The sequence below is a fragment of the Salvelinus alpinus genome, chromosome 13 (genome assembly GCF_045679555.1).
Source record: "Salvelinus alpinus chromosome 13, SLU_Salpinus.1, whole genome shotgun sequence".
In the NCBI taxonomy this organism is placed as follows: Eukaryota; Metazoa; Chordata; class Actinopteri; order Salmoniformes; family Salmonidae; genus Salvelinus; species Salvelinus alpinus.
In genome coordinates, this window is record NC_092098.1 from 4,638,330 (window position 1) to 4,765,895 (window position 127,566).

A 127,566-nucleotide genomic window follows, 5' to 3' on the forward strand; every position below is an offset into this window, starting at 1 on the left:
TATAGGTCTGTAACAGTTTGGGTCCAGGGTGTCTCCCCCTTTGAAGAGGGGGATGACCGCGGCAGCTTTCCAATCCTTGGGGATCTCAGATGATACGAAGGAGAGGTTGAACAGGCTGGTGATAGGGGGTGCGACAATGGCGGCGGACAGTTTCAGAAATAGGGGGTCCAGATTGTCAAGCCCAGCTGATTTGTATGGGTCCAGGTTTTCCAGCTCTTTCAGAACATCTGCTATCTGGATTTGGGTAAAGGAGAAGCTGGGGAGGCTTGGGCGAGTAGCAGCGGGGGGGGCGGGGCTGTTGGCCAAGGTTGGAGTCGCCAGGAGGAAGGCATGGCCAGCCATTGAGAAATGCTTGTTGAAGTCTTCGATTATCACGGATTTATCGGTGGTGACCGTGTTACCTAGCCTCAGTGCAGTGGGCAGCTGGGAGGAGGTGCTCTTGTTCTCCATGGACTTTACAGTATCCCAGAACTTTTTGGAGTTAGAGCTACAGGATGCAAATTTCTGCTTGAAAAAGCTGGCCTTTGCTTTCCTGACTGACTGCGTGTATTGGTTCCTGACTTCCCTGAACAGTTGCATATCGCGGGGGCTCTTCGATGCTATTGCAGTTCGCCACAGGATGTTTTTGTGCTGGTCGAGGGCAGTCAGGTCTGGAGTGAACCAAGGGCTATATCTGTTCTTGGTTCTGCATTTTTTGAACGGAGCATGCTTGTCTAATATGGTGAGGAAGTAACATTTAAAGAATGACCAGGCATCCTCAACTGACGGGATGAGGTCAATATCCTTCCAGGGTACCCGGGCCAGGTCGATTAGAAAGGCCTGCTCGCAGAAGTGTTTTAGGGAGCGTTTGACAGTGATGAGGGGTGGTCGTTTGACCGCGGACCCGTGGCGGATACAGGCAATGAGGCAGTGATCGCTGAGATCTTGATTGAAGACAGCAGAGGTGTATTTGGAGGGCAGGTTGGTCAGGATAATGTCTATTAGGGTGCCCATGTTTACGGATTTAGGGTTGTACCTGGTGGGTTCCTTGATGATTTGTGTGACATTGAGGGCATCAAGCTTGGATTGTAGGACTGCCGGGGTGTTAAGCATATCCCAGTTTAGGTCACCTAACAGAACAAACTCTGAAGCTAGATGGGGAGCGATCAATTCACAGATGGTGTCCAGGGCACAGCTGGGAGCTGAGGGGGGTCGGTAGCAGGCGGCAACAGTGAGAGACTTATTTCTGGAGAGATTAATTTTTAAAATTAGAAGTTCGAACTGTTTGGGCATAGACCTGGAAAGTATGACAGAACTTTGCAGGCTATCTCTGCAGTAGATTGCAACTCCTCCCCCTTTGGCAGTTCTATCTTGACGGAAAGTGTTATAGTTGGGTATGGAAATCTCAGAATTTTTGGTGGCCTTCCTAAGCCATGATTCAGACACGGCTAGGACATCAGGGTTGGCAGAGTGTGCTAAAGCGGTGAGTAAGGCAAACTTAGGGAGGAGGCTTCTGATGTTGACATGCATGAGGCCAAGGCTTTTTCGATCACAGAAGTCAACAAATGAGGGTGACTGGGGACATGCAGGGCCTGGGTTTACCTCCACATCACCCGAGGAACAGAGGAGTAGTAGGATGAGGGTGCGGCTAAAGGCTATCAAAACTGGTCGCCTAGAGCGTTGGGGACAAAGAATAAAAGGAGCAGATTTATGGGCGTGGTAGAATAGATTCTGGGCATAATGTGCAGACAGGGGTATGGTGGGGCGCGGGTACAGCGGAGGCAAGCCCAGGCACTGGGTGATGATAAGAGAGGTTGTATCTCTGGACATGCTGGTCTCAATGGGTGAGGTCACCGCATGTGTGGGGGGTGGGACAAAGGAGGTAACAGAGGTACAGAGAGTGGAACTACAGGGTCCATTGCAAACCAAAACAATGATAATGATAACTAGCCGGAACAACAGTATGCAAGGCATATTGATATATGAGAGAGACATACAATAAGGCATAAAGTGATTGCAGGTCTTGATTGGGAGAGCTAGCTAAAACAACAGGTAAGATAACAGCAGCAATAACAGGGTGCTAGTCTAACACAGCAACAACAGGTAAAAATGGCGACGACTAGGCAGAGAGGGTCGGATTAACTACACACAGATCCTGAGTTAAAGCACAGAGCCGACAGATAAAACACAAATAAACAGAATGGAGTACCGTGAATTAATGGACAGTCAAGCATGCATCAGCTATGTAGCCAAGTGATCATAGTGTCCAGGGGGCAGCCGTAGATGGAGCAGGGAGGCCTCCACTAAGCTAGCACGCGGCGTTTAAAGTTAGTAGCCCGGGGGGTGGTCTGCTCAGACGGAGGGGGTCTGCTCAGACGTGGTCGTGTCGACAGAGAATCCAAGCCGGATGGCGAAAGAGAGGTTGTGAATTGTAGAATTGTGTTTGCTAACTGGTGCTAGCTTCGTGGCAGTGGCGCTAGCTGCGCTAGCTGCAAGCTAGCTGTGAGGATCAGAAGTAGTGGCTCAGGGATTACGGCAGGAATCCGGCGTTGTTGTCGAGAGACAGTCCGATGCTGGTAAATTGGTGAGTAATATCCAGGCTAATAACAGGGCTGGTGTCTGTGCAGAAGGTAGGTCCAGTCCAATTGGCAAAAGAGGTATTGTAGCCCAAGAATTCGCTGGTAGACCTCTTCGGCTAGCCGGCAGATGGGCCTAGCTCGAGGCTAGCTCAAGGCTAACTGGTGCTTGCTTCGGGACAGAGGTGTTAGCCAGTAGTAGCCACTCGGTTGCAGCTAGCTAGCTGTGATGATACGGTGTAATTGTCCAGAGCTTGCGTCAGGAATCCGGTGATGTGGTAGAGAAAAAGCAGTCCTATATGCTCTGGGTTGATATCGCGCTTGCAGACTGGCAGGTATTGGCCCGGTATTGAAGCTGGCTGTGTCCGAGTTGAGGGTGAAGACCGCAGCAGTGGCTAACTGACTACTAGCTAGTAGCTAGTTATCTGGCTAGCTTCTGATTGGGGTTACGGTTCTAAAGTATAAAAAAATAGCAGGTCCGTACCACATTGGGTGAGGCGGAATGTAGGAATGTATATTCAGTTCATGATGTCTTGAGACGTTGCTTGAATATATCCACATAATTTTCCTCCCTCATGATGCCATCTATTTTGTGAAGTGCACCAGTCCCTCCTGCAGCAAAGCACCCCCACAACATGATGCTGCCACCCCTGTGCTTCACAGTTGGGATGGTGTTCTTCGCCTTGCAAACATCCCCCTTTTTCCTCCAAAGATGATGGTAATGATGGTCAAACAGTTCTATTTTTGTTTTGTCAGACCAGAGGACATTTCTCCAAAAAGTATGATCTTCCTCATGTGCTGTTGCAAACTAGTCTGGCTTTTTAATGGCGGTTTTGGATTTCAGGTTTCAGGTTAAATATGTAAATATTTCATATTCTGTACAAGCTTCCTTCTTTTCACTGTTATTTAGGTTGATATTGTTTAGTAATTACAATGTTGTTGATCCATCCTCAGTTCTCATTTCACAGCCCTTAATAACTTCTTATGGGCAGGTGGGACGGTAGCGTCCTACCTGGCCAACATCTGGTGAAATTGCAGAGCGCCAAATTCAAAATACAGAAAGTCAAATTAAACATTTATAGAAATTCAAGTGTTATACATCGGCTTAAAGAATTACTTCTTGTTAATCCTGTGTCAAAAGGCTTTACGGCGAAAGCATACCATGCAATTATCTGAGGACAGCGCCCCGCTTACAAAAGCAAACAAACATTTTCATGCCAAGTAGAGGAGTCACGAAAGTCAGAAATAGCGATAAAATTAATCACTTACCTTTGAGCGTCATCTGGTTGTTGTCACAAGAGTCCCGGTTACACAATAAATGTTTGTTTTGTTCGATAAAGTCCCTCTTTATGTACCAAAAACGTGCCAACAAAATGGAGTTTTGTTCAGTAATCCACTGGCTCAACGGCGGTCACAACATGCAGACAAATACCACCAAAAAGTACCCGGTAAAGTCAAATTATGTTTTTTATTAATCCTCAGGTTGTCTATTGTCTTTATAATCAATATATTTAAACCGGACAATTGCGTATTCAATACAAAGGAAAAAGAACGGAGAGCGCGCTCCCGGTCGCGGCACAAAAAGCTCTGGTTCATTTGACCGACCTCTCAGAAAATGTTGTCATTCTTCCTAATTTTTCAGAATAAAAGCCTGAAACAATGTCTAAAGACTGTTGACATCGAGTGGAAGCCATAGGAACTGCAATCTAGGTCCTAACCCATGACATACTGCATAGGCAGGCAATGGAAAAGTACCCACATCAAAAATATCCCACTTCCTGGATGGATTTTCCTCAGGTTTTCACCTGCCATATCAGTTCTGTTATACTCACAGATATCATTCTAACAGTTTTAGAAACTTCTGAGTGTTTACTACCCAAATCTACAAATTATATACATATCCTAGCTTCTGGGCCTGCGTAGCAGGCAGTTTATTTTGGGCATGCTTTTCATCCAGATGTCAAAATACTGCCCCCTAGCCTTAAGAAGTTTTTAATAGCCTTCGCACTGATCTTTCTGTATATTTGTTAATTTTCTATTTTTTTATTACTTGGAAAGAATTCCTTACAGTAATCAGAATTAAGTGGGTGAGGATTGTCACGAACCGGCTCAAAGCCCGTAACAAAAGGGAGACAACGTGGAGATAAGGAGTAACAAAATATATTTATTAAATAAAGTAACCTAAAAGCAATTAACAATGGTGTGTGTAATCAGTAATCAGTAGTGTAAGTGAGTGTTTTGGCATGCATGAATGTGATAATGCGGTGTGTTGAAAGGTGCTAAAGCAAACAACCAAAAAGTCACAAAAACCCACAACAAAATCTATCAAGGTGTCTGCATGGAGAGAGTCTCCTCCATGAATGGGGAAGTGGTGCATTTATCCTATGACAGTGGGCCCAGGTGTTTCCCATGTAGCTGACGACACTCCCAACTCCGCCCACCGGCATCCTAATAAGGAAACAAGAACAAAGAGAGAATACGGCAGACAGAGTGGGAGGGTCGTCACAGGATGAGACAGAAAAGAGAACATATGCTTAACATATTTAGCTTCCTCTTTTAAAATATCATTCGGAGAATCATAGATGACTCCGTCTTCAGTAACGAGTTTCTGCCAATTATATTTGTCATCTTTTATGTGTTGAATCTTCAGGAAAAACTTGGTGCATTTATCTCCATATTCCATCCAGTTTGCTTTATTTTTGTAATAGATTACATTAGATCGTTTTTGAATAAGTTCCTCCAGTTCTTTGTTTTTCCTCTAACTTATTTTGTATCTCTGTAGTATAGTTTTTATTGCTGTCTACCTGTGCTATTAGTTCTTGTATTACCCTTGTTAGTCTAGTCTCTTTAGCCAGATACTGCTTTTTTGAGATTGATGAATATTGAATTGAATGACCTCTGAAGGTACATTTAAATGTATCCAAAACAATAAAGAGATTTGTTGAACCTACATTGTACTGGAAAAATTCAGTTATAATTATTTTGTCTTAGTTAAAAATAAATTATTTTCCAGTAAACTTCGATAGAATTTCCCATCCATGTGGAAATTCTATAAGAGTTATGTGAAGGCCAATTAGATGATCTGATCACGTTCTGTCTCCTATTAAAACTTTTTTAACCTTTGATGCAAGAGACAACAATAGAACTAGCTTGATTAAGTCTCCTCCGTGTATATCTCACCAGGTCTGAGTTTTTTAGTCTCCAAATCTCCACTATTTCTAATGTGTCCATAATATTTGTGATTTCCTTAACCTTTCTCGCCCAGGGGTCCCGCTAGCGGAACACCCACAACATTCCGCTGAAAAGGCAGCGTGCGAAATTCAAAAATATTTTGGGGAAATATTTTACTTTCACACATTAACAAGTCCAATACAGCAAATGAAAGATAAACATTTTGTGAATCCAGCCAACGTGTACGATTTTAAAATGTTTTACAGCAAAAACACAACATATATTTATGTTAGCTCACCACCAAATCCAAAAAAGCACAGACTGCCCCCTGTCCATAACAGGTTTTAAGGGCACGGTGATGATAGTTTGTAGAGTGAATTCCTTTACGGTCCATTGAGGTACTTAACACTGTTATAGTCTCCCACCATAATGATTTGATCATTTGTTGCTTGTAAGGTCAAAAAATGTGTATAAATATTTTCAAAGAAATATGGTTCATCCTGATTTGGACCATATAGATTTATGAGCCAAATCAGTTTTTTTTATCCACTTTCACATTCAATTAGATCCACCTTCCTTGCGAATCATTCCTGACTATTTGCACATTTAGATCAACATTTTTGATAATACTTATATAGTTATAGTTGCTAAAAGATTTTTGTGATTCAGTAGTTTTGGTCAGTGATTTTGCTCAGCAGTTGTGGTCAGTAGTTATCAGTAGTTGAGTGGTCAGTAGTTGAGTGGTCAGTAATTGAGTGGTCAGTAGTTGAGTGGATGTGGTTAGTAATTGTGGTCAGCAGTTGTTGCCAGGTGGTTGTGTTCATTAGTTGTGATGGTCAGTAGTTATGGTGATTCAATGTGTGGTCAGTAGTTGTGTGATTGTAGTAACTAGATTTGGTCAGCAGTTCTGTGGGTGTGGTCAGAAGTTGGGTGGCTGTAGTCAATAGTGGTCAGCAGTTTTGTGGTTAGTCATTGTGGTTCAGTAGTTGTGTGGTCAGAAGTTGAGTGGTCAGTGGTTGTGTTCAGAAATGTATGGTTGTGGTCATTAATTGTGGTCAGTAGTTGTGGTTTGTAGTTGAGTTGTATGGTCAGTGGCTATGGTCAGTAGTGGTGATGTCCGTAGTTGTGCTGTGTCAGTAGCTGTATGGTAAGTAGTGAGTTATTTTGTTGTCAGTGGTTGTGGCCAGTAGTTGTGTGCTTGTGGTCAGTAGTTGTGATGTCAGTTGTGTGGTTGTGGTCTGTAGTTGTGGTGTGGTCAATATTTGTGTGGCTGTGGTCAGTAATTGTGGCCACTCTTCATCCTCGTCCGGATTTGTGGCCTCTGCATCTGTGAGTGTGGCTCAGTTTGGGCTGCACAATGATGACACAGAGAGATGTTCGCAGAAGTTAGTCACTTTTTGTCTCAAATCTCAAATCCAACAAACAGCTGTGCGTTTTTTTGGTAGAAGCTACTCCTAATCCGCTCTATCCAATCAGAGGGGTGTAGCCCATCCGTCTCTATAAAGACAGGCAAACTAGCCAGTTGAGTTATTTAGAGCTGTAACGGCGTTCCTCCTCCTCTTCATCCGAAGAGGAGGAGTAGTGATCGAACCAAGGCGCAGCGTAGTGAAATGACATGATTTATTGAACACGACGAAAAAACAAACTAAACTTGCATAAACAAACAAAACAAATAAACGATGCAGACAGACCTGAACGACGAACTTACATATAACGTGAAGAACGAAATGAACAGGAACAGACTACATAAAACGAACAAACCGCAAACAGTCCCGTATGGTGCAAACATATACACAGACACAGGAGACAACCACCCACAACGAACACTGTGAAACAACCTACCTAAATATGACTCTCAATTAGAGGAACACCAAACACCTGCCTCTAATTGAGAGCCATACCAGGCAACCCTTAAACCAACATAGAAACAGACAACATAGAATGCCCACCCACACTCACGTCCTGACCAACTAACACATACAACAAACTAACAGAAATAGGTCAGGAACGTGACAAGAGCATGGATCGTGATTCTGAGAAGGAGCACGAAGCTAGTGAGCATTAAACATTTTCTCTTTGTCATTCCAGGTCGTCCAGATTGGGGAAACATTTAAAATCTTAGCCCTAGATGTTCAGTCCGGTCACAAATCTTGGGAATTTGTTGACCTATGAAGACGTTCTCTCCCGCAAGTCAAGCGTTGCTAGACACAGTAGCCTTGGCAACACTGCTCCCTCATGGCTAAAGGAAGTGTGAGGAACATTCTATTGTCTAAGTTGTTGCAACATGGTCAAAGTAAGTGATTTGTGTCAATAATTGCATCTACAGTGAATGGAAGTTGGAAGCGATGATGGCCTTTTAGAATCTTGAGGAAATCCCATGTAAGCGGATGGAGGACAAAACATTTTATAAAATCAAAAGTATTAAAGTTATCAAAGTTGTATACAAGCACAGTATTGCTTACCGATCTGCAAGTTTTAAAGTTTGAATGATTTTTCTAGCTTGATGGTGTGGAAGGAGTAGCGTTCCAAATATACTGAACAAATATATAAATGCAACATGTAAAGTGCTTGTCCCATGTTTCTTGAGCTGAAGTAAAAGACCACAGAAATATTCCAATATTTAGAAAAAGCTTATTTCTCTCACATTTTGTGGACAAATTTGTTTACATCCCTGTTGGTGAGCATTTTATCCTTTGTCAAGATAATCCATCCACCTGACAGGTGTGGCATATCAAGAAGCTGATTAAACAGTATGATCAGCATGAGGAGTATTTCTGAAAATATGCATTTTTCTACATCATGAGAATAGGTTATATTGAAGCGGTAGAGCCAATGACATTCAAAATAGAAAATCTCACTCCAAGCTATCTTCAAAAGTTGGCAGCCCTGGTCAGAGGTTCAGGAATGGCAAGAAATAACATCATTCTTTTAAAATTAACCCTACAAATACTGTAGCAGTGTTGGGCGATTTTGTAAAGCTTGTCGATCAATCAACAATATAGTAATACTCGTAGGAAAGGTTTTCATCTTTAGCTTACAATCTGTGGATACGATGCGATTTAGAAAAGTTCAAAATTCATGTAAAATATCACAGTACAGTTGAAAAATACATGACACATGGAAAGCAAACGAGGGTGGTCTACAGTAATAGGTGGGGTGGGCTGAGAAGCCTGAGGGGTGGGATTAAAGAGCTCATGATCGGTAATGGTATTATTGAAAACAGTACAATGTATACCGGTGTAAACTTGTATGTATTGGTTGGATTGGATGTACTGCCAAATTCTCTAAAACAACGTGGAATGAACATTCAATTCTCTGGCAACAGCTCTGTAGGACATTTCTGCAGTCGGCATGCCAATTGCACTCTCCCTCAAAACCTGAGACATCTCTGGCATTATGTTGTGACAAAACTGCACATTTCAGAGTGGCCTTTCATTGTCCCCAGCACAAGGTGCATCTGTAATGATCATGCTGTTTTTTTTGCTTCTTGATATGCCACACCTGTCGGTTGGAAATATTGTCTTGGCCAAGGAGGAATGCTCACTAACAGCAATGTAAAAATTGGGGTGAATATGGAACAGTTCTGGATCAGCGTTTATAGAATACATTTAGGCCTACTTTTAAACAAAGTCCATCCGTCTATCCTTCTGGGTAAAGACGTCTGACTAAACTGTAAAATTCCTTTGTGTTGGTCCTCAGTTTCAAAAGTATCTCGATCTAGATCAGAGATTGGCAACTTTAATGGGGGTGGGGGCCACAACAAAATCTGAACTAATCCTGAGGTGCCGCAGTTGCTCGTGGGTCTGCGTACACACATCCAAACCCCACACACCCACAACCCTGGTGTTGCAAGCGCCATGGTCTACCAACTGAGCCACAGGGTGGAAAGAAATGTTTAAAATTAAATCTGAGTGAGACTGACTAACAAAATCTAATGGGGTAATTCGACCATGATAACAAGTTAAGATAGCTGGCCACTAAACAAACTTGGCAATCCATTTTTTTTTGCTGAGATGGGCTAATTGATTGACAATCGGTGACTGACATAACAGAAAAACTGCTGATGCACAACCACATTTCGAAACTGCACCTTGTGCCTTCTACTGTTCTAGACCCCGACTGAATTTGGAGGAGGGTAGGGGGGGAATTGATCCGAGAGCTTTCAAAAGGGAGGGCCGCCAGTTGCCCATCCCTGGTCTACATGAAGATGATGGCAAGGGATGAGAGTTGTCCTTGATCGGTATCCATTTCAGTGCAGAAAATGTCCTTTCAACAGATGCTGTTGACTTGTACACAGAGCCAGTCTATCAATTGATACCACTCAAATTGAAATATTTGTGTTATTGCCTGTCCATTCTTTTGATGTAGGTCCCTAAGCTCAGACGTTGGTCTTCCATACCTTATAACCACATTTCAGATGTATTATGTTACGTTCATTTTACTGCTAGTTAAAAGTAAGCTAACTGCCAAAAGGCAGCAGATGAAGTGTGACGTCCATAGGTAGGAGAGAGTTCTGCTTTTCCTATTACATGTCATGGGATGTGGACTTGACTGTTGGATTATGCATCTGATTCAGAGGAAGAGAATGCTGAGGACCAGGTGTAAGAGGAAAAGCACGAAAAAAGATGAATGGGAGGAAAAAACAGAAGACAAGAAAAAAGAGTCCTTGTGCATTGCGTCTGTTACCCCCTTGTTAGTGTATGTACTAATACCATCACATTTCCTGCAGTACATATGGATACCTATGGTATATTCAAATCAGTCATGAAGGTAGCATTAAAGATGGTTGGGGGTTTCCACAGTGTAGTTTGAAATGTGAGTTCCAGGACCTCAGTAGGGGTTAAGTTTGCTGCCAGCTCTTAGAAAACTGTTGAAAAGATTTGTGTTTGACCAAATAAAATGCAATTTTTTAAAATTGTATTTATCAATTAATCAAATGTATTTATAAAGCCCTTCTAACATCAGCTGATGTAACAAAGGTCTGTACAGAAACCCAGCCTAAAACCCCAAACAGAAACCAATGCAGGTGTAGAAGCACGGTGGCTAGGAAAAACTCCCTAGAAAGGCCAGAACCTCGGAAGAAACCTAGAGAGGAACCAGGCTATAAGGGGTGGCCAGTCCTCTTCTGGCTGTGCCGGGTGGAGATTATAACAGAACATGGCCAAGATGTTCAAACGTTCATAGGTGACCAGCAGGGTCAAATAATAATAATCACAGTGGTTGTCGAGGGTGCAACAGGTCAGCACCTCAGGACTAAATGTCAGTTGGCTTTTCATGGCCGATCATTCAGAGTATCTCTACTGCTCCTGCTGTCTCTAGAGAGTTGAAAACAGCAAGTCTGGGACAGGTAGCACGTCCGGTGAACAGGTCAGGGTTCCATAGCCGCAGGCAGAACAGTTGAAACTGGAGCAGCAGCACGGCCAGGTGGACTGGGGACAGCAAGGAGTCATCAGGCCAGGTAGTCCTGAGGTATGGTCCTAGTACTCAGGTCCTTTGAGAGAGAGAAAGAAAGAAAAAGAGAGAGAATTAAAGAGAGCAAACTTAAATTCACACAGGACACCGGATAAGACAGGAGAAATACTCCAGATTTAACAGACTGACCATAGCCCCCCGACACATAAACTACTGCAGAATAAATACTGGAGGCTGAGACAGGAGGGGTCGGGAGACACTGTGGCCCCGTCCGACGATATCCCCAGACAGGGCCAAACAGGCATTATATAACCCCACCCACTTTGACAATTTATCCTTTATTTAACCATGTATTTCTCTGTAAACAAATTAACGACATACTTTCAGCATGCTTATAGAGAAGGGAACGCAACACTGACACAAATTACTGATGATTGGTTGAAATAAATGGATAATAAGAAGATTGTGGGAGCTGTACTGTTAGATTTCAGTGTAGCCTTTGATATTATTGACCATAACTTGTTGAAAAAGGTATGTGTTATGGCTTTTCAACCTCTGCCATATCATGGATTCAAAGGCTATCGATCTAATAGAACTCAAAGGGTTTTCTTTAATGGAAGCTGATCTAATGTCAAACATGTAAAGTGTGGTGTAGCGCAGAGCAGCTCTCTAGGCCGTCTACTTTTTTCTCTTTTACCAATGACCTGCCACTGGCATTAAACAAAGCATGTGTGTCCATGTATGCTGATGATTCAACAAATAAAAGCATCAGCAACCACAGCTAATGAAGTTATTGAAACCCTCAACAAAGAGGTGCAGTCTGTTTTGGAATGGGTGGTCAGTAATAAACTGGTCCTGAACATCTCTAAAACTAAGAGCATTGTATTTTGTACAAATCATTCACTAAGTTCTAGACCTCACCTGAATCTTGTAATGAATGGTGTAGCTGTTGAACAAGTTGAACAAGTTGAGGAATTACTTGGCGTTACCTTAGTTTGTAAACTGTCATGTTCAAAAAATATATATTCAATGGTTGTAAAGATGGGGATAGGTCTGTCCGTAAAATAAAAAGATGCTCTACTTTTTTGACACCACATTCCAAAAAGCAAGCTTTGACTATATTTCAGTTGTGTGCTGCAAGGAAAGACCTAGTTCAGCTGCATCTGGCCAAGAACAAAGCGGCATGTCTTGCTCTTCATTGTAATCAGAGGGCTGATATAAATACTATGCACACCAGTCTCTCTTGGCTAAGAGTTGAGGTGAAACTGACTGCATCACTTCTTCTTTTTATAAGAAACAATGTGTTGAAAATCCCAAATTGTTTGCACAGTCAGCTTACACACAGCTCTGACACACACACTTACCCCACCAGACATGCCAACAGGTGTCTTTTCACAGTCCCCAAGAAAGCGAAGAAATTCATGAAAGCATGCAGTATTATTTAGAGCCATTATTGCATGGAACTTCATTCCATCTCATATTGCTCAATTGAACAGCAAACCTGGTTTCAAAAAAACAGATAAAGCAACACCTCACGGCACAACGCCTCTCCACTATTTGACCTAGGGAGTTTGTGTGTATGTATTGGTTTTGATATGTAGGTTACGTGTACCTTTAAAAAAATGGTTTTTGTTGATGTAGTTCTGTCCTTGAGCTGTTATTGTCTATTAATGTTCTGTATTATGTCATCTTTCATGTTTTGGTGTGGACCCCTGGGAGAGTAGCTGCTGCTTTTACAACAGCTATTTGGGATCCTAATAAAATACAGAAAAGCAAGTGAGTTGTTGTCACGACCGTTATATGACGAATGAGTGGACCAAGGCGCAGCATGAAAGAAAGCCATCTTCTTTTAATGAAGAAAAACAAACACTTACTAAACGAACAAAAAACAAACGTGAAGCTAAAACGAACTAAGTGCACACATGCAACATAGAACATAGACAATTACCCACAATCACCTAAAGCCTATGGCTGCCTTAAATATGGCTCCCAATCAGAGACAACAATAAACAGCTGTCTCTGATTGAGAACCAAACCAGGCAACCATAGACTTTCCTAAACCTCTCTACTGAACTACAACCCCATACACTATACAAACCCCCCTAAACAATACACACACCCTAAACTAGACAAAACACACAAACATCCCATGTCACACCCTGACCTAACTAAACTAATAAAGAAAACCAATATAACAGAGGCCAGGGTGTGACAGTTGTATTATGTCCTGAGTTTATAATGTTGGCGGTGTTGGCGACCTTTGCACCTTATTCACACATGGCTCTCTAGTCTCAATGAAGTGTCAGAGTACGAGTGCTGATCTAGGACCAACTGTCCAAATAATCTTATCCATTATGAAAAAACTGATTCTAGATCAGCACTCCTACTCAACTCTGAAAACAGTCCATAGAATTTCCTGGTCTAATCTGCACAGCCTGAAGACAGAGTATTATCTTTCTGTGCCTATGTAATGTTTTGAATTCAAGGGAAATGGGAATGCTCTTTGCCTTTTAGTCATTGGAAAATATTCACAGTTCTATTTGAATGCTGTTATTCATTCTCATGTGAATCTTCCATCATTGTTCTTTTTGTACAAGCCCATGTATTTCTTGTCTAACAGCAGAAATGAACAGTTTGATTTCCCATAATGCTTTTCACAGGCGAGCAGTTTTCGTCATGAATCTTGTTCTGGAGACAGCTTTGCAGAGTCGTCACTAGCTGGCACAGACAAAAAGTGATTAAATAAGATTTTAAACCTAACCTTAACCACACTTCTAACCCTAATGCCTAACCACAAACTTAAATTAAGACCAAAAAGCTATTTTTAAAATATAGCCAATTTTTGAGTCTGCAGCTAAGATGAAATCACCCAGTTCTGCCTCCAGGGCAAGATTCATATCAATAAACATCAACCTGCTGACTTGCTTAATTCTAGAACTAAGGTTAAGCCTCTCAATGAACTGCCTTCCTGATGCAACATGTCAAACGCTCCCTAAAACAATTCTGCGAGCAGGCCTTTCTAATCGACCTGGCCCGGGTATCCTGGAAGGATATTGACCTCATCCCGTCAGTCGAGGATGCCTGGTCATTCTTTAAAAGTAATTTCCTCACCATCTTAGATAAGCATGCCCCGTTCAAAAAATGCAGAACTAAGAACAGATATAGCCCTTGGTTCACTCCAGACCTGATTTGACCAGCACAAAAACATCCTGTGGCGTACTGCAATAGCATCGAATAGTCCATGCGATATGCAACCTTTCAGGGAAGTCAGGAACCAATACACGCAGTCAGTCAGGAAAGCAAAGGCTAGCTTTTTCAAGCAGAAATTCGCATCCTGTAGCTCAAACTGTAGCTCAAAATGTTTTGGGACACTGTAAAGTCCATGGAGAACAAGAGCACCTCCTCCCAGCTGCCCACTGAACTGAGGGTAGGTAACACGGTCACCACTGATAAATCCATTTCTCAATGGCTGGCCATGCCTTCCTCCTGGCTACTCCAACCCCGGCCAACAGCTCCACCCCCCCCGCAGCTACTCGTCCAAGCCTCCCCAGCTTCTCCTTCACCCAAATCCAGGCAGCAGATGTTCTGAAAGAGCTAAACCTGGGCCCGTACAAATCAGCTGGGCTAGACAATCTGGACCCTCTCTTTCTAAAACTATCCGCCGCCATTGTTGCAACCCCTATTACCACCCTGTTCAACCTCTCTTTCGACGGGAAAGCTGCCGCGGTCATCCCCCTCTTCAAAGGGGGATCCTGCCCTGCCTTTCTAAAGTCTTCGAAAGCCAAGTTAATAAACAGATCACTGACCATTTCGAATCCCACCGTACCTACTCCGCTATGCAATCGGGTTTCCGAGCTGGTCACGGGTGCACCTCAGCCACGCTCAAGGTACTAAACGATATCATAACCGCCATCGATAAAAGACAGTACTGTGCAGCCGTCTTCATCGACCTGGCCAAGGCTTTTGACTCTGTCAATCACCATATTCTTATCGGCAGACTCAATAGCCTTGGTTTTTCAAATGACTGCCTCGTCTGGTTCACCAACTACTTTGCAGACAGAGTTCAGTGTGTCAAATCGGAGGGCATGTTGCCCGGACCTCTGGCAGTCTCTATGGGGATACCACAGGGTTCAATTCTCGGGCCGACTCTTTTGTCTGTATATATCAATGATGTCGCTCTTGCTGCGGGCGATTCCCTGATCCACCTCTACGCAGATGACACCATTCTGTATACTTCTGGCCCTTCCTTGGACACTGTGCTATCTAACCTCCAAACGAGCTTCAATGCCATACAACACTCCTTCCGTGGCCTCCAACTGCTCTTAAACACTAGTAAAACCAAACGCATATGGACGGTTCCCGACCTAGAATATGTGGACAACTATAAATACCTAGGTGTTTAATTCGACTGTAAACTCTCCTTCCAGATATTAAACATCTCCAATCCAAAATCAAATCTAGAATCGGCTTTCTATTTCGCAACAAAGCCTCCTTCACTCACTCCGACAAACTTACCCTCGTAAAACTGACTATCCTACCGATCCTCGACTTCGGCGATGTCATCTACAAAATAGCTTCCAATACTCTACTCAGCAAACCGGATGCAGTCTATCACAGTGCTATCTGTTTTGTTACCAAATCACCTTATACCACCCACCGCTGCGACCTTTATGCTCTATTCGGCTGGCCCTCGCTATATATTCGTCGCCAGACCCACTGGCTCCAGGTCATCTATAAGTCTATGCTAGGTAAAGCTCTGCCCTATCTCAGTTCACTGGTCACGATAACAACACCCACCCGTAGCACACGTTCCAGCACTGATCATCCCCAAAGCCAACACCTCATTTGGCCGCCTTTCCTTCCAGTTCTCAGCTGCCAGTGACTGGAACGAATTGCAAAAATAGCTGAAGTTGGAGACTTTTATTTCCCTCACCAGCTTTAAACATCAACTATTTGAGCAGCTAACCGATCGCTGCAGCTGTCCATAGTCCATCTGTAAATAGCCCACCCAATCTACCTACCTCATCCCCGCACTGTTTTTATTTTATTTACTTGTCTGCTCTTTTGCACACCAGTATCTCTACTTGCACATCATAATCTGCTCATTTATCACTCCAGTGTTAATCTGCTAAATTGTAATTATTCACTCCTATGGCCTATTTATTGCCTACCTCCTCATGCCTTTTGCAGACACTGTATATAGACTTTCTTTTTTCTACTGTGTCATTCAGTTGTTTATTGTGTTATTGGCTTGTTTATTGTTTACTCCATGTGTAACTCTGTGTTGTATGTATCGAACTGCTTTGCTTTATCTTGGCCAGGTCACAGTTGCAAATGAGAACTTCTTCTCAACTAGCCTACCTGGTTAAATAAAGGTGAAATTAAAAAAACGAATAAAAAAACAATAACATTATAGACGATTCTTTGCTTCCAACTTTGTGCAACAGTTTAGGGAAGGCAATTTATTGTTTCATTATAACAATGCCCCCGTGCAAAAAGCGAGGTCCATACAGAAACGGTTTGTCGAGATCAGTGTGGAAGAACTTGACTGCCCTGCATATATCTCGACCTCAACTCCATCGAACACTTTTGGGATGAATTGGAAATCCGACTGCAATTGCCCAACATCAGTGACGATCTCACTATTGCTCTTGTGGAAGAATGGAAGTAAGTCCCAGCAGCAATGTTCCAACATCTAGTGGAAAGCCTTCGCAGAAGAACGGAGGCTGTTATAGCTGAAAATGGGGGACCAACTCCATATTAATGCCCATGATTTTGGAATGAGATTTTCGACGAGCAGGTGTCCACATACATATATATGACTGGAAGGGATTTTCGTGGCAGGTTAGGAAATTATTTCACTTTTGCTTATAATAAAATTATTTTGATTATTTTAGATTTTGGGCCAATTCCTTTGAACTCAAATTCACTGCATAGTTAACTGGCTACACAACAACACCCATATGCACGGAAAAAGGTGTTACGTTAGAAAGTTGCATGAAATACGAAACACTGCTGCATTGTTTTCATGAATTACGAGAAAGAAGTGCAATTTAATTACTTTTCTAACAACTTCAATACATTTAACTTTCTGTTCTCAGTCCAGAGACTCAGCCACTGATTTCGATATGTTCTCTGTCTGACTTAATGTTCAGTTTTCAAGTGAACTCCGTCTCAACTGAACCCCGTGTATTGGTGAGACGTGTCTTAGCCCTTTTTTTTGCGCCGACAAGGACCGATAAGCTATGGTTTAACTCTATAGAGTACCACCTGAATGAACACGAGTGCTTGAGTTCACTGTACAGATATATCAGCTAACCACTTGCACACCACCTGACCAGGACACAAAGATACACAACTGATTAATGGCTGAACAAGATGGTAAAAGGTTAAATATATATATAAAAATAAAGAAATACAATAAGAAAAAACAAAAAAGGGGACGTCAACTTAAATCTCTTCAATGATTGAAAGAAAGCGGACACTTTTCCGCACAATCTCCTTCATCGGTGATTGATTGGCTATTTATATTTCCCCAGAAATGTAGGGTGGCAGGTAACCTAGAGCGTTGGGCCAGTAACTGAAAGGTTGCTAGATCGAATCCCTGAGCTGACAAGGTAAAAATCTGTCGTTCTGCCCCTGAACAAGGCAGTTAACCCACTGTTCCTAGGCAGACATCGAAATTAAGAATTTGTTCGTAACTGACTTGCCTAGTTTAATAAAAAAATAAGTGTATATGTCATGGTACCTGCCAACATAAAGGAAACACTTCAGTAAATAAGGGATACAAAGTATTTTGAAAGCAGGTGCTTCCACACAGGAGTGAATGAACATCATGTTAATCAAGAATAAGCAAAGAGAAATGACAGTCTATCATTACTTTATTAAGACATGAAGGTCAGTCAATATGGAACATTTCAAGAACTTTGAAAGTTTCTTCAAGTGTAGTCGCAAAAACCTTCAAGCGCTATAATGAAACTGGCTCTCATGTGGACCGCCACAGGAATGGAAGAATTACCTCTGCTGCAGAGGATAAGTTAATTAGAGTTAAAATAACAGACAGATCAGAGTTCAGATTTCAAGTAACAGACACATCTCAACATCAACTGTTCAGAGGAGACTGCGTGAATCAGGCCTTCATGGTCGAATTGCTGCAAAGAAACCACTACTAAAGGAAACCAGTAAGAAGAAGAGACTTGCTTAGGCCAAGAAACACTAGCAATGGACATTAGACTGGTGGAAATTTGTCCTTTGGTCTGCAGTCCAAATTGGAGATTTTTGGTTCCAATCGTCGTGTCTTTGTGAGATGCGGTGTGGGTGAACGGATGATCTCCTCACGTGTATTTCCCACCGTAAAGCACGTAGGAGGTGGTGTTATGGTGTGGGGGTGCTTTGCTGGTGACACTGTCTGTGATTTATTTAGAATTCAAGGCATACTTAACCAGCATGGCTACCACAGCATTCTGCAGCAATACACCATCCCATCTGGTTTGAGCTTAGTGGGACTATCATTTGTTTTTCAATAGGACAATGACCCAACAATAGGACAATGACCCAACAGGCTGTGTAAGGGCTATTTTACCAAGAAGAAGAGTGATGGCGTGTTGCATCAGATGACCTGGCCTCCACAATCCCCCAACATCAACCACATTGAGATGGTTTGGGATGAGTCGGAATGCAGAGTGAAGGAAAAGCAGCCAACGAGTGCTCAGCATATGTGAAAACTCCTTCAAGCCTGTTTGAAAAACATGCCAAGTGAAGCTGGTTGAGAGAATGCCACATTTTGATTTGTTTAACACTTTTTTGTTACTACATGATTCCATATGTGTTATTTTATAGTTTTGATGTCTTCACTATTATTCTGCAATGTAGAATTTTTTTTTAAATAAAGAAAAACCCTTGAATGAGTAGCTCTTCTAAAACGTTTGACTATTAGTGTATGTGAGAATGCTGTTCATTGACTACAGCTCAGCGTTCAACACCATAGTGCCCTCAAAGCTCATCACTAGGCTAAAGACCCTGGGACTAAACACCTCACTCTGCAACTGCATCCTGGACTTCCAGACGGGCTGCCCCCAGGTGGTAAGGGTAGGCAACAACACATCTGCCACGCTGATCCTCAACACCGGGGCCCTCAGGGGTGGTGCTAAGCCACATCCTGTTCTTCCTGTTCACCCACGACTGTGTGGCCAAGCACGACTCCAACACCATCATTACGTTTGCTGACGACACAACAGTGTTAGGCCTGATCACCGACAACAATGAGACAGCTTATATGGAGGTCAGAGACCTGGCAGTGTGGTGCCAGGACAACAACCTCTCTCTTAATGTGAGCAAGACAAAGGAGCTGATCATAGACTATAGGCAAAGGAGGGCCTAACAGGCCTCCATTAACATTGACGGGCCTGAAGTGGAGTGGTCCAAATGATCCAAACCCACCAAGACAGTTGTGGGGAGGGCATGACAACACCATTTTCCTCGTCAGGAGACTGAAAAGATATGGCATGGGTCCCCAGATCCTCAAAAAGTTCTACAGCTGCACCATCGAGAGCATCCTGACCGGTTGCATCACTGCCTGGCATGGCAACTGCTCGGCATATGACCATAAGGTGCTACAGATTGTAGTGTGTATGGCCCAGTACATCACTGAGGCCAAGCTTCCTGACATCCAGGACCTATATACTAGGTGGTGTCAGAGGAAGGCCTCCAAATTTTTTTTATCACATGCGAATAATACAACAGGTATAGACCTTACTGTGAAATGCTTACTAACAAGCCCTCACCCAACACTGCAGTTCAAGAAATAGAGTTAAGAAAATTTTTACAAAATAAACTAAAGTAAAACATAAAATAAAAAGTTCCACAATAAAATAACACTAATGAGGCTATATACAGGGGATACCGGTACCGAGTCAATGTGCAGGGATACAGGTACGTCGAGGTAATTTGTACATGTAGGGGTAAAGTGACTATGCATAGATAATAAATAGCGAGTAGCTTCAGTGTAAAAACAAAGGAGGGGTCAATATAAATAGTCCAGGTGGTCATGTGATTAATTGTTCAGCAGTCTTATGGCTTGGGGGTAGAAGCTGTTAAGGAGACTTTTCGACCTAGACTTGATGTTCCGGTACCAACATATAAATGTTCTACCACAGCAAGCATGTTATTTTTGGGAAGCATATTTTACATATAAAGTCAGTAGGTGAAAATTACTTCTATTACGAACACACTTCACCTGCGCTAAAGGGGAAGGCTCTCTGGGCTGGTGCTAGCACATGTGCAGATCAAATACATCACTGGAATGCGGATTTAGGTGTTTACGTGTCCTAATAATTTTGAAAGATTGCTCAGAAAAAACAGGTGTTTTAATTGCTGTATACTTTCTTCGATTTTGACCTTACACCGATTAAGGTAAGCAACATGACAATTGTGTAAGTAACATGACAATTACATAATCTGCATACTGCCATAATCAGTTTAATATAGAGTTATTTGTGTGCATGTACATTTACTCAGTGACTTTAAAAGAGGGATATCAAAGGAGAATATGGGGTTTAAAGGGTGTGTGTGTGTGTCTCAGTCACAAATGTTTCCTTTTTAGATAAAACTATACTAAATATATTCACGTCACTAAATAATTGATTAAAACATACTGTTTTGCAATGAAGGTCTATAGTTGGCTCAACGGCAATATGTATGGTGGCACCATGGTATAGCCGGAAGACAGCTAGCTTCCGTCCTCCTCTGTGTACATTGACTTCAATAAAAAACTTAGGAGGCTCATGGTTCTCACCTCCTACCATATACTTACAAAATAATTATGACAATTATAACAGCTTCCGTAAGACGTTCTCCAACCTATCAGAGCTCTTGCAGGAATACAATGTGGCTGCTATGAAAGTGAACTATTTACGCATGATTGCGGTGTAAACCGAATCGAATGGAACAAAACTGGGAAAAACATATCTGAATTTGTCCAACAGAAACTCTTGTTTGCAACTGTTGGAGTAATGATTACACCCTTGATCAGCTAGACGCAGGCAAGAGTGTGCAAGTCAGTATTTAATGCGTCACATGTCTGTCCATGTGTCACCTAAAATGTTTCTCTTGGCCTGTGTGCACTTACGTTGTAAACTTTCATTCATAGGCTAGATTGTAGCAACCTAATGATAACTATAGAGAAAATTATTCAGTATCATGTAGTAGTTTAAACCTATCGCTGTTACATTGAACTGGGAGAATGCAATATGAATGAAAGTTATACAATATGCTATAATTATGCAGCTTGCAGATACAGTTGGGGTAGGCTATCCACATTATGAGATTGGTATGGATAAGAGAAACATTATTTGTATTTGTCAAATGGCAGCTAAGTCATGTCACCAGAATAAGACCCTCAATATTTATTGGAAAGGAGCATCAAGCTCATTACATTTTTACATTTTAGTCATTTAGCAGACGCTCTTATCCAGAGCGACTTACAGTAGAGTGCATACATTTTATTTATTTTTTATTATTTTTATTTTTTTACATACTGAGACAAGGATATCCCTACCGGCCAAACCCTCCCTAACCCGGACGACGCTATGCCAATTGTGCATCGCCCCACGGACCTCCCGGTTGCGGCCGGCTGCGACAGAGCCTGGGCGTGAACCCAGAGACTCTGGTGGCGCAGCTAGCACTGCGATGCAGTGCCCTAGACCACTGCGCCACCCGGGAGATAGATTGCTCATCACATTGTACATTCACCATCCTGTGAAGTTCATCATTTATTTAATCTGTAGCCCAAGAAACTGCATGCTTTCCCAAGTCGTAGCGGGAGGACCACACAACATACAGTATCATCGCCTGACTCCAATTGTACTTTACCAATTGTTATTATAACAATGTTTGCAAATAAATTAATTTTAATGACACAAAAAGATCCCACAATGTTAAACTAACAAATTGTTTGTAGGCTGTGGCTCACAAGTTCATATATACAACAATGACCACATTTCCATCCAGCCATTTCATGTTTAAATCAGCCCGGTCATGGAAATGTGGTTAATGCTGTGTAAATTAACCTATGAACCCCAGCCTCAAATTAATGGAAGATGTAGGCATCAAACAGGGATTGGGTGTTTATTGACGTAAATGGCTATAAAATATACAAAATAAATTGTTTATGTGATGGCATTGTCCAAAGAATGGAGTCACATTGACAAGTCCTCATATTCTAGCATAAAACTTTTTCTCTAACAGGTTGGGACCAACATGGTTCAGTACCTGCACCAGGCGGAGGTGACCAGACCCTACCCATTTGTGTTGGCTCTTGGGGACTGCTCATAGGTGTTTACAGTCATTAGTGGACCGGCATTGGAGCAAGGTACACTGCTTGGGGCACTGGATGTGTGCTTCAAGTTTGATATCAACTTTCACACTACGCACCAGCATGGGAATCTCTACAAACCACGGTGTATCAGCTGCCAGGAACAGAATTTCCCGCAGTAAGATTGTTGCGAGCATGTATTTTTTCCACTGAACAATAGTGGATGAGTATCTGCTCATGTATGTAGTGGGAGAAGTGACAGGAGGAAGCACAGACCTCTGGCTGATGTGTTCCTGTGAATGAATAGATCAATGTTCTTTTTTAATCAGGTCGGTAAATAAATATCAATTATGGTCCCATTCTCAGTTGCTTCTAACAGTACCAAAAATTAGAACAGGTCATAGTAGAAATAGTTTTAGTTACTCAGCTCCATGGTCCTGGAATTCTCTCCTGAACATTTAAAAATTTGATGATCTAGTTTCATTGTTGGAGTTTAAATACTTGATCAATGTATTTATCATAGAAGTGTAATTGTCTTTAGGACGGCTGTTTTTTAGTGAATATTTTTTTGTTGTTGACATATGTAATTGTTGTACTGTATGTGTGTTTATAGTTTTGTTTAACTTCTACTTGGTATTCATCCCGGATCCGGGAGCACCCTCATCAGTAAAAAAGCTGACTAGCATAGCCTAGCATAGCGCCACAAGTAAATACTAGCATCTAAATATCATGAAATCACAAGTCCAAGACACCAGATGAAAGATACACATCTTGTGAATCCAGCCATCATTTCCGATTTTTAAAATGTTTTACAGCGAAAACACAATATGTATTTCTATTAGCTAACCACAATAGCAAAAGACTCAACCGCATATTTTCACCATTTTTTTACCGCATAGGTAGCTATCACAAATTCGACCAAATAAAGATATAAATAGTCACTAACCAAGAAACAACTTCATCAGATGACAGTCTGATAACATATTTATTGTATAGCATATGTTTTGTTCAAAAAATTTGCATATTTCAGGTATAAATCATAGTTTTACATTGCAGCCACCATCACAAATCTCACCAAAGCAGCTAGAATAACTACAGAGACCAACGTGAAATACCTAAATACTCATCATAAAACATTTATGAAAAATACATGGTGTACAGCAAATGAAAGACAAACATCTTGTGAATCCAGCCAATATTTCAGATTTTTTAAGTGTTTTACAGCGAAAACACAATATAGCATTATATTAGCTTACTACAATAGCCTACCACACAACCGCATTCATTCAAGGCAACGTTAGCGATAGCGAATAAACCAGCAAAATATATACATTTTTTCACTAATCTTCTCAAACTTCATCAGATGACAGTCCTATAACATCAGGTTATACATACACTTATGTTTTGTTCGAAAATGTGCATATTTAGAGCTGAAATCAGTGGTTATACTTTGTGCTAACGGAGCATCTTTTTCCCAGAACGTCCGGATATTTTTCTGACTCTCACATATTCTGACCAAATAACTATGCATAAACATTACTAAAAAATACATGTTGTATAGGAAATGATAGATACACTAGTTCTTAATGCAATCGCCGTGTTAGAATTCTAAAAATAACTTCATTACGACATCCAGCTTACGTTATGGCGAGAGAGTGCCCAAAATCTGGGCGCAAACTATTAGTAAACATGTTCCGACAGATATATGAAATAGCATTATATAAATAACAACTGCACGAGGACAGAAAAGTGACTGACAGGCTGACACACACGTCACAGTTACAAATAGTAGCTAGCTAGAAATTGTACATAAGAGTTTTTCAAAGATTTCAAAGAAAATATGGAACAAGGTACAGGATTTCACCTATTTCTCCTTGGCCCTGGATGAGAGCAGTGATGCACGTGACATGACACAGTTGATGATATTCTTACCTGGCATAACCCCAGACTTTGAAATTACAGAGGAGCTTGCTTCAGTGCAGTCAATGAAGAGCACAACCACAGGGAAAGATTTGTTGTAGGATGATAATAAGTGTGTGGCAACGCTGGGACTGAGTTTAGAAAAGTTACCCAGTGTGACCACTGATGGTTGCCCAAACTTTATAGGAAAAAACTTTGTCTTTTGAAAAGGGTACACGATCAAGTAGCTGAGCTGAACCCAGATCAGAAAATGATTATTCATTATTCATCAGGCTGGGCTCTGTAAATGTGTTCTGAAAATGAGCCATGTTGTGGATACAGTCATTAAAGTGTTAAACTTTAGTGAGCAAAATCTTTAAGAGGTTAAACTACAGGTAGTTTGTCTCACTGTTGGAAGAGAGTTGGGTCATACAGATATCCCCTACCACACAAATGGGAAGATGCTTGAAAGGGTGTCGAACCTGAAGTCGGAGATTGCTGAGTTTTTGAAAATGAAAGGAAAAATTATGGATTTCCCTCAACTGCAAGATAAAGAATGGTTGGCTGATTTTGCCTTCACTGTGGACATCATGGCCCTCATGAATGAATGCACAATGATGCACAATCGAGAGCATCCTGTCGGGCTGTATCACCGCCTGGTACGGCAACTGCTCCGCCCACAACCGTAAGGCTCTCCAGAGGGTAGTGAGGTCTGCACAACGCATCACCGAGGGCAAACTACCTGCCCTCCAGGACACCTACACCACCCGATGTCACAGGAAGGCCATAAAGATCATCAAGGACAACAACCACCCAAGCCACTGCCTGTTCACTCCGCTATCATCCAGAAGGCGAGGTCAGTATAGGTGCATCAATGCTGGGACCGAGAGACTGAAAAACAGCTTCTATCTCAAGGCCATCAGACTGTTAAACAGCCACCACTAACATTTAGCGGCCGCTGCCAACATACTGACTCAACTCCAGCCACTTTAATAATGGGAATTGATGGAAATTATGTAAAAATGTACCACTAGCCACTTTAAACAATGCCACTTAATATAATGTTTACATACCCTACATTACTCATCTCATATGTATATACTGTACTCTATAGCATCTACTGCATCTTGCCATCTTTATGTAATACATGTATCACTAGCCACTTTAAACTATGCCACTTTATGTTTACATACCCTACATTACTCATCTCATATGTATATACTGTTCTCTATACCATCTACTGCATCTTGCCTATGCCGTTCTGTACCATCACTCATTCATATATCTTTATGTACATATTCTTTATCCCTTTACACTTGTGTGTATAAGGTAGTAGTTGTGGAATTGTTAGGTTAGATTACTTGTTGGTTATTACTGCATTGTCGGAACTAGAAGCACAAGCATTTCGCTACACTCGCATTAACATCTGCTAACCATGTGTATGTGACAAATAAAATTTGATTTGATTTGAATGAACTGAATTCCAAACTACAAGGGAAGGGCCTTTATACACATCAGATGTACAGCCTTGTCAAAGCCTTCAAGGGAAAATTACTCCTCCTGACCAGCCTAATAGAAGCCAACAATCTCACACACCTTCCGACACTAGTCTGTTCCCTATCAGATGAACAACTGGATAAATATACATCGCTGCTGTGTGCTATGAACTGTGAGTTTTATCTTCGTTTTGAGGATTTCAAAGTGTTGCAAAATGGCATGCTGTGGGTTTCCTCTCCTTTCACCTTCAATGTGGATAACGCTCCATTTGACATGCAACTTGGGCTTATCGATCTTCAGTCTGATGCAGTGATTGTTTTGAATAGTTCTCCAATGTCACTGACAAGGTTCTATGCATCTCTCGATGAACAAAACTTTCCAAAGATTAGGAGTCATGCTCAGAAAATGTTTGTACTGTTTGGGTCAACCTATGTATGTGAACAGACATTTTCAATGATGAAATATAAGAAGTCAATATACAGTTTATCTCTTACTGACTCTCACCTCTCCCCTGTGCATAGCGACATCAGAAACTATACCTGACCTCACTGCTCTAGTCAATACCCATCAGAGACTTCAATCCTCACAATGATTGAGTAATTTAAATGTAATGTTGAGCTCTCCCTCTTGGGTTTTTGTGCAAACATGTTAGCAAGCATTCTGTCCGTGGTGCTGAATGCACAGTGTACTTTTCCTTCTGTGTAGTTCATTGCATGTTTAATAATGAAAATACCTACCAAAAGGAGAACATGGACGTGGTTTATTTCTGTGCAAATTAAAAAGTTAAGTAGCATATCTGGAGGTTATTTACAGTAGATATATCTGTCAACACAGTCATACACATGTGTAATCCTGTAATATGATTCTGGCCTGCAATGGCAAAAACATTCTAACGTTGGATCTCCATAGAAAATCGTTGCCCAGGCCTGATCTAGACTGACCTTAACTGCTATAAGAGTTGCCCATGTTGTCCCTAGTGCCATCTGGTTCAGTGTGGGGATGTGCAGTGGCCATATTCACAGCAATATACTTGGTCCAGTCCACCTGTAGTAGAATAACAGGCCAGATAAACTACACATCTGTTTCCAATATGTGTCAGGTCAGGTGTCTAACGTCCAGTCCACCATCACCGTGTCAGCAGATAGCAGGGAGTAGTGGGAGTCTGACCAGAGAGTCAAACACAGATCACAAATTGTTCTAAATTTCCTACAGTTCCTCCAATTCAAATGCTAAAAAATGGTATTACCCCAACAAGACTTTGGGAACTCACAAGAATCAGGGTATATTTCAAACACTGCATATGTTACGTTACGTAAGTCAGTACATTTGTGCAAGGGTGTGATTGTGAAATGTGTCTGGTCACTGAGCTCATTGTTTTCTTATCTCCTATTATTATGTCATCACTGTACCTTATCCTGTGTCTCCAGGCTCTCTGGGTCCACCCTGTACATGTAGTTGGTCTCAGTGCTGACAAAGCAGTCTCCCTTGTACTTAACAAAGCTAACACTGGCATTGTCTGTTGCCTCTGCAAGGAGAATAATTAAATGGAATGTAGAAATGAATCATTCTATTTATATGGGGGCAAATGCATCTTGTTGCTGCTGATACTTATTAATTGTCCTTTCTTATTTAGGCCTACACAAAAAGAGTGAGTGACATAACATTTTTGGACAAACTCTCTTTATAAACTCTGGTAAATGGTCAATTAAAGATTAAAGTTGACAGCAAACAGTCATATTATTATTGCAAAGACATGTTGCATGCTCTTTGCATGCAAAGAGTCATATTACTTGCAAAGAGTTGTGCTGCTTGAAAAGACTCCTGTTGCTGTTTGCAAACCCCTGAGAGGAGAGAATTGTTTTTTCAGGAATTGAGTTTATTGCTCTGAAATACCCCTGAAAGAAATGGAAACCAAACTGGAACTGACTCCACCATCTCCACCAAGGATCATTTTGAGATTACACCATGAAGTAGCACTGCGACATTGGCAACAGGCATGTTTCCATAGATCCAGGTTTATTCGACAAAAGCAATGTCATATAATTGTGACATGTGCAATGGAAATGGAGATATAGAATAAATTCTCTAAAGATTGAGAACTTTTTTTTTCGTTAGATGGGTGGATTTTTCTATTGTCAAACTTTCTTTATCGCAACAAATGATGGAAACTATGTTTTTGAATAAATTATTAATGGCAAATCTTTTTGAAGGTACGGTGGGGGCAAGTGATGTCACTGCATAACTGAAACTCACCACTTCACATTTGAATCTACATGCTGTCACGCCCTGATCATAGAGAACCTTTTTATTCTCTATTTTGGTTAGGTCGGGGTGTGACTAGGGTGGGTAATCTAGGTCGTTTAATTTCTATGTTGGCCTGGTATGGTTCCCAATGAGAGGCAGCTGTTCATCGTTGTCTCTGATTGGGGATCATATTTAGGCAGCCATTTCCCGACTGTGTTTTGTGGAATCTTGTTTATGTGTAGTTGCCTGTGAGCACTCCATAGCTTCACGTATCGTTTGCGTTTATTGTTTTTTGTGCGTTTCACGTCAATAAATTATGTGGAACCCATATCACGCTGCGCTTTGGTCCGAATGTTCTTACGACGATCTTGACACATGCCTACGGCTTGCAAAATAAAAACATTTAACTAGAAAAAAAAATCTTTGCAGGACCTGATTTTCAAGAGTGCCTAAAATGCTTCACCTTGCTTTTCTGGTTGGCTGGCAAGTTTCACCATCAAATTATTTCAGATCTACAGGAGTGCAAGTTTCACCATGGAACGGACCATGGCGATACATTGGCACATGAGTATTATTAGAATATGGCAAAAATTTGTAAATTATTGCAATCTATCCATGCTGGTTTTCACGGGCTACCTGAGACATGAAACATATCGGCTGTCGCCAATTTATTTTTGCGCAATTTGCTAAATGGGTAATGGAAACACTTAAACCGCTGAATCTGGTTCAAGTCCATGCTTGGCTGGGCCACTCAAGGACATTCAGAGACTTGTCCTGAAACTACTCCTGCATTGTCTCGGCGATGTGCTTAGGGTTCTTGTCCTGTTGGAAGGTGAACCTTCACCCCAGTCTGAGGTCCTGAGCGCTCTGGAGCAGGTTTTCATCATCATGTTAATGATCTCTCTGTACTTTGCTCTGTTCATCTTTCCCTCGATCCTGACTATTCTCCCAGTCCCTGCCGCAGAAAAACATCCCCACAGCATGATGCTGCCACCACCATGCTTCACCGTAGGGACGGGGCCAAGTTTTAAGAGTTCAATCTTGGTTTCATCAGACCAGAGAATCTTGTTTCTCATGGTCCTTTGGGTGCCTTTTGGCAAACTCCAAGTGGGCTGTCATGTGCCTTTTCAGTGATATCTATAACTACTACACAAGTAATCACAACTATTATATCTTGCCTTCAGCATTACACATAGTAGACTACATACCCAGTTCATAGCTCCCAGTTGGCCCCGCATTGTCATGACTTCCACCGAAGGTGGCTCCTCTCCCTGTTCGGGCGGCGCTCGGCCGTTGTCGTCGTCGCCGGTCTACTAGCTGCCACCGATCCCTTTCTTTTTTTGTTTGATTTTGTCTGTCTTGTTGCTCACCTGGTTCTAGTTTAGGTTATTAGTGGGGTATTTAATCTCGCTCTACCCTCTTGGGTTTGTGGACTTGTAAATAAACGCCCTTTCTTGCAATTTGCTCTCTCCTGCGCCTGACTCCACACACACCTCTCCTAGGGAGAACCTGACACGCATTTTGTTTTCAGTGTCGTCTAGAAAGAAAACATATTGTGGTCATTAAGTAATGTAAGGGAACCTCGTGGGATGTGTGTACAAGAATGCCCCTTACTTTAGCTAATAGTTGGTTATTTAAAAATATACCACTGCACTAGTATAACATGAAAATGACAAAGTACATTATACATAATGACAGTGTCACTTACTTCCATGCTTTACATTTTTATCCATGTAGGTTAGGTTAGGTTCGATTAAGATTCGCTTTCGTTGACGTTGATACCTTCGACGTGAACCTCAGCTTCGGTGACCTTGAAGGAGACGGAAAGGGTTTGGGTTAAACGCAGTCAGGGGCTTCTCAAACCAGAAGGACAAGAAAAAGAGAGACTGGGGAAAAAGGAGAAGCTGAGACACAAAACGCTGGTTGACTTGAACAAACAAGACGAACTGGCACAGACAGACAGAAAACACAGGTATAAATACCCAGGGGATAAATGGTGAAGATGGGCAACACCACCTGGAGGGGGGTGGAGACAAGCACAAGAACAGGTAAAACGGATCAGGGCATGACAATTTAACTGACGGATATCTCCTTTCATAGGACCCAGAAAACGAAGCCGTGCGAGAACCTTTTCAAGTAAGTACATACAGAACCAGTCAAAAGTTTGGACACACCTACTGATTACAGGGTTTTTCTTTATTGTACTATTTTCTACATTGTAGAATAATAGTGAAGCCATCAAAACTATGAAATAACACATGTGGAATCATGTAGTAACCAAAAAAAGTATATTTTATATTTGAAATTCTTCAAAGTAGCCACCCTTTCCCTTGATGACAGCTTTGCACAAGCTTGGCATTCTCTATAGGTCTATAGCTGTCCCTGTAGTCTCCTCCTTGAATGATGCTGCCTCTCTTTACACTCCTCCTCCCCTCCCAGTACCTTTGTTGCTCAGTATAACAGGATTATATAATGTACTGGTTCCATATTGACTGGCAGTACAGTGTGAAGCTCACTAGTGTGCAGTGTAGAGCGCAAACAGGGAAAAATATTTCTCTATAAAAAGGACAGTAGACCACACAGAATTTATCACACAGCAGCAGCAGTGTTCGAGGTCAAGCCATGTCACCAGTAAAGTTTGAGGCCTCAGGTAAGTTTATTCTCCTTCTCTTTAAAAGGTGAATCTTAAATATTTTTATTCTCTTCATCTCTAGCCTACAGCCGCATATTACTGTTGTTTCCTAGGCTGCAGCTAAATATACCTGTTGTTTCCTAGGCTACAGCTAAATATACCTGTTTTTTTCCTATGCTACAGCTATATGCATTTTGCTGTTGTTTCATAGTCTACATATTACTGCATATTATAGCTGCATGGGTCTGCTGTTTCCTAGGCTACATATTACTGCATATTATTGCTGCATTTTACGGTTATTTCTTAGGCTACATTTTACAGCATATAGCTGCATATTACTGTTGTTTCCTAGGCTACAAATTACTGCATATTATAGTTGCATGTGACTGTTTCCTAGGCTACATATTACTGCATATTATAGCTGCATGTGACTGTTGTTTCCTAGGCTACATATTAGTGCATATTATAGCTGCATATTACTGTTGTTTCCTAGGCTACATTGTACTGCATATAGCTGCATATTACTGTTGTTTCCTAGGATACAAATCACTGAATATTATAGTTCTATGTGACTGTTTCCCAGGCTACATATTACTGCATATTATATCTACATTGTACTGTTGTTTCCTATGCTAAATTTCCTGCATATTATAGTTGTTTGTGACTGTTTCCCAGGCTACATATTACTGCATATTATATCTACATTGTACTGTTGTTTCCTATGCTATATTACAGCATATTATAGTTGCATGTGACTGTTTCTTATCCCTACTGAAAAAAATGTGATTAACATGTCATGGACTCACTGTGTGAAATAATAATTTTGAACATGATTTCTGAATGACGACCTCGTCTCTGTACCCCCACACATACAATTAACTCTAAGGTCCCTCAGTTGAGCATTGAATGTCAAACACAGATTCAACCACAAAGACCAGGGAGGTTTTCCAATGCCTTGCAAAGAAGGGCACCTAGTGGTAGATGGGTATAAACAAATAAGCAGACCTTGAATATCCTTTTGAGCAAGGTGAAGTTAAGCAGTCACTACAAAGATACAGGTGTCTTCCTGACACTTTTTGTAGACAAATTCACCTTTCAGCAGAAAAATAACCTAAAACAAAAGGCCAAATACAGCTGCTTACCAAGATGACATAGACTTTTCCAGAGTGGCTACAGTTTTGACTTAAATCGGTTTGAAAATCAATGTCAAGACTTGAAAATGGCTGTCTAGCAATGATCAACAACCACCTTGACAGAGGTTGAAGATTTTTTTAAAGAATGGGAAAATATTGTACAATCCAGGTGTGTAAGCTCTTCGAGGCTTACCCAGAAAGACGTACAGCTGCAATCGCTACCAAAGGTGATTCTAACATGCATTGACTCAGGGATTTGAATAGTTATGTGTATTTCATTTTCAATAAATGTGCATAACATTTCTAAAACCATGTTTTTACTTTTGTCATTATGGGGTATTATGTGTAGATGGGTGAGAATATATATATATTTTTTAATCCATTTTTAAGTTTTATTTTATTTTTTTATTTAACCTTTATTTAACCAGGTAGGCAAATTGAGAACACGTTCTCATTTACAATTGCGACCTGGCCAAGATAAAGCAAAGCAGTTCGACACATACAACAACACATAGTTACACATGGAGTAAGACAAACATATAGTCAATAATACAGTGAAAAAAATAAGTCTATATACAATGAGAGCAAGTGAGGTGAGATAAGGGAGGTGAAGGCAAACAAATATATGTATAAATAAATAAAAATATAAAAAGGCCATGGAGGCGAAGTGAATACAACACAGCAAGTAAAATAAAAACTAAAAAACACTGGAATGGTTGGTTTGCAGTGGAAGAAAGTGCAAAGTAGAGACAGAGATGATGGGGTGCAAAGGAGCAAAATAAATTAATAAATAAATACAGTAGGTAAAGAGGTAGTTGTTTGGGCTAAATTGTAGATGGGTTATGTACAGGTGCAGTAATCTATGAGCTGCTCTGACAGCTGGTGCTTAAAGCTAGTGAGGGAGATAAGTGTTTCCAGTTTCAGAGATTTTTGTAGTTCGTTCCAGTCATTGGCAGCAGAGAACTGGAAGGAGAGGCGTCCAAAGGAAGAATTGGTTTTGGGGGTGACTAGAGAGATATACCTGCTGGAGCGCGTGCTACAGGTAGGTGCTGCTATGGTGACCAGCGAGCTGAGATAAGGGGGGACTTTACCTAGCAGGGTCTTGTAGATGACCTGGAACCAGTGGGTTTGGCGACGAGTATGAAGCGAGGGCCAGCCAACGAGAGTGTACAGGTCGCAGTGGTGGGTAGTATATGGGGCTTTGGTGACAAAACGGATGGCACTGTGATAGACTGCATCCAATTTATTGAGTAGGGTTTTGGAGGCTATTTTGTAAATGACATCACCGAAGTCGAGGATTGGTAGGATGGTCAGTTTTACAAGGGTATGTTTGGCAGCATGAGTAAAGGATGCTTTGTTGCGGAATAGGAAGCCAATTCTAGATTTGACTTTGGATTGGAGATGTTTGATGTGAGTCTGGAAGGAGAGTTTACAGTCTAACCAGACACCTAGGTATTTGTAGTTGTCCACATATTCTAAGTCAGAGCCGTCCAAAGTAGTGATGTTGGACAGGCGGGCAGGAGCAGGCAGCGATCGGTTGAAGAGCATGCATTTAGTTTTACTTGTATTTAAGAGCAGTTGGAGGCCACAGAAGGAGAGTTGTATGGCATTGAAGCTCGCCTGGAGGGTTGTTAACACAGTGTCAAAAGAAGGGCCAGAAGTATACAGAATAGTGTCGTCTGCGTAGAGGTGGATCAGAGAATCACCAGCAGCAAGAGCGACATCATTGATGTATACAGAGAAGAGAGTCGGTCCAAGAATTGAACCCTGTGGCACCCCCATAGAGACTGCCTGAGGCCCGGACAACAGACCCTCCGATTTGACACACTGAACTCGATCAGAGAAGTAGTTGGTGAACCAGGCGAGGCAATCATTAGAGAAACCAAGGCTGTCGAGTCTGCCGATGAGGATGTGGTGATTGACAGAGTCAAAAGCCTTGGCCAGGTCAATGAATACGGCTGCACAGTATTGTTTCCTATCGATGGCGGTTACGATATCGTTTATGACCTTGAGCGTGGCTGAGGTGCACCCATGACCAGCTCTGAAACCAGATTGCATAGCGGAGAAGGTGTGGTGGGATTCGAAATGGTCGGTAATCTGTTTGTTGACTTGGCTTTCGAAGACCTTAGAAAGGCAGGGTAGGATAGATATAGGTCTGTAGCAGTTAGGGTCAAGAGTGTCCCCCCCTTTGAAGAGGGGGATAACCGCAGCTGCTTTCCAATCTTTGGGGATCTCAGACGACACGAAAGAGAGGTTGAAGAGGCTAGTAATAGGGGTGGCAACAATTTCAGCAGATAGTTTTAGAAAGAAAGGGTCCAGATTATCTAGCCCGGCTGATTTGTAAGGGTCCAGATTTTGCAGCTCATTTAGAACATCAGCTGACTGTATTTGGGAGAAAGAGAAATGGGGAAGGCTTGGGCGAGTAGCAGAGGGGAGGGCAGTGCTGTTGTCCGGGGTAGGGGTAGCCAGGTGGAAAGCATGGCCAGCCGTAGAAAAATGCTTATTGAAATTCTCAATTATAGTGGATTTGTCGGTGGTGACAGTGTTTCCTATCTTCAGAGCGGTTGGAAGCTGGGAGGAGGTGTTCTTATTCTCCATGGACTTTACGGTGTCCCAGAACTTTTTTGAATTTGTGTTGCAGGAAGCAAATTTCTGCTTGAAAAAGCTAGCCTTGGCTGTTCTAACTGCCTGTGTATAATGGTTTCTGGCTTCCCTGAAAAGTTGCATATCACGGGGGCTGTTCGATGCTAATGCAGAACGCCATAGGATGTTTTTCTGTTGGTTAAGGGCAGTCAGGTCAGGAGAGAACCAAGGGCTATATCTGTTCCTGGTTCTAAATTTCTTGAATGGGGCATGCTTATTCAAGATGGTGAGGAAGGCATTTAAAAAAAATGACCAGGCATCCTCTACTGACGGGATGAGATCAATATCCTTCCAGGATACCCCGGCCAGGTCGATTAGAAAGGCCTGCTCGCTGAAGTGTTTCAGGGAGCGTTTGACAGTGATGAGTGGAGGTCGTTTGACCGCTGACCCATTACGGATGCAGGCAATGAGGCAGTGATCGCTGAGATCTTGGTTGAAAACAGCAGAGGTGTATTTGGAGGGCAAGTTTGTTAGGATGATATCTATGAGGGTACCCGTGTTTACGGAATTGGGGTGGTACCTGGTAGGTTCATTGATAATTTGTGTGAGATTGAGGGCATCAAGCTTAGATTGTAGGGTGGCTGGGGTGTTGAGCATGTTCAAATTTAGGTCGCCTAGCAGCACGAGCTCTGAAGATAGATGGGGGGCAATCAGTTCACATATAGTGTCCAGAGCACAGCTGGGGGCAGAGGGTGGTCTATAGCAGGCGGCAACGGTGAGAGACTTGTTTTTAGAGAGGTGGATTTTTAAAAGTAGAAGTTCAAATTGTTTGGGAACAGACCTGGATAGTAAAACAGAACTCTGCAGGCAGTCTTTGCAGTAGATTGCAACACCGCCCCCTTTGGCCGTTCTATCTTGTCTGAAAATCTTGTAATTGGGGATGAAAATGTCTGAATTTTTGGTGGTCTTTCTAAGCCAGGATTCAGACACGGCTAAAACATCCGGGTTTGCAGAGTGTGCTAAAGCAGTGAACAAAACAAACTTAGGGAGGAGGCTTCTAATGTTAACATGCATGAAGCCAAGGCTATTACGGTTACAGAAGTCATCAAAAGAGAGCGCCTGGGGAATAGGAGTGGAGCTAGGTACTGCAGGGCCTGGATTCACCTCTACATCACCAGAGGAACAGAGGAGGAGTAGGATAAGGGTACGGCTAAAAGCTATGAGAATTGGTCGCCTAGAGCTACTAGAGCAGAGAGTAAAAGGAAGTTTCTGGGGGCGATAAAATAGTTTAAAGGAATAATGTACAGACAAAGGTATGGTAGGATGTGAATACAGTGGAGGTAAACCTAGGTATTGAGTGATGATGAGAGAGATATTGTCTCTAGAAACATCATTGAAACCAGGTGATGTCATCGCATATGTGGGTGGTGGAACTGAAAGGTTGGATAAGGTATAGTGAGCAGGGCTAGAATCTCTACAGTGAAATAAGCCAATAAACACTAACCAGAACAGCAATGGACAAGGCATATTTACATTAAGGAGAGGCATGTTAATCGAGTGATCAATAAGGGTCCAGTGAGTAGAGGTTGGTTGGGGTCGTGGCGATCCAGACAGCTGGCCGGGTATATGGCTATCGGTAGCAGCATAGGATGGAGGTCTGTTTGTAGATACCTCGTGCGTTTCCGTCGGTAGGTTAGTGGGGTTCCGTGTGGTAGAGGGGATCAATCCAAATTGGCAAAATAGATATAGTGACCCAAGGAAAAAAATAAAATAAATAAATAATAATAATAATAATAGTTGTCCGATATACTTATTCAGATAGCAGCCGATAAGACAGCTAACGATTAGCGGGCCCCAGATGAGCGTTCAGGTAACGTCGGGACGGAGGTGCCAGCTGGATAAATCCCTTGGGCAGATAACGTCGGCAGTCAGTCGCGGCAGTCAGTCGTGAAGGCCCGGAGGGGCTCCGTATCTGCAGCAACAACAAAAGAAACGGGTCCGGATAGGTGACTGTACCCAGGAATGGCTGATGGAACTCCTCAGCTGGCTAGCTCCAGAATGATTTGAGTTTGCTCCGGGGTCGACGTAAGCCAATAGTCATACGGTTTGCAGCTAGCTAGCTGCGAGATCAAGGTGCAAGTGTCCAGAGCCTGCGGCTGGAATCCGGGGAAACTGAGAGAAAAAAAAGTCCCGGAATGCTCCGGTCCGAGTCGCGTTGCACAAAAGTGCCGGTAGATTATCGAGCTAAAGGAATAGCTGATGACCACAAAACGTGGGCAGCTGAAACACCAACGCTAGCCAGCAAACCGGCTAATTTCGGGGCAGCTACAGATTAGCTTCTGGCTAGCTATCGGAGTAGCTTCTGGTTAGCTTTCAGGCTAGCTTCTGAATTAGCCCCTGGCTAGCTTCCACGATGGATTTTCAGATTGAGGTAAATAATACTTTTTTGTAATTGGTGGAGCGGGTTGCAGGAAAGCTTTTGCAGGAAAGCTTTTGTAGTTGAGTTCTTGGATAATAAAATAAATAAAAGATATGCGAAGAAAGGTGTAAATATATATATATACAGGACACGACAATACGGAACAGAAAAAGACGTCTGAACTGCTAAGCCACCTTGGGAGACAAAAGTCAGGCTGTAACGCAACAAAATGTGGAATAAGTCACGGGGTATGAATACTTTCTGAAGGCACTGTATATGTTGTAAACACTGTCTTATGGTACACTTTAATCTGTTGATAGAACAGAATATAGGGATGTGCACGTTATTAAAATATTATAATATCCGAATTGACATTGGTATTCAAATTAAATTGTTGTATTCTGTGGGTGTCACCGAGTAGGCTGAAGCCTCATTTCATTTTTCCACAAGCATGTGGAGTAGCCAGTCAAATAGAAAAAGTTACCTGCCAGTATCCCCCTAGTCCTGTATTAGTGGACCAATAGGCTATAGATGTCTGTAGCCGGGAAAACTTTTTTTCAGCTTCTCTGCTTCTGCAAAAAAGATAGTTGTATAATTAAGAACAGTATATTGCAGGTTTCAATAAGTGAATTGTAAGAGTTGTTGCCCTGTCCCTTTCCCAGCAACCGTCATTCTCATGGAATCCAGAAAGAACAACCCCTGTCCTGATACATTTACATCAAGTTATGTGCAAAGACCCAAAACATCCACATCAAATTAAATATTTTTCTTGATCAAATGACATAGAAAACAACCATTTTTCTGCAGTATTAATTTACCATCCTTACAAACCACCTGTTTGGGCTGGGCGTCCCATTAGCGGGACGACTTCCGGTGAAACTGGAGGGCACGCAATGCAAATAAATAATCATAACAATTATGGATATTAAATATTTAGGTACATACAAGTGTCTTATATCGGTTGAAAGCTTACATTCTTGTTAATCAAACTGCACAGTCCGATTTACGGTAGCCATTACAGCGAAAGCATGCCATGCGATTGTTTGAGGATGGCGCCCCACATCAAAATATTTTTCCAACGGCACAGGTTTCATAAATTCACAAATAGCTATTAAATATTCACTTACTTTTTGAAAATCTTCCTCTGGTTTGTCATCCAAAGGGTCCCAGTTATAACGTAGTGTTGTTATGTTAGATAAAATCCTTCTTTATATCCCAAAAAGTCAGTTTAGTTAGCGCCATCGATTTGAGTATTACACTCGTTCAACATGCAGAGAAAGGAATCCAAAAAACTACCGCTAAACTTTGTTTCAACAAGTCAAAATACATTTCTATTAACTCCACAGATACCGTAAAATGTAATCAAACTATAATATCTCTTACGGAAAGAAGTATGTTCAATAGGAAACCGATTTTAGCAGTTGCGTCTTGTCTTCATTGCGCGCCCAAACACGAATTTCCAAGACTGTGTCTCTGTACTAAAACTCATATTTCTTATTCGTTTTGGAAGTTACAAGCCTGAAACCTTGAACATAGACTGCTGACTCCCTGTGGAAGCCATAGGAATTGCATCCTGGGAGCTAGAATTCAGTTTGCCCCTATACTTTCCATTGTAAGAGCATGGTCTCTAAAAAAAAAATGATTTGGATTTTCTCCTACCATATCTATTGTGTTATAGTCTCCTACATTATTTTAACATTTCTACAAACTTTAAAGTGTTTTCTTTCCAATGGTACCAATTATATGCATATAATTAAGGGCCTTGGCAACAGGCAGTTTACTTTGGGCATGTCAAGTCAGGTGGAAATTGAGAAAAAAGGGGCCTAGCCCTAAGAAGTTTTTAATGTAAATGTACATTACTGTAGTGTACATATGCTGGTCATCTAGGTTTGTACCTGTAGACGTTCCATCACCATGAAGAAAAACAATGCACAATACACTAATGGAGTACATTGAGACATCAAGTGGTTTGTGATGATGTGGCTCAGGTGGTAGTGGTACTTGCAAACCTAGGGTTGTGTGTTCAATTCCCCCTCAAGTTATTAATAAACAAATTTGGTACATTTGGGCAGTCTTGAGACAACATTTTGAACAGAAATACAATGGTTTATTGGAGCAGTCTAAAACGTTACACATACACTGCTGCCATCTAGTGGCCAACATCTAAATTGCAACTCAGGAAACCGAGTTGTCATCCCCAGTTGCTGTGTTTGGAGAATCAGGGACACTTTTCCTGATCCCCATTCACAGTATACTGGGTTCCACCCTGGGCACTAGGATTCTCAAAGCGTGTGGCATGATGACATACTAGTGTTATGCCCAAAGAGTGTCCGTTGCCAGACACTTATTGGCATGGCATTAGTATGGCATCATGTCACTTTCTGTCAACAGAAAAACAACCTCTCTCTCAGTTTGCATTCTCCACACACAAACACCTGCCAGGTGCATCTTCAGGACATCAAAAACCTTCTTACTAAGCACACCATGACATATCAAAGATTCTAAAGTTTGATAGTTTATTTCTCACCCAAAAGTGTCATCACTGAACTTTTCTCCCAGTACAAGTTTAAACACCAATGACTTGTGCCAGGTCTATGCAGGTAAATGAGAAGTTACTCCAAGCCTTGCTATACAAGGAGACATGGGAGTGAAATAAGACATAAGACAGTGAAATTATTAGGTTATAGTATCGATATTCCAGAGGAGTTTTCAACTGGGATATAGAACACATATCTACCCCTAGACAAAATAACTCAATGACATATTTCAAGTGGTAATTAGCGAGTCGTCCTTGACTCCAGGCTTCCCCCTGCTTCTTGTGTTGTTTATATATACAGCCTAATTTTTCAGTTTAATTTTCACAAAGTCTGCTGCCTCAGTTTGTACGATGGCAATTTGCATATACTCCAGAATGTTATGAAGAGTGATCAGATGAATAGCAATTAATTGCAAAGTCCCTCTTTGCCATGCAAATGAACTGAATCCCCCCAAAACATTTCCACTGCATTTCAGCCCTGCCACAAAAGGACCAGCTGACATCATGTCAGTGATTTTCTCTTTAACACAGGTGTGAGTGTTGACGAGGACAAGGCTGGGGATCACTCTGTCATGCTGATTGAGTTCAAATAACAGACTGGAAGCTTCAAAAGGAGTGTGGTGCTTGGAATCATTGTTCTTTCTCTGTCAAACATGGTTACCTGCAAGGAAACACGTGCCGTCATCATTGCTTTGCACAAAAAGGGCTTCACAAGCAAGGATATTGCTGCCTTTAAGATTGCACCTAAATCAACCATTTATCGGATCATCAAGAACTTCAAGGAGAGCGGTTCAATTGTTGTGAAGCAGGCTTCAGGGCGCCCAAGAAAGTCCAGCAAGCGCCAGGACCGTCTCCTAAAGTTGATTCAGCTGCGGGATCGGGGCACCACCAGTACAGAGCTTGCTCAGGAATGGCAGCAGGCAGGTGTGAGTGCATCTGCACGCACAGTGAGGCGAATACTTTTGGGGGATGCCCTGGTGTCAAGAAGGGCAGCAAAGAAGCCACTTCTCTCCAGGAAAAACATCAGGGACAGACTGATATTCTGCAAAGGTACAGGGATTGGACTGCTGAGGACTGGGGTAAAGTCATTTTCTCTGATGAATCCCCTTTCCGATTGTTTGGGGCATCCGGAAAAAGCATGTCCAGAGAAGACAAGGTGAGCACTACCATCAGTCCTGTGTCATGTCAACAGTAAAGCATCCTGAGACCATTCATGTGTGTGGTTGCTTCTCAGCCAAGGAAGTGGGCTCACTCACAATTTTGCCTAAGAACACAGCCATGAATAAAGGATGGTAACCGGCACATCCTCCAAGAGCAACTTCTCCCAACCATCCAGGAACAGTTTGGTGACGAACAATGCCTTTTCCAGCATGATGGAGCACCTTGCCATAAGGCAAAAGTGATAACTAAGTGGCTTGGGGAACAAAACATTGATATTTTGGGTCCATAGCCAGGAAACTCCCCAGACCTTAATCCCATTGAGAACTTGTGGTCAATCCTCAAGAGGCGGGTGGACAAACAAAAACCCACAAATTCTGAAAAACTCCAAGCATTGATTATGCAAGAATGGGCTGCCATCAGTCAGGATGTGGCCCAGAAGTGAATTGATTGCATTCCAAGGCAGATTGCAGAGGTCTTGAAAAAGAAGGGTCAACACTGCAAATATTGACTCTTTGCATCAACTTCATGTAATTGTCAATAAAAGCCTTTGACACTTATGAAATGCCTATAATTATACTTCAGTATTCCATAGTAACATCTGCCAAAAATATCTAAAGACACTGACGCAGCAAACTTTGTGGAAATTAATATTTGTGTCATTCTCCAAACTTTTAGCCACGACTGTACAGTCTATGGTTGTGATGCGAGAGAGTGCTTGGGTATGAGGGAGCACGCATGAGCGTGCGGGTGAGAGCTGGAATGTAAACAGCAGAGTAGTCAGCTGCAAGCTAGTTGTAGATACACAGTTGTGGTAGCAGGGACAACGATTTTTGTATGTTCTACTGAACAAGCATCATCATCATTAGTATTGGATCAACTCGACTCAAAAAGTGAAGTGAGAAAAAAAGGTACAATAAGTGTTGGGTTTCGTTACAAATTTAATAACAAGAGTTGTGTCCTGGGGGTCACAGAGGTCTCGCTGATTCCAGCTTTCAGGAGTTAAGATGCAATGTGAACATGATCAAACGCAAGTTAACCCTTGGCTACAAAGAAAAATGGTCAACTGATAAATGGCTAAAAAATAAACTCAGAATTTAACCAGATTAAAAACACCTTTGATCCAGAACCTTGTGCCACATGTCACCTAACAAGAAATAAAAGATTTGTGAGTCAGCCCAGACATAAAATACATCCCTGAACACAGGGATGGGAGGATTAGAGGAGGGTAAAGAGGCAAACAATATATTTTAATAGAGCTATGTCTGACAGGTGGTCCGGGTAAGATGTAGAAGCATAGGTGGATCAATGGATCTAGCTGTGAAAGGACCTCTATAGATTTTATCTGAACTAACTGTTTAAAGGCCCACTGTCATCACATGATCTCCCTATTCAAATGACCTCACATGTACACCACTGATCACAATCTAAATCAAAATAAGGTTCAGGTGTGCAGCAAGGAGGTTGATGAAGGGGAGGGTCTGCTCTGTTTTGTTTCAATAGACTAGAATCACGTTGTCACTCTTATTTTGTCTTCCAAACCAATGATTAGTTTTCAATTTGGGATGTGTGATGTCACTTTTTTTGAAGAGCCTTTTAGGAGAATCTGCTTGGCAAATTGAATGGGGTAGTCATGTGATCATGGTGGGCCTTTAATGAAGTAATGTACACTCAAAAGTAAGGCCATGTTTACGGAGCAAAGTAAACCGACGAAAAGGGTCTGGCACTGTAGGCCCTCTGCACAACATTAGATCAATGGTAATTTCATCCCATCCTTTACTATGCCAGCCAGTCCGCCAGGCCAAACTGATTCATCTGGAGAGAAGGGCCTTGGTCAGGGAGGTGACCAAGAACCCGATGGTCACTCTGACAGAGCTCTAGAGTTCCTCTGTGGAGATGGGAGAACCTTCCAGAAGGAGAATACTCTCTGCAGCACTCCACCAATCAGGCCTTTATATTAGAATGGCCAGACGGAAGCCACTCTTCAGTAAAAGGAACATAACAGCATGCTTGGAGTTTGCCAAAAGGCACCTAAAGACTCAGACCAAGAGAAACAAGATTATCTGGTCTGATGAAATCAAGATTAAACCCTTTGTTCTGGACGAAACCTAGAACCCTCCCAAAGTTGAAGCATGGTGCTGGCAGCATCATGCAGTGGGGATGTTTTTCAGCGGCAGGGACTGGGACACTAGTCAGGATTGAGGCAAAGATGAACGGAGCAAAGTACAGAAAGATCCTTGATGAAAACCTGCTCCAGAGCGCTCAGGACCTCAGACTGGGGCGAAGGTTCACCTTCCAACAGGACAACAACCCTAAGCACACAGCCAAGACAAACCAGGAGTGGCTTCAGGACAAGTCTCTGAATGTCCTTGAGTGGCGATGCCAGAGCACGGACTTGAACCCGATCGAACATTTTTGGAGAGACCTGAAAATAGCTGTGCAGCAACGCTCCATGAAAGCTTAACCAAGTTTATTCTGCCGAGAGGGTCAATACAGCTGCATTCAGACAAAACTGACAAAAATGTTTTCACCACCACAAGTATATATACTCCAATTTAGGCACTCATCCTGCTCTCCAATCCTTACATATTTTATGGTTCGACAGGAAGACGAACTGATAGGGTAATTAACCATTGTTTCTCCCTTAAGGGGATCTGACCTGACCTCAACCCCCTTGATGCCTAATCTAAAGATCTCCACCCGTATCCCCTATAGCAATCCTGTGACTTCCTCCCATCCACCCAACACATTCCAAAGCCATCTAGATCCTACAGATAACCAATAACTTCTGATGTAAAAACCAGTCTCTATCACTCCTTAGATACTATCCTTCTGAGTATAACAATGTTCCAAGTTCTAACCCAGAATCTAACACCATCCAACCTCACAGACCTTGAGAAGATCTGCAGAGAAGAATGGGAGAAACTCCTCAAATACAGGTGTACCAAGCTTGTAGCGTCATACCCAAGAAGACTCCAGGCTGTAATCACTTCCAAAGGTGCTTCAACAAAGTACTGAATAATGGTTCTAAATTAGCAAAAATGTATAAAAATCTTTTTGGGGTTTGTCATTATGGAGTATTGAGTGAGGAACATTAACATTTTTTTTTTAATAAGGCTGTAACCTAACAAAATGGTGGAAAAAGTCAAGGCCTCTGAATACTTTCCGAAGGCACTGTACTGTTACCAAGTTACAGCTTTTTTTTCACACATACATGTACATTTGCGCATGCCTCCTTATTTGGGTGGATGCCAACCAACGTTTAAATACCATAGGAAGTTCAAAGATACACGTCTGTGACATCCTTCATTGTATGCATATAGATAGAGAAGTACAACAAACCCATGTTAGGATTGGGTTAACTCACCCATTCAAAGATGCTTGCTGTGCCTCTCAAACGGATGTGGACCTCAAAGGGTGGAAGGGCATGGCAATCTTCACCTCTTCCCCGGTTGTGGTATGGGCACAAGAAAGTTTGTCAGATGTATTAAACTGTCTTCATAAGTGATGGATACATGCTTGTCAATGATGTCATCCTCGCAAATCACTTGATGTGGGTCAGGCGTGTCTGTGGTTGGAGGTGTGTTTGTGGATGGAGGTGCCTGTGGCAGAAGAGTCTTCTAAAAGGAGGGAGTCATGCACTGTCTCTTCCACACTGATGACCGGTAGTCTATCAATGCACAGCTGTGGATGGAGTGATCCACCCCTTCTGTTTTAATACATAGAAAATAATGTGGATAAATCATTTTTAAGACGTAGCATAAGAAGCACATAAATGGCTAAAGGCATAGAATGATATACATACCTCACACAAAATGAAGGAATGTATTCTTCATCCAAGCTGCTATCCCCAGAATCTTCAAACTCGTCAGACTCCTCTTCAGAATCTCTGTTCACCTGTGATTCCTTTAAGGGACTCCTGGTCTCGTCAGCACCAATTTCATTCATCCCAATCAATGCAATCAAAAATAAGACAGAATAATAATAGAATAGTAAATTGTAAATACAAAGAGCAAAAGTAAGCACACTAGCACATCACAAATATTAAGAACAATCTTAAGCTCCCAAGTGGCACAGTGGTCTAAGGCACTACATCTCAGTGCTAGAGGTGTCACTTCAGACCCTGGTTCGATTCCAGGTAGTATCACAACCAGGCTTATAGGCCGGAGCACAATTTTCCCAGTATAGTCCGGGTTAGGGTTTGGCCGGGGTAGGCCGTCATTGTAAATAAGAATTTGTTCTTAACTGACTTGCCTAGATAAATAAAGGTTAAATAAAAAAATACCTTTGGGATGAATTGGAACACTGACTGCGAGCCAGGCCTCATCTCCCAACATCAGTGCCTGACCTCACTAATGCTCTTGTGGCTGAATGGAAGCAAGTCCCCACAGCAATGTTCCAAGATCTACTGGAAAGCCTTCCCAGAAGAGTGGAGGCTGTTATAGCAGCAAAGGGGGACCAACTCCATATTTATGCCCATGATTTTGGAATGAGATGTTTGACGAGCAGGTGTCCACATACTTTTGCCAATGTAGTGTATTTGTGGTGAGGATTCATCTACTTGGTGTATAAACAGGGTTGTGGCTGATGCCTTATGTTGTGAACTAAGATGTACACCTCCGGTCAAAATTTTTAGAACACCTACTCACTCAAGGTTTTTTTTTTTTTTTTTTTTTACTATTTTCTACATTGTAGAATAATAGTGAAGACAATAAAGAAAAACACTTGAATGAGTAGGTGTTCTAAAACGTTGGACTGGTAGTGTATTTACTGACGCCAATCAGAGCAATAATCTCTGGCCAAGTCCAAACAGTTAATTATATATTTATAATTCATAGTAATTAATGAGTGTGTGTAAAAGTCATGTGCCTTCACATGCATCAACCCCTTTAGCCTTTATCTCACCTTCTGTGTATGTATTTGCTCTGTGTTAACATTCTGTTCACCCTCAAACTTTTAACATACTGTGCTGGTGCATATGGACTATGTGGGCAAACAGATGTTCTAGAGTCTATAGGATGCAGTAGATGGGGAAATCATTGGACAGAGAAGGTGAGACATGTGCATTACATATTGCATACAAAAAACTAAAACCAGTTGACTAAACAAATCTCATTTAAAAACAATTCCAATATGAATACCTTTGGTATATGTCGTGATACGACGTAGGGGATTCATACCTTTATATCTTCTAGTTGTAGTAAAGTGGAACCAATCATTTTGTGAGGCTATGTACATTAAGTACGATGCAGGGCAGATATGAGATTGATGGGCTATTATGCTTTGCCTTTACCTATATACTGGGTAAAACAACACCCGAAACCACAGCTGTTTGTAAAACTAGGATAAATCTAACCATGAATGAACAGTTTGACATATCGAAAGTCCATATTCATGACCTATTTTCTAAAAACAGGATGTTTCCACATGGTTTGTATGAGCATGGTCTGGTCAACAATCTGGTTCGGTTTGTGTGTCGTAGGACTCACTCATAGGGCAGCAGCCTCTAGATAGCCTAGAGATTCAAGAGATACAAAAATGTATAAAAAATGATCTATTTTTTTTTGTGCAGATGAGACCACCACACCGTCTAGTGATGCCAAGCCAAAGGAGATCAATAAGTGTAACCAGCTAGAGCTGAAGGGTCTGGAGTCTATCGCCCCTCTGGTGCGGTCCGTGGAGGAGACCCCAGAGCCCATCGCCACAGAGGTGCGTGGGACCATCCCAACCTGGATCCGAGGCAACCTCCTCCGCAACGGCCCGGGGAAGTTTGAGTTCGGAAACCAACAGTGAGTCACACCTTTAGCCAATTTTATTGGAACAACTTAGATCAACAGCCATTAGACCAGTAGAATTGAACAAAAAGAAGCACAAGTAGGCTACACATTGGAATAACAAGAATTAACCTATCCTGTTTAGCATTTGACCACCAAACTATTTTACATTTAACAACAAAAATATGAGGATGTTAGCCTGTTCTCTGACTTGTTTGTTCTGTCTTGCCAACGCCTAAAGTGCTATGGACAACAGCCAAGTAAATACAAACAGATCTAGAACCACGCTACAGTATATGGATACATGATGAATCCACTTCCAGTTTATTCATGACAAATATATCACCACTGTCCTGTTCTGTCAACTAACCCTGACGTAGCCCTAACCTTTTACCCTTTCTCTTGCCCTAACCTATCCCCACTGTCATTTATTCTTTAGCTACAACCACTGGTTTGATGGGATGGCCATGCTGCACCAGTTTAAGATTGAGGATGGCAAGGTGACCTATAGGAGTCGCTTCCTGCAGAGTGATGCCTACAAGAAGAACAGCGAGAGGGACCGCATCATGGTGTCAGAGTTTGGCACGGTGGCCATTCCCGACCCCTGCAAGAACTTCTTCATGCGTTTCCTCTCTCGCTTCGAAATGCCAGGTTAGTCACAGTCACTGAGAGAGTGGAGAGTGGGTGGATATAAGCCAAGCAGCTTTACGAATGATCCATTGAGCAACACTTTACAGTTGCACTTACACCTAGTAACTTTTATTATTACGGTAACAGCATTGTCATTATATCCCCTCTGAAGCATATACTTTTAGTTTGTCAAATCGACAGTTGGGGGATTAATTGGCACGTTGTTAAACAAACATTACAATGATTCTTACTATAATTATTCTGGTTTTCTGTGCAGTGCGCACCACATATAAAGTAATAAAAATATCAATACATAATAGTACATACGGTTATCCAAGCAATAACAATTACCCTCAATCAGCAAAAAAAAAAATACAGATGAATAAATTCAAATAAATGTAATGGAGGAATATGTTTAAACCCAGTCGGTCAAAAGAGAGGTTTGATGGTTGATGTAGTCATTTTCATCCTGCCTGGGAGCCTCCCCGTAGCTTGCCGGCCCATGATTGTCAGCTTGTGGTCCTGTGTGATAACAATTGTAGTAGTCAGAGTGATCACTATTTAATTCAATAATCTTGATCATCACTTGATCATAATAAACAAAATTTAGAGCCCAAAACAACGTCAACATTTTTTGGGTTTGGCCGTTCTGTAATTTACATAGGCTTTCTAGGGCAGACCACGGCTTTTGGCACCGCTAGGTTGCTACGTAGTAGTTGACCAGCAGAACTCGTGACTTCACGCTGGGGACCAGACACTGGGGGCCTGAATATACCACAGCTAAGGGCTGTTCTGAGGGACGACGCAATGTGGAGTGCCTGGATACTGCCCTTAGCCGTGGTATATTGATCATATACCACAAACCCCTGATGTGCATTATTGTTATTTTGAACAGGTTACCAACATAATTAGAAGAGTAAACAAATATATTTAAGAAATTAGGCGCAAGGGGGTGTGGTAAACGGCCAATAAACCCCGGCTAAGGACTGTTCTAAAGCACGACGCAATGCAGAGTGCCTGGGCACAGCCCTTAGCCGTGGTACATTGTCCATATATCACAACCCCTTGAGTTGCCTTATTGCTATTATAAACTGGTTACCAACATATTTAGAGCAGTAAAAATACATGTTTTGTCATATCCGTGGTATACAGTCTGATATACCATGCCTGTCAGTCAATCAGCATTCAGGGCTCGAACCACCTGGTTTACATTGTCTGGTATACCACGGCTTTCAGCCACTTAGCATCCAGGAGCTAAACTACCCGGTTTATCATTTCAAATGTGATAAAAAAATAACTTTATTTAACTAGTCAAGTCAGTTAATAAGAAATTCTTATTTACCATGACGGCCTGCCCCGGCCAAACCCGGACAAAGCTGGGCCAATTGTACGCCACCCAATGGGACTCCCAATCGCGGCCGGATGTGATACAGCCTAGAATCGAACCAGGGACTGTAGAGACGCTTCTTGAACTGAGATGCAGTGCAATTGAGAATTTCAATAAGCATTTTTCTATGGCTGGCCATGCTTTCCACCTGGCTACCCCTATCCCTGTCAACAGCCCTGCACTCCACACAGCAACTTGCCCACGCCTCCCCCATTTCTCCTTCACCCAAATCCAGATAGCTTATGTTCTGAAAGAGTTGCAAAATCTGGACCCCTACAAATCAGCTGGGCTAGACAATCTGGACCCTCTCTTTCTAAAATTATCCGCCTCAATTGCCAGAGAAGTGAGTGTTCATTTCTCTACCATATTTGTTTACTCTTCTAATTATGTTGGTCCTCAAAAAATGTCGTTTTTGAGGACTTGGCAGTACTTCCAACCAGACTCACAACCACAGACCACATGTAACCAGGCAAGCCCAGGACGTCCACATCCGGTTTCTTAACTTGCGGGATCTTCTGAGGGGGCGGAAGCTGAGGAGTATTTTTTCCCGTAATAAAGCCCTTTTGTGTGGATAAACTAATTCTTCTTGGCTGGGCTTGGCTCCCCAGTGGGTGGGGCAATGGCTACACCCTTGCCAAGTCATGTGAAATCCATAGATTAGGGCCTAATTTATTTATTTCAGGTGACTGATTTCCTTATATGAACTGTAACTCAGTAAAATTATTAGAAGTTGTTGAGTTTATATTTTTGTTCATTATATATGAATGCAGCTGCCACTTTATTAAAGCCATTAGATGGAGTTTCATAGCACTGTCACAATCGTCGTAAGAAGCGCGGTTTGGATCCATTCTTCTATCTTTAATGAAGAACACTTAAACAAACTTACAAAACAAAACAAACAAGACAAACGTGACCGCTATATAAACAATGTGCTAACATGCAACATAACATAGACAATAACCCACAACCCACAATACAAAACAGGCTACCTAAATATGGTTCCCAATCAGAGACAACGCAAAACACCTGTCTCTGATTGAGAACCATATCAGGCCAAACACAGAAATAGACAAACCAGACAAACAACATTGAATGCCCACACAGATCACACCCTGACCAAGCAAAACATAAAACATAGAAAGCAAACTCTGGTCAGGGCGTGACAAGCACACTGCGCTTTATTCCGGGCGTCAATATTAGTACTCATCACTGCAATCTTTACCAGAAAGTTGGTTGGCCATCTCTGATGTCATGTAGGTTGATACATTGCTATGTTTTCACTTTTACAAAAACTCCAACTTTACCTAACATTATAACTAAACTTTAGACATACGAGTTACCACACCCGGTCTCAGGGATGGCTAACTCTGGATATTCCTTTGGTCTCTACTGAGTTAGATAAATCAGCTTTCAGTTTTCTTGCACCTTATTTGTGGAACAATCTTCAATGTTCTGGTGCCTCTAGGGCGATTCAGAAAGCTGATTGACGACCTTATTACTAATGAATGTGTTTGTTTTTATTTCTGCTTGCATTTTTTATGTGTATTTTCTGTAAAAGAGACCTTGGTCTCAGTATGACTCCCTGATTAAATAAAGGTTAAATAAATAAACTATAAATAAACCCTTCTATTGTATATGACACGATCGTTAGAATGAATGTCGGACCAAGGCACAGCGTGCTCTGAGTTCCACAAATTTATTATAGTGAAACTTACAAAAACATAAGGAAACCAACAACGAACCGTAATATTAGAGGTTCTAAATGTACTAACTCAAAACAAGATCCCACAAAACACAGTGGGGAAATGGCTGCCTAAATATGATCCCCAATCAGAGACAACGATAAACAGCTGCCTCTGATTGGGAATCATACCAGGCCAACATAGCCATACAATAACCTAGATAACCCACCCTAGTCACACCCCGACCTAACCAACATAGAGAATAAAAGGCTCTCTATGGTCAGGGCGTGACAGTACCCCCCCCCCCCCCAAAGGTGCGGACTCCGGCCGCAAAACCTGACTCAATAGGGGAGGGTCCGGGTGGGCATCTAACGTCGGGGGCGGCTCCAGTCAGGGCGAAGTACCCACTCCGCTCGCGGATATGGAGCCGGGTAGAAGAGGAGGGCCCTGGCCATGGAGCTGGGTTGTACGCCGCACCCGGACTGGGCACCGGCCCGAAGGCGCTTCGGCCATGGAGCTGAGTTGACCGCCGTGCCTGGACAGGGCACCGGCGCAGAGGAAGGCTCCGGCCTTGGAGCGGGACTGGACGCCGTGGCTGGACTGGACATCGGCGCCGAGGAAGGCTCCTGCCATGGAGCGGGACTGTACGCCGTGCCTGGACTAGGCATCGGCGCAGAGAAGGGCTCCTGCCATGGAGCTGGACTGGACGGCGTGCTCGGACTGGGCATTGGCGCAGAGGAAGGCTCCTGCCCTGGAGCTGGAGGTTCCGGACAGTGGACCGTTGCAGGAGGTTCCGGACAGTGGACCGTCTCAGGAGGTTCCGGACCGTGGACCGTCTCAGGAGGTTCCGGACCGTGGACCGTCTCAGGAGATTCCGGACCGTGGACCGTCTCGGGAGGTTCCGGACTGCGGACCATCTCAGGAGGCTCCGGACTGGGGACCGTCGCCGGAAGCTCCGGACTGGGGACCAGAGACAACGATAAACAGCTGCCTCTGATTGGGAATCATACCAGGCCAACATAGACATACAATAACCTAGATAACCCACCCTAGTAACACCCCGACCTAACCAACATAGAGAATAAAAGGTTCTCTATGGTCAGGGCGTGACAGTATATATGTACGTATACGAGAGACCACCATGATGTTACATAGCAAGCTTATTTTGCTCCTGTTGGAGAAAGTTGCATTCTGTCTGTGCATGGTTCTCTGCATGGATGTGCTCTGTATTTACAAATCTGTAATCATATAATATAGTTGACAGTACGGTAAGGGGCAACAGCTCAGCCATGAAGTGGCAGGCCACACAAGCTCACAGAACGGGATCGCCAAATGCTGCAGTGCGTAAAAATCGTCTGTCCTCAGTTGCAACACTCACTACCGAGTTTCAAACTGCCTCTGGAAGCAACACCAGCACAATAACTGTTTTTCAGGAGCTTCATGAAATGGGTTTCCATGGCCTAGCAGCTGCACACAAGCATTAGATCCCCATGCGCAATGCCAAACATCGGCTGGAGTGGTGTAAAGCTCGCCACCATTGGACTCTGGAGAAATGAAAACACGTTCTTTGGATTGCTGAATCAAACTTTACCTTCTGGCAGTCCGACAGACAAATCTGGGTTTGGCGGATTCCAGGAGAACACTACCTGCCTGAAAGCATAGTGACAACTTTAAAGTTTGGTGGAGGAGGAATACTTTTCTGGGGCTGTTTCAGGCAAGGACCCTTTGTTCCAGTGAAGGGATTCCTTAACGTGAAAGCATTCAATGACATTCTAGCGATTCTCTGCTTCCATCAGTTTGGCGAATGCCCTTTCTTGTTTCAGCATGACAATACCCCTGTGCAAAAATGGAGGTCCATACATAAATGGTTTGTCGAGATCGGTGTGGAAGAACTTGATTGGCCTGCACAGAGCCCTGACCTAAACCCCATTGAGCACCTTTTGGATGAATTGGAAGGCTGACTGTGAGCCAGGCCTAATCGCCCAACATCAGTGCCAGACATCACTAATGCTCTTGTGGCTGAATGGAAGCAACTCCTCGCAGCAATGTTCCAACATCTAGTGGAAAGCCTTCCCAGAAGAGTGGAGGCTGTTATAGCAGCAAAGGGGAGACCAACTCCAAATCAATGGCCATGATTTTTGAAAGAGATGTTCAATGAGCAGGTGTCCACATACTTCTGGTCAAGTAGCGTTAACTTGTCCAGTGATTTTATAATTTTTTGGTTGGGACATTTACAAAGTTTGCATAGAAAAGATGTGCAACAATTGCCTGCTAGGGTGCGTTTCCATTTGACTATCTTGGTCAAGAACAGCTGGAGGTGAAAAAAAGTTTTTGTAAAAATCTGGTGTTGAATAAAATTGTAGTGGTTGAAATGTTTCCATTACCCATTTAGGTGTTAATAAGTTGGTGACAGCCTGTATTTTATTTGTTATTGTTTTACCTTTATCTAGCTAGGCAAGTCAGTTAAGAATACAAATTCTTATTTTCAATGACGGCCTAGGAACAGTGGGTTAATTGCCGTGTTCAGGGGCAGATTTAACAGATTTTTTTTTTACTTTCTCAGCTCAGGGATTCAACCTTTCGGTTACTAGTCCAACGCGCTAACTAACGCTCTAACTAGGCTACCTGCCTAGGTAGCCTGTATGCCCTCCCTCCTATCTGTTTCATGTCTCAGGTAGCCAGCAAAAGAAAGCATGGATAGAATTCAATAATTTACAAATATTTGCCATGTTCTAATAATTCTCATGTGCCAATGTATCGCCACATCCATGTCATGGTGAAACTTACAAGAATTCCTGAATTGCTTCGACTTGTTTTTCCGGTTGGCTGGCAAGTTTCACCATCAATATATGCAAGTCAGGACAATCCTTGTCCTGCAAAGAAACATTATTTTTATAGTTGAAAAAAAATCGGTTTCCATCATTTGTTGCATTAAAAAATACAAAAAAAAAATACACCCGTCGAAGGGATGACAATGTTATCAATCTTTAGAGAATTTCTTCTATATTTGCCATTTCCATTACACATTATTATATTTTTTTCGCGACATTGCTTTTGTCGAATAAACCTGGGTCAATGGAAACCTGCCTATTGTCACTATCGCAGTGCTATTTCATGTTGTAATCTCAAATGTAACCTTGGTGGAGATGGTGGTGCCAATTCTAGTGTGGTTTCCAGATTCTGCTGATCTGTTCTATTTAACAGTGAAGAATGTGACAAAGAATGTACTTTATTGAAGATTGTTTTTTCAGGACTAATTCAGAGCAAGTAAAATTAATTCAATGAAGAATTCCTAAATGAGATGTGCCTCTCTTCCATCTGTAACTCAAGCTGGTCTGTGGACCGTGGTGTCCCTTCTTCCCCCCAGTCCCCACATTTAAATTTGACATAACCTTGGATTGTAGCCAAGCCCCTGAGGCCTCCATCAGGTCTCCCGGGTCGCATACAAGCTTGAGTTACATTATGAACAGAGGCACATTTCATGTAGGAATTCATATTTGAATTGAGTTTGCTTATTCTGAAATAGTCATGAAAAAACAATTTCCTCTCCTCTCCAGAGTTTGCATACAGCAATAGGAGTCTTTGCAAGCAGCACAACTTTTTGCAAGTAATATGACTGTTTGAAAGCAACATGAATCTTTAATTGACCATGCAAGCCATGCACAGACTATATTCATTAACAAGGTTTATAAAGAGAGTTTTTCCAAAAATGTAATGTCACTCACTCATTTCTTTTGTGTAGGCCTACACCAGAAAGGAAAATTAAGAAATATCAGCAGCAACAAGATGCCTTTAGAATGTGTAATTTCTACATTCTGTTTTCTCCCTGCAGAGGCAACAGACAATGCCAGTGTTAGCTTTGTAAAGTACAAGGGAGACTGCTTTGTCAGCACTGAGACCAACTACATGTACAGGGTGGACCCAGAGAGCCTGGAGACACAGGATAAGGTACAGTGATGACATAATAATAGGAGATAAGAGACAGCCAAAGAAAACAATGAGCTCAGTGACCAGACACATTTCACAATCACACCCTTGCACAAATGTGCTGACATACGTAACTTATGCAGTGTTTGAAATATACAGTGTGATTGTTTTGAGCCTCCTTCACTTTGTTATGTTACAGCCTTATTCTAAAATCGATTAAATAGTTTTCTTCCCGTCTCATCAACAAAACAATACCCCAAATGTATTCAACATTTTTATTAAATATTTCATTTACATAAGTATTCAGGACCTTTACTCAGTACTTGGTTGAAGTATTTGGGGAGTTTCTCCCATTCTTCTCTGCAGATCCTCTCAAGCTCTGACAGCTTGGATGGGGAATGTTGCTGCACAGCTATTTTCAGGTCTCTCTAGAAATGTTTGATCGGATTCAAGTCTGGGGTCTGGGTGGGCCACTCAAGGACATTCAGAGACTTGCCTTGAAGCCACTCCTGCCTTGTCTTGGCTGTGTGCTTAAGGTCGTAGTCTTGTTGGAAGGTGAACCTTAATCCCCAGTCTGAGGTCCTGAGCAGGTTCCATTCAAGGATCTCTCTGTACTTTACTCCGTTCATCTTTCCCTCGATCCTGAATAGTCTCCCAGCCAATGCCGCTGAAAAACATCCCCACAGCATGATGCTGCCACCACCATGCTTCACCGTAGAGACCTCCCTGACCATGGCCCTTTTCCCCCGATTGCTCAGTTTGGCCTTGCAGCCAGTTCTAGACAGAGTCTTGGTGGATCCAAACTTCTCCATCTTCCATTTAAAAATTATGGAGGCCACTGTGTTCTTGGGGACTTTCAATGCTGCAGAAATGTTTTGGTACCATTCCCCGGATCTGTGCCTCGACACAATCCTGTCTCGGAGCTCAATGGACAATTCCTACGACCGATGGCTTGGTTTTTGTTCTGGCATACACTGTCAACTGTGGGACCTTATATAGACAGGTGTGTCTTTTTCCAAATCATGTCCAATCAATTGAATTTACCACAGGTGGACTCCAATCAAGTTGTAGAAACATCTGAAGGATGATCAATAGAAGCAGGATACACCTGAGCTCAATTTCAACATGTTTTCCCTTTGCCATAATGGGTTATGGTGTGTAGATTGATGAGGATTTTTTATTTATTTAAGCAAATTTAGAATAAGGCTGTAACGTAACAAAATATTGAAAAAGTCAAGGGGTCTGAATACTTTCTGAATGATTCTCTTTGGGGTGTCCAACGTCAATATCTTTGTGTGGGGGCTCACATTGGTATTTTCATTCTCATGGAGTGCACCTGATTTGTTATGGGGATGACAAGGCCCCCTGTCATTCCAACCCTGATTATATAATACATATTTTTTGTAATTTTAATTGGAGGAACAGTAGGAAATTGAGAACATAATGTGATCTGTGTTTGACTTTCTGGTCAAACTCCCTCTACTCCTTGCTAGGCTATCTGCTGACACATTGATGGTGGACTGGGCCTCTCAGACACCTGACCTGACAAACAGCTGTGTACTTTATCTGACCTGTTATTCTACTACAGGTGGACTGGACAAAGTTTATTGCTGTGAATGTGGCCACTGCTCATCCCCACACTGAACCAGACGGCACTACGTACAACATGGGAAACTCTTATGGCAGAAAAGGTCAGTCTAGATAGAATCTCCACTGGGCCCACATCGGCAGAGCTCTACGCTGACATTTTTTACAAGGAGCACATGTGCTCCTAAGTTGAAAAATGTAGGAGCACAAAGAAATATTGGAGCACAACGAAAAATATTCAACATATTAGTAAGAATTGCCAGCAATTACACAGTTCAGGGTTGAGGAGCACCGGAATGTTTTTCTTTTTTGATTGAGATGTACCCTACATTGGGCCTATATAAATCCTCATCCCCTAAATAAGCTTTCCCTTTTCCTTTCTTTCTGTTCTCCCTTACCAAAAAAATGGCTTCTGGCAAGCAGTTGTGGCAAACAGTATGAATATGCAAATTAGATCAGGTTTTGGTTACTGTGTGTTAAACAACACTGAAATGTATCTACATGAACCAAATCACAACTTTTAAATGAACTTACTTCACAGAACAAAAAGAAACACAAACTAAATGTTGTAAATATACTAAACAACAGATATTCAGCATCTTCAACAGATACAAAGTAATCCAATACAACTTGAAGTCATCAGCATGGTAATATAGAAAATAGCAAGACTGTATTTTTACAAATCGATTGTGTAATCGTTTTATGTAGCTACAACATTTACATGACAGAATGTAAACACTATGGGGATGTGAATTATTTACATGAGCCAAATGATAACCGAGCAATAAATTAACCAATTAAAGTTCAATATTTAACCTCTCTTTGGTAGGTGGCAGTATTTTCACATCCGGATGAAAAGTGTGCCCAAAGTAAACTGCCTGTTACTCAGGCCCAGAAGCCTGGATATGCATATAATTGGTAGACTTGGATAGAAAACACTCTAACGTTTCTAAAACTGTTAAAATTATGTCTGTGAGTATAACAGAACTGATATGGCAGGCAAAACCCCGAGGACAACCCACCCCCCCTAAAGAAATTCAGCCTACCACTGTTTTCAATGGCTGTCACTTTTATTACAAGGCGAAATCCTCCCAGATTGCAGTTCCTAGGGCTTCAACTAGATGTCAACAGTCTAGAAAGAGTTTCATGCTGGTTATTGGAAAAATTAGCCAGAAATTTTTGTTTTTCTAGGTGGCTCCCATTTTGGCTGTAGTGTTTCCAAGCGCGTGGAAGAGAGTGCATTCTTTGGTATTTTTCTCCGGTAAAGACAATAACGATTCTCCGTCTTAAATTTGATCATTTATTTATGTATTAGGGTACCTAAGGATTGATTAAAAACGTTGTTTGACTTGTTTGGAAAAGTTTATTAGTACAGTTTGGGATTCATTTTGTATGCATTTTGATGGGGGGGAAACTGGGTGGATTATTGACTGAAGCGCGCCAGCTAAACTGAGTTTTTATGGATATAAAGAAGGACATTATCGAACAAATGGACCATTTGTGATTTATCTGGGACCTTTTGGAGTGCCAACAGAAGATGATCAAAGGTAAGGGATTTATTATATTGCTATTTCTGACTTTCGTGACGCACCTGCCTGGTTGAAATATGTTTTTCATGCTTTTGTATGCGGGGCGCTGTCCTCAGATATTCGCCGTAAAGCCTTTTTGAAATCTGACACAGGGGCTGGATTAACAAGAAGATAAGCTTTATTTTGATATATTACACTTGTGATTTTATGAAAGTTAAATATTTATAATTCTGTAGTTTGAATTTCGCACTCTGCAATTTCACCGGATGTTGGCCAGGTAGAACGCTACCTGCCCATAAGAAGTTTTAATAACAATTTAATAATTAAAACCAAATCAAACGCAGTTGAGAAGTATTGCCTTTTTGAGTGAACTTTGGAGATTGGTGGCCCTCTGGAAGTCCTTTGTCCAAAGCTTGTTGAATGCATGCACTGAAACAATCAGAAAACATAACACAATTAGGGTACTGTATGAAAACAATACAAATCTTAAAAATCTTAAAAAGGTAGAAATTGAGTTACGCCTAATATTGCAATTCATATTACTTTCCCCAAAATGAATTATTGTTTCTTAAAAAAATGCTGGGTTATAAATAACCCAATTTGGGTAATTTCAACAACCCAGCGCTGGATTAATATTGGCCAAACACAGCATTGGGTTAATTCAACCAAGCGGGTTTGAGTTGTGCATCTAACCCTGCTGGGTAAGTATACTATATGGCTGGGTTAAAACCCAGCACATTCGGTTTCGGGATTGACCCTGCAGCAGGATCATTTATGTAATCCTTGGGGTATTTTCAGTGCCATCCTACTTTAAATTTTGCTGTCATATTTTTGCCTTCTCTACCATCCCACCCCTCCCTTCCCTACACATACACAATCAAGATAAAATTATGAATTTCAAATACTGTACATCACTTAAGTAAAATGTACAAAAATATGTATATTTTTAAATAGCATGTTGAAACAAAGCCCTATTGTCAAAATATGTAATATTTCACAAGATTTCATAAAATTCTACATTATTAGAATGTATTTATATTATTTAATGAACCAAACAATCCAAACATCAGATTAAAGCCCCAGTTGAGCTTGATGTGCACACTCAGATTGCAATCTGTGAAAAACAAAGCATGCATGCGTGACATTGTCTGTCTTAATTAAGAGGTATTAACTAGGGCTGTGGCGGTCATGACATTTTGTCAGCCGATGATTGTCAAGCAAATAACTGCAGCTCTCACCATAATTGACCGTTAATTAACATAAACACATTTGGCATCTCCTGGCTTCCACGCATAGCCTACAAGCCACTGATGCAGACGTTTGGAACATCTACATTTTAAAAAGTCTAATGAATCCTTGTAATATAGCCTACACCATCAAAATAAATCCATGATTTATTTTAGAGAGGTCTAAATAAACATTACATGAAGAAAAAATTATCTACATCAGAAGAGAATAGCATTCTCTAATTTGTCGTTATTTAGGCCCTGATCTGGCTTTCCCATATTGCTGTGGGCTACACTAGTTCATTTAGCAGACAATATTTGCTTAGAATTCCATGGCATTATTTTATAGAATACAATTGAACATAACTCAATAAAATAGAAAGTATAATTTCCCCAAACGATTTGAGTTAGTAGACCCATACGGCTATTCTGTGTTGAGCAGTTAACAAAGAAACAGGTCCTCATATTATGCTTAATTTAGAGTTATTTATGCAACTTCAGTTCTGATACAAATGTTGGGCTATATGTTTAGATTTTTTATACATTCTACGGTTGCATGATGCGACTCGAAATATTTTTTGTTGTTGTTGTTGAATGAAAGGCATGAGCTTTGCCCAGTTTTTTTCTCAGGCTACACACACTTCAACAGTCTCTCATTCACAACTTGACAAGCACATGATAATGCCTCGAATTTCCTGGTGGGAATCCCCTCTGTGTGGCCGTAATGCCCCCCCAAATAAACCATGCTGCCAGTGGCCATTGTGCCCTTGCGCTGAATATAATAATTATAATTCCCATATCCGGGCTGCGTGCTCCGAAGCACCTCTCACTCACATGGCTCTCCTAGATAGCTCAATTCTCATTAGCCAATATCCGTCATTGACTACAAGTGTAGACAGACACATCAGGGACACAACTGTGTGCGTCCTTATCCAATTCCGAGGCGCATAATGAAGATATTGGAAGAACAGTCTACATTTACTTTTCGTCAGCCAACAAGATGAGTAGGCCTAACAAACAGCAAAAGAACTAGCCTATGTCAATCTACTATCCCCCATAGTACAAAAGTTTACCTATTCTATTCTGTGTGAGAAATACATATTACAAACATAGTCTGAGACAGTTGTGGGATTTTTAATGGGGAAAATAATCTTCCCCAAACTAGGAACGCACGCCCTGCATATGTATACTGCACACAAGCTGGGCGAATGGAGGATGCTTTCTCGGTGGTTCATTTTCATGCCAGCCAGGTAGGCTATACTCCTGTTGTAAAGAGAATCTATGTGCTTAATATTAGGAGAGTTGAGAAATAAATATAGTAGCCCTAGCCTATAGAAAGCTGATGGGATCCTCCTCTTTTTAATAGAGGCCATCACAATACATTGTTGTGATGGAGTGAAAGTGTACCAGAACGTGCTTCAGTAGGTGAAAAAAAGGCAAAGGAGCAGCATACCGTACTATAAGCAAAAACAGTTGCAAACGCATTAAAAAGCAAACTATAAGTCAATTTAACTTTTACTTGGTACTCATCCCGGATCCGGGAGCACCCCCCACAGTAAAAAAGCTGACTAGCATAGCCTAGCATAGCGTCACAAGTAAATACTAGCATCTAAATATCATTAAATCACAAGTCCAAGACACCAGATGAAAGATACAGATCTTGTGAATCCAGCCATCATTTCTGATTTTTAAAATGTTTTACAGGGAAGACACAATATGTAAATCTATTAGCTAACCACATTAGCAAAAGACACCACTTTTTTTACTCCACCAGTTTTTTACTCCATCAGTAGCTAGCACAAATTCGACCAAATAAAGATATAAATAGCCACTAACCATGAAACAACTTCATCAGATGACAGTCTGATAACATATTTATTGTATAGCATATGTTTTGTTAGAAAAATGTGCATATTTCAGGTATAAATCATAGTTTACCATTGCAGCCACCATCACAACTCTCACCGAAGCGACTAACGTGTATTACCTAATTACCTGTATTACCTAATAAAACATTTCTTAAAAATACACAGCGTACAGCAATTGAAAGACACATATCTTGTGAATCCAGACAATATTTCAGATTTTCTAAGTGTTTTACAGCGAAAACACAATATAACGTTATATTAGCTTACCACAATAGCAAACATCACAACAGCATTGATTCAAGCAAAAACATAGCGAAAAGTATAAGCCACCAAAAGATATTAATTTTTTCACTAACCTTCTCAGAATTCTTCAGATGACAGTCCTATAACATCATATTACACAATGCATATAGAGTTTGTTCGAAAATGTGCATATTTAGCGGCACAAATCGTGGTTATACAATGAGAATAGTGGCCAAAACTTAGAGCAATCTGTCCGGCGCCATCTTGGAGAATCACCTATTCTAATCGAAAACTATTCATAAACTTGACTAAAAAATACAAGTTGGACAGCAAATGAAAGATAAATTAGTTCTTAATGCAATCACTGTGTTAGATTTTAAAAATTAACGTTACTGCGCAATACAGCGTGCGCTAAAGCGAGACCGCACCATAATTCATGGCGGAATTATTATTTGACATTTGTCAACATAAGTACGAATTAACAGCATAAAGACTGCTTACTATTAGCTGAGCTTCCATCAGAATCTTGGGCAAGGTGTCCTTTCTCCAGAACAATCGTCTTTGGGTTGAAAGATGTCCTCTTGTCCTGTCGAAATAGCCGCTAACGTTAGCCACCCACTGGAGAGGTGTCCAACTCGTGAAAGTGCATCACAAAGAAATCCAGGAAAATCGCAATAAACTGCTATAAACTGCTATAAGTCGGTTTAAATTAACTACCTTATAAAGTATTTAAGACAAAAAAACAAATTAAATCAGAGCCGGAGATATAGAACTGCTAAACCGAAAGCTTTTGAAGAAGCCATACCGGTGTCCCTGCTGCGTCAGGCGCCTCGTCGAAAAGGTCGATACTTCCGTTCCAAGAGGTTTTATACTCCCCCAGATGGTGCTATCCGCTCCATTCAAAGTCTCACCGCTTACTGACATCTAGGGGAAGGCGTATGCAGTGCATGTAGCCCCATACCTTATAAGGGAATTTATAAACCGACCCTGGAACAGAGACCTCAATTTCAGAAATCTCACTTCTTGACAGGAAGTGAGCTGCAGAATGACTTCCCTTTCACTCAGAGAAATAATTCAAACGGTTTTAGAAACTAGAGAGTGTTTTCTATCCAATAGTAATAATAATATGCATATTGTACGAGCAAGAATTGAGTACGAGGCAGTTTAATTTGGGAACGCTAAATGTCGAAGTTGAAACAGCACCCCCTGTAGTGACAAGAGGTTATTAACTTGTTATGGCTGCAGGGGGCGTATTGAATAACTGGAAAAAGGTGCCCATTTTCAAACGGCCTCTTACTCAATTTTTGCTCGTACAATATGCATATTATTATTACTATTGGATAGAAAACAGTCTCTAGTTTCTAAAACCGTTTGAATTATTTCTCTAAGTGGAACAGAACTCTTTTTACAGCCCATTTCCTATCCGGAAGTGAGATTTCCAAAAGCGATGTCTCTCTTCAAGACCTTGTCTATAAAAGGGCATGTCACTTAGGACTGTAGAAACACGTCATGCGGAAGTGAGAGCAGAAATGACTTGATTATCTCGTCCTGGGATTGAACACAACCTCTTGGAGTGAGATGTGCGCATTTAATTTTTTTTCCTGGGCGCGAAGTTGGACCTGCACTCGGCTCCTGGACAACCCTCGTTAAAGGTGAATATGATCTCTGGCTTCGATTTTATTTGATACATGTCACAATATCATCCTAAAGTATGTTTTTTCAATATAGTTTAATTATATTATTGAAATTTATTCTGGACATTAGACGTGATGCGACGCAAGACTTTTGTCAAGAAGGAGAGGTTAGCGTCGCACGGCCAGTGTGTTTGCTAATTCAAGAGGGAAATCTTTCGTTCTGGATCCAAAGAAAGACGGTTCTGAACAAAGGACCCCTTGGAGAACATTCTGATGGAAGATCAACAAAGATAAGGACCCAATTTGGGATGCGTTTTCATATATCTGTCGAACTGTGCTATCGCTACCGTTTGACTAGAATCAATGCTGCTGTGTGCTAGCTATTGTAGTAAGCTAATATAACGATATATTGTGTTTTCGCTGTAAAACACTTAAAAAATCGGAAATATTGGCTGTATTCACAAGATATTTGTCTTTCATTAGCTATCCACCATATATTTGTCTGAAATGTTTTATGATGAGTAATTAGGTAGTTGACGTTGGTGTCTGTATTTTCTCTGGCTACTCCCGTGCGATTTCTGACTGTAGCTATGATGGTAGCAGTAATGTAAAACTGATTTATAGCTAAAATATGCACATTTTTTGAACAAAACATAGATTTATTGTGTAACATGTTATAGGACTGTCATCTGAGGTAGTTTTTTCTAGGTTATTTAGGTTAGTTCTAGGTTAGTTAGGTTGGCTTGTGCATGCTACTTGCATCATACTTGTGCTGTGAAAAATGTCTGTCCTCTTTTTTATTTGGTGGTGAACTAACATAAATATATGTGGTGTAAAACATTTAAAAAATCGGACATGTTGGCTGGATTCACAAGATGTTTATCTTTCAAATGCTGTATTGGACTTGTTAATGTGTGAAAGTTAAATATTTAAAAAAAAAATGATTTTGAATTTCACGCCCTGCACTTGAGCTGGATGTTGTCATAGGTGTACCGGTGTCGGGCTTGCAGCCATAACAGGTTTAACAGAGCTATAAATAGTTTCTGAAGAGCATTTTAGCATTGGAAGGAGACACTCATGGAACACATCAGCTGGAGGGCTGTGCTTCCTCCTGTCACTTCTCAAACTACATACAAGAGCAGATACTTGTCCACTATTGCTCAGTGGAGAAAATATTATGTTCCTTTGTAGGGATTCCCATGCTAGGGCATAGTGGGAATGTTGAATTCAAACACATAATAAGACTTGAAGCACACATCCAGTGCCTCAAGTACTGTAACTTGCTCCAATGCCAGTCTCTAATGAATGTTTTATTTTATTTATTTAACCTTTATTTAACCAGGTAGGCCAGTTGAGAACAAGTTCTCATTTACAACTGCGACCTGGCCAAGATAAAGCAAAGCATTACGACAAAAACAACAACACAGAGTTACACATAAACAAACGTACAGTCAATAACACAATAGAAACATCGATATACAGTATGTGTTATTTTAAGGAATACCTAGGATAGGATAAAGTAATCCTTCTAACCCCCCCCCCCCCCTTAAAAGAGTTAGATGCACTATTGTAAAGTGGTTGTTCCACTGGATATCATAAGGTGAATGCACCAATTTGTAAGTCGCTCTGGATAAGAGCGTCTGCTAAATGACTTAAATGTAAATGTAAATGTAATGTGCAAATGTAGAAGAGTGGGGAGGTAGGGCAATAAATAGGCCATAGAGGCGAAATAATTACAATTTAGCATTAACACTGGAGTGATAGATGATGCAGATGATGATCTGCAAGTAGAGATACTAGGGTGCAAAAGAGCAAGACGATAAATAACAATATGGGGATGAGGTAGTTGGGTGTGCTATTTACAGATTGGCTGTGTCTGTACACAGTAATCGGTAAGCTGCTCTGACAGCTGATGCTTAAAGTTAGAGAGGGAGTATAAAGACTCCAGCTTCAGTGATTTTTGCAATTCGTTCAGGTCATTGGCAGCAGAGAACTGGAAGGGAAGGCGGCCAAAGGAAGTGTTGGCTTTGGGGATGACCAGTGAAATATATCTGCTAGAGCGCGTGCTATGGGTGGGTGTTGCTATGGTGACCAGTGAGCTGAGATAAGGTGGGCCTTTACCGAGCAAAGACTTCTAGATGACCTGGAGCCAGTGTGTCTGGCGACGAATATGTAGTGAGGGCCAGCCAACGAGAGCATACAGGTCGCAGTGGTGGGTAGTATATGGGACTTTGGTAACAAAACGGATGGCACTGTGATAGATTACATCCAGTTTGCTGAGTAGAGTGTTGGAGGCTATTTTGTAAATGACATCGCCGAAGTCAAGGATCAGTAGGATCGTCAGTTTAAGGAGGGTATGTTTGGCAGCATGAGTGAAGGAGGCTTTGTTACGAAATAGGAAGCCGATTCTAGATTTAATTTTGGATTGGAGATGCTTAATGTGAGTCTGGAAGGAGAGTTTACAGTCTAACCAGACATCTAGGTATTTGTAGTTGTCCACATATTCTAAGTCAGAACCGTCCAGAGTAGTGATTCTAGTCGGGCGGGCGGGTGCGGGCAACAATCGGTTGAAGAGCAAGCATTTAGGTTTACAAGCATTTAAAAGCAGTTGTAGGCCACGGAAGGAGTGTTTGTATGGCATTGAAGCTCGTTTGGAGGTTTGTTAACACAGTGTCCAAAGAAGGGCCAGATGTATACAGAATGGTGTAGTCTGCGTAGAGGTGGATCAGGGAAACACAAGCAGCAAGAGAAACATCATTGATATATACAGAGAAAAAAGTTGGCCCGATAATTGAACCCTGTGGCACCTCCATGGAGACTGCCAGATGTCCGGACAACAGGCCCTCCAACATTTATGAAAGATAAACATCTTGTGAATCCAGCCAATATTTCAGATTTCTTAAGTGTTTTACAGCGAAAACACAATATATATTTATATTAGCTCACCACAATAGCCAAACACACAACGCCATTTATTCACCGTAAAGATAGCTTTCACAAAACCCACAAATAGAGATAAAATGAATCACTAACCTTTGGACAACTTCATCAGATGACAGTCTTATAACATCATGTTATACAATACATTTATGTTTTGTTCGAAAATGTGCATATTTAGAGCTACAAATCCTGGTTTTACATTGTGAATACGTAGCCATAATGCACAAAATTGTCCGGAGATATTTTGGACAGTCACGTTATCTAACCAAAGAACTCATCATAAACTTTACTAAAAAATACATGTTGTGCAGCAAATGAAAGATACACTGGTTCTTATTGCAACCGCTGTGTTAGATTTTTAAAAATAACTTTAGTACAACATACAGCATGCAATATTGTGAGACAGCGCTCACATATTCTCCGCCTTGTTGGAGCCAACATTTACCACAAAAATACGAAATAACATCATAAATATTCTCTTACTTTTGATGATCTTCCATCAGAATGTTGTGCAAGGACTCCTAGTTCCAGAATAAATCGTTGTTTGGTTTTAGAATGTCCATTTCTTCTGTCGAATTAGCAACTTTGGCTAGCCATGTGGAGGGCACATGTCCAAAAATCATTGCGCCTGGAACGAAAAATTCAAAAATTGCCAATAAACGTCGAATAAACTGGTCAAACTCAGTTGAAAATCCTACTTTATGATGTTTTTCTCATATGTATCCAATAAAATCAGAGCCGGAGCATTTCGCCGTGTATACGTAACGCATTTCAGAAGACAATGTGGAGTTCCCCTGTGCGCAGTTGAAAACTGACAAAAGAGCGGACCTGTCACTCAAAAAGCTCTCATTCGGCCTCACATCAAGCTAGACACCCCATTCAACCTTCTACTGCCTGTTGACATCTAGTGGAAGGCGTATGAAGTGCATACAGATCCATAAATATAAGCCAGTTGAATAGGCAGGCCCTGACACAGAGCCTCATTTTCAGAATGTTCACTTCCTGCCAAATGAGTTCTGTTTTACTCACAGATATAATTTTAGTTTTAGAAACAGTTTTAGAAACTTCAGAGTGTTTTCTATCCAATAGTAATAATAATATGCATATTGTATGATCTAGAACAGAGTACGAGGCCGTTTAATTTGGGCACGATTTTTTCCCAAAGTGAAAATAGCGCCGCCTATTCACTAACAGGTTAACATGCATGAAACCAAGGCTTTTATGGTTACAGACGTCAAGAAATGAGTGCGCCTGGGGAATGGGAGTGGTGTTGGTGGCTGCAGGGCCTGCGTTAACCTCTACATCACCAGAGGAACAGAGGAGGAGTAGGATAAGGATACGGCTAAAGGCTATAAGAACTGGTCGTCTATTGCATTCGGTACAGAGAGTAAAATGAACAGATTTCTGGGTGCGGAAGAATAGATTCAAGGCATAATGTACAGACAAGGGTATGGTAGGATGTGAGTACAGTGGCGATAGTTATTGAGTGATGATGAGAGAGGTTTTTTCTCTAGAGGCACCAGTTTAGCCAGGTGATGTCACCGCATGTGTGGGGGGTGGAACAAAAGGGCTATTTAAGGCATATTGGGCAGGGCTAGGGGCTCAACAGTGAAATATGACAATAATCACTAACCTAAACAGCAATAGACAAGGCATATTGACATTAGGGAGAGGCATGTGTAGCCGAGTGATCATAGTGTCAAATGAGTAGCACTAGATGAGTCAGAGGGGCCAATTCCGTAGTCGCTGCTACGCTAGGCGAGCTGGAGACACGGCGATTCAGATAGTTTGCCTGCTAGAAGTAAAAACCTGTGAGCAGTCCCCAAGAGCCATCACAAATGGGTTGGGGTCTGGTCACTGCCACCTGGTGAAGGTACTCAACCATATTGAGGACCAGGTAGCCTAGTAGTTAGAGCTTTGGACTAGTAACTTTGGACAGGGGTCCCGGGTGGCGCAGTGGTCTAGGGCACTGCATCGCAGTGCTAGCTGCGCCACCAGAGTCTCTGGGTTCGCGCCCAGGCCCAGGCTCTGTCGCAGCCGGCCGCAACCGGGAGATCCGTGGGGCGACGCACAATTGGCATAGCGTCGTCCGGGTTAGGGAGGGTTTGGCCGGTAGGGATATCCTTGTCTCAGTATGTAAAAAAAAAAAAATGTAATAAAATGTATGCACTCTACTGTAAGTCGCTCGCTAAATGACTAAAATGTAAATGTAACCAAAAGGTTGCAAGATCGAATCCCCGAGCTGACAAGGTTAAAATTGGCATTGTGCTTCTGAAATAACTCTGATGTTTCTAAAACTGTTTGAATTATGTCTGTGAGTATAACAGAACTCATATGGAATCCGGGGCGGCAGGGTAGCCTAGTGGTTAGAGCGTTGGACTAGTAACCGAAAGGTTGCAAGTTCAAATCCCCGAGCTGACAAGGTACAAATCTGTCATTCTGCCCCTGAACAGGCAGTTAACCCACTGTTCCTAGGCCGTCATTGAAAATAAGAATTTGTTCTTAACTGACTTGCCTAGTTAAATAAAGGTAAAATAAAATAAAAATATGGCAGGCAAAAACCTGAGAAAAAATCCAAACAGGAAGTGGAAATTCTGAGGCTGGTAGATTTTCAACCAAGCTCCCATTGAAATCACCGTGAGATATGGATGAGTTTGCACTTCCTACGGCTTCCACTAGATGTCAACAGAACTTTGTCTGATGACTCTACTGTGAAGGGGGGGGAAAACGAGAAGAGAATTAGTCACCACTCCCATGAGGTGACACTTCTTTGACCATGCGCGTTCACATGAGAGGGAGCTCCGTTCCATCGCTCATCTGAAGTCAATGTAATTCTCCGGTTGGAACGTTATTCAAGATTTATGTTAACAACATTCTAAAGATTGATTCAATACATCGTTTGACATGTTTCTACTGACTGTTACAGAACTTTTGGACATTTCGTCAGGTTTTAGTGAATGCGCTTCGTGACTTTGGAATTGTTTACCAAACGCGCTAACCAAAGTAGCTAATTGGACATAAATAAAGGTCATTATCGAACAAATCAAGCATTTATTGTGGACCTGGAATTCCTGGGAGTGCATTCTGATGAAGATCATCAAAGGTAAGGGAATATTTATCATGTAATTTCAGGTTTCTGTTGACTCCAACATGGCGGAGAAATGTTGTTATATCTGAGCGCCGTCTCATTATTGCATGGTTTGCTTTTTCCGTAAAGTTTTTTTGAAATCTGACACAGCGGTTGCATTAAGGAGAGGTATATCTATAATTCCATGTGTATAACTTGTATTATCATCTACATTTATGATGAGTATTTCTGTTGAATAGATGTGGCTATGCAAAATCACTGGATGTTTTTGGAACTAGTGAAAGTAACGCGCCATGGTAAACTCAGATTATTTTATATAAATATGAATTTTATCAAACAAAACATACATGTATTGTGTAACATGAAGTCTTATGAGTGTCATCTGATGAAGATCGTCAAAGGTTAGTGATTCATTTTATCTCTATTTGTGCTTTTTGTGACTGCTATCTTTGGCTGGAAAAATGGCTGTGCTTATTCTGTGGCTTGTTGGTGACCTAACAATCGTTTGTGGTGCTTTCGCAGTAAAGCATATTTGAAATCGGACACGTTAGTGGGAATAACAACAAAAATACTTTTAAAATGGTATAAGATACATGTATGTTTAAGGAATTTTAATTTTGAGATTTCTGTTGTTTGAATTTGGCGTGCTGCACTTTCACTGGCTGTTGTCATATCGATCCCGTTAGCGGGATTGCAGCCATTAGAAGTTTTTAACTGACTTGCCTAGTTTAATAAAGGTAAAATTAAAGCAATTGGATTACATGGGCTGAATGATCAACAGGTGAGTGAATTATCTGTCTTATGCCCTACAATTTGCAAACAGTCCAATTGGACCATCTTGTCAATACCACCAGGATATTTGTCTCTCTCTGCAATTGCATTTGTTACACTCTGAAACGCAAGTGGGACTACACTTGATGGCATACTTTCAAACTCTTGAATTACATTTTTTCTGTCCTGAAAGACTCAGCTCGTTTTAATGACAATGGTGCTGGCTCCACCAAGTCCTCACGCATTGGGCAACTGAGATGTATTGTTATGCTTTTACTGTTGATCTCTGGTAATGTGTGACCAAACCCTGAGACGGTAGATACCATGCAATCGCTACCGACTCCCTTTTATTTAAAAAATAAAGCAGGTTTTGGCCTCTTAAATGTTAATGTCAGATGTCTATTTCCAAAAATAGACATGATTAGAAAACGGGACAATATGACAAATGCAGACATAATGGTTTCATCATAAACTTGGCTAAAGAAATCTTTGTCAAATAACTCGATATCTATTGATGGGTACACCGTTTTTAAAACGGATCGGATGAGTAAAGGAGGAGGGTGTGCAATTTATATTATTAATTAATTTTATTATTCTTTTTTTTTTTTACAAACAAAAATATTCTTTGACAAAAACAATAGACAACTTAACATTTACATACATATCCACAAATATTAATGACATCAAACTTGCTAAAATCCACGTGTTCCCACCGTATTTTTAATGCTTGTGAGACTCTGCCACATATGACATCAAAATGTGTAATGTTTTAGCCAGACAAACAATTACTTTTCCATTGCAGTTAATCACTAGTCTGGCTAACACCTAACTCTTGAAGTCCTCCTGACTTCAGAGTCGGGAAAGGCTCTTGGATGTTGTCAGCACAAAGCGTTGATAATGAAGGGGGCTTGCTTTTCCTGGTTGGATCTCTTCTGTGTCTTTCTCACTCAAACACCCAGAGCCACACGCAGCCCCTGAGCGCCACCTCCTTCTATTACAATGGTCAGATTTTCAAATCTAAACAATGAGGGGTCTCAACCCCAAGGGGAAGAAAAAACATTTGAACCAATCAAGACCAGTCTCACAATTTACTAGCCAATAATGCATTAAAAAAACCTAGTCTATTGACGCACCGGTGTTCGACGTTGTTGAGGTCAGGGCTCTGTGCAGACCAGTCAAGTTCTTCCACACCGATCTCGACAAACCATTTCTGTATTGACCTCGCTTTGTGCACGGGGGCATTGTCATGCTGAAACAGGAAAGGGCCTTCCCAAAACTGTTGCCACAAATTTGGAAGAACAGAATCGTCTAGAATGTCATTGCATGCTGTAGCGTTATGATTTCCATTCACTGGAACTAGGGCCTAGCCCAAAAACAGCCCCAGACCATTATTCCTCCTCCACCAAACTTTTAAGTTGGCACTATGCATTGAGGCCGGTAGCGTTCTCCTGGCATCTTCCAAACCCTGAATTTTCCTTCGGACTACCAGATGGTGAATCATGATTCATCACTCTAGAGAATGCGTTTCCACTGCTACAGAGTCCATTGGCGCTGAGCTTACCAACACTCCAGCTGACACTTGGCATTGCACATGGTGATCTTAGGCTTGTGTGCGGCTGCTCGGCCATTTCATGAAGCTTGAACAGTTATTGTGCTGACGTTGCTTCCAGAGGCAGTTTGGAACTTGGTAGTGAGTGTTGCAACCGACTACATACGATTATTACGTGCTACGCGTTTCAGCACTGGACGGTCCCATTCTGTGAGCTTACAGTGGCAAGAAAAGGTATGTGAACCCTTTGGAATTACTTGCGATTCTGCAAAAATAGGCAAACACAGTGTGCTTAAACTAATAACATGCAAATTATTGTATTTGTCTATATTCAATACATCATTTAAACATTCACAGTGTAGGTTGGAAAAAGTATGTGAACCCCTAGGCTAATGACTTCTCCAAAAGCAAATTGGAGTCAGGAGACAGCTAATTTGGAGTCGAATCAATGAGACGAGCTTGGAGATATTGGTTAGAGCTGCCCTGCCCTATAAAAAACACTCACAAAATGTGAGTTTGCTATTCACAAGAAGCATTGCCTGATGTGAACCATGCCTCAAACAAAATAGATCTCAGAAGACCTAAGATTAAGAATTGTTGACTTGCATAAAACTGGAAAAGGTTACAAAAGTATCTCTAAAAGGCTTGATGTTCATCAGTCCACGGTAAAACAAATTGTCTATAAATGGAGAAAGTTCAGCACTCTCCCTAGGAGTGGCCATCCTGCAAAGATGACTGCAAGAGCACAGCGCAGAATGCTCTATGAGATTAAGAAGAATCCTAGTGTCAGATAAAGACTTCCAGAAATCTCTGGAACATGCTAACATCTCTGTTGATGAGTCTACGATACGTAAAACACTAAACAAGAATGGTGTTCACGGGAGGACCCCACATTGCTGCACATCTGAAGTTCACAAAAGATCACCTGGATGTTCCAAAATATTCTGTGGACAGATTAAACTAAACGTAAGTTGTTTGGAAGGAGCACACAACACTAATTGTGGAGATAAAAAGGCCTCAAAACCTCATCCCAACTGTAAAGTATGGTAGAGGGAGCATCCTAGTTTGGGGCTGCTTTGCTGCCTTAGGGCATGGATAGCTTGCTATCATCAATGGAAAAATGAATTACCAAGTTCATCAAAACATTTTGCAGGAGAATGTAAGGCTATCTGTCCGTGAATTGAAGCTCAACAGAAGCTGGGTGATGCAACAGGACAACGACCCAAAACACAGAAGTAAATCAACAACAGAATGGCTTCAACAGAAGAAAATACGCCTTCTGGAGTGGCCCAGTCAGAGTCCTGACCTCAACCCGATTGAGATGCTGTTTCAAGACCTACAGAGTGGTTCACTCCAGACATCCCAAGAAAATTACTGAACTGAAACAGTTTTGTAAAAAGGAATGGTCCAAAATTCCTCCTGAACATTGTGCAGGTCTGCTCCGCAACTACAGAAAATGTTTGGTTGAGGTTACTGCTGCCAAAGGACGGTCAACCAGTTATTAGATCCAAGGGTTCACATACTTTTTGCACCCAGCACTGTGAATGTTTGCACGGTGTTCAATAAAGACATTAAAACGTATCATTGTTTTTGTGTTATTAGTTTGTGTTTGTCTATTGTTGTGACTTAGATGAAGATAAGATCACATTTTATGACCAATTCATGCAGACATCCTGGTAATTCCAAAGATTTCACATACTTTTTCTTGCCACTGTATATGGCATATCACTTCACGGCTTAGCCGTTGTTGCTCCTATTCATTTCCACTTTACAATAACAGCACTTACAATTGAACGGGGCAGCTCTAGTAGGGCAGAAATTTGATGAACTGACTTGTTGGAAAGGTGGCATCCTATGACGTTGCCACGTTGAAAGTCACTGAGCTCTTCAGTAAGGCCATTCTTCTGTCAATATTTGTCTATGGAGATTGCATGGCTGAATGCTCGATTTTATACACCAGTCAGCAACGGGTGTGGCTGAAGTTGTGGAATCCACTAATTTGAAGGGGTCACCACATACTTTTGAATATATATTGTAAAAAAAAAGATGTTCAGCTTCTTGGACTTCCTGGATACTTGTGCAGAACAATTAATAAATGTAGCTATAAATGCTACAAAATCCACCTTCACAATAAGTGATTCCAGATAACTTGTTTGACATATAACATTTGCAACTAGATGCTGTGCATCCACTGCCATATCTTCTTCAACACTGTGGCTTTTTGCCCCTTCAAAACTCTTCTCCGCTTCACATAATCTAGGAGATTTGCTGTACAGCCCTGATCCTTGACACCTCAACCACTTTTACCCTAGCAAGGTACTCAGGTCAGGGAATTAGGGAATATGATCTCCACCACAGTTACAACATTTTACATTCAGAGACTCTTCAATAACATATTTCTTCCGTCTGCAAATACTTGACACGTGGTCGCATTGCATATGGTTTCCCACAAACGCTCTCACGAGGTATTTTATACAGGGGAAGTTGGAAGTTTACACACTTAGGTTGGAGTCATTAAAACGTGTTTTTCAACCACTCCACATATTTCTTGTTATTATCAAACTATAAATTTGGCAAGTCAGTTAGGACATCTACTTTGTGCATGACACAAGTAATTTTTCTCACAATTGTTTACTGACAGATTATTTCACTTATAATTCACTGTATCACATTCCAGTGGGTCAGAAGTTTACATACACTAAGTTGACTGTGCCTTTAAACAGCTTGGAAAATTCCAGAAAATGATGTCATAGTTTTAGAAGCTTCTGATAGGCTAATTGACATCATTTGAATCAATTGGAGGTGTACCTGTGGATGTATTTCAAGGCCTACCTTCAAACTCAGTGCCTCTTTGCTTGACATCATGGGAAAGTCTAAAGAAATCAGCCAAGACCTCAGAAGATAAATTGTAGACCTCCACAAGACTGGTTCATTCATGGGAGCAATTTCCAAAGGCCTGGAGGTACCACGTGTATCTGTACAAACAATAGTACACAAGTATAAACACCATGGTACCACACAACCGTCACACCACTCAGGAAAGAGACGCGTTCTGTCTCCTAGAGATGAACGTACTTTGGTGCAAAAAGTAAAAATCAATCCCAGAACAACAGCAAAGGACCTTGTGAAGATGCTGGAGGAAACATGTACAAAAGTATCTATATCCACTGTAAAATGAGTCCTATATCGACATAACCTGAAAGGCCTCTCAGCAAGGAAGAAGCCACTGCTCCAAAACCACCATAAAAAAGTAAGACTACGGTTGGCAACTGCACATGGGGACAAATATCCTACTTTTTAAAGAAATGTCCTCTGGTCTGATGAAACAAAAATAGAACTGTTTGGCCATAATGACCATCATTATGTTTGGAGGAAAAAAGGGGATGCTTGCAAGCCGAAGAACACCATCCCAACCGTGAAGCACAGGGGTGGCAGCATCATGTTGTGGGGGTGATTTGATGCGTGAGGGACTGGTGCACTTCACAAAATAGATGGCATGATGAGGAAGCAAAATTATGTGGATATCGTGAAGCAACATCTCAAGACATCAGTCAGGAAGTTAAAGCTTGGTCGCAAATGGGTCTTCCAAATGGACAATGACCCCAAGCATACTTCCAAAGTTGTGGCAAAATGGCTTAAGGACAACGAAGTCAAGGTATTGGAGTGGCCATCACAAAGCCCTGACCTCAATCCCATATAAATTGTGTAGGTAGAACTGAAAAAGCGTGTGCGAGCAAGGATGCCTACAAACCTGACTCAGTTACACCTGCTCTGTCAGGAGTAATGGGCCAAAATTCACCCAACTTACAGTGGGAAGCTTTTGGAAGGCTACCCAAAACGTTTTACCCAAGGTAAACAATTTAAAGGCAATGCCACCAAATTCTAACTGAGTGTATATAAACTTCTGACCCACTGGGGATTTCATAAAATAAATAAAAGCTAAAATAAATAATTCTCCCATTCTGACATTTCACATTCTTAAAATAAATTGGTGATCCTAACTGACCTAAGACAGTGAATATTTTCTAGGATTAAATGTCAGGAATTGTGAAAAACTGAGTTTAAATGTACAGTCGTGGCCAAAAGTTTTGAGAATGACACAAATATTATTTTTCACAAAGTCTGCTGCCTCAATTTGTATGATGGCAATTTGCCATCATGTTATGAAGAGTGATCAGATGAATTGCAATTAATTCCAAAGTCCCTCCTTGCCATGCAAATGAACTGAGTCCCCAAAAAACATTTCCACTGCATTTCAGCCCTGCCACAAAAGGACCAGCTGACATCATGTCAGTGATTTTCTCTTTAACACAGGTGTGAGTGTTGACGAGGACAAGGCTGGAGATCACTCTGTCATGCTGATTGAGTTCAAATAACAGACTGGAAGCTTCAAAAGGAGTGTGGTGCTTGGAATCATTGTTCTTTCTCTGTCAAACATGGTTACCTGCAAGGAAACACGTGCCGTCATCATTGCATCATTGCACAAAAAGGGATTCACAAGCAAGGATATTGCTGCCATTAAGATTGCACCTAAATCAACCATTTATCGGATCATCAAGAACTTCAAGGAGAGCGGTTCAATTGTTGTGAAGCAGGCTTCAGGGTGCCCAAGAAAGTTCAGCAAGCACCAGGACCGTCTCCTAAAGTTGATTCAGCTGCGGGATTGGGGCACCACCAGTACAGAGGTGAAGTGAGGCGAAGACTTTTGGGGGATGCCCTGGTGTCAAGAAGGGCAGCAAAGAAGCCACTTCTCTCCAGGAAAAACATCAGGGACAGACTGATATTCTGCAAAAGGTACAGGGATTGGACTCCAAAGTCCAAAGTGACTACCACTGCTGAGGACTGTGGTAAAGTCATTTTCTCTAATGAATCCCCTTTCCGATTGTTTGGGGCATCCGGAAAAAAGCTTGTCCGGAGAAGACAAGGTAAGCACTACCATCAGTCCTGTGTCATGCCAACAGTAAAGCATCCTGAGACCATTCATGTGTGGGGTTACTTCTCAGCCAAGGGAGTGGGCTCACTCATAATTTTGCCTAAGAACACAACCATGAATAAAGAATGGTACCAACACATCCTCCAAGAGCAACTTCTCCCAACCATCCAGGAACAGTTTGGTGCCATAAGGCAAAAGTGAACTAAGTGGCTCAGGGAACAAAACATCAATATTTTTGGGTCAATGGCCAGGAAACTCCCCAGACCTTAATCCCATTGAGAACTTGTGGTCAATCTTCAAGAGGCGGGTGGACAAACAAAAACCTACAAATTCTGACAAACTCCAAGCATTGATTCTGCAAGAATGGGCTGCCATCAGTCAGGATGTGGCCCAGAAGTTAATTGACAGCATGCCAGGGCGGATTGCAGAGGTCTTGAAAAAGAAGGGTCAACACTGCAAATATTGATTCTTTGCATCAACTTTATGTAATTGTCAATAAAAGCCTTTGACACTTATGAAATGCTTGTAATTATACTTCAGTATTCCATAGTAACATCTGACAAAAATATCTAAAGACACTGAGCAGCAAACTTTGTGGAAATTAATATTTGTGTCATTCTCAAAACGTTTGGCCACGACTGTATTTGGCTAAGGTGTATGTAAACGTCCGACTTCAACTACATTTCCCAGCTTTACATAGGCTGGTAGATACTCTTCATAAATAATACAGATAAACTTTGCTCCCTTTTCCCATGACCTGTAAGGGTTAAGCAACGTGCATTAACTACACTAGGATTTTTTTGCCTAAGATATTGATTATCAATATCCAAAGGACGCGCCAGAGATAACACTTTTTACCGGTGCCCTGCTCCGAAAATCAAAGCTGTCCACTTCATGCATCGAATAATTTTGTGAGCCACAATGCACACTCACTCTTTTTGCTCTTTAGATACACAATATCAACACCATACTGAACCACTCCTGCTTATTCCACTTTTATCAGTGCCGCCTTTACCATCTTTGTGACTTCAAAAGGGTTTCCCAAATGTACATCCTTATCCAAAAAACATACTCAAACAAGCAACAATTCATCTGACTCATTTTCCACAATTTTTTTTTCATTTTTGGATCACAGTTGTCCACTCATCTTTCTCATTAACTGTACTTGACGCACTTTCAGCATTAAAAAAGAACACTTCTGCTCCAGCCATCTCAACCTCCCTCCACGTCTTTCCTAATCACGGCTTCTGGTACACTGTTTTCAACTAGAGGCAATAAATGTTGTTGCGACAGGTTTGCAACATAAGCAAATCTTTCAAGATTCTATTTGAATGTCAGAAATAAACTCTGGCGAACGTTTTGCCACTAGTAGCAATAAACATTATTGTTGCCAAAGCTTTGCCACAGATTTACCACTAGTGGCAAAAGTTTGCAAACTTCTGGCAACATTTTGTGGCACACTATTTAGTGTGCAGCAAATTTGCCACAAACTTGCGGGAAGGTTGCCGCAACAAATTAATTTTGGTAGGGGACCTACTAAATGTTGTGTGATTATTATAATTTCTGCTCCCAAATTAAAATTCCTGGTAGGACAGCAAAATATTTAGGAGCATATACGATCAAAATGATAGCACTGTATAGTCCTGATTGGTTTTTCATCAAGTTCACTTAACGGGGCACTTCACCACTTCTTAACTTTGACAACATAGGTCCATTTTGTTATTACTATTTTCAAAAATGTAGACACTGGTATGGTGCAGGAGGCATAAAATGGTGAGGCAGTATTGTAATATACAGTATAAGTCTGTCTATTACTGCATCTTAAACCTCCTGAGTGTGACTCAAGACAGAAGTAATAGTGCTGATTTTAAACCAGTAAGAGATATTATATGAGTTTTATTTATGTCTATGAGCTCAGATGGGTGAGGGGGTAATTATCCTCCTCAAACATACCAAGCTGAAAACCTCAGACAACATTGGCGTCATCTGTGTTGAGCAATGAGCACACACTGGTTGTTCATTTCCGACAACATATTATTCACGGTACTTAAATACAATAAATTAATTATATTTATATGCAACTATTTCTTGTTTATATACAAGTGTGTGTTTTATGTGGCTCTGACACAATATCACAGGGTGACAGGTTGTGTAGAAACAGTGTTCCTGTAAGTTTAGATGATAATTTCTTGTATACACACCAGTGTTGTGGCACAGTATTACAACACTGTGAGAGGTTGTGTACTAACTGTGTCCCTGTCATTTTAGGTGCCTTGTATAACATAATCAAAGTGCCCCCTATGAAGAACAACCCTGAGGAAACCCTGGAGGGGGCCAAAGTGCTGTGCTCTATTGTCCCTGTAGACAAGGCCAGGCCCTCCTACTTCCACAGCTTCGGTAAACTTATCAAACACTTCATGCAATACCTATGCAATAAGAGCCAAAACATAACCATGTTGTGTTCCAAATAGCACCCTTTTCCATTTATAGTACACTTATTTTGATCAGGGCTGGTCAGAAGTAGCGCACTATATAAGGAATATGGCGCCATCAGGAATACATTCCATGACTTCCCTTAGATATTGTCACTGTACGTCTCTATCATATCCTTAAGGAACTAAATGTACCCTGACTTAAGTGTCAAACTTCCAAGTCTCATTTTAACTTGACAGAAAGCCAGAAAGGGAGGTTCCTCTGCCCTTAACCCTCCTTATACTCATGTACACATAATCTTACAATGTCACTACATAATGCTATTTTAGCAATGACAATCATTGTGAAAATGGGTGGGGTGTATTTACAGGTATATGTATCTCTTCCTCTCTTTCTGTAGCAAAACAATATATAAATGAAAGTCAATTCAGGAAGTGATTTGAATAGAAAAAATGAAAAACCATTCATTCAAATCGACCCCATCCCCAATGAAAACAATGTATTTCACATGTCTCTTCCCTTCTTCCTGTAGCCATGTCAGAGAACTATGTGGTATTCATAGAGCAGCCTATCAAAATGGACCCGCTGAAGATCATCAAAGCCAAGAAGAGGGGGGAGAGCATCTGTGAGGGGTTCTACTGGGACCCCAAGCAAGATACGGTCTTCCACCTGGTTGACAAACACACAGGACAGGTGAGAGGTGGACAGGACAATGCTTTTAAAGGCTTTCATAATACAAATAAATAACTCATATGGTTCTATTACAGAAGCTCTGAAGCCTAAGACAAAAATATGTATAAAAACGTAGTCTCTTGGAATTATCTTGTTTGAAAGTCTTAGTATCTAATTTGAACGTCTTAGTAAACAAAAAAAATGGAATGACTCATCTCGTTTCGTGTACTTAATTTTAATTTGTCTAATTAGGCCTCATTCGTTATGCAGCTTGTCAGACCGTGCAAAGGTTGTTGCACCCATTCATTCACTGATTCCACCCATAGAAATGATTATTAATTTACAGTTCTTTAATAGCCTAAAGCAGGGCTGAAATTGAATGCCAGAGTATATAAGTGGTCAAATGTGGAGTCGGTCATTTGAAAAAAAATGTGTTGGCATTCTCTCCCGCTCCAAGTTTACTCCAGTACTGCCTATCCACAAGCTCAGGGCATGCTCTGCTTAGCTTTTTTCATTATCACTCTTCTTTTAATTACTGTGACCCCACCCACAGTACCCTATATCAAGTTTAGATTCTACTTTCTAAAATTAGTATCTGTATTTTCACTTGAAGCTTTCCACCTTCTCCAGTGCAGTCCCTTTGATGTGGATAGGGGGGTGCTCCCGCTGCTGTTTCCTGAAGTCCACAATCAGCTCCTTTGTTTTGTTGACGTTGAGCGAGAGGTTGTTTTCCTTGCACCACACTCCCAGGGCCCTCACCTCCTCCCTGTAGGCTGTCTCGTCATTGTTGGTAATCAGGCCTACTGCTGTTGTGTTATCTGCAAACTTGATGATTGAGTTGGAGGTGTGCGTGGCCAGGCAGTCATGGGTGGACAGGGAGTACACGAGGGGGCTGGGCATGCATCCTTGTGGGGCCCCAGTGTTGAGTATCAGTGTTTTTTCCTACCTTCACCACCACAGGGGCGGCCCGTCAGGAAGTCCAGGACTCAGTTGCACGGGGCGGGGTTCAGACCCAGGGCCTCAAGCTTAATGATGAGCTTGGAGGGTACGTTGGTGTTGAATGCTGAGCTATAGTCAATGAACAGCATTCTTACATAGGTATTCCTCTTCTCCAGACGGAATAGGGCAGTGCGCAGCGCGATGGCGATTGCATCGTCTGTGGATCTATTGGGGCAGTAAGCAAATTGAAGTGGGTCTAGGGTGTCAGGTAAGGTAGAGGTGATATGGGCCTTGACTAGTCACTCAAAGCACTTCATGATGGCATAAGTGAGTGCTACTTGGCGATAGTCATTTAGTTATGTTACCTTTGCTTTCTTGCGTACAGGAACAATGGTGGACATCTTAAGCATATGGGGACAGTAGACTGGGATAGGGAGAGATTGAATATGTCCTTAAACATTCCAGCCAGCTGGTCTGCGCATGCTCTGAGGACCCTTGTGAAGGCTAACACGCTTAAATGTCTTACTCACGTCGGCCACGGAGAAGGAGAGCCCACAGTCCTTGGTAGCGGGCTGCGTCGGTGGCACTGTGTTATCCTTAAAGCGGGCGAAGAAGGTGTTTAGCTTGTCCGGAAGCAAGATGTCGGTGTCTGCGAAGTGGCTGGTTTTCCATTTGTAGTCCGTGATTGTCTGTAGACCCTGCCACATACGTCTCGTGTCTGAGCTATTGAATTACGAAAAGTGCTTATCTAAACTCTGCAAAAAAAGAAATATCCCTTTTTCAGGACACTGTCTTCAAAGATAATTCGTAAAAATCTAAATAACTTCACAGGTCTTCATTGTAAAGGATTTAAACACTGTTTCCCATGCTTGTTCAATGAACCATAAACAATTAATGAACATGCACCTGTGGAACGATCGTTATGACACTAACAGCTTACAGATAGTAGGCAATTAAGGTCACAGTTATGAAAACTTGGGACACTAAAGAGGCCTTTCTACTGACTCTGAAAAACACCAAAAGAAAGATGCCCTGCTCATTTGCGTGAACGTGCCTTAGGCATGCTGCAAGGAGGCCTGAGGACTGCAGATGTGGCCAGGGCAATAAATTGCAATGTCCGTACTGTGAGACGCCTAAGACAGCGCTACAGGGTGACAGGACGAACAGCTGATTGTCCTCGCAGTGGCAGACCACGTGTAACAACACTTGCACAAGATCTGTACATACGAACATCACACCTAAAGGACAGGTACAGGATGGTAACAACAACTGCCAGAGTTACACCAGGAATGCACAATCCCTCCATCAGTGTTCAGACAGTCCGCAAAAGGCTGAGAGAGGCTGGACTGAGGGCTTGCAGGTCTGTTGTAAGGCAGGACCTCACCAGACGTCACCGGCAACAATGTCACCTATGGGCACAAACCCACCGTCGCTGGACCAGACAGGACTGGCAAAAAATGCTCTTCACTGAGGAGTCCTGGTTTTGTCTCACCAGGGCTGATGGTCGGATTCACGTTTATCGTAGAAGGAATGAGCGTTACACCCTGGAGCGGGATCGTTTTGGAGGTGGATGGTCCGTCATGGTCTGGGAGGGTGTGTCACAGCATCATCGGACTGAGCTTGTTGTCATTGCAGGCAATCTCAACGCTGTGCGTTACAGAGAAGACATCCTCCTCCCTCATGTGGTACCCTTCCTGCAGGCTCGTCCTGACATGGCCCTCCAGCATGACAATGCCACCAGCCGTAATGCTCAATTTGTGCATGTCAGTGTTCTGCCATGGCCTGCGAAGAGCCCGGATCTCAATCCCATTGAGCACTTTTGGGACCTGTTTGATCGGAGGTTGAGAGCTAGGGCCATTCCCCCCAGAAATGTCCGGGAACTTGCAGGTGCCTTGGTGGAAGAGTGGGGTAACATCTCACAGCAAGAACTGGCAAATATGGTGCAGTCCATGAGGAGGAGATGCACTGCAGCACTTAATGCAGCATGTGGCAAAACCAGATACTGACTGTAACTTTTGATTTGACACCCCCTTAGTTCAGGGACACATTATTCCATTTATGTTAGTCACATATTTATTTATTTCACCTTTATTTAACCAGGTAGGCAAGTTGAGAACAAGTTCTCATTTACAACTGCGACCTGGCCAAGATAAAGCAAAGCAGTTTGACACATATAACAACACAGTTACACATGGAGTAAAACAAACATACAGTCATTAATACAGTAGAGAAATAAATCTATATACAATGTGAGCAAATGAGGTGAGATAAGGGAGGTAAAGGCAATAAATAGGTCATGGTGGCGAAGTAAATACAATGTAGCAATTAAAACACTGGAAAGGTAGATTTGAAAGTAGATGAGTGTGCAAAGTAGAAATACTGGAGTGCAAAGGAGCAATATAAATAAATACAGTAGGGGAAGGGGTAGTTGTTTGGGCTATTTATAGATGGGCTATGTGCAGGTGCAGTGATCTGTGAGCTGCTCTGACAGCTGGTGCTTAAAGCTAGTGAGGGAGATAAGTGTTTCCAGTTTCAGAGATTTTTGTAGTTTGTTCCAGGCAATGTCAGCAGAGAACTGGAAGGTGAGGCGGCCAAAGGAGGAATTGGCTTTGGGGGTGACCAGTGAGATATACCTGCTGGAACGCGTGCTACGGGTGGGTGCTGCTATGGTGACCAGCGAGCAGAGATAAAGCGGGACTTTACCTAGCAGGGTCTTGTAGATGACCAGGAGCCAGTGGATTTGGCGACGAGTATCAAGTGAGGGCCAGCCAACGAGAGCGTACAGGTCGCAGTGGTGGGTAGTATATGGGGCTTTGGTGACAAAACGAATGGCACTGTGATAGACTGCATCCAATTTGTTGAGTAGGGTGTTGGAGGCTATTTTGTAAATGACATCACCGAAGACGAGCATCGGTAAGATGGTCAGTCTTACCGATATGTTTGGCAGCATGGGTGAAGGATGCTTTGTTGCAAAATAGGAAGCCAATTCTAGATTTAACTTTGGATTGGAGATGTTTAATATGAGTCTGTAAGGAGAGTTTACAGTCTAACCAGACACCTAGGTATTTGTAGTTGTCCACATATTCTAAGTCAGAATCACTACTCTGGACGGGCGGGAAGGTGCAGGCAGCGATCGGTTGAAGAGCATGCATTTAGTTTTACTTGTATTTAAGAGCAGTTGGAGGCCACGGATGGAGAGTTGTATGGCATTGAAGCTCGTCTGGAGGGTTGTTAACTTCTTATGGCTGCAGGGGCAGTATTGAGTAGCTTGGATAAAAGGTGGCCATTTCAAACGGCCTCGTACTCAATTCTTGCTCGTACAATATGCATATTATTATTACTATTGGATAGAAAACACTCAAGTTTCTAAAACCGTTTGAATTATATCTGTGAGTAAAACAGAACTCATTTTGCAGCAAACTTCCTGTCAGAAAGTGAAAAATCTGAAATCGAGGCTCTGTTCCTGGGCCTCCCTATTAATCTGCTTGAAATCTATTAGTATACATGCAATTCATACGCCTTCCACTAGATGTCAATAGGCTGTGAGAGGTGAAATGGGGTCTCAATCTCTTTCTATGGTCAAAAGAGAGAGCTTGGAATGACAGGACCCCAATTTCCTTTGTTCAGGAAGATGCGGAAAGGACTTCCGCATTGGCTTCTGAAAAGCTTTTGTTATAGACGGCTAATATCTCCGGCTTTGATTTTATTTGATAAATGTGACAATATCGTAAAGTATGTTTGTTCAATATAGTTTAATCAGATTATTGAAATTTTTTCGGGAGTTTTGGCGTGTTCCGTTCTCTGCGTTTGTTGACGATGGACAGCTTCGCGCCACTTGGCAAGTTTGCTTGCTAATTCGAGAGGGAAAAAGGACATTCTAAATCCAAACAACGATTGTTCTGGACAAAGGACCACTTGTACAAGATTCTGATGGAAGCTCAACAAAAGTAGGACCAATTTATGATGTTATTTCCTATTTGTCGAAAATGTGTTGTTGCGTTTTCCGCCTTGATTTCTGGCACTGTCTCGCTATAACGTAAGCTGCATGTCGTACTAAAGTTATTTTTAGAATTCTAACACGGCGATTGCATTAAGAACTAGTGTATCTATCATTTGCTGTACAACAAGTATTTTTTAGTAACGTTTATGATTAGTTATTTGGTCAGAATAGGTGAGTGTCAGAAATATATCCGGAGATTCTGGAAAATATTTGCTAGGTTTTCACAATGTATAACCACGGATTTCGGCTCTAAATATGCACATTTTCGAACAAACCATATATGTATTGTGTAATATGATGTTATAGGACTGTCATCTGATGAAGTTTATAAAGGTTAGTGAAATAATTAATATCTTTTGCTGGTTTTGTCGCTATCGCTACTGTTGCCTTGAATCAATGTAGCTGTGTGGTTGGCTATTGGAAGCCAATATAATGCTATATTGTGTTTTCGCTGTAAAACACTTAAAGAATCGGAAATATTGGCTGGATTCACAAGATGTTTGTCTTTCATTTGCTGTACACCATGTATTTTTCGTAAATGTTATATGAGTATTTAGGTATTTCAATTTGGTCTCTGTAATTGTTCTAGCTGCTTCGGTGCTATTTCCGATTGTAGCTGCAATGTAAAACTATGATTTATACCTCAAATATGCAAATTTTTCGAACAAAACATAGATTTATTGTATAACATGTCATCTGATGAAGTTGTTTGGTTGGTTTTGTGCAAGCCACCTGTGCTGTGAAAAATGTCTGTGCTTTTTTGTATTTGGTGGTGAGCTAACATAAATATACGTGTTGTTTTCGCTGTAAAACATTTTAAAAATCGGACATGTTGGCTGGATTCACAAGATGTTTATCTTTCATTTGCTGTATTGGACTTGTTACTGTGTGAAAGTTAAATATTTCTAAAAAATATATTTTGAATTTGGCGCCCTGCACTTGGACTGGCTGTTGTCATATTGATCCCGACACCGGCCTGCAGCCATAAAACACAGTGTCCAAAGAAGGGCCAGAAGTATACAGAATGGTGTCGTTGTTACGCACGCCTCTAAGAAGAGGGAACGCAACACCCTGCTGCAAATCAACTCCCCGTGAAGCAACAGAGGTATGGGTGGGTAGGTACGAGAAAGGATGACAAAAGGCAGAATTTACCGTTTACTAGGATTTATTTTCTACACGGTAATATGGGGAAAAGGGGCTGGACGGATCCAAAGCAAAGAAAGTAAATATCAAAGCTCCCCCTCTCCTATCTAACCTGCCTACTCACTTAACTTACCTAACTTAGCACCACCTGGTGCCCTAACCAAAATACAGGGGGTGGTCCGCCCAGGTCTTACCTAGTGTGCCTAGACAATGAATATACTACGGGTATATGTATGCCCGCGGGCCTCTTGCCTAAGCACTCCCAAAGTGCCTTCTCCTTTCCCCCTGGGAACAAATGAAACAAAACAACAAACATTCCACGTCACAACAAAACTGAGAAAACTAACTCAGGTCACTAAAGAACAACAAACACAGAACATAGCAAAGCTGCTACCAACAACAACTAACATAGTACATACTCACGACCAATATGCTTTAACCCCTCAGCCATAAACCTCTCTCTCAGAAATGCTCTATATAACATTCAATGTCAACCTACAATGATATCTCTCTCTCTCTCTCTAATCCTCTCTCCAAAATATTCAATCTCTCCATCCTGAACAGAACACTGGCTTTTATAGCTTCAGGTGGCAATGGTGATTAGAAACAGCTGTATCTTGACGAGGGGGCGGGGTCAGCTCCAATCATCAATTAGCCATTGAGTCGACCAATCAGCTGGTTGGGGAGTACTCAGGAAGCTATCTCCTGAAACACACACACTCAAATACAAACCACAACACAGAAACTGGGGAACGTAACAGTCGTCTGCGTAGAGGTGGATCAGAGACTCACCAGCAGCAAGAGCAACATCATTGATGTATACAGAGAAGAGAGTCGGCCCAAGAATTGAACCCTGTGTCACCCCCATAGAGACTTCCAGAGGCCCGGACAACAGGCCCTCAGATTTGACACACTAAACTTTGTCGGAGAAGTAGTTGGTGAACCAGGCGATGCAATCATTTGAGAAACGAAGGCTGTTGAGTCTGCCGATGAGGATGTGGTGATTGACAGAGTCGAAAGCCTTGGCCAGGTCAATGAATACGGCTGCACAGAATTGTTTCTTATCGATGGCGGTTAAGATATCGTTTAGGACCTTGAGCATGGCTGAGGTGCACCCATGACCAGCTATGAAACCAGATTGCATAGTGGAGAAGGTACGGTGGGATTCGAAATGGTCGGTGATCTGTTTGATAACTTGGCTTTCGAAGACCTTAGAAAGGCAGGGCAGGATAGATATAGGTCTGTAGCAGTTTGGGTCTAGAGTGTCTCCACCTTTGAAGAGGGGGATGACCGCAGCTGCTTTCCAATCTTTGGGAATCTCAGATGACATGAAAGAGAGGTTAAACAGACTAGTAATAGGGGTTGCAACAATTTCGGCAGATAATTTTAGAAAGAAAGGGTCCAGATTGTCTAGCCCGGTTGATTTGTGGGGGTCCAGATTTTGCAGCTCTTTCAGAACATCAGCTGACTGGATTTGGGAGAAAGAGAAATGGGGAAGGCTTGGGCGAGTTGCTGTGGGGGGTGCAGTGCTTATGACCGGGGTAGGGGTAACCAGGTGGAAAGCATGGCCAGCCGTAGAAAAATGCTTATTGAAATTCTCAATTATAGTGGATTTATCGGTGGTGACAAAGTTTCCTATCTTCAGTGCAGTGGGCAGCTGGGAGGAGGCGCTCTTATTCTCCATGGACTTTACAATGTCCCAGAACTTTTTTGAGTTTGTGTGCAGGATGCAAATTTCTGCTTGAAAAAGCTAGCCTTGGCTTTTCTAACTGCCTGTGTATATTGGTTTCCAACTTCCCTGAAAAGTTGCATTTCACGGGGGCTGTTCGATGCTAATGCAGAACGCCACAGGATGTTTTTGTGTTGGTTAAGGGCAGTCAGGTCTGGAGAGAACCAAGGGCTGTATCTGTTCCTGGTTCTAAATTTCTTGAATGGGGCATGCTTATTTAAGATGGTGAGGAAGGCATTTTTAAAGAATAACCAGGCATCCTCTACTGACGGGATATTGTCAATATCCTTCCAGGATACCCGGGCCAGGTCGATTTAGAAAGGCCTGCTCGCTGAAGTGTTTCAGGGAGCGTTTGATAGTGATGAGTGGAGGTCGTTTGACCGCTGACCCATTACGGATGCCTGTGTTTACGGCTTTGGGGTTGTACCTGGTTGTACCTACCACATGTCTGTGGAACTTGTTCAGTTCATGTCTCAGTTGTTGAATCTTGTTATGTTCATGGAAATATGTACACGTTAAGTTTGCTGAAAATAAATGCAGTTGACAGTGAGAGGACGTTTCTTTTTTTGCTGAGTTGATGATACTGTATCACAATTTGTTTAATCTATCAGCAAAGTAGCACTTTTAGCAGTCATGTTCACCAGTGATACAGCTAGTAACTAAGCTACTTACTAAATTGCTTGATGACCAGTAAATTATCTGTTAATTTTATGTAAAATGTATCCTACACTCTATCTCCTATAGATCAACTCAGTGAAGTAACTTTTACTTTAGCTGTTTGTCCCTCTCTCTTCTGTCTCCTCTAGACCAACTCTGTAAAGTTCCACACCAAGGCGCTGTCAGTGTTCCACCAGATCAATGCTTATGAGGAGGACGGCTTCCTGATGCTTGACATGTGTTGCTCTGACAATGGAGTGGCCCTTAACAACTACCTCATCCAGAACCTACGCAAGTCAGGGGAGGCTCTCGATCAGGTCAGCATGGAAATACAGTGCCTTTTTCACATTTTGTTGTGTTACAGCCTGAATTTAAAATGGATTACATTAAAATGTTTGTCACTGGCCTACACACAATACCTCATAACGTCAAAGTGGAATTATGTTTATTGAATTTTTTACAAAGTAATTAAAAATGAAAAGCTGAAATGTCGAGTCAATAAGTATTCAACCCCTTTGTTATGGCAAGCCTAAATAAGTTCAGGAGTAGAAATTTGCTTAACAAGTCACATAATAAGATGTATGAACGTGGTGTGCAACAGAAGTGTTTAACATGGTTTTTTAATGACTACCTCATCTCTGTAAGTCCCAAAGTCGAGCAGTGCATTTCAAACACAGAGACAAGGGAGGTTTTGCAACATCTTGCAAAGAAGGGCACCTATTAGTAGATGACAAAAGCAGACATTGAATATCCCTTTGAACATAGTGAAGTTATTATTTACACTTTGGATGGTGTATCAATACAACCAGTCACTACAAAGATATAGGCGTCCTTCCTAACTCAGTTGCCGGAGAAGAACATAATTGCTCAGGGATTTCAATGTGAGGCCAATGAAGACTTTAAAACAGTTACAGAGTTTAATGGCTTTGATAGAAGAAAACTGAGGAGGGATGAACAACATTGTAGTTACTCCACAACACTAACCTAATTGACAGAGTTAATAAAAGGAAGCCTGTAAAGAATAACAGATATTCCAAAACATGCATCCTGTTTGCGACAAGGTACTAAAGTAATACTTTTTGACAATAATACAAAGTGTTATGTCCGGGGCAAATCCAATGCAACACTTTACTGAGTACCACTCCCATATTTGTAAGTGGTGGCTGCATCATGTAATGGGTATGCTTGAAATTGTTGTGGACTGGGGAGTATTTCAGGATTAAAAATACATGGAATGACGCTAAGCACAGGCAAAATAATAGAATAAAACCTGGTTCAGTGTGCTTTCCACCAGTCACAGGGAGATGAATTCACCTTTCAGCAGGACAATAAACTAAAACAAACAGCAACCACAGCTAATGAAGTCAATGTAACCCTTAACAAGAGTTGCAGTATGATTTGGAATGGGGGGCCAGTAATAAACTGGTCCTGAACAATTCTAAAACTAAGATAATTGTATTTGGTCAAATATTCCCTGAGTTCTAGACCTACGCTGAATCTGGTAATGAATTGTGTGGCTGTTGAGCAAGTTGAGGAGACTAAATTACTTAGGGTTAACTTACATTGTGAACAGTCATGGTCAAAACATATGCAGTTGAAGTCGGAAGTTTACATACACTTAGGTTGGAGTCATTAACCTCTCTTGGGTACGTGAGACGTTAGCATCCCACCTCTTCAACAGCCAGTGAAACTGCTGGGCGCCAAATTCAAATACAGAAATACTCATTATAAAAATTCAGAAATAAAAACATATTTTACATAGGTTTAAAGATGGACTTCTTGTGAATCCAACCACGGTGTCACATTTAAAAAAATGCTTTACGGCGAAAGCATACCTTACGATTATTTGAGAACATAGCCCAGCAGACAAATCATTACAAACAGTAACCAGCCAAGTAGAAGAGTTACACAAGTCAGAAATAGAGATTAAAAATTAATCCCTTACCTTTGATGATCTCCATATGGTTGCACTCAGCAGACATTCATTTACACAATAAATGTTCCTTTTGTTCGATAAAGTCTCTTTATATCCAAAAACCTCTGTTTTGTTCGCGTTTTCTTCAGTAATCCACAGGCTCAAACGCAGTCAAAACAGGCATACAAAAAATCCAAATTGTATCCGTAAAATTCATAGAAACATGTCAAACAATGTTTATATTCAACCCTTAGGTTGTGTTTAGCCTAAATAATCGATAATATTTCAACCGGACAATAACGTTGTCAATTTAAAAGGTAAACAAGAAAGGCACTCTCTCGGTCGCGCGCATGAAAAAGCTCTGTGACACTTTAGGGTCCACTCATTCAGACTGCTCTTACTTCCTCATTTTTCAGAATACAAGCCTGAAACAATTTCTAAAGACTGTTGACATCTAGTGAAAGGCATAGGAACTGCAATTTGAGTCCTAAGTCAATGGATACTGTAATGGCATTGAATAGAAAACTACAAAACCAAAAGAAAAACTACTTCCCGAATAGATTTTTCTCAGGTTTTCGCCTGCCAAATCAGTTCTGTTATACTCAGACACTATTTTTACAGTTTTGGAAACTTTAGAGTGTTTTCTATCCAAATCTACCAGTTCTATGCATATCATATCTTCTGGGCCCGAGAAGCAGGCAGTTTAATTTGGGCACGCTTTTCATCCAAAATTCCCGAATGCTGCCCCCTACCCTAGAGAAGTTTTAAAACTCGTTTTTCAACCACTCCACAAATTTCTTGTTAACAAACTATAGTTTTGGCAAGTCGGTTAGTACATCTGCTTTGTGCATGACACAAGTAATTCTTCCAACACTTGTTTACAGACAGAGTACTTCACTTATAGTTCACTGTATCACAATTCCAGTAGGTCAGAAGTTTACATACACTAAGTTGACTGTGCCTTTAAACAGCTTGGAAAATTCAAGAAAAATATGTCATGGCTTTAGAAGCTTCTGATAGCATAATATACATAATTTGAGTCAATTGGAGGTGTACCTGTGGATGTATTTCAAGGCCTACCTTCAAACTCAGTGCCTCTTTGCTTGATATCATGGGAAAATCAAAAGAAGAGCAATTTCCAAACACCTGAAGGTACCACGTTCATCTGTACAAACAATAGTTTACAAGTATAAACACCGTGGGACCACGCAGCCGTCATACCGCTCAGGAAGGAGACGCATTCTGTCTCCTAGAGATGAACATACTTTGGTGCGAAAAGTGCAAATCAATCCCTGAACAACAGCGAAGGACCTTGTGAAGATGCTGGAGGAAACAGCTACAAAAGTATCAATATCCACAGTAAAATGAGTCCTGTATCGACATAACCTGAAAGGCAGCTCAGCGAGGAAGAAGCCACTGCTCCAAAACATTTGTTAAAAAGCCAGACTACAGTTTGCAACTGCACATGGGGACAAGATCGTACTTTTTGGAGAAATGTCCTCTGGTCTGATGAAACAAAAATAGAACTGTTTGGCCATAATGACCATCTTTATGTTTGGAGGAAAAAGGGGGAGGCTTGCAAGCCAAAGAACACCATCCCATCCGTGAAGCACAGTGGTGGCAGCATCATGTCGTGGGGGTGCTTTGCTGCAGGAGCGACTGGTGCACTTCACAAAAAAAGATAGCATGATGAGGAAGCAAAATTATGTGGATTTATTGAAGCAACATCTCAAGACATCAGTCAGGAAGTTAAAGCTTGGTCGCAAATGGGTCTTCCAAATGGACAATGACCCCAAGCATACTTCCAAAGTTGTGGCAAAATGACTTAAGGACAACAAAGTCAAGGTATTGGAGTGGCCCATCACAAAGCCCTGACCTCAATCCCATATAAATTTGTGGGCAGAACTGAAAAAGCTTGTGCGAGCAAAGAGGCCTGCAAATCTGACTCAGTTACACCAGCTCTGTCAGGAGGAATGGGCCAAAATTCATTGTGGGACTTATTGTGGGAAGCTTGTGGAAGACTCCCAAAAATGTTTTGACCAAAGTTAAACAATTTAAAGGCAATGCTACCAAATACTAATTGAGTGTATGGAAACTTTTGACCCACTGGGAATGTGATGAAAGAAATAAAATCAGAAATAAATAATTCTCTCTACTGTTATTCTGACTTCACATTCTTAAAATAAAGTGGTGATCCTAAATGACCTAGGACAGGGAATTGTTACTAGGATTAAATGTCAGGAATTGTGAAAACCTGAGTTTAAATGTATTTGGCTAAAGTGTATGTAAACTTCTGACTTCAACTGTAGATTCAATAGTTGTAAAGATGGGGAGAGGTCCGTCTGTAATTACGATATGCTCTGCTTTTTTGACACCGCACTCCAAAAAGCAAGTGCTGCAGGCTCTAGTTTTGTCTTATCGTGAATATTGTCCAGTCATGTGGTTAAGTGCTTAAAGGAAAAACCTAGTTAAGCTGCAGCTGGCACAGAACATATTGGCACGTCTTGCTCTTCGTTGTAATCAGAGGGCTGATATAAATACTATGCATGCCAGTCTCTCTTGGCTAAGAGTTGAGGAGAGACTGACTGCATCACATCTTCTTTTTATGAGAAACACCGCTCTGACAAACACACTTACCCCGCCAGACATACCACCAAGGGTCTTTTCACAGTACCCAAATCCTGAACAAATTCAAGAAAGCATACAGTACTATATAGAGCATTATTAAATGGAATTCCTTTCCATCTCATATTGCTCAAATGAACATACCTGGTTTAAAAAAACGAATAAAGCAACACCTCACTGCACAATGCCTCTCCCCTATTTGACCTAGATAATTTGTGTAAATTGATTTGTAGTCTACGTGTGCCTTTTTTTAAATTGATATCGTTTTGTCCTTGATCTATTCTTGTCTATTAATGTTGTGTATGATGTCATGTTTCATATTTTGTGTGGAACCCTGGAATAGTAGCTGCTGCTTTCGCAACAGCTAATGGGGATCCTAATAAAATACCATTTATGCTATGACATTGGGATGCTGCTAGAGCTGCCGCTTTCAAGGAGTGGGACATTAATCCGTAGGCATATAAGAAATCCTGCTATGCCCTCAGACAACCCATCAAACAGGCAAAGCATCAATGCAGGAATATTATTGAATCCTACGACACTATGCTCGTCGGATAAGGCAGCACTTGCAAACTATTACGGACTACAAAGCGAGCTGCACAGTGCCTACCAGATGAGCTAAATGCCTTTTATGATCGCTTTCGAGGCAAGCATTAACTGAAGCACATATTAGAGCACCAGCTGGTCCGGATCACTGTGTGAACACGCTCTCTATAGCTGATATGAGTAAGACCTTTAGACAGGTCAACATTCACAAGGCCAATGGCCAGACGGATTACCAGGACGTGTACTCGGAGCATGCACGTATCAACTGGCAAGTGTCTTCACTGACATTTTTCACCTCTCCCTGACCAAGTCTGGAATACCTACGGACATGCTTCAAGATGACCACCATAGTCCCTGTGCCCAAGAACGCCAAGGTAACCTGCCTAAATGACTAGCACCCCATAGGACTCAAGTCTGTAGCCATGAAGTGCTTTGAAAGGCTGGTCATGGCTCATGTCAACACCATTATCCCAGAATCCCTAGACCCACTACAATTGGCAACAGATCCACAGATGCAAACAGATCCACAGAAGACACCATCTCAATTGCACTCCACACTGCCCTTTCCCAATTGGACAAAAGGAGCACCTACAGTCAAAAGTTAAGACACACCTACTCATTCAAGGGTTTTTCTTTATTTTTACAATTTTTTACATTGTAGAATAATATTGAAGACATCAAAACTATGAAATAACACACCTCCAGGCTGTGTAAGGCCTATTTGACCAAGAAGGAGAGTGATGGAGAGCTGCGTCAGATGACCTGGCCTTCACAATCACCCGACCTCAACCCAATTGTGATGGTTTTGGATGAGTTGGACCACAGAGTGAAGGAAAAGAAGCCAACACGTGCTCAGCATATGTAGGAACTCCAAGACTGTTGGAAAAGCATTGCAGGTGAAGCTGGTTGAGAGAATGCCAAGAGTGTGCAAAGCTGTCATCAAGGCAAATACTTAGAAAAATCTCAAACTTAAATAAATCACTTTTTTCATTACTACATGATCCTATGTGTTACTTCATAGTTCATGTCTTCAACATTATTATACAATATAGAAAATAGTAAAGATTAAAACAATTCTGGAGTGAGTAGGTGTGTCCAAACTTTTGACTGGTACTGAATGTGAGAATCTGTTAATTGACTACAGCTCAGCTTACAACACTATAGTTACCACAAAGCTCATCACTAAGCTAAAGACTCTAGGACAAAACATCTCCCACTGCAACTGGATGCTGGACTTCCTGATGGTGCTCCCAGGTGGTAAGGTTAGTCAACAACACATATGCCACGCTGATCCTCATCACAGGGGCCTCTCAGGGGTGCGTGCTTAGTCCCGTCCTGTTCTCCCACAAATGCATTGCTAAGCACGACTCCAACACCATCAGGAAGTAGTTGATGACACAACGGTGGTAGGCCTGATCACCAACAACGATGAGACAGCCTATAGGAAGGAGGTCAGAGACCTGGCAGTATAGTTTCAGGAAAACAATCTCTCCCTCAATGTGAGCAAGACAAAGGAGCTGATCGTGGACTACAGGAAAGGCAGGGCCGAGTGGGCAGAGAGTTTCAAGTTCCTTGGTGTCCACATCACCTACAAACTATCATGGTCCAAACACACCAAGACAGTCTTGAACGACAACACCTATTCCCCCTCAGGAGAATAAATAGATTTGGCAAGAGTTCCCTAGACCATTTGCATCACCGTCTGGTAGGGCATCTGCTCGGCATCTGACCGTAAGGTGCTCCAGAGGGCAGTGCATAAGGCTCAGTACATCACTTGGGCCAAGCTTCTTGCCATCCAGGACCTCTATACTAGTGTCTGAGGAACGCCCAAAAACTTGTCAAAGTCTTCAGCCGCCCAAGTCATAGACTGTTCTCTGTGCTAACGCATGGCAAGACGTACTGGATCACCAAGTCTAGGTACAAAAGGCTCCTTAACACCTTCTACCTCCAAGCCATAAGACTTCTGATCAGTTAATCAAATGGCTACCTACATGTACAGTGCATTCGGAAAGTATTCAGACCCCTGAATTTTTCCACATTTTGTTACAGCCTTATTCTAAAATAGATGAAATACAATTATTTCCTCATCAATCTACAGACAATACCTCATAATGACAAAGTGAAAACAAGTTCTTTGACATTTTTGAAAATGTATTAAAATAAAATAGAATACCTTATTTACATAAGAATTCAGACCATTTGCTAGGAGACTCGAAATTGAGCTGATCATTCCATTGATCATCCATGATGTTTCTACAACTTGATTGGAGTCTACCTGTGGTAAATTAAATTGATTGGACATGATTTGGAAAGGCACACACCTGTCTATATAAGGCCCCAAAGTTGACAGTGCATGTCAGAGCAAAAACCAAGCCATGAGGTCGAAGGAGTTGTCCATAGTGCTCCAAGACAGGATTGTGTCGAGGCACCGATCTGGGGAAGGGTACAAAAAAATGTCTGCAGCATTGAAGAACACAGTCATTCTTAAATGGAGGAAGTTTGGAACCACCAAGACTCTTCCTAGAGCTGGCCGCCCTGCCAAACTGAGCAATCAGGGGAGAAGGGCATTGGTCAGGGAGGTGACCAAGAACACGATGGTGACTCTGAAAGAGCTCCAGGTTTCCTCTGTGGACATGGGAAAACCTTCCAGTAGGAAAAACATCTCTGCAGCACTCCACCATTCTGGTCTTTATGTTAGAGTGGCAAGGCTGAAGCCACTTCTCAGTAAAAGGCACATGACAGCCTGCTTGGATTTTTCCAAAAGGCACCTAAAGACTTTCAGACCACAGGAAACAAATGTATATGGTCTGATGAAACTAAATTTTAACTTTTTGTCCTAAATGCCAAGAGTCACGTCTGGAGATAACCTGTCACCATCCCTATGGTGAAGCATGGTGGTGGCAGCATCATGCTGTGGAGATGTGTTCCAGCGGCAAGGACTTGGAGACTAGTCAGGATCGAGTGAAAGATGAATGGAGCAAAGTACAGAGAGATTCTTGATGAAAGCCTGCTCCAGAGCATGCAGGACCTCAGACTGTGGTGAAGGTTCACCATCCAACAAGACAACAACCCAAAGCACACAGCCAAGTCAACGCAGGAGTGGCTTCGGGACAAGTCTCTTAATGTCCTTGAGTGGCCCAGCCAGAGACCGTACTTGAACCCGATCGAACCTGAAATTAGCTCTGTAGCGACTCTCTCCATCCAACCTGACAGAGCTTGAGAGGATCTGCAGAGAAGAATGGGAGAAACTCCCCAAATACAGGTGTGCCAAGCTTGAACGTCATACCCAAGAAGACTTGAGGCTGTAATCGCTGCCATAGGTGCTTCAACAAAGTACTGAGTAAAGGGTCTGAATTATTATGTAAATGTGATAGCGTCGTTATCGTTATTTTATTGTGTTACTTTTTTAACTTTAGTTTATTTATTAAATATTTTCTCAGCTCTTATTGTCTTAAAATTGCATTGTTGGTTAAGGGCTTGTAAGTAAGCATTTCATAGTAAGGTTGACACCTGTTGTATTCGGCTCATGTGACAAATAAGATTTGATTTGATGTTCACGTGCTCTGTATTTGTACCTCAGGTCTACAACACCATGTACAAAGCGTTCCCCCGGCGCTTTGTTCTGCCCCTCAATGTGACCAACCACACACCGACAGGTGTGAACCTCAACACACGTCCAGCCAGCTCTGCCACTTCTTTCAAAACAGCCAAGGATAAGGTATGCTGGAAATGTGCATGTTTCTGTTATCTATACTGTATGTGTTGTTGTTAGTAAAAGTTAGGTGTGTTAGAACTATGCATGTTTCTGTAAACTGTGATCTTTTGTGTGTGTGAGAAAGATATGGCTATTCTGGCAAGCCAGCAACCGGGAAAAATCTGACGGGAAGTGAGTTGGCATCCGGCGGCTTGCTGGTATCAAATCCTAGATGCCATTGCCTGCCGTTGTAATCTTGAGCAAGTCACTTAACCCCCCAAAACAGCTCCCCGGGTGCGCAGTATGGCAGCCCACCGCACCTCTCCAAAACCTGTATATGTATATATGTGTATTGTCGTGACTTGACTTTAACATTAATCTGAAGTCTGTTATTTATCTAATTAACTAACTATGTTTAATTGTTACCGAATTAAATGAATCATGTAGGTGATTATGCACTGTGCAAAGTTATGTAAAACAATTATCTCTTATAGCTTCTCAAATCACATCTATCTCAACAAAAATACTCATAATTTTTCATATTACATGCACAACTCATAGTATGGAAACTTCATATATGTATTAGGTACACTTTCCAAGTTACAATATATCCTTTATAACATTTTTAATGACATCACAACATGACATTAGTGTTATTTAGATCGCCTCTGATCATTCTACATTCAAAATATTGTTTCAGTGTTTGCTTTTGAACGTGTTAGAGTTTCAGTGGGAAAAAGGTCTGTTGAGACAACACATTCCTTTTGTGAATTTTGCTGCCAAGTCTGGTTGTTGACAACAGTTTCTTTCTTGCAACATGATAGTTGTTCCCAACATTACAGTTGAGCGTTTGGACTTATTCCAAGTACTATATACGTATCTATAACATACAGTAATTGACCTACAAATTAGTATTAATATACAGTATATAGTGGGGTAAAAAAGTATTTAGTCAACCACCAATTGTGCAAGTTCTCCCACTTAAAAAGATGAGACAGGCCTGTAATTTTCATCATGGGTACACTTCAACTATGACAGACAAAATGAGAATAAAAAATCCAGAAAATCACATTGTAGGATTTTTAATGAATTTATTTGCAAATTATGGTGGAAAATAAGTATTTGGTCAATAACAAAAGTTTATCTCAATACTTTGTTATATACCCTTTGTTGGCAATGACAGAGGTCAAACATTTTCTGTAAGTCTTCACAAGGTTTTCACACACTGTTGCTGGTATTTTGGCCCATTCCTCCAAGCAGATCTCCTCTAGAGCAGGGATGTTTTGGGGCTGTTGCTGGGCAACACAGACTTTCAACTCCCTCCAAAGATTTTCTATGGGGTTGAAATCTGGAGACTGGCTAGGCCACTCCAGGACCTTGAAATGCTTCTTACGAAGCCACTCCTTCGTTGCCCGGGCGGTGTGTTTGGGATCATTGTCATGCTGAAAGACCCAGCCACGTTTCATCTTCAATGCCCTTGCTGATGGAAGGAGGTTTTCACTCAAAATCTCACGATACATGGCCCCATTCATTCTGTCCTTTACACGGATCAGTCGTCCTGGTACCTTTGCAGAAAAACAGCCCCAAAGCATGATGTTTCCACACCCATGCTTCACACTAGGTATGGTGTTCTTTGGATGCAACTCAGCATTCTTTGTCCTCCAAACACGACGAGTTGAGTTTTTACCAAAAAGTTATATTTTGGTTTCATCTGACCATATGACATTCTCCCAATCTTCTTCTGGATCATCCAAATGCTCTCTAGCAAACTTCAGACGGGCCTGGACATGTACTGGCTTAAGCAGGGGGACACGTCTGGCACTGCAGGATTTGAGGCTCTGGCGGCGTAGTGTGTTACTGATGGTAGGCTTTGTTACTTTGGTCCCAGCTCTCTGCAGGTCATTCACTAGGTCCCCCCGTGTGGTTCTGGGATTTTTGCTCACCGTTCTTGTGATCATTTTGACCCCACGGGGTGAGATCTTGCGTGGAGCCCCAGATCGAGGGAGATTATCAGTGGTCTTGTATGTCTTCCATTTCCTAATAATTGCTCCCACAGTTGATTTCTTCAAACCAAGCTGCTTACCTATTGCAGATTCAGTCTTCCCAGCCTGGTGCAGGTCTACAATTTTGTTTCTGGTGTCCTTTGACAGCTCTTTGGTCTTGGCCATAGTGGAGTTTGGAGTGTGACTGTTTGAGGTTGTGGACAGGTGTCTTTTATACTGATAACAAGTTCAAACAGGTGCCATTAATACAGGTAACGAGTGGAGGACAGAGGAGCCTCTTAAAGAAGAAGTTACAGGTCTGTGAGAGCCAGAAATCTTGCTTGTTTGTAGGTGACCAAATACTTATTTTCCACCATAATTTGCAAATAAATTCATAAAAAATCCTACAATGTGATTTTCTGGATTTTTTTTTCTCATTTTGTCTGTCATAGTTGAAGTGTACCTATGATGAAAATTACAGGCCTCTCTCATCGGAGACTTGCACAATTGGTGGCTGACTAAATACTTTTTTGCCCCACTGTATATGCTTAAATATATAAATATGCTTCATGTTCACTGTGGCAGAATATTTATTTTAATTAGCAATTTTCTGCATTTATCAGAGAGCCACCAGGTAACCTGATTTCAGATGTGTCCATGTAAACAGGATTATTAGGGAAATCTTGCAAAGCATGTAAACATTTTAATCTGACTATCCACAATAATCGTATCATTGTGTGCATGTAACCATACTCTCTTCTTCTAACCATTGTGAATAAAATAATGGGCAACTGGGCATTTTTGTACATGACCCTAAATATGATGGGACGTTAATTCACTCAGGAATTCACTCAGGAACAACACTTATGTGGACGCACCTGCTTTCAACCTACTTTGTATCCCTCATTTACTCAAGTGTTTTCCTTTATTTTAGTAGGTACCATGTACACTTCCGTGGGAACCGTAAATAGCCAATCAATAACTGATGAAGGAGCTTGTGCGGAGAAAGTGTCAGCTTTCTTTAAATCATTGAAGGGAATTAAATTGCAGGCTTTTACCTTTTCAAATCCAATTTTATTGGCCATATACACATATTTAGCAGATGCTATTGCAGGTGTAGCGAAATGCTTGTTTTCCTAGCTCCGACAATTCACAACAATACACACAAATCTAAATGTAAAATAATGGAATTATGAAATATATAAATATTAGGATGTGCAATGTAGGAGTGGCATTGACTAACATACGGTAGAATAGAATACAGTATGTCCATATGAAATGAGTAAAGCAGTATGTAAACATTATCAAAGTGACTAGTGGTCCATTATTAAAGTGACCATTGTCTATAGGGCAGCAGCCTCTAAGGTGCGGGATTGAGATGGTAGCCAGCTAGGGATGGCTATTTAACAGTCTGATGGCCTTGAGATAGAAGCTGTTTTTCAGTATCTTGGTCCCAGCTTTGATGCACCTGTACTGATCTCGCCTTCTGGATGATGGCGGGGTTAAAAGGCCGTGGCTCGGGTGGTTGATGTCCTTGATGATCTTTTTGGCCTTCCTGTGACATCGGGAGCTGTAGGTGTCCTGGAGGTGTGCACCCGGTGATGCAATGGGCAGACCACACCACCCTCTGGAGAACCCTGAGGTTGCGGGTGGTGCAGTTGCCGTACCAGGTGGTGATGCAGCCCGACAGGATGCTCTCAATTGTGCATCTATAAAAGTGTGTTAGGGTCTTAGGGGACAAGCGCCTCCTTCACCACACTGTCTGTGTGGACCATTTCAGATCGTCAGTGATGTGTACCCCGAGGAACTTGAAGCTTTCCAACTTCTACACTGCGGTCCAGTCGATGTGGATAGGGGATTGCTCCCTATGCATTTTCCTGAGGTCCACGATCAGCTCCTTCGTTTTGTTGATGTTGAGGGAGAGGTTATTTTCCTGGCACCACTCCACCAGGGCCCTCACCTCCTCCCTGCAGTCTTTCTCGTCATTGTTGGTAATCCGGCATACTACTGTTGTGTCGTCTGCAAACTTAATGATTGAGTTGGAGGTGTGTGTGGCCACGCAGTCATGGGTGAACAGGGAGTACAGGAGTGGGGTGAGCACGCACCCTTGTGGGGCCCCTGTGTTGAGGATCAGTGAAGTGGAGGTGTTGTTTCCTACCTTTACCACCTGGGGGCGGCCCGTCAGAAAGTCCAGGACCCAGTTGCATAGGGCTGGATTCAGTCCCAGTGCCCTGAGCTTAATGATGAGCTTGGAGGGTACTATGGTGTTGAAGGCTGAGCTATAGTCAATGAACTGCATTCTTATATAGGTTTTCTTCTTGTTCAGATGGGATAGGGCAGTGTGCAGTGCAATGGCAATTGTATCGTCTGTAGATCTATTAGGGCGGTAAGCAAGTTGAAGTGGGTCTAGGGTGTCAGGTAAGGTAGAGGTGATATGATCCTTAACTCGCATCTCAAAGCACTTCATGATGACAGAAGTGAGTGCTACCTGGCGATAGTCATTTAGTTCAGTTACTTTTGCTTTCTTGGGTACAGGAACAATGGTGGACATCTTGAAGCAAGTGGGGACAGCAGACTGGGATAGGGAGAGATTGAATATGTCCTTAAACACTCCAGTCAGCTGGACTGCACATGCTCTGAGGATGCGGCTCAGGATGCCGTCTGGGCCAGCAGCCTTGTGAGGGTTAACACGCTTAAATGTCTTACTCCTGTTGGCCACAGAGTATGAGAGCCCCCAGTCCACAGGAGCGGGCCGCGTCGATGGCGAAGAAGGTGTTTAGCTTGTCCAGGAGCAAGACGTTGGTGTCCGTGAAGTGGCTGGTTTTCCCTTTGTAATCCGTGATTGTCTATAGACCCTGCCACATACGTCTCCTGACTGAGCCATTGAATTGCGACTCCACTTATCAACTCTTGTTCAGCCATTAATCAGTTTGCTCTCTTTGTGTCCTGGTCAGGTGGTGTGCCAGTTTGAGGATCTCCATGGAGAGGACCTTTATGAGTACGGAGGTCTGGAGTTCCCCCAGATCAACTACAGCAAGTTCAACACGCGTCCCTATCGCTACTTCTACGGCTGTGGCTTCAGGCACCTGGTGGGAGACTCACTCCTCAAGATTGACCTGGAGGGAAAGAAACTCAAGGTGAGTTTAGTAACAACAGTATTCTTATGTGCAATGTTCCCTCCCTTGGGGGGCACTGAGCAAATTTCAGGTCTGCTGAGCGTGAATTTGAACTTTGTGAAAAGTACATCTTTTCAGCGTGTGTTTACTGTGAGCACAGGCTGTACCCACTTTAAGTTACAGTTTTAACAGTGGCCAAATAGGCTGCCTGTGGCTATTTGATCATAATATAGACCTACCAGTGTGGCCTACCATCAAAATCAATGGAGAAAATACATCCCATAATATTTTAACATGGAAATAGCTATTCTATCATTCAGCCTACAGTAGCAGCCAATGTGTGGTGTACAATGTAGGCCTACATTCTATGTTTTTTTTTTAAATGCAGGGCTTGACATTAACCTGTTTATCCACTTGTCCTTCAGACAAGGTAGTGACAGAAAATGTTGTTGTGTTGTTTGATGCAAGAAACCACTTTACATATTATTATTATTCTCATACCATTATTACAGAGATTGAGGCAAATTATGCTACCCTCTGCCTGTTGGCTACTTAGCTTATTCAAGCCTGTCTCAAAATACAACACTGCTCAATTATTTGTTTATTTTCTGTGTGTATTTTACCCCCTTTTTCGATCTTGTCTCATCGCTGCAACTCCCCAACGGGCTCGGGAAGGCGAAGGTTGAGTCATGAGTCCTCTGATACATGATCTGCCAAACCTAGCGTCTTAACACCCGCCCGCTTAACCCGGAAGCCAGCCACACCAATGTGTCGGAGGAAACATTGTTCAACTTATGACAGACGTCAGCCTTCAGGCGCCCGGCCTGCCAGAAGGAGTCGCAAGAGCGTGATGAGCCAAGTACAGCCCACCCGGCCAAAGGCTAAAAACTCACTAACTAGCAAAGGATATTATCAAAATGTGCACACGTAGCTACATGCAGCTCTCGCTTTGATCTCAAAACAAACACATCTACGCTCATGCTGTAAAAACTCTAGAACCGTGGTCACCTACCTTTTTCGAGTCAAAATGCAAGCTGAGATCTATCGCTCAGATTTTTTTCAACATGACTTAAAAAACGTAAGCCTATACAACATTAACCATTTAAAAACAGTTCTGTAGCAATGAGGTTTGTGCAGTAAGCTATAGGCCTAATACATTATCACTGCCTTTTGGCTTTGCTTAAATTGCCCTGTACTGTTTTGTGCCATTTTGTGCCATTTAAAAAACATATATACAAAAATGTGAGGTAGGCTATATAATCACAACAGTATTAGATCCGTTGTTGTATTACTTGTGAGTCATAGCTAAGTGAGCATACATTTAAATAATTAGCTTTTTATTTTTATATTACTCGGCTGATGATGCCTGCATTTGATGGTCAGTCTCAGCGAAAGGAGCGAGCAGCAGACTGAGGGTCCACCTCTCAACATCCCTCCGCTCTCCCTTTCCTCCACTGACACTGACCAAAAAGGGACATAGACTTCCAGCTGATGGCGAAAAAAAGGGACGTCACATTATTTCTGCCTCATGCACAAATTCTTGTTTCACAGAGAAAGTTAAGTATTCCTCTATATTAAAAAAGACCCAAGCCGCTAATAAGGAAAGGGAAAGGGTGATACTTAGTCAGTTGTAAAACTGAATGCATTCAACTGAAATGTGTCTAACGCATTTGACCCGACCTCTGAATCAGAGAGGTGCGGGGGGCTGCCATAATCAACATCCACGTCATTGGTACCCGGGGAACAGTGGGTTAACTTCCTTGTTCAGGGCCAGAACGACAGATTTTTACATTGTCAGCTAATAACAATAACACAAGCCTATAGATACTCATTCATTCCTACAGAAATGCCTGCTGAAGTGCTTGAAGAAGGCACATTTTATGCCTTATAAAAGTGTTGAATACAAAGTGTTGACAGTGCTGAGTAAGAACTTAAACATGAACTCACTCATAAAAACAGCACCTCTTTGCTGTATTCTTTGAGTCTCTCTCTAGTCATGGTTTTAAAAGTTTTGAAATCTCACAGTATCAACTTTGCTGTAGCTCTCTTTTATGCCTGCTACGTTACTGCCGACACAGTAATCTGAACCATCCGTTTGGCCAGCAGTAGGCTTATAGTGCACTTGATTTGCTCTCCGGGCCTGCCGGGAAGGCAGAGTTTGTACCTTCAGACACGTGAAAAGGTTCAAAATGGCAACTGTTAGCCTACCCGGCATGCAGGACAGCTGAATTGGATGCACCTACCGCCAACAGCCCTAGACTAATTAAAAAGAAATTAGGAGCACAAGAAATTATCCTTGGGTTTTTTAAAGAAATGTTTGGGCATCGACTACGAATGCCTCGGAGATTGACTACTGCTCTAAAAAGTTGAGTGAAGTTCAATCTCGTGCTTCTCTGTCTGCTGATATTTCTTCTGTGTGGCTATCTTGGGGATACTCTGCGCCCTCCCTCGCCCGCAGCTTTGAGGGAATTGCTTATGTGTGCTTCTCTGTCACAGAGCGCTTAACTATCATACACACAGAGAGATGTGCTGTACCCAAGTCATGGCAAGGATAATCTCAGAACCCAGAACCAAATCTCACACGTCATTGTTAAGTCTGTCACGAGAGACTAAGTCAAGGCAACTTGACACTTGTTAAACTATTATGTACAGTAACTTGACTTGGTCACCGTACCCAGTCACACAGTATAAGAAGTAAACATATCTACTGACATGAAGACAGACACTCCAATCTTCTCTACAGTCTATATCAGTGTTTCTTAAGTACAAATTCTTATTTACAATGACAGCCTAGGAACAGTGGGTTAACTGCCTTGTTCAGGAGCAGAACAACAGATTTTTACCTTGTCAGCTCGGGGATTCAATCTAGCAATCTTTCGGTTACTGGCCCAACACTCTAACCACCAGGCTACCTGCCGCCTGCCGTTATGAGTCACACTTCATCATGTGGCAGTCTGACAGACAAATCTGGGCTTGGCGGATGCCAGGAGAACGCTACCTGTCCCAATGCAAAGTGCCAACTGTAAAGTTTGCTGGAGGAGGAATAATGGTCTAGGGCTATTTTTCATGGTTCAGGCTAGGCCCCTTAGTTCCAGTGAAGGGAAATCTTAACACTACAGCATACAATAAAATTCTAGACGATTCGGTGCTTCCAACTTTGTGGAAACAGTTTGGGGAATTCCCTTTCCTGTTAAAGCATGACAATGCCCCCATGCACAAAGTGAAATGGTTTGTCGAGATTGGTGTGGAAGAACTTGACTGGCCTGCACAGAGCCCTGACCTTAACCCCATCAAACACCTTTGGAATGAATTGGAAGGCCGACTGCGAGCCAGGCCTAATTGCCCAACATCGGTGCCCGACCTCACTAATGCTCTTGTGGCTGAATGGAAGTCCCCGCAGCAATGTGGAAAGCCTTCCCAGAAGAGTGGAGACTGTTGTAGCAGCAAAGTGCAGGATCAACTCTGTATTAATGTCCACGGTTTTGGAATGAGATGTTCGACAAGCAGGTATCTAGATACTTTAGGTCATGTAGTGTATTTATGACCGGAAGGGACTTTCATTGCAGGTTAGGAGCGCATTTTTGCTAACCCTAACTCTTTTCCTAACCTTAACCTAATTTTCCTGCTACGTTAATTCTCCTTACCTGCTTCGTAAGTTATTTTGCTACGGAAAAGCAACTATGTTGTAACGGTATCGAAGTGGCTTGAAAAGTGTTTCTCGTGCATTACTTAACTTTTGCTTACAGTGGAATTAAAATAAACATGTTATTTTTTCTTTTGAAATTGGCTCCATAGTTAACTGGCTAAAGAACAATACATAGGCGAACAGAAACAGGTGTTACTTCTTCAGAAATTTGCAGGAAATAAGAATCACTAATGCATTCTTTTTGTGAATTATGAGAAACTTGTGCAATTGAATTACTTTTCTAACAACTTCAATATATTTAACTTTCTTTGCTCAGTAGTCAGGCTTAGCCACTGATTTCGATATGTTCTCTATCTGACCTAATGTTCAGTTCTCAAGTGAACCATCTCAGCTGAACTCCATATATAGGTCAGACGTCTCTTAGCCCTTTTTTTGCACCGACAAGGACCGATAAACTATGGTTTAACTTCTTTGATATATGGGGCAGCATTTTCACTTTTGGTTGAATTGCGTGCCCATAGTGAACTGCCTCCTACTCTGTCCCAGATGCTAATATATGCATATTATTATTACTATTGGATAGAAGACACTCTGAAGTTTCTAAAACTGTTTGAATGATGTCTGTGAGTATAACAGAACTCATATGGCAGGCAAAAACCTGTGAAAAAAACTAAAAACAGGAAGTGAGAATTCTGAGAGTGGTCGATGTTAAAGTCATCGCCTATTCAATTCCTGTAAAATATGGATCTGTTTGCACTTCTCAGTTTACATTGGCGCGTTACGTTCAGTAATGTTTTGCTTCCAAAACATCCGGTGATTTTGCAGAGAGCCACATCAATTTACAGAAAGAGTCATCATAAACTTTAATATAAGATACAAGTGTTATGCACAAAATTAGAGATGTACTTCTGTACTTACTTTTAACACAAAAAAACGCCATTTGGGTTGCGCATTATTTTGAGAAAACAAAACCCGTGTTCCGTTCGACAAATCCCAAAAAGTATCCGAAACTCATTTCAAAAGTTTTTTATAATCAATCCTCCGGTTGTCTATAACAAACATAATCGATAATATTTCAACGGGACCATAACCTATTCTTTAAGAGAGAAAAGGAAAATGGGGATCCCCTCTCTCGCAGGAACTATTCGCAGGACACTTGACTAGTTTTGAAAAAACTTGTTCATTTTTCAAAATAAAAGCCTGAAACTATGTCTAAAGCCTGGTCGCAGCCTGAGGAAGCCATTGGAAAAGGAATCTGGTTGATACCCCTTTAAATGGAGGTTAGACGGGCCAGGAAACAGATAAAAAATAAATAATAATAATAATCACTTCCGGGTTACTTTCTCAGGTTTTCGCTTGCAGATTAAGTTTTATTTTCCTCACAGACAATATTTTGACAGTTTTGGAAACTTGAGTGTTTTCTGTCATAATCTGTAAATGATATGCATATTCTACGATCTGGGCCAGAGAAAATGTCAGTTTACATTGGGCACGTTATTTAAATATATATATATATAATTCTGACCCCTAGCGCTAAGATTAACTTATGGCTGAGATCGGCTAAGATCCCGTTATCGGGATCGATTTGACAACAGCCAGTGAATGTGCAGGGCGCCAAATTCAAACAACAGAAATCTCACAATTACAATTCCTCAAACATACAAGTATTTCACACCATTTTAAAGATAAACTTGTTGTTAATCCCACCACAGTGTCCGAATTCAAAAAGGCTTTACGACGAAAGCACAACAAACAATTATGTTAGGTTGGCACCTAGTCACAGAAAAACACAGCCATTTTTCCAGCCAAAGAGAGGAGTCACAAAAAGCAGAAATAGAGATAACATTAATCACTAACCTTTGATGATCTTCATCAGATGACACTCATAGGACTTCATGTTACACAATACATGTATGTTTTGTTCGATAAAGTGCATATTTATATCCAAAAATCTCAGTTTACATTGGCGCGTTACGTTCAGTAATGTTTTGCTTCCAAAACATCCAGTGATTTTGCAGAGAGCCACATCAATTTACAGAAAGAGTCATCATAAACTTTAATATAAGATACAAGTGTTATGCACAAAATTAGAGATGTACTTCTCCTTAATGCAACCGCTGTGTCAGATTTCAAAAATACTTTACGGAAAAAGCAAACCATGCAATAATCTGAGTGCAGCGCTCAGACAACAAAACCATGTTGGAGTCAACAGAAGTCAGAAATAGCGTTATAAATATTCACTTACCTTTGATGATCTTCATCAGAATGCACTCCCAGGAATCCCAGTTCCACAATAAATGTTTGATTTGTTCGATAAAGTACATAATTTATGTCCAAATACCTCATTTTTGTCCGCGTGTTTAGCCCAGTAATCCAAATTCATGAGGCACGAGCAGATTAAAAGTCCAAAGGTTCCGTTACAGTCCGTAGAAACATGTCAAACGATGTATAGAATCAATCTGTAGGATGTTTTTATAATAAATCTTCAATAATGTTTCAACCAGAGAATTCCTTTGTCTTCAGGAATGCAATGGAACGCAAGCTAACTCTCACGTGAACGCGCGTTGTCAGCTCATGGCACTCTGCCAGACCCCTGACTCAAAGAGCCCTCATTCCCCCCTCCTTCACAGTAGAAGCATCAAACAAGGTTCTAAAGACTGTTGACATCTAGATGTAAGACTTAGGAAGTGCAATATGACCAATATCCCACTGTATATTCGATAGGCGATGAGTTGAAAAACTACAAACCTCAGATTTCCAACTTCCTGGTTGGATTTTTTCTCAGGTTTTTGCCTGCCATATGAGTTCTGTTATACTCACAGACATCATTCAAACAGTTTTAGAAACGTCAGAGTGTTTTCTATCAAAATATACTAATAATATGCATATCTTAGCTTCTGGGACCGAGTAGCAGGCAGTTTACTCTGGGCACCTTATTCATCCAAGCTACTCAATACTGCCCCCAGCCATATTAACTGACTTGCCTAGTTAAATAAAGGTTAAGTTATAAAATCAATCCAGAGAATGTGTTTCACTGCTACCGAGTCCAATGTTGGTGGGGTTAGGGGGAATGGGCATGTACAAGGAGCCACAGTATTGGAGTCACAGCATTGCCTAGAGCTAATTGGTGATTGTGGTTGGCCCTCATGGGAGACCGGAGGAAGTGCTTGCTTGGAGGTTGTGTTGTGTTGCGGCGTGCAAAATGTGAGTTTTGTTTGAATTACTTCACGCCTGTACAATTCCGAGTGCGGAGTCCAAACTGGGTGAATGATTTGTTGGTGCATGAGAAGTTTGGAAGTTGACATTGGAAATGGCGGAGAGTAGCGCGGATGAAATGGAGAAAAGGTTGGAGAAGAAACAGCTCTGCTGGAATGTGAACAGTATGTTTGTCAGTTCTGATGGTATGGCGCAGGAGGATGAGGGTCAAGGACCAGAATGGTCTGCAGTGGAAAGACATAGGAAGAAGAGAGGCCATGATACTGAAAGCAGTGGGGTGTCTCGTAGGGCCTCACGATTGGCACAGGAGTCACTACAGACCCTGGTTTGATTCCAGGCTGTATCACAATCGGCCGTCATTGGGAATGCCACAGGGCGGCGCACAATTGGCCCAGTGTCTTCCGGGTTAGGGTTTGGCCGGGGTAGGCCATCATTGTAAATAAGAATTTGTTCTTAACTGACTTGCCTAGTTAAATAAACATTTTAAAAAATAGTAAAGAAAGCGTAGAGGGCCATGATAGGAAGCGAGAGTAATGGTGTGTCGGAGTGGAAAGTGGTGACGGTATTTGAGACCACAGGGCCTCATTTACACCCTATCTGACTAACCAATTCCGTAGAGAAAGAGAGAGGGGAAGTCAAATTGGCCTGGTTCTTTGGAAATGGTAGATTATTCACATTTTGAATTAGCCAGGCTCAGCAAGGGAAGATTCTGCAAATGGGAAGAAGATTAAAAGCTATTATGTCCCCAGTGCTTATGCTAGGTTGAGGGGAGTCATCACCGGGGTCCCAATATCTATGTCCATAGACGATATTAAAGAAAATGTATAGGGAGGCAGAGTGATTGAGGCCAAAATGTTGGAAACAGAAGGCCAAAGAAGTGAACGCTTATCAGTGCTGCGGAGGTTTGACAAGGTTTTGCCTGGAGAAGTACGGACAGGATTCCTTAGTTTCAATGTCAGAGAATTTGTCCCATCCCAATTGCAGTGTTATAAAATGCCAAAGAATGGGACATGTAGCTGTTCAGTGTAAAGAAACTAAAATATGTACCAAGTGGAGGGGAACATGATTACGGTGAATGTGGGAGCAATGTGAAGGGTAAGTTTTGTAATTGTGGGGGGGGGGGGGGAACATAGTGCAGCATTTGGTGGATGCCAGGTGCATAGAGAGGCTAGAGAGGCTCAGAGATATAGAATCAGTCATGATGTATTGTATGCAGGAGCTGTAAAACATATTGGTGGAACTACAGTAAGGAATGATGGAGCTTCCATGGCTGCTCCTGTACTAAGTGGACTTAATGTCGGGGATGGTGCTTCTGTTGGTCTTGGTATGGTTTTGAGACCTGTTCAGAAATCTTGTGCTAAAGAATGTGATGTGTCAAAGGATACTTTGATAGTGAATAAAGTTAACTTCATAGGTTATCAACACGACTCGGGTTGTGTAATGCAGAAATGCCAGGTTGAATGTTAGAGGGGTAAACAAACACACTGAGGATTCTTCCTGTCTTGGTGGACTCATGGTGGACTCACGACCCAGGGCTACCAGATCTCGGGATGCTCATGCTGTCAAGAAAGTACCTGAAAAACCTTATAGATATGTTTCTCCCAATCTCTTGCATTGCTAAACCTATGTGCATTTCAAGAAGTACAGTTATCTGGCGGATGCAAAAATGTGGCATGTACAGTATATCAAAGGAACCTATTGTAACCTTACTAACGAAGAGTTGGACAACCTAGTAACATCTGTGAACGCTAGTACTCCTCATATTGGTTATCGAATTATGAAGGGATACCTACAAGCTTTAGGCCATCGCGTCCAGTGGACAAGAGTTTCAGCCTCCATGCACTGTGTAGATTCGGCAGGTATACCGTCAAGAATGGCTTCTATGATTCATTAGTTTCACAGTACATTAATGAGATGAATAAATTAGTGATGGCTGATATTTAACTTACCTCATGTTCTCTAATCAAGTTATTAGATTCTACATACTGGATAGTATTAACTTGCTCCTCAATCACATTTAGGGTCTGGGGAGAACAAAGGGTCGAAAACATTGACATAGCTTGATGCATGTTTTCAGGCTGTGGTTGTGGCGGGGAAGCTTTATATCTGGCAAGAGTATCTATAATCAAAGATATAGAATTATTGTTTGTTCAGTATATTGATAATCTTACAAACTGATTATCAAATTGACCAGGTAATTCCAGGGCCTGTATTCAGAAATGTCTTAGAGTAGGAGTGTAGATCTAGAATCAGTTTTGCCTTTCATATCATAAGGGATAAGATTATATGGACAGGTGGTCCTAGATTAGGACTCCTATGCTTTCTGTCTTATTGAGATTAGAGGGCCATGTGTCCATAAGGTTTAAGAGTGGCCAACAACACCAACATTAATTCAACCTCAGGACAGTGTTTAGTCTCTCGGAAAATGAACAGACTTGTACAAAGAACTGCATATTTTACTAGTGTCTCATAATACACCTCACTTAACCCCTGCCTTGGTCCTGGAACTCACATTTCAAACTACGCTGTGGAAACCCCCAACCATCTTTATTGCTACCTTCATGATTGCTTTGAATTCCTCATAGGTATCCATGTGTACTGCAGGAAATGTGATGGTATTAGCACATTATATATACAAATGTGGACACCCCTTCAAATTAGTGGATTTGGCTATTGCAGCCACACCCGTTCCTGACAGGTGTATAAAATCGAGCACACAGCCATGCAATCTCCTTTGACAAACATTGGCAGTAGAAGGGCCTGACTGAAGAGCTCAGTGACTTTCACTGTGGCACCGTCATAGGATTCCACCTTTCCAACAAGTCACTTCGTCAAATTTCTGCACTGCTAGAGACTGAGACGTTACACGTCATGATAAACTTTGAACACAGACCAAAGAGCCCAACTCCCACCTACCGAAGGATACTATTTTGTCTGTTGATTGTGGTTCGGAAAGTTAGGAGTATTGAGATTAATCAAATACGTATCATGTACTTATTATTCTCTGAAAATAGGCAACTTTTTTTCTTGCACTTTACAAGGATTTTTGGTGTTTTTCCATATTTACCTTTTTAAGTCCTCACCAGTATGCATCTCTGCTCTCTGCTCTCTCTCTGTCTCAAGGTGTGGTACCAGAAGGGTTTGTTCCCCTCAGAGCCTGTGTTCGTCCCCTCGCCAGACGCAGTGGAGGAGGACGATGGGGTCATCCTGTCCGTGGTGGTCACACCCACTGAGGTAAAGGTCATAGGTCATTCTATTGCCAACATGACTAGCTAAATCATCAAAAAGGATCTTACGGTGTTAGGCTTTCACAAGGCAATTCAGAGAAGTAGATTGTAATTTTGGTGCGCATAAAATGGAGAATGGAGTCATGAGTGCACAGTTGCCAGAGAGGAAGGGAGAGGAAGGAAACCGCTCAAGGAATGGTGACTTTAAAACAGTTAGAGTTTAGTGGCTGTGATAGGAAGAAACTGAGGATGAATCACCATTGTTACTCAAGAATACTAACCTAAATTACAAAGTGAAAAGAAGGAAGCATGTACAGAATAGTTATTTCAAAACATTCATCCTGTTTGCAATAAGAAACTAAACTAAAACTGCAAAACATGTGGCAAAGAAATTAACTCTATGTCCTGAATACTAAGTTGTATGTTTGTGGCAAATCCAAAACAACACATTACTGAGTACCACTCTTCATATTTTCAATCATGGTGGTGGCTGCATCATTTCATGGGAATGCTTGTCATCGGCAAGGACTAGGGAGTTTTTCAGGATAAAAAAAAAAATGGAATAGATTGTAGTGGGAAGTAAATACACTGCTCAAAAAAATAAAGGGAACACTAAAATAACACATCCTAGATCTGAATGAATGAACTATTCTTATTAAATACTTTTTTCTTTACATAGTTGAATGTGCTGACAACAAAATCACACAAAAATTATCAATGGAAATCAAATTTATCAACCAATGGAGGTCTGGATTTGGAGTCACACTCAAAATTAAATCGGAAAACCACACTACAGGCTGATCCAACTTTGATGTAATGTCCTTAAAACAAGTCAAAATGAGGCTCAGTAGTGTGTGTGGCCTCCACGTGCCTGTATGACCTCCCTACAACGCCTGGGCATGCTCCTGATGAGGTAGCGGATGGTCTCCTGAGGGATCTCCTCCCAGACCTGGACTAAAGCATCCGCCAACTCCTGGACAGTCTGTGGTGCAACGTGGCGTTGATGGATGGAGCGAGACATGATGTCCCAGATGTGCTCAATTGGATTCAGGTCTGGGGAACGGGCGGGCCAGTCAATAGCATCAATGCCTTCCTCTAGCAGGAACTGCTGACACACTCCAGCCACATGAGGTCTAGCATTGTCTTGCATTAGGAGGAACCCAGGGCCAACCGCACCAGCATATGGTTTCACAAGGGGTCTGAGGATCTCATCTCGGTACCTAATGGCAGTCAGGCTACCTCTGGCGAGCCCATGGAGGGCTGTGCGGCCCCCCAAAGAAATGCCACCCCACACCATGACTGACCCACCGCCAAACCGGTCATGCTGGAGGATGTTGCAGGCAGCAGAACGTTCTCCACGGCGTCTCCAGACTGTCACGTCTGTCACATGTGCTCAGTGTGAACCTGCTTTCATCTGTGAAGAGCACAGGGCGCCAGTGGCGAATTTGCCAATCTTGGTGTTCTCTGGCAAATGCCAAACGTCCTGCACGGTGTTGGGCTGTAAGCACAACCCCCACCTGTGGACGTCAGGCCCTCATACCACCCTCATGGAGTCTGTTTCTGACCGTTTGAGCAGACACATGCACATTTGTGGCCTGCTGGAGGTCATTTTGCAGGGCTCTGGCAGTGCTCCTCCTTCTCCTTCTTGCACAAAGGCGGAGGTAGCGGTCCTGCTGCTGGGTTGTTGCCCTCCTACGGCCTCCTCCACATCTCCTGACGTACTGGCCTGTCTCCTGGTAGCGCCTCCATGCTCTGGACACTACGCTGACAGACACAGCAAACCTTCTTGCCACAGCTCGCATTGATGTGCCATCCTGGATGAGCTGCACTACCTGAGCCACTTGTGTGGGTTATAGACTCCGTCTCATGCTACCACTAGAGTGAAAGCACCGCCAGCATTCAAAAGTTACCAAAACATCTGCCAGGAAGCATAGGAACTGAGAAGTGGTCTGTGGTCACCACCTGCAGAACCACTCCTTTATTGGGGGTGTCTTGCTAATTGCCTATAATTTCCACCTGTTGTCTATTCCATTTGCACAACAGCATGTGCAATTTATTGTCAATCAGTGTTGCTTCCTAAGTGGACAGTTTGATTTCACAGAAGTGTGATTGACTTGGAGTTACATTGTGTTGTTTAAGTGTTCCCTTTATTTTTTTTAGCAGTGTATTTGACCTTTGACGGGCTGACTAGTTGTTCGGCTTTGTCCGCTGTCTTCCAACTCCAGGTGTCAGAGAGCACATAAATTAGGGCTGAGCGTACAAGAACCAAGCTAAGACAAAATCCTAGAGGAAAACCTGCTTCAGTCTACTTTCCAACAAACACTGGGAGACACATTCACCTTTCAGCAGGACCCTAGCCTAAAACACAATGCCAAATATAAAGTGGAGTTGCTTACCAAGACGACATTAAATGTTCCTGATTGGCCTAGTTATAGTTTTGACTTAAATCGGCTTGAAATATTGTACACTCCAGGTGTGCGGAGCTCTTAGAGACTTACCCGTAAAGATTCACACCTGTAATCGATGCCTGAGGTGATTCTAACAAGTATTTACTCAGGGGTGTGAATGTAAATTCGATATATCTGTATTTCATTTAAAACATTTCTAAACATTTCTAAAAAATACATGTTTCCACTTGGTCATTATGGGGTATTGAGCGTAGATGGGTGATGAATCTATTTAATAAATGTTGAATGCAGCCTGTAACACAACAAAATAAGGAATAAGTCAATAGGTATGAATACAATAGGTATGAATAATTTATTTTATGTCCTCTATAAATACGAAATTAAATACAAAACACTTGTTCAGTTTACCTTCTTCGACACATTTTTAAGTTGTACCTATTTTTGGCAGTGGATAAGAATGCAGAAGTGTTTATGCTGAAGCACCAAAAGCACAAAAATAAATAAGAAGGCTGAATGAATTGAACTTTGTTCACAAACTATGCATTAACATGCAATTCTTAATGTCACAACTAAACGTCAGCATCAGCAACTGTATTGAGTAGATTCACTACAGGGCTTTACAACAGTCAAAGGTAATGTAAAAAAAACTTTATGCCAACCTTGCAATGAGAGCTTGTTATGACAAGAGCAGCTCAACTGTTTATTACCAAAATGTTTTGGTAACACTTACTTGACAATTATCATAATAACAGATTATGACACGGTCATTACCATGTCATAATTAAGTGAAAATGCCCAATATATATTTTTACATTTATTTTATTTAACTAGGCAAGTCAGTTAAGAACAAATTCTTATTTACAATGACAGCCTACCCCGGCCAAACCCTAACCCGGACGACGCTGGGCCAATTGTGTGCCGCCCTATGGGACTCCCAATTACAACTGGTTGTGATGTCAAGTAGCCTAGTGCTTAGAGCTTTGGATCAGTAACCAAAAGGTTGCTGGATCGAATCCCTGAGCTGACAAGGTAAAAATCTGTCGTTCTGCCCCTGAGCAAGGCAGTTAACCCACTGTTCCCCGGGCGCCGAAGATGTCGATTAAGGCAGCTCCCCACACCTCTCTGATTCAGAGGGTTAAAGGGTTAAAGACACATTTCAGTTGAAGGCATTCAGTTGTACAACTGACTAGGTGAGCCCCAACCAACCTGACCTGACCTGACCTGATACAGCCTGGAATCGAGACAGGATCTGTAGTGTGATGCAGTGCCTTAGACTGCTTAGCCACCCGGGAGCCCCCCAAGAAGCCAGTGTTTGGAGGATATATTGGAACGGGTGTTGTTAGGGCCGAGACGAAGTTGAGGCCAATATATCTTCGAGGGCGTTATCACTTTATACAAGGGGTTACCAACATATTCAAATAATGATTGACATATTTTCATTACCTGTTATTTTGATTAATTTATTCATACTATTTCATCCTTCCACAAGATATCCTGTCTAGGACACACGTTCCGCTAGCGGAACCCCCCCCACATTCCACTGAAAAGGCAGCGCAGGAAATTCAAAAATATTTTTCCGAAATATTTAACTTTCACACATTAACAAGTCCAATACAGCAAATGAAAGATAAACATCTTGTGAATCCAGCCAACATGTCCGATTATTTAAATGTTTTACAGCGAAAACACCACGTATATTTATGTTAGCTCACCACCAAATACAAAAAAGCACAGACATTTCTTTCACAGCACAGGTAGCTTTCACAAAAACCCCAAATAGAGATAGAATTAATCACTAACCTTTGAAATTCTTCATCAGATGAGTCATATAACATCATGTTACACAATACATTTATGTTTTGTTCGATAATGTGCATATATATATATAAAAAAAATCTCGGTTTACATTGGCGCGTTACGTGCAGTAATGTTTTGATTCCAAAACTTCTGGTGATTTTGCAGAAATACTCATAATAAACATTGATAAAAGATGCAAGTGTTAATCACATAATTAAAGATAAACTTATCCTCTATGCAACCGCTGTGTCAGATTTCAAAATAAACTTTACGTAAAAAGATTAATCTGAGAACGGCGTTTAGAGCACAATTCAGCCAAAGAAATAGTCGCCATTTTGGCGTCAACAAAAGCTACAAAAACACTATAAATATGCACTTACCTTCGAATAACTTCATCAGAAGGCACTCCCAGGATTCCCAGATCGACAATAAATGACTGAAAAGTTCCATAAAGCCCATCATTTAGCGACTTGTTGTTAGTATGTTCAGCCCAGGAATCCATTTTCATGACGCACGAGAAATCCCTCCAGACAAAAACACAAAAAGTTCCGTTACAGGTCGTAGAAACAGGTCAAATTATGTTTGCAATCCATATTTAGTATGTGTTCTACATTAACCTCTAATTCCTCCCAAACCCGGATCCGGGAGCACCCCCATCAGTAAAAAAGCTGACTAGCATAGCCTAGCATAGCGTCACAAGTAAATACTAGCATCTAAATATCATTAAATCACAAGTCCAAGACACCAGATGAAAGATACACATCTTGTGAATCCAGCCATCATTTCTGATTTTTAAAATGTTTTACAGGCAAGACACAATATGTAAATCTATTAGCTAACCACGTTAGCAAAAGACACCACTTTTTTTACTCCACCAGTTTTTTACTCCATCAGTAGCTATCACAAATTCGACCAAATAAAGATATAAATAGCCACTAACCAAGAAACAACTTCATCAGATGACAGTCTGATAACATATTTATTGTATAGCATATGTTTTTTTAGAAAAATGTGCATATTTCAGGTATAAATCACAGTTCTACATTGCAGCTGCAATCTGAAATAGTGCCGAAGCAGCCAGAATAATTACAGAGACCAACGTCAAATACCTAATTACTCATCATAAAACATTTCTGAAAAATACACAGCGCACAGCAAATGAAAGCCCAACATCTTGTGAATCCAGCCAATATGTCAGATGTTTTAAGTGTTTTACAGCGAAAACACAATATAGCATTATATTAGCGTACCACAATAGCCAGAAACACAACCGCATTTACCAGCAGCAAATGTTAGCGATCGTAACAATCCAGCAAAAGATATATAATTGGACTAACCTTGATAAACGTCATCAGATGACAGTCCTGTAACATCATATTACACAATGCATATAGGTTTTGTTCGAAAATGTGCATATTTAGCAGCACAAATCGTGGTTATACAATGTGATCAGTAGCAGCATTTCATGCATTCTGGCCGGCGCCATCTTGGAGAGGCACCTAATCTAATCGATAAATAATCGTAAACTTGACTAAAAAATACAGGTTGGACAGCAAATGAAAGATGCATTAGTTATTAATGCAACCGCTGTGTTAGATTTTTTAAATTAACTTTACTAGACATACAGTGTGCGTTACAGCCAGACCAGTGCCGCAATAATGGCGGACAAATCCTTTTACATTTTTCCACATAAATACAGAATAACATCATAAATAGCTCTTACTTTTGGACTAGCTTCCATCAGAATCTTGGGCAAGTTGTCCTTTGTCCAAAAGAATCGTTGCTCGTTTGTAAAACGTCCTCTTCAACTTTGGAACTAGCAGCTAACAATAGCTATGTGGCGCAGACATGCCCAAATGTTCAAAACGCAATACTAAGGAAATTCCGAAAATCGCAATATACTGATATAAACTGATATAACTCGGTTTAAAATAACTTCGTTATGATGTTTCTAACACCTATATCGAATTAAATTACAGACGGATATATCTAAGGCCAATAACTGAGCGTTTCAAAATGCCGTCCTGAGGTCTTGCTTTGCGTCATGACGAACGTCAAAAAGAGAGCTCCCTCCGTTCCTTGGGGTTTTATAAGGTCTGAGATCTGCGTAGAAACTCCATTCCAATTCTCATTGGTTACTGACATCCAGGGGAAGGCGGGTGCAGTTCATGTCGACCCATAGGATACATACAGAGCTTTAAACTGATCTGAGAACAGAGCCTCGTTTTCAGACCTTCGCAGTTCCTGTCATGAATTTCGCTGCAGAATGAGTTCTGTTTCACCCACAGACATAATTCAAACGGTTTTAGAAACTACAGATTGTTTTCTATCCAATAGTAATAATAATATGCATATTGTACAAGCAAGAATTGAGTACGAGGCAGTTTAATTTGGGAACGATAAATGTCGAAGTTGAAACAGCACCCCCTATAGTGGCAAGATTAATCATCAATAAGGATCCAACCGGAGAATTTCATTGTCTGAAGAAAGAGCATTGGAACGAGAGCACTTTCTCTCGTGAGCGCGCAAAACCAGACTGAAATTTCTGACGACCACTCACTAAAACAGCTCCTATGAGCCCCTCCTTTATAGTAGAATCATAAGACTAAAATATAAAGACGGTGACATCTAGTGGAAGCCCTAGGCAGTGTTTGTTCAGTCATATCTAGAAGGGGTGTCATTTGACACTGTTTTGAAAATCGAGTTCTCATTTCCTGTTTTGACCTCTTCTCAGGTTTTTGTCTGCCAAATGAGTTCTGTTATACTTACAGAAATAATTCAAACAGTTTTAGAAACTTCAGAGTGTTTTCTATACAATAGTAATAATAAATTGTGCACGCAATTTGTTCAAAGTGGAAACACCGCCCCCTATCCCGATGAAGATATAGTCTCGACACAAATCTAGGGTTGCTACCCAAGCCGGCTGGTTGCTCGTTCTATCGGTTCAGGAGCCAGAGACGTGACCCAGTCGTTCAGTCTTCTTGTTTTGTATCTATGGACGGCGACCCAGTCCATACTGGATAGCATTATCCCTTGCTTGTTAGCTAGCCAACTATGGCTAACTTAGTCACGTCAAACAATGCAGCCAGAATAATAACAGTAGCTGCATTTGCATTTGTTTAAGCTGTTTTCTAGTGGGATTTATTTGGATACATCCATAACAATGAGCTAATGAGGTGTGATTTCACCTGGCATAGAAAATGTGCTCTCTCGTCAGGACACTGTTGTGCAGAGGAACTAACCAAAAACACAGCAAGCACAATCACTTCAAACTGAAGCTGGAAAGACTGCAAAATAGCTCCACTTCGTTTTTTTGACCTTTTTTCAATGTACGTTTCTTTGTATATATCCATAAAAATTATAACACCAATTCACGATTTTTTATTTAACCTTTTTTTAACTATGCAAGCCAATTAAAGAACAACTTTCTTATTTACAATGACGGCCTAGGAACAGTGGGTTAACTGCCTTGTTCAGGGGCAGAACGACAGATTTTCACCTTGGGGATTTGATCTAGCAACCTTTCGGTTACTGGTCCAACACTCTAACCACTAGGTTACCTGCCAGCCCCATTGCAGATTTCCGAAAACCAACTACTAATATCGGCGCTTTATCTGTGGAATAAAGGCTAATATCAGTCAAATTAGTTATCGGTAGGGCTCTAAACAAAACATTTGCAAAAGTGGCCCAAATAGCGGGAGGGATGGGGGCAACTTCTTGTCGCCCGCGGTGCTCAAGTTCAGAGCAGCTGTCAGTCAAAACCCCTACAGCGATTTGAGGCAGAGACTCTGAGCTCTAATATCATGTAATGCATGTTACTGTACAGCCGCTGCATTTCATATCATTCAATATCTTCCATTTCTAACCCATATACGGGTAAGTGTAAAGGGCTAGAGAAAATGTGATATTTTATTTTAACATGGTGGTTTTCATTTTCATTGAAAATAACTTAAACTTGTCATCAATCATATTCATACCACAAGCCTCTTCAGGTTGTTCAGTTTACTCACCCATTCATTAGGGTCATTTGGGGACATTCACTGGGCAGCAACCTCAAGTTACAGCATTTCAGAACCTTGCCATACTTATACGGTATTGATAAAGATTAATTTAGAATGTTGATAGAGGTTCATCTTTAATGTTCTTGAGTGTTGATGTCGATGAATATGGAAGGTTCTATCTCTCTATCCAGGATAAGAGGACATTCCTCCTGGTTCTGAATGCCAGGACATGGGAGGAGCTGGGGAGAGCTGAGGTGCCTGTCAACGTTCCCTACGGTTTCCATGGGGCCTTCAACCCCACCGCTTAGATCAGCGATACTGACCTACCAACTACCCCTCCATTCCTCCCTCCCATTCCCTTTTCTCTCCATGCAGGCACATGCCCAGAAAGGAGTCTACCTGTGCTGAGCAGATGCACATGCCCCTCTCCCACTCGCCAAGTGCCCTTTTGGGTGGTGGTATAATGACATTTTTTGTATACAGTTATTGTGGTTCTTCTGAACCAACTGCCCGCAAGTCCCTCCATCCCCCATTCTCCTTTCCTTCTTTCCTCCCTTATACAACCCACTGTCCTGAAACCATCATGGTCAAACCCACTCTGTATTAAACCCCCAGAAAAAGAAGGACCAAGCTAGAGGGCTTCGTTCCTGTGCGATGCACGCAGGACCTGCGTGTCGTGACAGAGATCATTACAGCACAGTTGGCATTTTATTCATGCTGAGGGCGGAAGTGGGCGGTCAGACAGACACTTATGGGATGAAAAAGGTTTTGTGTCCTGCAGATAATTTGAAATGGTTGTCTTTTTGCTTTGTATGAGTTAGCCTACCTATTGTATTAAAAACACATTTTTCACACATTATTTACACACAGAATGCAATTCTTGAAGTTCAGTAGCCTACCTCTCCTCTCCTAGTTGGGGGTGAAAGGTCAAGTACAAATAGGAAGTTGTTTGGGGGTCTGGGTGCCGCGTGACAAATATCGCGCAGTGCAGCTGCCTTTGCTTAAGTAAGCTGGATGTGTCCGTTTTTTCAACTTGAGAATATACAGAACATTTATTCTGATCATTTCTAAATTATTGATATTTAATCACCACAAAAATTCATTGAAAAACTATAGGGTTCCACTGCTGTTGCGAAGTATAACCCAGAACGATATGTGGCCACCGGAAATCCCAAGAGCCTGACCCTCTCCGGAAGTTGCTGTAGCCCTGCTTGGGGTAATTAGCCTGTGTTGGCTATTGGTTGAGACGCAGAGCCCTTATAGTCTGGAAGGCTATATCAGGTTGGGAAATTGGAAATGTAAATTGAGCCAAATTGAAGGTAGTAGTGCATTTAGGTCTGTGGCAATTTTAGTAAAAATTGGTGGGGCAAACAAAATAAAAAAATTGGGATGCATGCCAAAAAAGCCACTACACAACACAACACAACACTAAAGAATACATTAATTGTACTATGACGGTGACAAACGGTGACTAAAAAACTGTTAGGGCCTTTAACAGCTAATCACTGCTACAGCTGGCTTTCAGCGGAGCCTTGTCTGACCGCGAAACAGTTCATTCAGCATCATTTACTGCTTCAAAAAAATAGATATTCTTATTTACAATGACGGCTTACCCCAGCCAAACCCTGACATCGCCCTATGGGACTCCCAATCACAGCCGGATGTGATGCAGCCTGGATTCAAACCAGGGACTGCAGTGATGCCTCTTACACTGAGATGCAGTGGCTTAGACCGCTGCATCTCTGTGATTATTATTATTTGACCATGCTGGTCATTTATGAACATTTGAACATCTTGGCCATGTTCTGTTATAATCTCCACCCGGCACAGCCAGAAGAGGACTGGCCACCCCTCATAGCCTGGTTCCTCTCTAGGTTTCTTCCTAGGTTTTGGCCTTTCTAGGGAGTTTTTCCTAGCCACCGCGCTTCTACACCTGCATTGCTTGCTGTTTGGGGTTTTAGGCTGGGTTTCTGTACAGCACTTTGAGATATCAGCTGATGTATGAAGGGCTATATAAAATACATTCGGGAAATATGGCTGACTTGCTTAAACAAATGTAGTTTCTACTGAAATGTTCAAACTATGGCATAAGGGGACGACAAGTGCATAAGAGGCAATCCATAAATTTGATTAAGACATTAATGAGCAAGTGACGACGGACATAGTCAATATAACTATTTGTTCAGCACTTTTGAAATGTACAGCAACAGAATACAGAACACGGGCAGTTCTTACAGTGCACACCCTATACACGTCAGAACCGTAGGATAAATAAAAGGCGCAAATAAACAGACAACGAAAGCTCTTACAATATTTGATGATTACATTTCCCTAAAACAGGTTATAGGCTATTTGTGCACCACCAAGTTGGAACAGTAGGCAAAATTAAGTGGTAGAACAAATTATTAGGGTGAGGCACATTGAACTCTGTATGGGTCTTTGCGTGTCAATAAAGATACACGCCATAACACTATTTGACGCGTTAAATAAGCTTTTAATTTGACACTTCAAATAACACAATTCTATTATACAATGTTGTGTGTGCTGAATTGGCACGTGCAAGCCAAGCACCACAACTACTATCAGTAGCACTGGCAAAGATGTACAAAAAAACGTAGCCAAACAAGTGCACACCCGGCCACAAACGATGTGTTTACAATACCGTTGGTGAAAATAGACCACATATTTAGGGTGAGGCACATGGGCTACTAACAGCTTACTACACAACATACACTTAGTATTACTTTCTTAACAGTATACATTTATCCCTTGCATGACATAATTTATGCAGCAGCATACAAGACATTTTTGGACTCACCTTGTGAAGGTGGCACTTGTGAAGGTGGTTCTCTGTTGGTGGGAACTCGGGGGGAAAAACACAGCCACTCCATTGAATAGCAGGCTAACGTTAGTGGTTTCTTGGCAACACTTGCGGTTAGCCACTGATTCCTTCCAAGCGACTCATTGTTGAATTTGCGATTTCCAACTTGTTGTGTGATCTTTATGTGCAATGGCCGATGAGCACCGATATGTTTTATCTATAATTTCTCTTAATTATTTATCTTCATATGACACGGATTAAGAAGGATTTGCCAGTAGATTGTCGACTTGATGACTGCTAGCTAATATTTTGACAGTCTAATCAAAGCTACTGTAGATGTAACGTGATTTGATGTCAAAGACCTTGAGCCTTCTTGCATGGGCACTTCTAATATAACTCTATGGCAGAACACAAGAGGCAAAATTTTTCGAGCTCTAACCTTACAATTATTGATGATGTACTGTCCCATGAGTGACAGAAAACTGAGCCAATCATAACAGAAAACTGAGCCAATCAGGCGCAACGCTCTGTATTTTCTGCTGGCTAGCCCCACCACCACAGAAAGCACTGAGCTAGGCTGAAATACCTACATTTTGGAGCTGCCTTACACAACAAAGCAAAAAAGAGACCATGTTTGTATGCGGCTTTATTAGCTCAATGATATTTTATTTGTACATTGTTTCAAACTAATAACAAGCAATACAGGCAAGCCCCACCCCCAAAAAAATACTATTTAAAATTATTTTTTACCTAAAAGTGTTATGATCAAAACAGTCAGCTTGCAATCAGAAAAATATATCATAGCTGAAAACACAAAGGAGCAATGTGGGCATACCATTCTCAGCGAGAATTTAGCATTTTCATTTTCAATAAATGTTGATTACCCATTTATTTGTCTCTGACTGCAAATCATCCCTCTCCTAAATATCCAATTTGCAAAATGTTGCTTTGGGATAGGGGGCAGCATTTTCACTTTTGTTCCAGATGATAATATATGCATATTATTATTACTATTGGATAGAAAACACTGAAGTTTCTAAAACCGTTTGAATTATGTCTGAGAGTATAACAGAACTCATATGGCAGACAAAAACCTGAGAAGAAATCCAAACAGGAAGTGAGAACTCGATTTTAAAAACAATGCCAATTGATATCCCTGTTAGTTATGGATGTGCAAACACTTCCTAGTGCTTCCACTAGATGTCACCATCTTTAGATTCTGGTTGTAGGATTCTACTATAAGGGAGAGCTCATAGGAGCTATTTTACTGAGTGGTCTGCAGAAATCCTCGGTCTCATTATGCGCGGTCATGAGAGACTATGCTCTCGTTCCAATGCTTTTTCTTCAGACAATGAAATTCTCTGGTTGGATCCTATTGTTGATTAATTTTAAAAACATCCTAAATATGGATTGCATACATCATTTGACTTGTTTCTGCGACCTATAACGGAACTTTGAGTTTTTGTCTGGAGGGATTGCTCGTGCGTCATGAAGATGGATTACTGGGCTGAACATGCTAACAACAAGTGGCTAAATGATGGGCTTTATGGAACTTTATGGAACAAATCAGTCATTTATTGTTGAACTGGGATTCCTGGGAGTGCCTTCTGATGAAGTTATTCGAAGGTAAGTGAATATTTATAGTGTTTTTGTAGCTTCTGTTGACGCTAAAATGGCGGCTATTTCTTTGGCTGGATTGGGCTCCGAGCGCCGTTGTCAGATTATTATTTTTCCGTAAAGTTTTTTTGAAATCTGACACAGCGGTTGCATAGAGGATAAGTTTATCTTTAATTATGTGAATAACACTTGCATCTTTTATCAATGTTTATTATGAGTATTTCTGCAAAATCACCAGATGTTTTGGAATCAAAACATTACTGCACGTAACGCGCCAATGTAAACTGAGATTTTTATATATATATGCACATTATCGTCCCGTGTGGCTCAGTTGGTAGAGCATGGCGCTTGCAACGCCAGGGTTGTGGGTTCATTCCCCACGGGGGGACCAGGATGAATATGTATGAACTTTCCAATTTGTAAGTCGCTCTGGATAAGAGCGTCTGCTAAATGACTTAAATGTAATGTAAATGTTATCGAACAAAACACACAATACATGTATAACATGATGTCCTATGACTGCCATCTGATGAAGATAATCAAAGGTTAGTGATTCATTTTAACTATATTTCTGCTTTTTCTAACTCCTATTGTTGGCTGAAAAAATGGCTGTGTGTGTGACTTGTCTCTGACCTAACATAATCATATGTTGTGCTTTCACTTGTAAATCATTTTTGAAATCGGACACTATGGGTAGATTAACAAGATGTTTATCTTTCATTTGCTGTATTGAACTTGTTAACCTCTACTTAGTACTCATCCCGGATCCGGGAGCACCCTCATCAGTAAAAAAGCTGACTAGCATAGCCTAGCATAGCGCCACAAGTAAATACTAGCATCTAAATATCATGAAATCACAAGTCCAAGACACCAGATGAAAGATACAGATCTTGTGAATCCAGCCATCATTTCTGATTTTTTAAATGTTTTACAGGGAAGACACAATATGTATTTCTATTAGCTAACCACCATAGCAAAAGACACAACTTTTTTTTCCCACCATTTTTTTCCTGCATAGGTAGCTATCACAATTTCGATAGCCAGAAACACAAGCCGTTTACCAGCAGCAAAGGTTAGCGATCCTAACAAACCAGCAAAAGATATATAATTTTTGACTAACCTTCATATACTTCATCAGATGACAGTCCTGTAACATCATATTACACAATGCATATAGGATTTGTTCGAAAATGTGCATATTTAGCGGCACAAATCGTGGTTATACAATGTGAATTGTGGCCAAACTTGAAGCAATCTGTCCGGCGCCATCTTCGAGAGGCACCTAATCTAATCGATAACTAATCGTAAACTTGACTAAAAAATACAGGTTGGACAGCAAATGAAAGATACATTAGTTATTAATGCAACCGCTGTATTAGATTTTTAAAATTAACGTTACTCGACATACAGCGTGCGTTACAGCGAGACCATGCCGAAATGAATGGCGGACTAATAATTTTACATTCTTCCACAGAAATACGAATTAACATCATAAATAGCTCTTACTTTTTGATGAGCTTCCTTCAGAATCTTGGGCAAGTGGTCCTTTGTCCAGAACAATCGTCTTTTGGTTGAAAGATGTCCTCTACTCCTGTAGAATTAGCTGCTAACGCCAGCGATGTACCGGAGAGGTGCCCAACTCGCGATAACGCCTGACAAAGAAACTCCAGAAAATCGCAATAAACTGATATAAACTGCTATAAGTCGGTTTAAATTAACTACCTTATGAAGTTAAGACAAAAAACAAATTAAATAAGAGCGGGAAATATAGAACTGCTAAACCGAAAGCTTTCCAGGACGCCATGCTGGTGTCCCTCCTGCGTCAGGCCCCGCGTCGAAAAGGTCGGTCCTTCCGTTCCAAGAGGCTTTATACTCCCCCAGATGGTGCTATCCACTCCATTCAAAGTCTCACCGCTTACTGACATCTAGGGGAAGGCGTATGCAGTGCATGTAGCCCCATAGCTTACAAGGGAATTTATAAACCGACCCTGGAACAGAGACCTCGATTTCAGAAATCTCACATCTTGACAGGAAGTGTGCTGCAGTTCTGTTTCACTCAGAGAAATAATTCAAACGGTTTTAGAAACTAGAGAGTGTTTTCTATCCAATAGTAATAATAATATGCATATTGTACGAGCAAGAATTGAGTACTAGGCAGTTTAATTTGGGAACAATATTTTACAAAGTTGAAACAGCACCTCCTATATTGTCAAGAGGTTGTGTGAAAGTTAAATATTTCTAAAAATATATTTTTGAATTTCGCGCGCTGCCTTTTCAGCGGAATGTTGTGGGTGTTCCGCTAGCGGAACCCCTGGGCTGTAAAGGTTAAACAGGGAGTCCCCAGTGAGACCAGAAATCTTTCAACAGAGAGCCCTGCATATTCAATTCAAGACAAAACCAAATTAAAGTTAGATATGATGTAACAAACTAAAATAAAGGACAACACAAATATTCAAGAAAAACAGTTACTTTTCTCAGTAAGAAGTTCCTCAATCAATTTTAAATTGCCAGAGCGGCACCAGAACATCCAATTGTAATGTATTTTGTAGTTGGTTCCAGCAATGGCAGATTTACCTAGTTTGGTGAAGACCCAAGAAACCTCATGAGTTAACCAACCTTGTAAACGGGTTTGGTATCTCAGGTTTTTATCTCAGGTATCTCAGGAAGGCTGATTCTCTGCTATCGCCATCTTGAAGCACGTGTGGACAGCAGACTGGGATTGGGAGAGTTTGAATATGTCAGTAAACATGCCAGCCAGCTGGTCTGCGCATGCTCTGAGGATGCGGCTAGGGATGCCTTATGAGGGTTAACACGTTTAAATGTCTTACTCACGTCGGCCCTCAGGCTATGGCAGGCAAATGCTCCTTATTTTTATTCAAGCTCACAGTCCTTGGTAGCGGGCCGCATTGGTGGCACTGTATTATCCTCAAAGCGGGAAAAGAATGTGTTTAGTCTGACTGGAAGCAAGACGTCGGTGTCTGAGTCGTTGAATTGCGACTCCACTTTGTCTCTATACTGACTTTTCGCTTGTTTTATTACCTTGCGGAGGGAATAACTACACTGTTTGTATTCGGCCATATTCCCAGCTCCTTTCCATGGTTAAATGCGATTGTTCGCACTTTCAGTTTTGCGCAAATGCCGACATCTATCCACGGTTTCTGGTCAGGGTAGGTTTTAATAGTCACAGTAGGTACAACATCACCAATAAACTTCCTTATAATCTCACTCACCGAATCAGCATATACGTCGATATTATTCTCTGAGGCTATCTGAAACATGTCCCAGTCTGTGTAATCAAAACATTCTTGAAGCGTGGATTCCGATTGGTCAGAACAACATTGAATAGTCCTTAGCAGGATACATCCTGTTTGAGTTTCTGCCTATAGGAAGGGAGGAGCAAAATGGGGTCGTGGTAAGATTTGCCAAAAGGAGGGTGGGGGAGGGCCTTATATGCATCGCGGAAGTAAGAGTAGCAGTGATCCAGTGTTTTACCAGTCCGAGTACTACAGTCAATATGGTGATAGAATTTAGGTAGCCTTGTTCTCAAATTTGCCTTGTTAAAATCCCCAACTACAATAAATTCAGTCTCAAGATATATGGTTTCCAGTTTGCATAAAGTCCTGTGAAGTTCCTTGAGGGCCGTCATGGTATCGGCTTGTGGGGGAATATACACAGCCGTGAAAATAACCAAGGAGGATTCTCTTGGGAGAAAATACGGTCGGCATTTGATTGTGAGGAATTCTAGGTCAGATGAACAAAAGGACTTGAGTTCCTGTATGTTGTTACAATTACACCATGAGATGTTAATCATGAAAAATACACCCCCGCCCTTGTTCTTCATGGAGAGATGTTTATTCCTCTCGGCGCGACGTACAGAGAATCTAGGTGGCTGTACCGACTCCGACAGCATATCCCGAGAGAGACATGTTTCTGTGAAACAGAATATGTTACAATCTCTGATGTCTCTCTGGAAAGTAACCCTTGCTATAATTTAGTCTACCTTATTATCTAGAGACTGGACATTAGCGAGTAATATACTCGGAAGCGGTGGGTGGTGTGCGCGT

At 41.6% G+C, this 127,566-nt stretch overlaps 1 protein-coding gene across 3 annotated transcripts; it reads left to right on the forward strand.

Annotated features, from left to right (window-relative positions):
• Positions 1-20,218: 20,218 nt before the first annotated feature.
• On the forward strand, positions 20,219-119,923 carry LOC139536842 (carotenoid-cleaving dioxygenase, mitochondrial-like). 3 transcript variants are annotated; one of them, XM_071337498.1, is made up of 12 exons: positions 20,219-20,549; positions 46,123-46,339; positions 46,764-46,975; positions 53,856-53,971; positions 55,539-55,641; positions 77,587-77,715; positions 78,284-78,444; positions 87,041-87,208; positions 95,558-95,695; positions 100,608-100,790; positions 110,755-110,865; positions 119,256-119,923. In XM_071337498.1, the coding sequence occupies exons 3-12, from the start codon at positions 46,786-46,788 to the stop codon at positions 119,370-119,372; spliced, it is 1,416 nt and encodes a 471-aa protein (XP_071193599.1). In that variant the 5' UTR covers positions 20,219-20,549; positions 46,123-46,339; positions 46,764-46,785; the 3' UTR covers positions 119,373-119,923. The 3 variants fall into 3 exon arrangements, with proteins under 3 accessions (XP_071193599.1, XP_071193597.1, XP_071193598.1); XM_071337496.1 differs by lacking the exon at positions 20,219-20,549 and adding an exon at positions 30,571-30,739; XM_071337497.1 differs by lacking the exons at positions 20,219-20,549; positions 53,856-53,971; positions 55,539-55,641 and adding an exon at positions 30,571-30,739.
• Positions 119,924-127,566: the final 7,643 nt, after the last annotated feature.

What these genes read in the sequence shown, in the direction of transcription:
- LOC139536842 (XM_071337496.1), top strand. Translation starts at nt 30,712, where the DNA reads ATGTCACCAGTAAAGTTTGAGGCCTCAG. An exon ending in TTTGAGTTCGGAAACCAACA is followed by an intron (nt 46,340 to 46,763) that starts GTGAGTCACACC and finishes TTTATTCTTTAG; the next exon opens with CTACAACCACTGGTTTGATG. An exon ending in CTCCTACTTCCACAGCTTCG is followed by an intron (nt 77,716 to 78,283) that starts GTAAACTTATCA and finishes TTCTTCCTGTAG; the next exon opens with CCATGTCAGAGAACTATGTG.